The sequence below is a fragment of the Acipenser ruthenus genome, chromosome 13 (genome assembly GCF_902713425.1).
Source record: "Acipenser ruthenus chromosome 13, fAciRut3.2 maternal haplotype, whole genome shotgun sequence".
Classification (NCBI taxonomy): Eukaryota; Metazoa; Chordata; class Actinopteri; order Acipenseriformes; family Acipenseridae; genus Acipenser; species Acipenser ruthenus.
In genome coordinates, this window is record NC_081201.1 from 3226721 (window position 1) to 3370899 (window position 144179).

The following is a 144179-nucleotide window of genomic DNA, read 5'->3' on the forward strand; positions in this document are numbered from 1 at the left end:
GTGTGTGTGTATATATATATATATATATATATATATATATATATATATATATATATATATATATATATATACACACACACACACAAACCACAGGATCCATACAGCAGCTCTTGAGCCTCCTATTTACTAGACACCAAAAAGTAAACAAACCAGAATAAGTGCGTGCACGCATAGTGATCTCTATGGACTGCCATTTGGGTCAAAAACGCGTTAGCGAGTCAGAATCTCATCTAAAATGCCTCACTTAACTGCTCAACTTGCTGGGAATGTTGTGTAGTGATTTTTATATAAATGTTATGTATTATATATTTTTTGTTGCAACTTTTATGTGGAATGTAATAAACGAGAACCACAACTTTGAGTTTCTTTCCCCTTTTACAACGCAATTTCCATGTTTTTTTTTTTAGTTGAAGTGTTTAAAGTTAAATTTAAGTTTTATATTTGCTTGTTCAGCCTCAAAAAGCCACAAGTAAACCTTGTTATTACTTTATGTAAACGTGTCTATGTCCACTGTTTTCTGTGAAGAAAGTGCAATGGCGAAGAACGAAAAAAAAAAGTTGTCAACTTATGTAGAATAATAAACAAAACAATGGTCCCTCAGGAAGAGCTTGGACGGAACATGCAAAAATCTGCCAAATAGCACTTCAAGGCCTACACAACGTATTCTTTACACCTGGGATATTTTAACGTATTGTAAAATAAAGACACACACACGGGCCACGCCCCCCGGCCCCTAGTGCTATGCAGTCTCTGCGTGCGTTCTGAATAATATAATGGCTTTTATTACTTTTTGAAAACGAAAGAATGTTTTAATGAGCGAATATCCGAACATGAAAAACCAGTGTTCGTCCCAACACTAATGTTTATACACGCACAAAGAAACTGGAAGAAAGCGAAACTGAAGGAGCAAACCCAGATCAACAGGTCCCTCAGGAAGAGCATGGAGAGAACAAGCAAGAAACTGCTAGAGAAGGAATCCAAACTTGCAGAGGCCAGCAAGGTAGATTGAGTGAAAGACGGTTGGTTTTATAGCTATACATTGCATGGCAATACCCTGGCATGGACTACAATAAAGCACAAGGAGGCAGTCATGTCATTACCGTAGCTGGTCAAGGTAGCATATTTTTTAAATCTCTTCATATAATATCTATCTTTTTCAATTCAGTAGCATTTCCTATTTTTTCTTTCTCCTGTATTGTGTAGAACTTTTCTGATTGGTGTCACTAGAAAAGACAGCCTGAGCCGCACTGTTAGAAATGGAATCTTGTCTGCTGTCAGATTATAATTTTTTTGTTTTCTACCATCCTGAGTTAATAATTGCTTGGTGTTTGAAACATATTTTTTAAAGCTGCTTATCAATGTTTTATACAAAGACCAGTATCAAAGTTGCTTCTTATTGATGCCTTGGTTGGACAGGAGGAGAGAAGCAGGCTATTGTTAGAGCCCAGGCTGTTTTATTTAGGAGGAGGGATGCAGGGTATTGTTATAGCTGTTTTGATCAAGAGCTTTCGTGTCTGCATGAAGACATTTGCATGAAGACAAATGAGCTGATTATAGGATTTCTAGCAAGAAACGTTGAACTCCTTGTTAAAAAGAGGGGTTTGAAGAAAAACCTCTATGTGAAAAATGTTTACATTTGTGCTTTAGAACTTGGAAACCTAAAAGTTACGTTTCCTTGAAGTTCTATTAAAGGCAGAATTAAAACAATGATATCGATGTTTAGGGACTCTTGTAGGCTGTACACTGTAGCAGTGTCAAACAGCAGTTCACATCAATTTGTATAATACATTAATACATTTCTGTTGGGACTTTTTTGAAATGCTTACTATACCTAATTGTCACAAAGGTACCTTTTGTACAAATCCAGCCTTTTATTTTTATCAATATGATAAAGTACACGGGCAACTTGGTATGCACATTGGATCTTCTCAAGTACTACCCCAATAGATAAACCTTAATCTTACTGTATGTAAGAATTATATTGAAGAAAGATGAGTAAAATGGTTTCATCCAACCTACTGCTGTGGATTTCAATCGACCTGACTCATCCTGTTCTAAATCACATATCTACTTCTTATTCTCTTCCATAGTCTGTAACTCTGTTGTAATTATTTTTTTCTTTTTATTGTCCCCCCCCCAAGATGATCACCGTTTTGAGAGCAGAGATTCTGGAGCTCCTGCGCAAGTTTAAAAGCCAGGAGATAAAGCTGACAACACGGGGAAGCGAGAGACAGGAGCATGTGGAACAGATGGAATTGCTTCGCAAGTATGAATTTCAGTTTTAACATTTAAAATTAAAAAAAAAAAAGTGTGTGTTATTTTATTTATTTATTTATTTTCCTGCTTTGTTTCTGGCATCTTAACATGTGTTTTCTTTCCAATCTTTTTTTAATTGGTTTGTTCTGGGTGGTGTATACGTTATGTATGTAAATAGAAAACGATGACTCAGAAAGCTTGTGCATTGATTGTACAACAGATAACTACAGCTTCCTTCAGAGATGGACTTGAGTGACACCCGAGCTTAATTAGGTAGTCGATCGAGGAGAAAGTTAGGGTTGTCTGATTATTCTCCCTGTATAACCTGGAGTGGTTCAGAATGCTGTGAGTTTTATTTCTTTCCCAGTCCTATATAATGTAGTTCAGCTATTTCTATGCTACTCTATCTCTTCCCAACCATGCACAATAATACTTTCTTTGAAAGAGATGGCGCATTGATGTCCCAGTGGTGTTTTGGCTTTTTTGAAACAGGAACATAAAACTGTCTTGTATGGCTATCAAATGCATTGCTGATGAAAGCTTAAAATATAAAGGTAGCTCTCACCATTCTTAATTTCTTTCCCCAAAAGGAAATGCCAGGAAGCCTTCCAAAATACGCAAAAGCTACAAGCCTCTCAGGCCCTGAATTCTGAAAATGAGCTGAAGATACAGGTAAGGGTTATCTCTCCCACCCCCCTACCCTCAATGGAATGTCTAGTTTGTCTAAACAGAGTGGGGTGCACTATGGAGGAGAATAAGAAGTAGACATGTAATTTAGAGTCCGGTCGATTTGAAATCCACAGCAGTAGGTTGGATGAAATAGTTTGACCCTTTTTTTTAAAAATCTTTCTTCAATGTCATTCTTACATACAGTTAGATTTAAGTCTGTCCCCCAGCATGGTGAATCAAAGCTCAATGTCTAGTTTGTCTAAACAGAGTGGGGTGCATACTGCAGGTCCTGTGGTGCGTGTCCTTGAAGACCCAGGTTAATATTGGCTATGATCTCTTTGGAAGGAATCCTTTTTTTTTTTTTTTAATATGTGTAGTTTATAGTTTTATAATAATTACCTAGTCACGTCTGACTGCTTGGAAAGGATCTTTTCATTGTTCTTGCAGTTCTGTTAGTTTAACAGTAAAGCTGTGTGTGCCAATGCAGCCCCCTCACATACGGTGCACTTAACAGCATCTGGCACACCCTTCTCATACATCCAGCTGGGCACATTATCTGCATTGACTGGATTATGAAGCCTTGCTTTGATACCTAAACTGTTTTTTTTTTTAAAGGAGGAATGATTATTATCATTATTCACTTTTCTGTAAAAGTAGTATTTTTGAATGAGAAAGCCCTTGCTGTGTTAATTTTCTCGCTGCCTGACAATTCTGATTTTACAAGCAAGAAGAAGCTCCCTGGTAAAGTAAATGGCTCATTACCCTCTGCCTCTTTGTCTCTCCCTCTCTCTGTACCCGCAGGAACTAGAGATGAAGCTAGCTTTACAGGAGCAAGACTGTATGATCGTGAAGAATATGAAGACTGATCTGTCACGACTTCCAGATATGGAGAGAGAACGGAAACGGCTGAGAGAGGAGAACACCTACTTCAGGTAGAACAAGGGAAATGTATGAAAGAGTGCCGGTCAACTGGCCCAACAGTGCTGATCCGGGTCCGACGTTTGCTTTATCTTTACAGTGACTTGCTTTTGTGTAAGCAGATCAGAAGTGTCCTGTGTACTTGCAAGCAATAATAACTGTTTGCCGCCATCTATACCATGGACATAGAGAGATATTGATTCCTATAGCCAAGAATAGCATCAAGATATTTTTTTTAACTTACAAATCAAACGTGACCATTTCTGAGCAACACATTTCAACCCCACTTTTAGACGTTTGAATACTGATACTGTAGGGTCAGCATCTTCTAAACGTCCAACACAAAGTCGGGCCTATTCAGTGTCTACTTTTAGAAGAGCAGTCTAGGTAAATTACGTGTTCACATTGCGTGAATGTTGAACCCGACTTCTGTGAGTTTTTTAAAGTTCATTTCATTTACACCCTCTGATGAAGAAACCAGGGAGAATAACACTCTTCCCAAGGACTAAACGGAGGGTATGCAACAGACACTGGAGCGTTCTGAAAACACCATAAAAGACGTGGTAATTTTGGAAGTGGAGAAAGAGGTAAAGGACAGAGTCTTTTCATGTCCGCTTTCAGATTATTTGCAGGATTCTGCTTTTTGGAACAGGTAGACTAAATGCTACTTTTCAGTTTAAAAAAAAAAAAGGTTTAATGCAGCTAGGCCCTCATCTTGAGTCAGCCCCTTTTAACTTCACGGTTTCTGTGTGTAAATGCTAGATTTGGAGTAGCAGCAGGCTTTCTTGCTTTTGCTGGCTATTCCAAGGTCAAGCAGCGCAATTGGAAGCAGACAGTAGCTTCAGGTTCTCGTGTTAATCCACTCCCCAGCTTCTCAAGGGTTCACACCCCTCATCACTAAAGAGAGTAGGCCTGCTTCCAGCTTGATGTGTGTTCAGATATCGGGTTGTGGTGATGGGACTCGTTTATTAGGTAACATTTAAGGACTAGAGAAAGAGAAGGTAGGCTAAGCAGACAACACCAGACTAGGCGCTTGAGTCAGTGAAATGAGTCAATAGCTGTCCAGTTTTTAAGGAATGATCATTTGAGATGTGGGTAGACAAAAATGAGGTTAGTGCTAAATCTAACCTCATACAGTATGTGTGTGTTTTATTTTTTACATTTTTGATTTTTTTGACTGTCACAACTCAATGAAATGTTCTGATATTATTAAAGAAGAGGTCTTATAAATAGTCTAAATGACATACTCATTTCTAGGTCTTAATTTTGGGAACAACTTTTTTTTTCTTGTCCAAGTTAATGTGCGTCAAATGGATTTAATTGCATTGATAGCGTACTGAAAGAAAAAAAAAAAAAAGATCATGAGAAATGACATTCACAATTACAACATTTAATTACCCAGGCGAAGAATTGGTTTTATGATTCATCAAGCAAATTGGAAAAATTATGATTCAAGTAGGAATTGGTAAAGCTAGAATGCGCTTCTCATTTACATAGGAGCAAGAAAATATATCCACCAAATATTTGACACTTTGATGACACATCTCTTATTTTTCCACAATAAATAAGATACAAGACTTGTTGGACCTTTCTTCTTATATTTAAATGACAGGTGATGTGAAGAACTTAATATGCTTGCTATATAGATTTCTGGTCAAGTGTGTTGACTTGCATGCTTCTTAGTGAAAATATATATTCAGTCTTGCAGTAATGCTAACCTATCTCCTTATTAAGGGGTAAGGGTTAATATAACATTTGTTAAATGTAGTGATGAGAGTCTCTGCAGGAGTTCAACACATTCACTGCAGCACAGTTGGTTTTGGTTATGTATGGATTTCAGAAATAGATTCTTGGTCAATCCTGTTTTCTTTTCCAACAGAAACTTGTTATGAAACTGCAAGCCTGTGAGAATTTGGAGCATGCTACTGGACAATATCAGGTAATAATAATAATAATAATAATAATAATAAAATATCAGCCCATCCAGTTTTCACTTTTCATATTTCTGTGTCGTGATTTTAATTGGTATCAAATGAACTTTTTTTTTTATAATTTTATTTTGTGACATTGACAGTGTTTACATGGACAAGTCATGACAGTTTTCCTCACAATGTTTTTGACGTACTTTTCAGGAAATGCGTGGCTATGCTGTTCTGACTTAGGGAAAAAAAGTCGGCCATGCCAATGCAGATTACTCAATTCATAGTAATTTAGGGGAGGGGATATTTAAATATCCGTGTCTGCCTAGTAATTTGGAAAAGAATGACTCTGAATATCGTGAGGAGAGCTTCATGCGTTGCCATGAAAATTTGGAAAAATTAACAAGAAAAAAGAATTAACTTGTCTCGCACATTGCGAATTGTCATGCATTACTTATTTGTGTCTCGTTACCTTTCCAACACACACACACGCACACACACACATATACACATAACAGTATATAAAATATAACTTCTACTAAGTACAAGTTTTACTACTTAAAAAATGGATATGCATAACATCTAAAAGTTTTATTTAATTAGTCTATAAATGTATGTGGAACATGTGGGAACACGGGGGGTTACACTACAATACAATAAGAAACGGTTTGATCCTCAGGCCTATATGAATATAAGATTAAGAACAGTGGGATATGTAGAAATGCATATGAGGTTCCTGAGCAGCTTCATGCACTGGCAGTTCTATAGGTGGAGTACCAGGCTGAGCATCCTAATGTTCCTGTACACATCTGTCAGTCCCTATACCCTGCCTTTGCTCCGAGAAGCCAGTGACTGCTGTTCTGCAGCTGTGGTAGAAGTGCCAGGCGCAGAATCCGCTTAACACCCACCAACATTATAATGAAACCTGGATGTCTTATAATATTATAAACATTCAAACAAAAGTCTTTATTTAAAGCGATACGGTACATTTATGTTGTTTGTTTACTATATCCATTACTTATTGCACAATATGCCAAGTGATGCTAACAATTCATTCCAGTTCTGTGCGGTGGAAGAAGAGGTGGAGCTCTGTTCCTGGGACATCTTAAAAGAATTATGGAAAGAAAATACGACTACTACTTAATAATAATAATAATAATAATATGAGGCTAAAAGTTTGGTTAGTTGTGCTTAACAACATGCATTTATACAAACATTAATAATAGGCTATACGAGAGGTTTACATTTGCAGCATCTTTTGCGTTCTTTCTTGTCTTTGTCTCTGTGTGTGTGTGTGGTTTGGTACGGCTTTGCTGAGGAATAACATGAGATTCTGCCAGTTAAACGGGATCTTGACTGCTGAAACCTCGTGACACACAAGCATGATTCCTGCTCCGGTTTACATGGGTTTTTAAGGCTATTTTTATCACGAGAAAGTGACTCGCCCAGCCCTTACCTGCGCTGACCAAAGGACGTTCTTTTGCTGTTTCACGATGTATTCGGGTGACAAAGTCACACAGTCATGACTGTGGAGTCGATTTTCACATGCATGTAAACCCAGCCATTGTCTATGAATGCACATAGATTTCAGCATAGATATTACATCTTACTGACTTACAAAACAGTCTGATCTAGCCACTTTTTAATGTATTTGTTGGGATTTCAATGCTTCTTTACAATAAAATGTAAAATCAAATCAATTATTTGAGGTACTGTATCCCTCTATACCTCTATAGTACTTTCAAAAACAGTTGGGCTTGGATGTACAGTATGAACTTCAAAATGCAGGAAAGAGTGTATATGTTGTTGTCCACCAGGTGGAGCACTTGAGTTGTGATTAGTCATGCTGTGCTCTGGCTATTTTCTATATTGCTTATTAAATTAATCTTTCTATGAATTATTGGAAAAAAAAAACTTAATATTGGCTTCTCATGCAAACAGTATTAGGTTTGACTATGGGTATTGTCCATTATTTTGTTGCAGTACTGTCAATCTCATATCAGGGAGACCACCTTGACATCCTAGTTGCACATTGTAAACATGTCGGTGTCCCTAATATTCTCCATTTAAAAAAAACACTTTGAATGGACATGCAGCATGTCTATGGTCCTCTCAATTGATAGAATAAGAGACCGATGGCTGTGGGAAATAGTGTTCAAATTTGGTAAACTCCCTTCATATTTTTAGAAACAGATAACAATGCATACAGGTACTTCCTGTACTGTATAAGCATGACTTTGCAAACCATTCTACCCGATGAGCCATTCCCCCTTAAACTGTTCCCTTGAGGGGTTTTTTGTAATGTTTTTAGTAACTTTATTGGCCTCGTAGTGTATACACATGTCTAGTAATAAACAGCTATTGTTTTACTGTATCTGCTGGTGTTTGGAGCGCTTCCATTGTGTAAAGGATTTCAGCAGCTTAGTCTATTTAATTCATTATCTCCTCGAGCTAAGCCTGATCTCTCTTTGTGTTAAATATGCCCTCCAAAATACAATTTGCTTTAATATCCTTGTTTAAAATTGAGGGTTTTTTTTGTTTTTTTTAGGTCTGATTCATCCCATGAAATTATGACGGTTCACAGGCATCATTTTACTTTTTGCTCCTTAGGGGTAGCAGCCTGTTTTAGAACACACTTTCTTCATTCCCTAGTCAGTTCTGGGAACTATTGTCATCCTTTGTTGGATAACGCCCTATACATCACGGCTTGAAAAATATGACCTACTAAACTACAGTCAAACCTGGTCATAAAAAATTGCTCGAGGGACCATTTGAAATAAGACAGGCGGTCTTCGATGGCACATGAGACTCTTAAGAATGGTTACTAGTGGCCTTTTAATTTTAATGTTTTTATTTATTTATTTTAAAACATGGTCTAGCCCATGCGAGTGCTGAATGTCATGTGATGTTAATTAGACGCATGATAAAATGGAAGAAAAAACATTTATCAGTGAAGATTTACCTATGTAAGAGTTTAAGCTGAACTTAAAATTCATTAACGAAGCAACCAGAAGAGCAGACTGCCAATAAGAGGAATTAACTGTAATGGGGCTTAGACTAGGAATTCAATTCTCATCTGAGTTTTTTCCCTTTGGGACTAATTCTGCTCGTCTTGTTGTGTGCGTAATGCTTTGAACGAAAAGTGCTTCATGTAATATCATGGCGCAAGATGTACAGGATCAATTTCGGAAAAAAGAAGTGTGTGGTTTTGGAAATAGGAAATTGGATGCTTGCATAAAGTTAAAGAAAAGATACTGTGCAATGCACAGGGGTTGGAATAGTGGTAATGTTTTTTTAGAAAAATATGCCAAAGGAGTGTTACGCTTAGGGTTTTAAACAGTTGCTATCAGTAACCTACTGTATATATGTATAGTTGGAATAAATCCTACTTGTGTAAGAGCACTGAATTAGTATGCTAATTTTGTATAATCTAATTATTGCCTATTGTTTGTTTTTCAAGGATATATATAGCTCTATATATATAGAGCTATATAATTGATGGAATAACTAATACATTACAATTGTAGCACCCTAGAGGAGCACCTTATAAGAGAATGAACAGCCTGGTGGGATAACAGGTGCTAAAGAGGAAAGAAATGCATACTTTGCCACTGGAAAAAATGAAAAAACAATGAGGTTGTCAGTGTGACAAGCATGAGAGTGCTGCCCTGCTGTTTCTTCTCAGAGAAGCACACAAATAAACACAGCTATAACAAACGGCATAAATGCGCTGTGAAGCAAAGTGTCCAAAAGAAATCGTGTGTGGAGACACTTGGACTTGAAAGATAAAATGGACTTTTTAAGGAATATGCATGTCAATGCCACTCCTGAGGTTGTGTTTTTACTTCTGCTTTCCATTCTTGAATATTAACTGTCGCCACATTATCAGTGACAGAAATTTTGAAATGCTGTTCCTTTTATTAATATGCATATCCGTGCATTCTCAGATCATTAATACATGTGGCTTTCCTGGAATTCACTTACTATTCATGGTTGATCAAATCCACTGATTGTACCTCTTCTTGAGGTTTGAGGATTAGATGTTTAAAAAATGTACACTGAATGCAGTTCACTAACTCTAATGGCGTATCTGTAGTCCCAAGCAATAGGGTGGAGAACAATTGTTAGTTGGGCTTCTGTTCATGAAAATCTGGGTATTGGCAGTAGTGTAATAATGGTGTGCCTTGTGCAGAATGTCATTTTGAGAAACATTTGCAAATTAGCATGTAGTAAAGCATATATCAACCTGAGCTGACATTATGGGGATGTGATTTTTTTTTTTTTTTTTTTTAATTTATTTATTTATTTATTTATAAATCTTTTTTTACTTTTAAAAGTTGAATTCACAGTGACAGTTTCTATATAGCGTAACTTGGCAGATATAGTGTAATGAGACTATTTTAAATGAGACAATAGACTCACTGAATTCAAACTCCATATCTATGAGAGACCTCAGAGAATGTTGATGAGGCCACATGTGGGAATCGACAGTGGAAAGTTACGATTGGTTAACATTTGGTAAGAAATAATCCACAGGTTGATAACCTTCTGAAGGGATTCCAGAACTCACATCCTGCCTGCTTCTTTTCGTTTGGGATTTCAAGTGGGACGTTGCTTTGGCTCTGGTTTAGGAGATAAAATTGTTTGGAGTGCTACAGTGCCCCCTGCTGCCAAGACACCTGTAGTTCACCGCTGTCCAACCCCTGGTTATGAACCCTAGGTATTTATTGTATTGGTGGTGGGATCTGAAGAAACTCAGCCTGCTTTAATTCTCCTCAGCTGTTGTGGAAAATTATTGCAATAAGGGAAGGTAATTGGACACTCCTTAAGCAAAAAAAAAAAAAAAAAGCTGACCAATGCATTACTCCTTGTGGACCCTCTTCCAAGGTCAGATATTGTGCACAAACTGGATTCAAACCTCTTTTAGCAATCCTCAGCCTGCACTCAAAACAGTGTTGTTTTTACTAAGTAAGCCTATACTATATAAATTCCCCCCTTTGCAGTCTTCTTTACATTAGTGTCCTTCCTACTTGTCCCAGGTACCAGAAAGACATGATTTCATTCCAACAGCTAGTCCTGATTGAGACAATATAATTGGTGCTGGCCCTGAGCAACTCTGCTTGTACACTTTTTTGTTAAATTAGTGAACACCCCCGAGGTGGTCTGAACTCATTTAAGTTGTAATCCTTTATCAGATCTGAGTTTAATTATTGTCAATTCAAGGTCCGTTCAGTGAATCCTTTTATTTGTGTCAATGAAAAGCCCTATGGAAGGCTCTGGACAGAGTTAGAAACTTGCAGAATTGGTCCTATTTGTTTAATGCCTTGCTTGATTGATCTATTTATAATTGTTGTGTGTGTGTGTTTTTTTTTTTTAGACTTGCCACATTCGGATATTTCTTTAACAGAATAAAACCTCTGTTATGTGGGTGTAAAGTTTTGGGATCTTGTTAGTTTGGCCGAGTGTTTTATATTGGGCCAACGAGCCAGGTGTCTGATTGCAAGATCTTGATGTGGAGGAAATCAAAGTTGCTCATGGGTGAAGCTAGTTTATAGATTAATCTCTCTGTCTTCCATCTCATCAACACATGTACAAGTTTAAGTTGCCAGTCTGTGATTTCCTCTGGCTGCTGACAAAGATGAATTATTTGCACGGTGCTAAAAAGGAAGTCAATCATAAATCGCTTGAAGTGTGGTGTGTGTGTGTTTTATTTTGTTGATCGATATTAGAACGATTATCCTTTTTGTTTTGTTTTAAAACGCATCCCCTATTCCTTTTGGGAGAAAAATGCCTTTTAGTTTTTAGTAGAAATATCTGACAAGCTTTTCATCTCCCATCTTACAAAAAAACAATAGGAGAGAACCACTTGTATGTGATCATAAAATCTCCTTCCTCACATTTCAACCTTGAAGGCTATGTTTACAAGGGAAACATGGCACACACAATGCAACAATTGCATTAATGTCAATACAAGAATAACGTACCAATTTAAAAACAGTGGGTCAAGAACATTTATACAATACCTCAAGCTCTGAAACTATTACCCTCTGCATCGTAATCTATTTAAATATTGCTTCACATACAAGTTGTCTTAAAACGAAAGAGTAAAGTGTTCTGGACATTTTGTTTATTGCCTCCTTCATTCCTTTTGAATTGTGAGACTGTTCCTATCATTTGGGGCTATCTGTGAATGCTTGTTTACCGCATTTCTTTTTGTATTCTAAGGGAACACACAACACATTTTAATAAATTCCATTTTCAACCACAACGTTGTCGCTTTTGGTTCACCTGTCAGAACGTAGCTTTACTGATTTATACACTGAAAAACATGATCCAATGTAATGATGTTCTGTTGTTTTGACACAACCAATCTAGTTCATTATATAAATAACAATGATGTGTCTCATAATGTCAGCATGCTGACATTGATTGAATCAAATTGCCCAAGGTCTAGAGTTTTTAATTTGGACCTGTTTGTGTGTTCTCCTCTGGGAGTGCCACTCGACATACAATTTTGATTGTATGGAAGTTCAATTTATCAGTTTTGGCACCTGATATACTGTGGATAAGTGTCAGCAAAGCACTTGCTACATGCATATATTTATTTTTTTAATCCCAGAATAAACATGAAATCACTCAGTTTTAACTTTAAACTCCTGGATGTAATTGTTGCTGTCAGAAATGCGAAGGTGGGTTTATGGTATGCTAATTTACCTTCAAGAAAGTCAAAGCAGAAGTTGTTTTCTCATAAGGGAGGTAAGGATACTTTTGACAGCAGCTGTCCTTTTTTTTTTTTTAAATATATCATTTTCTCCTGTTCAGATGTTTATTTGGAAACACACCACATGTGAGAAGATCCAAATGATTACCGTTGAAAGAAATTAATAATGTCTTAACTTAAAGTAGCTGCTTTCTTACTTTATCTAGAGTATATCACTTTAATGGTCTCCAGTGAAATTTGCTTATGTGCAAAGTTAGAAAATAATTGACTAAAATATCACATCCAGTTTGCAAGTTAAAACTTGTCTTCGACTTTTATGTTTGAGAAACCAATTGTTTTCAAATTATTTCTGATATGTATTATAAGGACAGTATATGAAATTTAGAAGCAGGTCTAAAAATAAAAGCACTTCAAGTAATTTTTTTTGTGCCAAACACCAGTTGTATAGCATGCAAATCCCTTTGAAGTTTCATTAGAATATTATTTATTTGTTTATTTATTTTTTAAAGAATGCTTTTGTGGTTTCTCTAGTATTGTACATTACATACATAAATAAAGCCTGTGACAAAGGGTTAAGGGAGGGAGGGAGAACCAACCTTCAATGTCTGCTGCACTGCCAGTATTTACCTTGAGAGCTTGAAGTGAAATAAGAAATCTTTGTTTAAAATCCTGAATTTTCTCCCAATCTTTTAACTAACCCACAGTTCTATCGAATCACAAGAATATTTTAGCATCCCAGGAGTGATTGCATGGTGTTTTTAATTGGAACCCAACCTCTTTTGAAGTCTTTTCAGCCCTTTCATTGCAAAGAAAGGGAAACCAGATGATCACAGTGCCAGTGTCTTCATTTTCTTAATTTTATGTACGTGTCCAGGGACAGGTGTGTAATTTATTTATTTATTATTTTTTTTTTGGGGGGGGGGGGTGGTTATTAGGCTGGTATGATTGTTGGTGGACAGATGAATTAAGTCGTGCCTTAATTCAATAGAAGGCCTGAGACAGAGACTCATTTTTAATCATCTTATTTTTTGTACTCTACATCACTTGTCTGACTGGGGAGGTAACCTCCGTGAGATAATAGTTCTTCTGTAAATTTGAACTGAAATTACTGGCTATGTAAACAATTATGCATCTTGCGTTTATTTCATTAAAGTAATCTTTTTCATAAGATGGGCACACAGCAAAACCACCTTGATTATGGTGGATGAGAGTTTGTGTGTGTGTAGTTGGCAAGCAACAATCCAATAACATAACCTGTTAAAAAACATAATATATACGTAAAATACACAGTTCAAATAAGCTACTTTTTAAATAATGGACATATTCTTGAATCCTGAGCATGCAAATATGTGTGCAGATAGAGATTTACTAGGAACACAGATGCATCAAGTATAGCAAATGAAGATGACATGCATGCATATAACCAGTTGAAGCAGGATGCAAAGTTGACATTTTTCATGCCCATTTGGCAGGCATCTGTGTGTGCAAATTACCACCCATAACACTGAATTTACATGCTGATGAAAAATAAACATAGTAGGTGTTATGAACTATCTGCTGGATGAATTGCATACTGCAGGAGTACAGACACAGGAACAGAAACGTATAAAATCATATATATTTCCCGTACTGCTCTTGTGGTATTGCCATGTTTTCTGATTCATAGTTTTCTCTAGGGGAGGAAAAAAAAAGCTAAAGATTGGATCCCAGTTCAGACTAGCTGTTTTATCCTCCATTTCCTGTCTGAAGCAATATATTGTACAGAGGTGAAATTTAGATGTCTGTCTATAGTAATATTAATTTGCAGTATGTGTGCCTGTGACAATACCATATACTCTCTGCATCTGTGCTATACAATCCATCTGTACTGGATTCGAAAAAGATTATTTTTACTGCAGAACAGTTCTCAGCCCTCAGGAAATGAGAGAGAAAGAGCGAGAAGAGAGAGAGAGCGAGAGCTGATTGTTAATTAATTGGCTGTAGATGTCAGGCTTCAAGTAATGTTTGCACTGTTAATTAAAGCTGCAGTATCCCACAATCGTGTTACATTTTAGATCAACATATAACTCACTGATGGGCTTTGCTTTCTGCATTACTCCCTACAACAGTTTATATGTTGGTGGACATGGATGGTACTGCAGTTGTCTTTACACTTTCTTTGACGTATCTTTATACAAGTTGGAGCAACTTTCCCTCATTACATTTTTTTTTTTGCAATTTAGAGTTAATGGGAGTTAATTAGTCATTTTAAAGGCCTGCTTACTCTTCTAATAAATAATATTAATGTGGGTAGAATATCTCAATGATGAGGAGGGGAGTGATGAAGGATTTGAATGCAACTGGAATAAGTGAAACACGTTTACACACTGTACAGTGCAATTAGCGAAGTCTGGTTCCGACCACATTAATTAGTATCCATTCATTCTGTCCTCAGAAATTGTGTTTTTTTTTTTTTTTTTTTTAAATGACGACTGCCAGCAATGTGGAACTAATTGTATGTTTTCATTTAAACAGTCCACCAAGAACCACACATTTTGTTGCAATGCATACATGGACTGGAGCACAACATGACAGCCAGAGTCCCCAGTGAAAAAAGATTAAATTTTTTTATATACAGTGCGTTTCACAATTGGAACAAGTTAATTGCCTTTTTTCCCTTGTTAAGAGGGATGTAGATACTTTAGCTGCTTAAACGCCCAGAGATTATGCATTTTGGTTGGTGCTTTTGTCTCCCTACAGACAAAATATTGATATCATTACAGACAGTACACATAGCTGTAGTATCTATCCATGTCTTCCCTTTAGTAGCTGTCAAATGTACGTTTTAAGCACATATGGAATTGGTCCTGTGTGTTGTGGAGGATTGCTTCTGTATTCTGGTTAATAAAGGGTGAATATAAGTTGGGGGTGGGTGGGTGGGGAAGTGAGGTCCATCAGACCATAGAAATTATGTTTCAGCCAATTTCAATACAATTTAAACTACCTGTTCAAGTATTACCAAATCCCTAAGAACAATCCATTTTACTGCTGTCAAGAAGGAAGGAGCAGGCTTTCAATATTTGAAAGATTAGAGCCCCACACACTGTTGTGCTTTTGTACTTGGTGGTAACGGTAAACATCCCACAAATGCTACAATTAAACACCTTAAGAGATTAAAAAATAAATAAAATAAAAACGGGCCAAGGCATATGGTCCTCTTTGTGTTTAAAGTGGCAGTTGTATATTTCTCTTCCTTTTTAAAAAGCAGGCATGAAAACGTGTTTGGTGCACAGTATATAAAGTATTTTTTAAAGTTTGATGTTATGCTGCTTTTGGAAGACAGTATATGTAGATGTTGACTCAACAGGTATCTGTTAAAAGATCCACAAGTTCTCCTTCATGAATATTGTACAGGCAAGGCTCCATTACTTGTAGTTTAATTTAGTGCACCATTTTTTCTCCTGCCTGCAGTGTGAATTATCCTGGGGGCTGCACACTAGTGAAATGAATCCCATAAAGCAACACCATAGACCTTATAATTGTATTGAATCTCACTGACCTTTAATTAAATCTATGCCTTTAGTCTAATTTGCGCCTACTACAGCTCCTGTGACATATCTGAGATGAACATTCTTATTATTGACAACAGAGTTCTATCTCGTTCTATTTTTTTAATATACAGCTCTGGAAAAAATTAAGAGACCACTGCAAAATTATCAGTTTCTCTGGTTTTACTATTTATAGGTATGTGTTTGGGTAAAATGAACATTTTTGTTTTATTCTATAAACTACTGACAACATTTCTCCCTAATTCCAAATAAAAATATTGTCATTTAGAGCATTTATTTGCAGAAAATGACAACTGGTCAAAATAACAAAAAAGATGCAGTGTTGTCAGACCTCGAATAATGCAAAGAAAATAAGTTCATATTCATTTTTAAACAACACAATACTAATGTTTTAACTTAGGAAGAGTTCAGAAATCAATATTTGGTGGAATAACCCTGATTTTCAAGCACAGTTTTCATGCGTCTTGGCATGCTCTCCACCAGTCTTTCACATTGATGTTGGGTGACTTTATGCCACTCCTGGTGCAAAAATTCAAGCAGCTCGGTTTTGTTTGATGGCTTGTGACCATCCATCTTCCTCTTGATCACATTCCAGAGATTTTCAATGGGGTTCAGGTCTGGAGATTGGGCTGGCCATGACAGGGTCTTGATCTGGTGGTCCTCCATCCACACCTTGATTGACCTGGCTGTGTGGCATGGAGCATTGTCCTGATGGAAAAAACAATCCTCAGAGTTGGGAAACATTGTCAGAGCAGAAGGAAGCAAGTTTTCTTCCAGGACAACCTTGTACTGGTAAGGTTGTTTCCTGAATCAAAGGATGCCGTCTCGCAGGTTTTTTATGCACTTTCGTTTTAAAATCCTGTATATAAATGTATAAATTAAACGGCATATCCTAAAGAAAGAAGTCGCACATTTAAAAGAAAGTATTTCTGGAAAATGGCTTGCGGTTGAGATTTTCAGTTGCACGCTGTCCATGTTCAGACTGTATTCTAAGATTATACGCAATGGAATCTGGAGCTCTAGCTGCAGGCACTGACAAGTCAAATATCCAACCACTCGCCTGCAGTAACAGTGAAAGTGATGTGCCGTTGAGCCTGCTGAGCTGATATTAGGAGTTTTCAGTCTTTGTAAATCAATGACCTCCCGACTTTTAAAGATGCCCAATATAACTTGGACAACATTAGTGGTTTCCTATAAAACGCCACCAGAGCAGCACACCAGGACACGTGCCACTGAAAAGTGTAATTCTCCCATCTCTCCCTGGTTTTGTATTTAAACGGTAATCGTTTAAGTTTTAGTGCGCCCCATGGATTTCCATATTGACTGCTGTTCCCATTTTATGCTCAGTTTCAGCACTTAAGAACTCTGTCAAAAGACCTCTTGTGCTGCACAGGTTGGCAAATAACAAGCTATAGGAGAGTGCAAGAAACCCATTGTTTTAATGCACCACATCTGTTGACTGTAATCCAATGTAATTACTGGGACAAATGCTTAATGGATAATAGTTGATGCCAACTATTTATCGCCCAAAAGAAACATTGTGACCTTATAAACTATGTTATTTTAAGCAGTTCATGTAATATTCTTTTTTGCAGTTTTTTTTTAAAAATTATTTTTGCAATGATTGATTTCTGGAGTTAAGATGTGACTGAAGAGTATAGAGAATTGCCCAAGATGCATGGCAACTCATTTAAGAGCAGGTTGTCTTTCATTTAACTAGAAACTAATTTTGAGCTGCCTTTTCTGCAAGTAAGGGTTATGGTATAGCAGGGTGGTGCAGTTATTTGGTATTATACAACATAAAAAAGATTGTGGCTTTACTTCTGCTTGAATCAGTGTTCTTAGAAGAACTTACATCTGATTAGATAGAGTGCTAATAGGTTGTTTAACCACCTCCTCCCCTTCAACTTAATCTGTATTTCTATTTGATTTTCATAGCTAGTCTGCCTAAATTGAGATCCTTTGAGGCCATTTAAAAGTGAATTGAATTTTTAAAATCAAGTTAAAGCAAAAATGGACTAGTTCTTATATAATTATACAGCAGATTAGAAATGTAAAAATGCTAGAATTATATACTGTAAGGTGGCTCTAATCAATTCAGCATAAGGATAACATATGTCCTATTGCAAAAACAACACACATAAGTGACACATGCAGTGAAACATTTTCAAGGCTCAGTGGAGAATGGATGAAATGACTAAACCAATCATGCTTAAGCATTCACGAAAAACCAGGTCCTGTGTTTCAACATGACGGGGGAAATGCAACACTATTTGTAAGATTCAGTATTCGGGAAACACATTGGTACAAATAACATTTGTCATTGTTAGTTGGATGTGTTTCCACAAGTTTCAGTGCCAGCTGGCCTGTGATGTGTGGCGATTTTAAACTTTAAAAAAGCCTTGTTTCATACTACATGTACTTGTAGTGTACATATTGACAATGCATTATAATGTCAATATTATAGGAGGCTGTGTGGTTCAGTGCTTAAAGAAAGGGGCTTGTAACCAGGAGGTCCCCGGTTCAAATCCCACCTCAGCCACTGACTCATTGTGTGACCCTGAGCAAGTCACTTAACCTCCTTGTGCTCCGTCTTTCGGGTGAGACGTAGTTGTAAGTGCAGCTGATGCATAGTTCACACACCCTAGTCTCTGTAAGTCGCCTTGGATAAAGGCGTCTGCTAAATAAACAAATAATAATAATATTTTAACATGACCCATCTCCTTGATTTTCATTACATTTTATTCACGTGTTGACCTCTTCCTTGGCCTTAGCTCTCCAGGCTGCAGGTGGGTCGTCTCACGAAGCCTGGCCCTCTTTGCTCTGTAGAGCTTGGTTTCACAGCCCCCGTGCTGTGAGTCCCCTCCCCCACTCCATACTGGCCATGGATATTCAGGTCGCTGATGTTGCTTCCAAACACAGATCATGCCCACTGCACAAGTTTACAATTATTTACAGATGTCCAAAACTTTGCAGGTGTTTAAAAAGTGTAACTACCTACACAGTGCAGTATAAGAAACAGGGGCTTTATTGAATGACGGTGAATAGAGATTTGAAGTCTATTGCCGTAAATCATGGACTTTCAATATCACTGTGGTAATTTCATCTGGGAATAGGTTGTCTTCTTGTGTTTTGAAGTATAGATGATTTGAAAGCAAATTATCATCCATCTGAATCTGGTGATTTTTGTATTGTGGATGGTGACACAAGTTATAGCAGCATATGCTAACATTCACTGTTCCCTAGTGCACATTATTGCTAACTTTTTACACTTGGATATTCATGACTCTTGCAGTGTTTTAAAAAAAAACAAAAATTAAAAAAAAATCTGACTCAATTACAGTTTTATTACTTATGAGATTTACTTGTCTGATTTATTTCTTTTTTTTGGAGAAGGTGTTTCTAAAATCTATCCATGGGGACACTTTTCACAGAGATTGAACAAATTAAAAGCAATAAAAAAATGTACATTTCGTTCTAATGTAGTGAAAAGTGCAGTGAATTGAAAGTGGATGCAATGTCAGACCATTCAGAGGGTTTTATTGCAGGCTGTGCTTAAGTAAGGAAAAGCATGAATTAAGCAGCAGGAGCTAGCCGACTGTGGATGTAAGTAAAAAGAAAATAACGGTTTGGAAATTTTGTAGGCAGTTTAGTAGTGTTGAATTATATTAGAATTAGAGGCAAATCTTTTACAATCTTTTGTCATTTTCACTGTGCATTAAGTTATCTGACTGCAACCAGAAAGAGAAGCGATGGAAATGTTTAATTAAAAAAACAAGTTAATTAAAAATCTTCATTCCTTGGAGCAATTAGGTTTCTTCATGTCTCCCATTGCTGCTGACAGCTCTGTTCTCAAAAAAATACTATTTTATCACAACGGCACAGATGAGGAAATATGTACGGCTGAACAATTTTTCATAGACTACTACTATCCTAATTTATTCAATATAGACATGAGCTTATGGGCTTTTTTCATTGGTCTTCAGTTTGATTTCAGACTAGGAATTAACCCACTAACATGTAATGTATTAAATCACAGATTTTCATTGGGACTGTGTGTGGCAGAGTGAGAGCTCTGCCTGTAAGTATTGTGGTGTTTTATGGTGTTTTGGTGGTGGTTGGCAAGGATGGGGTTAATTCCTGTCCCTGCCAAAAACATGTGAGAATGTGGCTGTTCCTTAATTGAATAATTAGTGATAATTGGAGGCAGCCACATCCTATAAAAGGAGAGCTCAGGGCTCTATTAGGAGAGCCTACCAGGGAGCTGGAACCAGAGAGGAAAGGTACAGTGTTTGTGATCCACGGCTAAACAATAAATATTGGGGGTTTTTTTGGCCTGGGGAACAGCTTGGCTGTCTGATTTATAGCTTACACCTGCAACAGTTTAGTTAGTACTCCTGGAAGGAGTTAGGTTTTGGGGTTTTGTTTATTGTTTTTTTTTTTTTTTGTTTTAAAATAAACATACAGGCCTGCCCTGTTGAAAACTGACCTGTGCTTATGTGGAGTGCTGTTCCTTTTACACAAAAGACAAGTGAAGACGGTCCTGCGTGTGACAAGCTCACCCCGGGTTTGTCGCACTGGGATAGTTTTGTCTTGGAAGCAGTTGCTTTCTTCAGTTGTGGGAGAGCAGATGACTGGAAAGCAAATCCTCTTTTGTGATGTTGATGGTACTTTGCAAATTCATTTGCCATCTGGTACAGCTAGTGAAGTAAACACTGTGCCTTGTAAAAATGCCCAGTATGGAAATCTAACAACAATTGGTCCAGGGAATGAGACCCCTCTCTGAGTTAGTAGACTGTTGGGCTATCCTAGAGCTTCTCTTCTAAAACAGGGAGATTTCTATTTTCATCGCTGCCTTCTGGGTTTTGAGCCGCTCATGCACGGCTTGTATAAGCCCCAAGAACAGTTTGCGATTTCACAGTTCAGAAGAACCATTTGAAAAGCGCAAGCAGTTTTGTGCAAATCATAATACCTGTGACACCGGGAAACCCTTCAATCAAATCAAAAGTCCTCCGAGTTTTGGTTGCTGTGATTTTTGAGAAAATGAAAAGTAGTCAGAAAGAGATCTAAAACTACATCTAAATAAATATGTTACAATCAGCAGTCAGCTATCTGTTACCCCGATACATGTCCATTGCGTCTTAGTAAGAATAAAATAAATTCCCACTTCTTATATATACCGAGCATCAAAAGAAACTTCTCACTATTATAACACATTTGTTTTTTAAAAACAATAAGGTGTATAAATGATGGACATTGATAAAATGTTTTTGGTTTCTTTTTAATCATTGGATTATTCATCCTTGACCATGAAACGCTTGAGTGATTATGACTGAAGCATATGCACTTAATCACCTAATTAGTGAGACAGTTGATTGGACACTGGATATGGAGTGATTGCAGCTGTTGAATTGCAAGCTTGAATAACAGCAATAAAGAAAATCACAGAAAAAAAAACAATATGCCACGTCTGTCAAGAGAGCAGCGCCTTCGTGCAATCGGCATGTTGGAGGCTGGACTAGGGCAGCGTACTGTGGCTCGCTGTCTTGGGTGCTCACAGCCAGCCATTTCAAACCTGGCAAGACGCACTGTCAATGAAAAGCCATGAACTGGGAGACCAAGAGTCACGACACCTGCCCAACATCGACAGATCATTTTGTAGCATCTTCGTGATTTCGTCAGTTGTTAATTGGCACAATAAAAAGTCACTACACCTGCTCTAAAACAGAGTTTGTCAGTTTTTGATCACATCTAGTGAATTTTATCCAAATATAAGTGATAAGTTTCTTTTGATGCTCAAATATAAGTGATAAGTTTCTTTTGATTCTTTCTCTCTCTCTCTCTCTCTTATTTTTCACAAATGTCTTTTTATTACAGATACAACCCAAATCGATGTATCTCAATAATAGTATAGTATACATCATGTTTTAACTACATACATATTTTTTTTGTATTAAACATTATCTACTTTTTAAAAAGAAAAAAACATTTTGACTTAAACAAACCTCGCACAGAAAATTTAGTTACCATAATTTCTCATTAGCGGCAGTAACGGTAATGTACAGTCCCCCACCCTTTTTAGTTAACTTCCTATTATACTGCCCATGCCCTCTATAAAAATACAATATGATAAAATAAAAAGATATATATTTTACACTGCCCTAATATTGTGGGGCTGCCATCATAATTGCACATACAGCAAACGATAGGATTTGTATTTCAATCCCATTGCACTGAAGCTGTATTCAACAAGCTTGAGGTTTCTCAGTATTTAAACACTCAGCAAAGCAGATTCATTCATTCAAATCCATTCAAAACCACAACAGCATTTGCTCCAGTGCAAACTTTGCATCACTTGAAATAAAACAAGAATTAGCACACTAATACAAAATACAGATGAACCTGTTTTTATATCTCCTTATTATCACGATTTTTGAAAAAACACTCGCCATGCATCATAGTTTTTTTGAGAAATTACCTCTCTTAATATTATCTCACAAACCCACTTATTGTCACGTTTTGTGCAGCCTGTCAAATGCTATGTAACCACAGGATAGCATTAATTTCCAACGCAAGTGATATTTTCAGAATCATATCGTTCTGAATTAAAATACTTCTGTTGAAAATGTACTTGTTTTTCTTCCAGGTGATCTGATAGATAATGAAGAGCAAATAAAATGTTATGAAACCGCAAGTTTGCCAGTATTCCCATTTTATGTGAGGCACAGATGCCGCCAGGGGCACTTCTGAAACAAATCTGTCTAAGTCTCTAAACATTCATGTACTGATCAAACCTTTTAAAAACTGCCATATGAATGTTGTTTTGGTCTTGGACAAAGTTATGCTTGTTTGTTAAATTTTTGGAATGATTTTTATGCATTTTCTTTTTTTGTGTTTTACTAAAACTGAATATTTCTCATAGTCAGGATTATTGTGGTATAACCTGAATTTAAAATTAATCTTTTAAGCAAATCCATTTTTGTGACATTGAAAAGTAAACTAATGCTTCTGACATTCCCCACGATTCAAGTTTGTAACCATAATATAATCCTCACCAAAGCCTGTTACTAAAAGCTTAGTGTTTGGATCAAACACGCAAAGCTCTTTTTTTTTCTTCTTCATTATACTCCTAGAGCTATTCCCTGTTCCCTGTTCCCTGGCACTGTGTAATGAGGAAGGTTCCAACTATTTTCATACAGTCTGTCATTCACATTCCATTAGACCTCTACTGAAATTAGTTAATTCCTGAACATTTGTGTTGTATTCAGATAGGGAATAAAATGTATTTTTTTTTTTTAGTTTAGCAATTTGAGACAAATGGGTGGGTAGGTTAAAAAAATATATAATTAATCTTTTGTTTTTTGTCAGCCTTATACTGCAGATATTAGAGAAAGTATGATGTACCGGCAATTTTGGTTCTGTACAAAGGCATATAGCTGGGTTGTACATATCCTAGTTTAGAACCTGTTGGTTCATAAGCATATACTGTACCACTTCAGTTTTTACATGTAGGTTTATGATGATCTGCTTTTTCAATATAGTGGCAACTCTAATTTTGCAATTGCAGCATGGCTGGGGACTGCTTCTGGCTCCCTATCCCCTTGTTTATGTGTCATCAGAGCGCTGGGGATTAGGCTTAGAATACTGACTGGTATTGTTTGTAAAATGACTTTTATTTATTTATTTATTTTTTCACCAATGTTGTTCTCAACTAATTGATTTCCTCCAGTAACTCTTTGACTTATTTCATTTGTCTGGTTTTATAGGCTTTTCTCTGCGCTTCATAAATCTTTATTGACATAAAATAATTGGACTTGGGGTTATGGACAGTACTGCTTGTTTTATAAGTAGAAGTTACCAAAGTCTTTTTTATAACCTATCCTATAACATACAAAAAAATATTACTCTAATTTAGCAGATCTAGAAGAAATCCCTTTGGATCAAGCAACACTGATCTGGTCGTGTCAACCTTTGCACATTTTATGCGTGATTCTTGAACTCTGTGGCATATTACATTTGTAGCGTAAGTAGGGCTCTAATAAATTGCAGTTGTATTTGTTGTACTTTTATTATGGTTTGTCACAAGATTAGTATCTCTTACAAATATATATTGACAATCCCTGCACAGTTAAAGGTTGCAGTATACTTGGGTCTCAGTTTCTAAAGCTGCTCTATGCATTGTGCGTTACATATATTTCCATTAAAAGAGTCCTCTGGAGACAGCACTTCATTTGTTCAGTTAATTTGTTCACCTTTTTTTTTCATGTAGAACATGAACGCTAAATAAAATAACTGTTGGAGAAGCACGGCCGCGGCTGAGTGAGTACAATCGCTGTAAGAGAAGTGCTTTTATGAAGTGGCAATGTTAATCTCTGGAGAGGAAAGTTAATATTTAGTCAAGCTGTGTTTTAAACGGAGGTTCTTTAGCTGTTACTGTGGACTTTAATTGGGGTGATGCAGTGGAGACAAGTGTTTGCCTGCCTGTTCTTGAAGGTGAGGTTGTTTGGTTAAAACTGTCAAACATTACTTGGCAAACAGGAGAGTCTGTCTTATTACCCACATAATAACACACATTAATAACATACAATTCCAGACACACTGAAGAAACGTACAGCAGCCTGAAATAATTCAAGATTCATTGCACCATCATAACTTTTATAATGTCTATTGCACTGCCTTACATTAGATTAATTCAGGCCCAAGAAGTAGCTTTTATATAAGCTTAAAAAAAGACCCTACTGTAATTAGGAATGTTAGAATATTTAATCTGGCTTTATTTTGACAAGCCTGTAAAATAATCACAGAGAGAAGTTGTGGAGCTGTAATGTATTCATTATTTGTGTGGTTCAATAGATTCAAATAAATAAATAAATAAATAATAAATAGTAATAAACACAACTTTAGCCGCCTACTTTAATATAAACAGGTGAAATGATCTGGTTTATAGCCTTTTTTTTGTACACTTCATATATTTTACTGGCACAAAATAATTACACATGCACCTGTCTCGGTGTGTACAATACTAATGGTTTCGCATATTGCAGCGGTTAAACAGCAATAACCCAGGAACTGAGAGTGTCATAAAAGAGTAAGCGTTCCTTCATACAGCACCTGTTGATTTTAGAACACAACAGATTAATAGAACCCTACTGTGCAACTTAAGTAGTTCCATTAAGCCCTGCAATTTAATAACAGGAAGGCCAGATTGTTGTTTGTCACGTCTGCCTTTTAAATAAATGGCAGATTTGTAATATTCTTTGTGCCGTTTTTTTCCCTGCCCAGGGATTACATTTCTTTCGTAGCTGTATGTGAAGACTCATTGGCCGGCGGGATTAAGACTCACCATTGGTTGGATCATTAAAATATTAGTTTATTTTGCATGGAGTGGTGTGTGGTGTTTTTGGCTTCTTTGTTTTGTTGCATGTTAAAAGCTGATGCTGACTAAAGTAAAATGTGTCTCTTAATCATATTTAACAAAACGGACCAGTTCTGCTGTATAACATATTTCATTTTTTTTTTCATTAACCTCAAGATGCATTTTGTGTAAATTGCTTTTTCATGCTTCACATCTTTTTAGTCACTGACTCCAAAAACAGTAATAAACCACATTAACTGCTTTTAATGTCTGAAAATCAAATACTTTTTTTTTGTTTACCGTATAGATTACATATTTAATATTTAGAGCATGCTTCAGGCTAATCTATTATTTTACCTATTGATTTTTTTTTAGCTAAATAATAATAATAAAAAAAGGATAAGCCATATTAACAACAAAGACTTTATTACCGTACAGTACTGGTAATAAATAGAAGAAAACAAATCTGTCTGCTGTTGTTGTGAATGACATCAGGGGTTCACTTATCTTGCCTTGCAAAATTCATCTGTATTTTATTAAGATTCTTCATTCCTCATGACCAGATAGTGGTGTGAATTTGTGAGCTGCTCTTAGCCAGGCTCAAAGTAAGCGGGGTTCTGAAAAATATAGCGTTATACGTCCCCACGTGTTGCTACATCTGTTTAAATAACGTACCTGTAATTTCTTTTCATTGTTAACATCCTGACAACTTTTTACACTTATAACTTTAAAATCTGTTTCAAAGCTCTTTTCAAAATGGCCGCTCTGGTGCACTGGGGTTTGAGATGTCCTCTAAATCACTGCAGGAAGAGCGATTTTATAAAAAAAAAACCACACAAACAAACAAACAAACAAACATAAGTGCTCTGGCTTTTCTGTTCCATACCACATTATGGCTCGTTATTGGTGTGTTACCTGTTTGACAATGTGGGCAATAATCCTTCCAGTGCACTAGAGCAGCCATTTTGAAAAGTGCTTTGAAACACAGTAAAAAGTTGTCAGGATGTTAACAATGAAAATAACAATTACAGTTATTTAAACAGTTGTAGCAACACGTTTTAAACCTATTGTATTTGTTCGTTTGGTTGTTTGTTTCTGTTTTTGAAGATGAGGATTTGTTTGTTTGTTTATTCAAATAACAACACAGAGAACTCAAGCTTCTCAGAGTGGCATTACTGAAAACAGGCATCTGGTCAATCATCCTGAAAGATAATTCAGCAAACATTTTTTCCAGATAGCCTGGTCATTTACATTGAAATAAAATTGGCTGTATTCAAATCCCTTTTCATTAATGTGAACCAACATGCTCTGGCATTTCACTAACTTGGCAGCACATCCGGAGTGCCTAAAATGAACATTCCGTTTATTATCTAAAACAGTCTGTAAGAGGCAGGGCAAAGTCGAGCAGAGTCTGATGTTTGTCAGCTTACAATCCATAATTTACTTTGCGTGCTTGAACAACTGAAGTTTTGTAAAATGTTAATCTTTGACATTCAAAGTTTAATTAAATCAATGTAAGAAAAAAAAAAAAAAAAGCAACAGCAGCAAAATCTCTTCTATGTCCGAATATTTTTTCTGGAAGTGTGTTTTCATTGTTACCACTGGCACAGTGCCATTTGAAGTTTGCTGTTCTTTTCCATCTTGGTTCATTAAAATGCAGTTTGATTGTGTGCACCACGATTTGCATTCTTTATCTCCCTTTGAATCCTCCCCACCAACGACTGCTGACTGAGCAGGGAGCTCTCTGACATGTTAGGGTCCGTTATAAAAGGCTGCACCTTCCTCCAACCTCTAACTTGGTGCTTTTTAAATTCATTTATAATTTGCGAGAAGATACATCCTTGTATATTGCTTTACTCTCCATAGCACGGGAGACACAATTACTGTCTTATGTACTGTCTTTTGGGAGAGACTTTCTTTTTGATAAACTGAAACCGTTTACAGTAATTGTTGTTTTCACAAAACATGCTACCTTTGCGTATTGGGCTTTGCAGTGTCCTCTTTTAAATACTGTAGTTTATCAGACATCAGACTATATTGTAATCTGAATGCATTAGCGATGACATTTTATATTAATTGTCTTAGTGTTTGGCGTCTTTGTCAAAGAATGTTTGACAAAAATTGTATAAAAACATAGCAGTCCTTTTTATAATGCCTTTCAATATTGCAAAAAGCTGTTTGACTCCTTTTGTTTTTTGTAAAATTGTTTGAAAGTTTGGCAAGTTAAGAGTATGTATATTCATATATATATATATATATATATATATATATATATATATATATATATATATATATATATATATTTTTTTTAAATTACCTTTTGGTTGCTGAGCTAAGCCCTGGACACACTGCCTGATGCAATCAATAGCGACGTGATTTTTCAGTCGCATTGGACAGTCTGTTATGCTTTGCGATGCGATTTTTACAGGATCGGCCGACTGATTTCAGTTGGCTGGCAAAGTTTAAAGATGTTTTAATATTTTGAGATACAATGCCCTCGCATCGACTAGTGTGTCCGGGGCGAATACATGTTTTTGCTGACATCATAAGCATTTGGGCGACAGTGTTCTCTTCATTGTAAATAAAAACGTGATTTGTTATAATTTTAATTATAACTAGGCTTGCTACTATTCTATTTTCTTTCTTTTTTTTTTTTTTGCCAAATCTACGATTATTTTGTAAAGAATTTACCGTTTTTTTTCGCAGCATTTGAAGTGTATTATAGAGACTTTTATAGCATACATTTACAGTAAAAATAATATGCACAGAACAAAACATTAGATAGTTGAACAGAACGTATTATTCTATAATTACACTTCTTATTCTGAGCTCCGCCCCTCTCCTGCTTCAGCACAGCTGGACTCAGAGTCACTGCAGGCAAGACAGACGGGCCTGTACTAAGTACTTGTGTGTGTACACTTTATTCTACACAGTAATTGTTATTAATACCTGAAATCGATTAGTATGGATAGTATGAACTAGTATCGGTCCCAGTTTGGATAATTCACTCTCTACTGCACGTTAATATAATAAATACACACAAATAGATAAAAACAAAAGATTAAATTAATTGTTGCTTATTAAAAATAAAAAATAAATAAAAAATTTGAACATCTAAACATTCAATAAATAACATTTCATTTAGTTCAAAGTTAAAACAGAACTGTAATTATGGCTTTATATATTTATTTAATCAATAAACAAACAAATATTATAACTTATTTTATACATGCAGCTTATGGTTACATTATAACTTTAAATCTGTCTTTTGAAGTTTTAATTCTAATCATTTATATTTACAACATGAATAACTTCTACAAAAAATCATTGTTTTTAATGAGGTTCTGAAAAGATCCCAACTAGTTAATAACAGAATACAAAAACATTTCTGCCAGAAAGAGCAAAACATGTCAAGAAAAAAAAATAACTTTTTTTTTTGTCACCAAGACACTTATTTTCCCATTGTCATCTTTGACATTCTCCAGTTGAACAGTGAAATAATTTCTAGCAGAATCGTGGGTGAAGCCCAACTTGACATTTGATGCATATAAACATTGTGTTTTTGCTGCAAGCAGCACATATTCTTGGCTTTTAAATTCCATCAAGAAGGTATCTTATCATCCCTGTGCACACTCTGGTATTCATTTGCAAGTACTGTGGCTCACCCAGCTGATGTCCAGTAGCTGGTCGAGAAGCATATGACAAAATGTCGTTTTTTACCACTTACTGTCAAAAATCCAAAATTGACAGTGTTTTGGTCTTGTGAGCACGTGTAAAGCAGGCAAGCATTCTGGATGGCAACATCAGGCAAAAATGCAAAAAATGTTCACCATCACTTCTTACTTCCGATGCCAATTTACTCGAGCAATTCCTGCTTCCTCCCACTTCACCAACCCTGCTTGAATGAACAGAAAGCTTTTATACCTGAGTTTAAGGACTGGGCAGCCAATTTACACCCTGCTTTCTTGGGATGTTCACGTGGCTGTCTGGCTCTTTGTGCAGTGAGGCAGGCTGTAGCGCTGCCTCCCTGTCATCTTCTGGCTGTCTGTAGTGTTCACTCCACTGTTGTCATTCCATCTACAGATAACAAGATCAGAATTGAGACATTTTCCTCCTGAAGTCAAAGCTTCCTCTTTCTTCCTTTTTCATCGCATCAGCAGCCTTCAGTGGGCGCTGTTCAGTCCTGTGGGCTCCGATAGTACCTGTGGCAAGAATCTGTTGACTGTGCAGCACATCAAAAAGACAGTGAAGAAAAACAGTTGTCGAAATATAACTTATAGTTTAGGTCCTTTGGCATAGATTTCATCAGTGACATCACCACTGATCCCCCAAGGCCACGTTCAGGGTGGTATTTTGGTGATGTCCCACAGTAAGGATCGAACTGTACCAAGTAGACAAGATGCGTGTTTAGGCACCAGATCTTGTATCCCCAGTGGATTGGTTTCCCTCTGAGAACCTGCTTGGCGGAATGTCTGCCATAGTAAGGTAGCATGGCTTCATCGATATCGAAGTTCTGCTCAACTGGCCAGAATCTGAGGAAAACGTTTGTTCACCAGGTGGAATACTGGGCACATTTTTCCCACCTTGAGGCAGGTTGGTGTTATCAGCACAGTGAATGTTAGACATGACTTATTTCAATGGACCCTTGGGTAACAGCTTGATTTTATCACATCGTTTTCATTTTCCCAGAATATCCTTTGTCTTGGCAGTGGGGCATAACCAGAAATTAACAGTATGGCAAGATCTCTTGTTTTGTGACACTGAAGTTGGCTCTTCCTTTTTGACATCTCCACAATCGTCTCAATGACTTCATCATCAACGAAAACTTCAAACTGTTCCACTGGTGAGAGAGCTTCAGTCAAATGTTTGGGTGTCCCTCCATTCCACTTAGGAGCTAGTTTAGATTTTAGTCCTTTTCACCCAAACCCGATTCTTTAGAGGCAGGTTGTCATTGTGTACACTGATGCAATCCTTGTCACTTGTGCCTTCCATTCCACCTATGGCCACTTTCTCCTCTCCCATGATGTGTAACAGTGGCAAGAAGATGATTGCGACTTAAGTTATTAATGGAACCTCCGCCATCCACCTCACCACTGTCTTCATCGGAGGATGTGTAATAGACATCAGCATGATAAAAAAAATACATCTTCTAAAATATTCAATACACCGTGAGCAGTGTAATTTTTCTATGAAAAGACAAGCATTGCGGGGGTGCTCATTTTAATATGGCAGGGCTCTGTATAATTAACTTTGCCTTCCAAGAGATAGACCAGTAGATACAAATGACAATATATTGAAGCTACATGTTTCTTTTGTTAAGAGAAACTAAAGTAGTGCACCTCATACAGTTGCAGACACCTTGTACCCGGTGTGCATAGCATTTCAGAATTGAAACAGATAAAGTAAGCTTTCTAACTTTAAGTTATTACAATAAATGTTTGCTATTTTACTATTCTTCTATAGGAGTAAACTAAACTAAAATTCTACATCAAATAAAAATGCAATTATTGCAATTTATGGAACATACCTTTTTTTATGGAATTCATGTTTTCGCTGATCCATCAGACATCCACAGAGAAACCGGAAGTATGGAGCTGTTATGGTAACCATCATCTGGTAGCTACAGGGGTCAACTGATATATTAAAGGGGCAGTACATATATGTCTTCTGAAATATGAAAGCAAGGTTATAAAATATTTGCATTTTAATTTTGAAACGCTATGCAGTAATATACTTATAATGCTAAATTATATAACTTGTTGATGCACAGTTAATTAACTCCCTTAAAGCTTGAGATTTTGTTCCTGTTCCATAGTTGTTTAAAGTGTAATAACTGATGTCGTTTTGTAGGCACAAACCCATTACACTTCCTTCCTTGAGTATAAGACAACAGATTAACCTTTCAGAGCTATTCTGAAACATTGATGAAAGGTGGGATTGGCTCCAGCAGTTCTTGCCAAAGCAATTGGAACAATAAACACATGCTATTTTGGTACAAATTGATATTTTTGTCATCCCAGTTTCTGTGGCTTGCAGACATCTACTTGAAAATACTTTTTGATATGCATGTATTTTAGGTTTATAGTTACCTTTCCCATCGCTCTTAAATGGCAGGCGTGTAGGTTTCTGAATGGTTGCTTTTTACAGTTTTCCTGCTTATTTAACATATGCTTTCAGTGTTGAATTCTGACAGGTTCAATGTAGTCTTCTTATTCCTCTGGAAATAGCTGTATAGAAGTGCAAAGCCTGTGCTTTCTGAATTGTATGTATGTATATTTATTTATTTATTTATTTATATTTATGTACATTTTTTTAACAAACAAGATTTACGGCTTTTTAAAAAGGTTTATCAGCCTGGCAAATGATGGTCCTCCAACCCTCTTTCTTAATGAAATACTGCAGGATTTCAACCTATTAAGGACCTTATCAGTAAATTCTAGTCCCTTGTTTCCAGCATTAGTCAGGGAATTGTAGGGACTCTAAATCATGGCAAGTCTCTTATTTATTTTTAAATGAACATTAAGCTAGTTTTTAATTTGTTGGTATTTAATTGTCTTGTTTTAATTCCTTTACCAGCACCACTATTAGCAAAATTGTTAGGTTGCTTCATCACCACCAACAACCTTAAGGCCAATATTATTATTATTTATTTCTTAGCAGACACCCTTATCCAGGGCGACTTACAATTGTTACAAGATATCACATTATACATTATTTCACATTATACAGATATCACATTATTTTTACATACAATTAGCTGGGTAGTTTGAATACTCTTAGTAAAAGCTTATACTGTGTATGCAGGTCTTTAGATGCAATCACAATAAAGGTCACTTTTATTTGTAATGCAGAGAATGATAAAGAAAGTATAACCCATATATATTATCTATATCTATGTATTTGTATCTATCTGCAGTTATCTCCTGAGTGATCAGTACAACTCTGATGTGCATTATTGGACATTGTCCTTACCTTTGCTAGGAAAGTCTTTTCCATGAAGTGATGTACTGCAGATGGAAATGTGCAATCTGCTTTGAAGAGTATTGGTATACGGCAACGGTGGCATGTTTCACAGATAAAAGTACATTTATTTGAAACTTTGCGGGTGGCAGTTTTGAATCTGGAGACCGGTGGTTTTGAAACTGTATAAATCTTGTGCTGTACATGTACTGTGGATTTTGACTTTAACAGCTGAACTGGGTTCCTGCAATCAACAAAACAAACCACATACTGCAAATCTGTTTTTTTTTAATTTTTGGTATAATGTGCCATCAAGGTGGGTATTAACAGTATTCTTGCTGTCTGTGTATCCACTGACCCCTCAGTCAGGTGGCAGTGCTTACTGCAGTGGATCAGAAACAAACATGAAAGAATGCATTGAAATTAAGTGACAGAACTTGCTGCACAGTTTGAAGAACCAGTGTCTGCTCAAAACAAATATGTTCCCTAGAAAGGTGAGATTTTATTACGGTATTTTGGGCACAACAACTGACCCTCTTTTGTTGGTAAGGGGGATATGATGGGGTGGGGAGGTATAAACCCTCTTAACAACATGCACAACATTTAGTAACGTAACCATTTGAGACCTTGTATACAAGGTAATACATCTGATGCATAAGAGATGAGAATAACCAAACTGAAATATCTAGAACGTAACGCAGTACACAAAGGATGGATTTTAATTTGACTAGATGCTGTCCTTTCAAAAGTTATTCAAGCATGAGACTTTGTGCAGCTTCTATAAGTTTCACTTCCACACTTTTCAATCTGTGGAGTGATGTTTTTTTTTTGTTTTTTTTTTGCTTGACCATTTTAAAATTGGTAAGTTACATGTGTTTTTACTGGTAATGTGATTAGGTGCTCGGCCATATAAAGTAGTAAATAAGTTCCTTAGATGCCTTGAACACTTTTATCTTACTTCTTATAGAGGTCTGTCTGTGCTCCAAATTTGAACTGATTTGTGTATTTTGTTACGCAGTACAGAAACACACAAAAGTTTGTTCAGCACATGGAGGAAATGCTTTCCTGAAATTAAACAGGTGATGCAATAAACAAACAAATATTAATTATTTATCAGTCAATTGTATTGGTCCATCCTCTGTTGAGTAAAACATGTGAAATGGTATTATCAGGAAAGCTGAGCAAGCAACACAATGTCATGTACCAAGGCAAGAAGAAGAAGAAGAAAAAATATATATATATTTGCCGTAGGCCTGTAATTTCTCATCTCTCCGTGTGACTGAGATAACATTTCCAGACAACGGAGTAGAAATAAATTTGAGAGATGTACGCTGTTGATGAATGCCACCCCCCTATTCTGCTTGCACTGTGCTGGTGATGGATTCTCCTGCCTGCAGACAGGGGCTGCCTGTAAGAAATGGAGAGTGACCCTGGTCTCCCGTAGCACGCATTAGACCTAATGGTAATAACCAGAGAGTTTTTGGTTATAGTGTCTGCAGGCTTTGGGATGTGACACCTGAGCCTTGGAGAGAAGAATATATAGGAGGAAAATAACCCTTTTTATATCTACCAGCTGCGTGGGAGCTCAAGACGAAGAATCAATCTTAAGGAACGCCTGTTTTAATTTAATCTTAACCTAGATATATAGGTGCCATTTAAGTATTGGTTTGGGCTATTTGGAGGGATGTCTTATGCATAGACTAGATACTTTCATGCATAAAGTTATACACAAAATACTCAATTCTGTGCTTTTAAAGCAACTTTTTATAGCAGAAGCTGCATGAAACAAGTTGTGTGTCAGTTTTCTGTCACTTTGCATTATAAAGAAGTGCTTGGGTTTTAAAGCAAGGTAAGATAGACCTGAACCAGTTGAATTCATTACACATATTATTGCAACTTAAATACAAATGAGGCTCATGATCTAAATTTCTGTTTTTTAAAAACCCTTTTTGTATTTTTTATTATTTTTTTCGTTTTTTCATGTTTGAAACACCTCTTATGGATTTTTAAGCTGAATCAGATAGGAGTATTGTAGTTAAGTAATTTTTATTATGTATTCTGCTTAGAGATACATGTATAAAAATGCGTTATTCTGTGACCCAAGGGACCTTACAGTACTTCCTGAAAGTTTTGTTGATAAATATTGATGTTTGGGCAAATTACAAGACATTGTTTCACCTGAGTGGTTGCAATGACATAATACACATGTATTCTCAGGGTCTTTATAAGCAATAATGGACACTAATCTTGATTTATTTTCTCAAAATAAATATTTATAAATAAAATAATAGTTACTCATTTCATTATTATCAGTAATAAGGGGAAACAAAACTGATGCATTTAGTTCATGAAATAGTATATGCTTATATCCACTCGTTTCTTGATATTTGTAAATGTTGTAAAAACACATTAAAACACATGAGACAGAATACATGTTCTAATATAATGATAAGTCAAATACATCAGATTTACAGTGTTCCCCTTTTTTTTATTAGCTCTAAACAAGCTTCTGTGATGTTTTGTTTCTGCTTTTGTTTCTTCCTGGCTGCTGTAAACAGTCTCTGCCCTTTAGACACTAAATGCCCCTCTCAGTGAAGTCGTCCCAGTGAGCTGAAAGCAAGCTTCAATCTGGTGTAGGCTCTAGCTTTCCTTGGCTTGGAGATGATAGTTAATTAAATTGGGAATTGCAACGCAAAGCATTTAAAAATGGGAATTATTACTAATCTGATGTGATGCAGTGTTTAGTTAAAAACAAAAATGGAACAGGCATTTACAGAATGCAATTTTTCAACTGAGACTGAACTCCTGTCTTGTGACAAGTTTTTGTTATCTGAAATAATCTTTTATATTATTTAACAGTATTTTAAGTAAAACTCTTTCTGATTTATTGTACCGAGTGGTAGATACTCCAGAAAGCTAGAGCATGCAATTATCTAATACTACATATTTAATATGACAAAATGTGTAACTGTTGCCAGAAATGTCAGCCTATTGTCTTTATTATCTCAGCAGTTTTTACATATCCCTTGCAAAAGATGTAACAGTCTGTATGTATCACACCTACTTTTTTCACTTAAAGAATTTTTAGTTTTGCCAGTAAATGATGTTTTAATTAGCAATCTCCTGTATACTTGAGTACGAGTATAAAATCTGAATGACCTCCAATAAGTTACAGCTGATTTCTTTTTGTTTATTTATTTAAAGAGTTTTGACATGTCTGTCAAAGAACTGGTACTCCCTTGAAAACATGAAAAACATTTAAAAAAAATAAAATAACACACATCACTTTAGTAGACATCCCTGTGACTTGATGTCTTTTGAAACTCTGCTTTTTGTATCCATGGGATTTAGAAGTCAAGAAATGATGGCTTGTGAAGTCTTGTTTACCCAGAATCTTGAGTCATATTTAAATTAATTAGACACTGAAAGTTGTGAAGAGTGAATGGCCAATTTACAATCTGCTTGACAGCAGGGAGTTGCTGACGGTAGAACTACTAATTAAAAAGAACCTTCCTTTCTGTTGTCGTTTGCAAGTAAGTCTTGGTTAAAATAAATTATAAAAGGATTTTGTAGGTCACACAAATAATGAAAGAGATTTCTTGAACATAAAGATGTTTCCGTTTTGAAGTTTAAGGAGAATAGATATCGACACACATTGTGCTAAGTGAGACTTGGGGGAGCTTTCAATCATAGTGCTGTCTTGAGTACTGTACATCAATAAGATATTGCATTGGCATGTCTTTTTTCAACAAGTTTTTGTTCTGAACATGCACAGTTGCAGTTTGATTTTAATATTTCAGTAGATGGTAAAGTTATCTGCAAACTCAACATTTTGAATGATTTGATCAGCTCTGTGCAACAGTTATACAAAACACATGTTTGATTTTTGGAATGTTTCATAGTGCAGCACAAACAAAATCAGAGTTCTGCTGAAGACATGGTTCTATTTACTGTGTATTGCAGACTGTATTATTTCATTAAGCAATTCGGATTCTGTTATGCTATATAGCTAGTGTTTAAGTTGTAAAACCATGCCAAAATCTTGGGCTTTGTCATCTGCTTCATCATCTTTGTTGTACTACATTAGTTTTTACATGGCTGATGTAAAGAGCAACGATGTGCACATTTCATTCAGTGGGGGTTTGATCACCGATCTGACCCGATTTCTGGAATTTGACAGGCTCTTTGGAATTGCTAATTACAAGTGTGGGAAGGAGTAGTGGGATAGAGAGAAAAGGCTATATATTTTGGAATAGTCAAGTGAACAAAATGAGGTCTTCCTACATTTTGTTCAGATGTTTATTGTTTGATTTCCATGGTTAGGAAAGAGTCAGTCATACCTTTTCTAATGTAAAGTTCTAAAGAGTTCTGTTTATACACTCTATTGTATTCACACCCGTGTTTTATAAACCTCATACACAGCTATTGCCTCTATTTGTATGCACAATGCACATACTACTTTTTTTTTGTCTTCAGATTTTCACATTAGAGATTTTGAAACCAGATTGTTTTCCCCCAAAGCACCTCAGAAGGCAACCACGGTCTATAAGCATAATCACTTGTACTCTACTGTTAACCTAACAAGTGTTTGTCCATTCACTATTTTGAGGGAGAGGTGTCCTGACTTAAGCAGGGGTCGGCACCATAGAGTGGTGACGGACAGTATTCTGGAGACTCTTGTACACTGCTGTAGTAATGAATGTGTGTCCTATGGTATGTTGTAGCTGTCTGATTGGTTTCAAAATGGATACAATGAAAGGATAAACATGATCACATCAACTGCAATTTGACAATAAATAATAATTTATTGTACAACTTTAAGAAAATGATAACCCCAGAACCATATTTCTGTAGGTGACTGTCCTTGTTCAAGACGTTTTGAGTTCAGATACTTTTAACCTTGTTTGCAGCAAACTGCTGGTAAAAAAAAAAAAAAAAAAGTATTGAGGCTTTAAATATCAGCTTGTCTGCAGCCAGCTTGTTAGCAGACAGATTCGTAATATTTTATTTCCATAGTTTTGCTCTTGAGGGTGTTTTTATAATTGGTGTTCTACTTGATCAAAATTCTAGATCAAGTCAGCCCCTATTAATGGAGCCCTGGCATGTGATGTCTTCCAGCCCTTCTACATTGATTTCTTTGAAATGTCTAATTTTGTTAGTCAATAATAATTAATTAAAACATTTAAATATGTGTATGTATATATGGAAAGGTGGCTGGAATAGTATCTCTGCAGTGCTAGAAAATTGCGGAAGTGAAGAGGTTGCCAGGAATTAAAGAAACGAGCGCCTGTACACATATAATCCAGTCCAACCTGGACCACACTCGCTACATTTATTCTTCAATAGGTGTTAAACAACAAACCTCGGCACAAGAGGACTGCTTCCTTACACTTCCCCTAGCTGGGTGAGCAGCAGAGGTATACACTATTTGCACTTGAAACTGTCATTTTTAAATGTATCTTTTGCTAAAGTTTGATATCGATGATTAGCAAAACGTAACATTTCACATGAAGGATTGTTTGTTTTTGTTTTCTGGGGGGGGGGGGGGCCATGAACGACAATAAAACTTAAAGGCTTTCACTGAGATAGTGGTGTTTTTTATTGGCTTGGCTTGACTTAAACGTCTAATGACTGGCTGGTATTTTCTGCCTTAGTAGCTGATTTATTCATTCTGTGGCAGTTTGGTGGCACTGAAATTGATCCGTACTTAATAGAAGCAAACTTGGTGAAGTTTTGCAGTTATGAAGAATATTGAAAAGCAAGGCTTGCATGTAAATGTTTTTGACTTCAACAACTATGAAGTTCCTGAAGCATGTTTACCCAGAGAGGAAACCTGGAGGTAAAATGTCTTTCCTAATATATTCAGTCGGAATAGGTTTGTCAGTAATGTTTAGAATGACTGCAACCGATCCACAGTTAAGGTAGACTCTCTTCTCTTAAGGAGAAGCAGTCAAACCTTAAAATTAAGGATGTCATTTTAAACATTTTAATTGCATATTAAGTTCATATACAAAATAGATTAAGGCAGTAAAGGGTAGTCTCATTAATATATACAGTTCAATTTAGATGGGCATGATTATTACATATTCATGAAAAGCCTGTTTTGAATTTAAAAGAATTGTTGGATGTCAGACTTAATAATGTATGTAATGAACTAACACTGAACCAAGAATAATCCCCAGCTAGTTTTGTTTATATATTTTTTATGTAATCATATCATATAAAGCTAATCCCCATTAGAACACAGTTTACAGTAAACAGCAGGCAGTTGCAGGGCCTGAGATACTTTCATCTAAAGATCAATTCTCATGCTGTACTTTCCTGATTTAAATAAGCAAAATCTAATGGGAATCTCGTACAGTTGTTGGCCATCATTTACTTAGTTTAACTTGTTGGAGACTCCGTTTTATAGTGGTCAATATTTAGGCATCAGATTCCATACATTAATCTCAATTAGTGTAATTTGATTTTGCAGAGCTGCAGGAGACAGCTGGAGAGACCCAGTTTCCTGGCGAGGTAGAATGATATTCTCTTAACTAATCCTATCTGCTTTCATTTCTCCCAATTCCCCCCCCCCCCCCCCTCCAAATTGTGTGTGTGTATATATATATATATATATATATTTAGAATTAGGAGCATACAGAGTGGTTTTTAGCACCTGCTTTATACAGATAGCAAAAACTTTTCTTAGTTGAATCTTTCAGGGATTTTTAGAAGAAACCCAAAATGTTATCAAAACGTTTGTGGTTGCCCTTTTTAATTGAAATTGTTAAATAAAATAAAAAAAAATGCCACGAGACAGTTGTACTGTACCTTGGGTTAGATTTACAGAAAAAATAAATAAATAAATAAAATGGTATATAATATTTAACCCATTAGTATTTGTCACTTGATATATTATGTGATCTGTGGTGGTCCAGCCAGGGCAGGAAGACTTTTGGTACCCAATAGCTTACAATAAGTCTGGGAGAATGACATAATGAACGTGATCTCCCATCTTTGAATTAGTTACTACCACTTACGTGAGCTGACCTTATTTACTGATTCGATTGCAGGATTCAGTGGGACTGTGATTGAGTCCCAAGCTGCCAGTCTGTGTCAATATATTTATTGTTCTGATGAGGGATGCATAAGTCAATGAATAATGAAATAGGAATAACAAGGTTTATTAACTGTCTGTAGAGTATTGTGTAGTACGTGATATTGCAGGCTCTATCAAACACAAAGTTGCATTGGAATTGGAAGTGTCACTTATTTTGGCATAGTAATTAATCAAGCAATACAGTATCAAGCTCTATATAAATAAAGTAAAGCAGACCTTGCTGTAAAGACTTAATTGCCATTGCTTCTAAAAAGTTTTGAATCAATAGCTTTTTATTGTTTTCCAGGACCCCCTTGTAAATGGTGCATTTGTCTCAATGGGTTAAATATATGACCTCATGATTGAAAAAGAAAGTGGTGAAAGCAAAACACAGTACAAGGGGAATTCAAGCAAATTACATTTTGGGCACTGAATTTAGAACTCTTATTCTTCTGGTTTCTTTAATATAAATATAAGGACTGATCACTTTAAACTGAGAGGCAATTTCCAGTTTTCAAAGTAGCAAATGCATTTTCCATTTTAAAGGTTTGTACTGTATGTATGTGTTATATATATATATATATATATATATATATATATATATATATATATATATATATATATATAGTAACAGCAGCAGGAATGTGAGACAGCAGGGAGGGGGTTAAAACCTCCCTGCGAGAGAAACATGTGCAGAATGCACCTTTTTGTTTGATTGTTTTGTTTTGTTTTATTGTTTCATTTAATTTGTTAATTGTTTTATTATTAATTATCCCCTGTACCTGGTAGCTATTGTTAAATTGGGACCAGGTGCAGGGTATTTAAGAGGAGCAGTCAGTCTGCTCAAGGCTGCTGAGTAGAAGGAGTGCTCTGTCTCCGAGTAGCCAGAGTGAAGTAAGTGCTGTGTTAGTGTGTGTTGTGTGGTGCCATTTAAACGGCTTAGCCGTCCTGCAAGTTAGTCAGGGAAAGTACCTGTTTGGGAAGCGCTCCAAACATAGTTAGGTTTTTGTGTTGAATTAAAAGTAGCTTAACCGCGCTTAAAACTCAATTTCTCTGTCCTGGGTCGTAATTTTAAAGGGGCACGAACCTGTGAGTGGTGCAATCGTTCACAATATATATATATATATATATATATATATATATATATATATATATATATATATATATGTATATATGTGTGTATGTATGTATGTATGTATGTATGTATGTATGTGTGTTTGTGGTAAATTGAACAAAATAGTGTTTCTAGATGCTAAAGACTTTTTCTAGAAATTTTTATAGAAATGAAGAGTGAAAACAGAATGATGTATTGGAAAATAAGTTCTGTAAGTCCACCCCCACCACACTCAGACTTTTTGCAATGTACTGTAATGTACAGAATCTGTTTATCAGCCTCTAATTATCTGGAATGGTGGTCATTTCTGATCAGATTTCATTCTATCTTGTTTTTTTCAGGACTTTAAGCTGAATGTTCAGTTTGATAAATCAGAAGAATTACTCCAATATAAATGTTTATCAAATTGTTTGTGCATATGCTGAATGTTATTTGACTGCAAAATTTGCAGGTTTTTTTTTTCTTCCTCTGAGCTTGGAGTCTAGTGTATATTCTTGTCTTCTGCCACAGGTTTTTGGCCTGTAGGGAGGCCCCCCATTCTGTGTAGCTCTGATGTCTACGAGGTTGATTGAAAGGGTACATTTTACATTGTGTGTGTGTGTGTGGTTTTTTTTTTTTTTTTTTTTTTTTTTTTTTTTTTTTTTTTTTTTTTTTTAACTGCATCTGATCAAATTTGACTCGCGCCACAAGCACATTTTATTCTCACTTCCCAAGGTCAAAAAGGAGACATATCTCTTAAGTCAGTATCTATTTATCTCCAAGTACAAATAGAATGGTCTGATTTGCGTTGAACGGAATAACTGGGTTCGCTTTCAAGGTTAGACAAGGAGATGCAGGACTCTTCTTTTATAAAACCATTGGCTGCTTTTTTTTTCCTTTTTCCTGATTTTACCATTTTATTTGGAAGACCTCAAAATGATCTCTCAATCTTTTTGAAAACAAGTATTTTTTTTTTGTATTCTCTCTTGGCTAATTGTGGATGCCAAATGTTCCTGGTAGACCTGGGTTTTTTGAGGCATGTCAGTTTCAGCATGGTAGCGCACATCCACTCTTGTCTGTTTTTCAGACAGTCATGTTAATGTGCTCTGCTGTACCGAACAATCTTGAGCCCTCAAGTTACCCCCTGTCAACCCATTATACTGTGGTCATTTAAAACAGGGTAGTCAACCTTAACTGGCACTCTGTTCTTGACCCTGATGAAGATCACTGTAATAAAGTAAGGGTTTGGAATGGAATGCAATGGAAGAGCCAGTGTCACCATACTTCATACTTCATACTACAGAAACGTGTTCTACTTCTTACCAAGGTACCGTGTGCTTCAAGAAGCTTGCATCAACCTTTCCCTCAGTATGTCTGCATGATATGGGCTGTAGTTGCACAGGCCTTCCCAAACGTATTGGGTCAAGCCCCCCCATGAAATTAGGCATCCTGACAGAGGATCGCAACCCAGTGAATTGGTGAAATGTTGTGGCCCCCCCACACACACTTTAGTTTTTTTACAATGGAAATTAAGATTATAAATGCATATAAGAGCCAAGCATCTAACCGTAGTGCTCATGTAAATAAATTATTCTGCCCCCCCCCCCCCCCCCCCGTCCTGGGGAGCATTGCTTTATCGGGTGTCACAGTCGTTTGTGAGAGGAATATATATGTGCTGTGGCCTCTGAAACCATCTTATGGCCCCTCCAGTGATCCCCGGCACCTATTTTGGGAACCAGAGAGAGTCCTTTTCCCTTTCCAAGGGAAAGTGTGCTTCTTTATATTCATAACACAGGTCTGTGAAAAGCAACCGAACATGTGTGAAATTTAGAATGGTTAAGTATGATTGTCATTATGTGGCTTCATTCCAAAGCAAACCTCACAAAGTGAAGTTTGTGAATCTTTTCCCTGGTCAATTTCTGTACCGTTGATCTTAATTAAGCAGTTTAACCGAGGAATCTGACAGCTTGTTGTCGCTTGTTGACATCTTGTGAAAATCAATGCAGCCATATGTGATGCATAAATGTTTTGTTTATTTTTGTGGGGAGTAGTTCACTTTGAAATCATGACTAACACTTTATTCACTTCCCTTAGTCTCTGTATGTGCCCTTCCTTTCAGTTCAAACACATTTCAAACACTTACACACCCTACAGATTGATGTTAGTTGTTGCAGGTTTGAAGACTATATTACCTTTTGTCTGTCAGGGTTACATGACAAATCTAGAAGGTGCCTGGGCTTGACACAATACTCAGGAGTGTACCGTCTGAACAGACAACCAGACAAACTGGTCTGTTTTGGTGGGGAAAAAAATAGGTCACATATGCAAGAGATATCTCAGGTGAAATCCTTATGGGGGCTGGGGGTACATTAAGAATGTCATCTGAGATGCCTAATCATATCAGGGGACCACTTTATCACCCAAGATGTCCAAACCCAAACAGAGATGTATCTTCTCAGGGTCTCCAAAGCCATGTCATAAATCAGTGGAAATGGTTCAACAGCCAGTCCTCTTCCAAGGTTTCTGTCTCCAAAGCTGCCACTTGAAGAATTGAGCAGGCAGCTCCGTGACCCGAAATAACTCCTAATGTCTCTGGCTTTCTGAGCAAACCCGAAGTCTGGAAAAAAAAAAATGCATTACATTTCTGGAACTGAGGTGTCAGTAACATAAATCTCTGGAAAGCTATCTCACTGGAATCACTGCATTGGTCCTGTAATTACCTTTTTTTTGTTATTGTATGGGGTATTGCCCCGTGAACTCATCATATTCCTTACATTTTATGACATTTATACTTCTTGAGTTCTGCAAGCAACGTAGGGGCAAATTGAGTGGCTCACACGTTAAAGTATGCAGCTTCATATTATTATTATTATTATTATTATTATTATTATTATTATTATTATTAGTAGTAGTAGTAGTAGTAGTAGTATTGTTATACTGTCCCTTTTACTTTTTTATGATATTTGTGATCATTCTTTGGTTCTTTTTACAGCGTCCCAATATTCTCTACATAAGAACTACTCGGAATGATGATTTCCAACATCATAAAAAGATAAAAGGGACAACAATAAAACAATGCATCACAGCACAATTGTTTGTATGACACTACAGTATGTGCTGAAGAGAGAGGCCTTGGACTGAACTGCTCTTTTTATGATGTTTTTTTACAATGGCCTCTTCCCTGAGATTAGTCCCCTTAAATCTTCACCTTTAGAAAGACTGCATTAATATTCCTAGTCTTAAGAAATCTTTATATCTAGCAAAACATTTTTGGATGACAAACCAGCAGTTTTGATACAGTAGCAGTCAAAAGTATTCAGGCACTAGCTGAATCACAGCGTGTGTTTTCTCCAAAACAATTTCACCATTGTAGTCCAAAGAGACACTAAATCAAATATTACAGCAAACATGTTGTGCACTAAATTATTTTCTTTTTATATATAAATTGTCTTCAGGCTCAGCTGTACCAATCAACTCCTTAAAGGCCATTTATCAAAAGTATATAATTCAGCAACTATTGCAAAGAAGTTGGGAAGGGGGTGGTGGTGAGGTAGAAAGAAATATGAAGAAGCCTTCTGGCCAATTCCCACTGTGATTTTGAAAACACTTGAAAGACCACTTTATAAGATGTATCCACCATACAGTAGAATACATTCTTGGGAGTCTTGAGTTTAACATTTTGAAAGTTTTAATGTATTGCCAGTGTATGACAGAAGCCAAAGAAGTACCTTGCACCCACTATAAGGGTGAACAGTGTTGGAGGAGTGTGCTCAACTGAGAAAACAACAAATCATGTAGTGAGCAGAGACACCTTGGAGTCCAAAATGAACTGTTGGAAATGTCAGGTGGGCATGTTTGTTGATTATCGCAGTGGTATCCAAGAGACACGTGTTCTTTTTGAAGTTATGTTGAAAGTATGCAAAATTGTAGCAATTTTACTGCAATATTTGGTTCACCCAATAACAAGGGCGGGGTGGGGGGTGGGGGGGATTCCAGGGCCAAGAAGGGTTTGTTAGACATTTTGGGTGGATATTTATGAAACAACCTTGTTACATTACGATAATTGGGGGGTTCATGTTTTAACAGATGTAGATGTTTCTTTTTTTCTTCAAAATGTTTAATTTTAAAGCAAGTGAATGTTTTAAACTGGCTTAACATCATCTTAAATTGTAGCACCACCACTCCATAATTATTAATGATAAACTGTCTCATGCAGTATATGTTATTTTAAAGTTGGAATACTGCAATTCTCCATGTGTTAATGTTCTGAAAGTGGTTTATATTTGTAGAAAAACAGTTTTTTCTGAAAGAAAAATAATGTGTTCTCTTTCGCCCTGGGTATTATTGTATAAATGAAGTGGATGTTTTTGGGCAGCACAGAGCTATCTGTAGCTTTTCATATCTTAGTGTTTGATTTAGTAATAATGGAATAAGCCCCTTTTTTATTTGAAATACATTTTAATGGTTCTGGGAGAATGAACTGACCCCCCCCCCCCCCCATTATATTATCTGCTAAAGGCCAGTGGAATTGACTTTAAAGCGATTTTGTTCACAAATAATGGAATCCAATAGTTGTTTTTTTTTTGTTTTTTTTTTTTTTTATAAATCTTGCCTAAATTCCAAGATTTGTATTAAGATAAACCTACAATGAATTTCATTCATGGAAGAAAAAAAAAAAGCTCTTAAATGGCTTAAGGCAACAGTTTTGAAAAACAAAACTCTGTGACCTTTGCATGAAATGAGCATCGCAAGAGAAAACAATGACAGTCTGTGATGGGGGGTTCAAAAATACCTCTTTTAATATCAATGAGAAGGAGCCATGTCTTGGACTCAAGTTTTAAAAACTGTTTATTCAGAGTGAAAACCTCTTGCAGTGACTTGAAACACAGTGACACCTTTCTGCTTTTTCTTTCATGATGTGAATCCATCTCGGCTCATCATAAAGATTAATTTACTTGCATTATGGTGTTTAAACTGGCCTTGCAGATTGGGATGCATTTCAGCCTGTCCAGGTACATCTTGCAAGTTGCGTGGACAACTCTGAGGTTCCAGACACCCCCCCATATGCAACCCTCTGTTTTAAACCTTGGCTTTTCAGTTGCTGGTAAATGAGTCCTTATTCAACTTGTGAGTTTTGCTCTCTGGTTTCCGATGGGGTTGCTATGAAAAGGCTGTGGACCTGCGTGTAGCAGACTGTCGGAACAGATTGTGTTGCAGGTTTAAAGCGGATTAGTGTTAATTAAAGGGATGTTCAAACCCAGGGATCCAATTGCTATTTACATGCTAATGTACAGCAGTCTGAGGAAAAGCGAGAAGGGCGACAGCCTCAGATATTACAATAATGGGGAATTGTAGAGTATAATAAGATGAGTAATTTAAAAATGTATCAAACTGAACGTACACAATGTCTTTCTGTTGCCTTTTCTGCCATCTGTGTGATAAAATGAAAGCAATTCAGTTTACTGTAGGTTATTAGAAAGCCCTGTATAATATGGCAGTATAAGCAGTTTACATATGTAGCTGAAATTGAACATGTACAGCAGTCTGTTCTGCATATGCTTAGCTACTGATAAGGTTTTCGGATCAGGGTATCGGATCAGGCCCACCATACGAAATGAGTTTGACACCCCTGAGCTAAGGGATCCATCAGGTTTAGTGACTTGCAAAGCTATAACAGTAATTTCTCCCTTGCAACTTATGTACATGCTGCATTCAATTGGTTTTGAAAGTTGAAAATGGAGAAGCTGATTTGTCATAACTGTTTAATCTGTTCCACTCGGCTGACCTGTGAAAGCTGAACGTATTATTTTTTTTACTGTAAAATGCCAGGCAGTCTGACTGAGCAAGAGTTCCAGAGCCAGGAGAACCCTTTTTTTGTGTGTATTGATTGTATACTCTTACAAGATGGGTCAAGAACAGGTTTGTCACGGCTGTCTGTAAAGATTCTTTCTGGATGCAATGCCCATATACACTAAGCTTGCTGCAGAGCCCATTGCTAACACAACATGTACGTGTATACCCGACAACCAAATTTGCCTGTACACTGACGTATCTTCTGCCCGTTCAACTTTTATTTTCGTAAATCCTTAAATTGGCTATAAAAAGAATGCAAGATGAATACATCTATAGCCCTCAAGGTAGAAACTCAGTTGATTAGATATCTGCTTTGTAAAGTTAGTGTTTTACACAGGTTATTTTTCAGTGGCATAATACAATAGCAGAAACTTCATGATTTCCCAACATTTAAATTTATGCTGGAGCCGGGGAGAGTCAGCCTCAACCTGTTGCTACCAACGTTTGTGTATTACAGTTGCTGTCCTTTTAAATTCACAGCAATAAATTGTCACTTGATTTACAGTAAGTAGTCATGGGTAGAAAACCAATCTTTCTCTCCATAGCATAGTTTTAATTTCATAGTTCATCAGTGTCTGCTCCATGGATGCTAACCGATTTTAATTCCCAGCCATTCAAGTCTGCAATTAAAGGCCAATTTGCTTTTAAAAAAATGTTCATTCATTACCTTTCATAGACTTCCAAACACTATGCCCAGGGAAGCTACCGTCCCAGTCCGGCCGTTCTGACTGTGATTGTCATTCATCTCGGCCTGAGGACGGGGACCCCTGAACACAGAGAGGCTAATTGAGCAATTCTGTCTTGTAAATGGAATATGTAAATGAGCATGCAAGTGTTAGAAAGGAGAAATCCAATCTAAGCATTCTTACAAAGCAAACCATGCAGCTGTGAATATTGTTAGCGGAGACTTCTATCCCCAAGGATTACCACAGCAATATTTCAATCAAAGAAGCAATCATGCTTCTCTTTATGTGAAAATTGTTTTGAATAACAGGTCACCTGCCGATACAGAAACGTTACGTATCCTTGTCACATCAACAGCAGCCTAGTGCATGTAAATTACTGCTCAGGGTGGAGCAGGTAAAAATGACAAATCATCTTCTTTTTCTTCTTCTTATTTTTCTTCTTCAGTTGTTGTTTTGGAATTTACAGTTGCAAGCATTAGTCCTTTCATAGAAGCAACAAAGAACTATAATTGAAGATTTAAAGTAAACCGGTTATTTCTGTCCAATAAACGGAGTCCATTGATTGTAAGTGGAAGGCTAGGGCACAGCACATTTCACAGCACCCATTCTGCTGCTGTTTTCTTTGCTTTAGAATAACTTGCTGAATAACCGTTTCTTCTCTGTTGTGCATGAAGCATGAAAATCTACATTGATTCAGTATGTCTGAAAATACAGAAAATAAAAACAGAAAATAGTTTGCAGACTTTAATTTTCCTTGCCGATTCCTAGACGATATTTACAAATTAGTGTGCTGAAGTGAACTCCATGTTGGAAGCATCGACGAGTTGCAGAGATGTATTCAATAAAGTGATAACATGGACATTTAGAAGCTTGCAGGAATGTCTAGAATATTATTGCACAGTGTAATAATCTATTGGGTACTGTACGTTTGTTTTAATATTGTTGACTTCAGAGCGACTTGTACCTTTTTTCATTTCGTTGTATTGATGTTTTTAGAGCAACACGTTGCAGTCACTCTAAAATAAGTTTTATGGCATTTCTGTAGCCTTCGGGGGAAATGGAGACCTGGTTGGGTTTGAGCTAGAAAAAGGATTTTAATCAATTTTGAGGGTGTTTCCAATCATAAAAGAATTGGACAAAATACCTACAGTTTCAAAAGTGTGTTTCTATGGCTTTATTGTAGTTTCTTAATGGCTTGTATCACAGGGTCGCTACCATAGTAGTGACCGTTGTGGATAATATCACATCCATGAATTGCATTTCTGTGTCTTGTGTAGAATGCTTTTAAAATCTAAAATAAAAAAAAAATACCAATCTACATATACAAAAAAAGAGATCTGTGCTATATTTTCAATTGATTTCATGGTTGTGCTTTTTATGGCCCACACCAGTGTTACAGTCTTTTTAGCATCTCTAGAATATGTTGGTCTGTAATAAGCTGGCATTGTACATGGAACTAAAAAAAACCATGAGCATCATTCAGAATGGCAATATATATATATATATATATATGTTTTTTGGGGGGGGGGGGGGTTTGACAATGGTTGGCTTACACCGATCATTCATAGACTTTGATGATTATTAAACACATCCTAAAAGAATCATTTTTAAATGTACACAAACAAACAGTAAAATCATTTGTGACGTCACATTCTGTCTTATCTCATCCTTTTTCTTTTAATTGCATGTCTAGATGTTTAATCTGTTCTTGGTCTGAAATGAATGTAGTTGCAGCTTCAAACCCAGAGATCTTAATCTTCATCTTTTCCAGGAAGCACTGATTTCAGAATAATTAAATGGATTAAACACAATGGATTAAAAATGGATTTGAAGAACTGTGCAATGGTTAGGAATGACGTCCTAGAAAAGTGTTCTTGTGGATCATTTAACTTCAGTCAGTAACTTTTATTCCTGTGTTACCAAGCTAATGATCCTAAAATCGGGCTACTCTGGTTAGGATGAAGTGACATTGCATGCAAGTGAAATATATGTATTTTTCTTGATGAAGGCCCGGACGTGTTGAAACGTGTTGTTTGTTTGTTCTTTTTAAGTTTTAATAAATTAAAATGAACTGAATTTTGAAGATAACGGGTCATGTCCGTCTTTTAAATGACATGGTGAGTGTGCGGCCAATTAATACACACACACACACACACACACACACACACACACACACATATATATATATATATATATATATATATATATATATATATATATATATATATATATATATAAACACATTAAACATTTTCTAGAATATAAATATACTGTAAATATGATTCTTTGGATTTGTTTTATTTTTTATTAATCCCCTTTCCCCACCACACACTATGGTATTCATTTTATAAGTACTTTTCATTCATATTGAATTGAATTGAGATCACTATTCATTATCAAAAAAAAAAAAAACCCTGTATGACATTGTTCATCACCATTGTGTCGGTTTAGCTGATTTTGTTTCTGTTTTAATAATGTAGAATTCATGTCTAAATTATTCAGACTTGTCATAAGAATTATCAACAGTAACATCCCCAGAATCCTCACATTTCATAAACTATCTCAGATATATATAAATTCTGTTCGCTAATTTAAAGGTTAGGGAAATGGGGGGCACAGTTTCCTGAATCCCCACAGCTGAGAACTGTAATAACGAAAAGCATTTTGATCATTTTTAATTATTATTTATCATGTGAGCTTTTCTGAAATTATGAGAAACAAAAATACTGGATTTAATAGAGTAAATATGAATTCCTAAGAAAGCAACTTTGTCGTGTGTAGTGGTGCTGAAATCTTCAACAATGAATGCCCAATAACGTTGTTATCTTGATGGTTCAAAGTTATGAAAACTGTGAGCAAGTTTCCACATTTTATTTTATTTTATTTTTTTCATAAAAAGCTAATAACTTGTAAGTGACAGACTATCGTGCCCCATTTGGCTGTCACGAAACTATTGACAATTTTCATCTGATTTTTCATTAATAGTTAATATGTTCCCAGTGAACTGCTGCTTCTGCATTAACAGCCCTATTCTAATGTACTTTTACTGTAACAATATTAGGCACTGATTAATAGCCTACAGATATGTGGCCCAGATTAACAAATTTATATTGAATTACATAGATAAAGCTTTAATTAATTTAGATCTTGCTCCCCCCCCCCACCCCATTCTTAACACACATGTACAGTATTTAATACAAACAACTAGGCTTACAACTAAAAGAAAAATGCAAACGGTATTGCTGAAAGTTGTTATACAGTCAGCACTGGCATATCTGACCCTATAAAATTTTGACTCCAGTGACGGTTAAACGTGTGTGATGCATATCTGATTATTTCGTTTTGACCCGTTCCAACCCGTTTTTCAGGGAACACAAAAAAGATACAATATCAAAAATACATATCTGAAAGGACTGTGTTTTAAAATAAATAGACTTCCATTTAGATGTACTGTATTGGGTTTGTTGGTACAGTACTATATGTTCAACAGAATAAATATTCTGTTGAACATATAGGTTCAGGCTCACAATTGAGAGATGGAGGTAAGTTTTGTACCAGTCTCTCTGTACCTTAAAACACTTATACCCTCAGAATTTGCATTATATTGTATCTATTTATTATCTCAAAGTGTTCTGAGTCATTATTTATTATTGTTTCAACACCCATTGATATTTTGGCACGTTTTAATAAAGCAAACTGCGCATGTAAACACATTACCCAGAGCTACTGTAGGTGCAGTTTGCAATACAGAAGACAAGTCCTGAGAATATACCTTATTCAGTGTTCTCCTCCTTCCAACGCTTTTAGCAGACTGTGAGCAAACTGACACCCTTTCTACGTTTGTGTAGTAACTTAAAAACCCAATTGTTTCCTCGTCTGTCAAAACTGAAAACAGACAGAATATATAACATAATTTTATAAGGTTTTATATAAGGCCTTAGTTGTGCAGTATACGCTTTAATAAGGATTATAAAATAATCATTTTGATGTATTCATATGAAATATTTTTTGAATTTATAGTTAACAAAATATTTTAAGAGACACTACTCTCACTTCCTTATCCTTTTTTTTTTTATTTATTTTTTTTCTCAAATCTCAGAAATCCAAACCAGGCATTTACCAAGGCTTCTAGGATGTCTGCTGATTTTTGTTTTGTTATGTTCTTTTGCGTACTGATCTGCGACCTTGCAAGCTCATTGGTGGGAAAAAGAAGGGATTCATGTGCATGTGCAACAGTCTATAAATGTGAACCCACAAAAGGATTCTTGTGAACGAGGCAGATATTCCTGTCATCAGAAAAAAAAAAAAAAAACTGCTGGCTTTTATGTCTGAATTTCAGCCGTACTCTAGGGGGAATGTTATTTACATTTTATACACCTTTTAAATATTTAATGTAGCATTTATATTTGATTTGTAAAAAAAAACCCAAAAAAAAACACCACTGTCAATGAGAGCTTATTTAAAGACTTTCTATGTATGATATTGTCGTACCTCACTGGTCTAACCCAGCATTTAGTACTTGCTATTAAAATATCCAAGTCATGCTGCAAAATGAAATCATTGATGATGATATGGATGTTAGTTTCAAGATGTTGTTCCTCATGCTGTAAATGCAGGTACCACATAGACCTGCTTCTGCAATCACAGCTGTGCGATGTTAGGATCAACAAAGCTTTGGTGTTTTTGTAATATAGATAACCACCAACCTTAACTACTACTTTAAACACTACAACTTTAAGTTGTGTGTATGTATTTCATTTTTTTTTTTGTCATTGCCTAGCAGCATTGACAGTTAAAACGAAAGACCGTATCAGTGATGAGAGTTTAATAAAAGAAAGAACGAAACAAATTCATGTGAAGCAAGTATTCTCTTTTTATATATGACTGATTTGATAAACAGAAATACGAAATCTTTCGAGCCTATCAGTCATCCTGATTAAATGCGCGTAGACTGTCTAGCATTTGCAAACTAGAATGTGTTTTATGCTAATATGGCCCTTTAATGTCATCTGTGTGCTGTAGTACAAAGTAATTTCCCTTTTAAAAATGCATGTTTACTTTAAGTTTCCTTTGATGCTAAAGCAATCGGCAGGTTTACTGTCAATCGAGAGATTTAAGTGGGATATGTTTGTATTAAAAAAAAAAAAAGCTCATCTAGGGTTTTGGTAATAAGAGGACCATGAGAATAATCCTAATCCTTAAAGCAAGCAGGGAAACTGATGCATAGTACTCCATAACTTAAAAAAAAGAAACAAAACAATTCATAATACTTTTATTCATCAATATTAATGGAGTTTCTGACCGTTGTCACTCTAGGGGTACTAGTTCTGCTTTTTAACCATTTAGGCCTTGGCAGCCGACAGCTGTGTCCTTCTTAGAATGTCAAGCGGTGGCTGTGTTTGTTGACTTAATGATGCTAATGGCTTCTTGAAAACCGAAACTGGTAATTTCTTGTGGCTGTTTTTCTTAACTTTGATATATTCTGCTGAGATTTTGTTTTGTTCTCATATTTAGATTCGATCAAAAGACTCCAGTTTCATGGGCAATATAACAATGTGTCCACAGGCAATTGATTTCAAATACTGGACTCCATACTGGGCCTTAGTTAATAAATACTGCGTGAATTTGCTGACCTATGATTTAATTATTATTTTTAGAGTAAAGAGCAGATGTTTGCCAAAATAAAAAGCCAGTCTTAATTGAAAAAAAAAAAATTATCCACTCAGTTATTAATATTTCAAAGAGGTAGGCAGAGGATCCTAATGACAAATTAATCGTCCAGGTTCATCCCAACATGCTCAATTGCATTGAGATCCTGGGATTGTGGTGCCCATGGAAGATTTCTGGTCTCAGTCATGCTCTTTAACCCATTGTTACACAATTCTGGCACGGTCAGATATTGAATTTGTATATATAAATTGTATTTCTGACACATCTACAGTTATGGCCAATACTGTACTGTACTGTATTGCATTACTCAATAGAATCGACTCATTGTGCTTCATAAAGTCGAATGAAAACCTGCTGAACAATGTTACGTTAACATAATGAATTACATACCGCTTTGTAGTTTTTCATATACTTAACGAAAAACTGTCAAAAATTGAAAGAAATGTGACATTTTGCAATCTAACATGACATACTGTACTACTATTATGGCTTCCGGTAGACTTTTGCGATATTATTTTGTAGTTTCTTTCATTACATGATGTTAAATAAAAGATTAACATTAAGTTCATAGTCCTTTTTTTTTTTTTTTTTTTTTCTCCTCAATCCTAAATTTCTAGGTAATGCAAAACTTTTGGCGGTAGCAGTATATGTTATGGACACTTTCTAGGTTATTGTTGGAAGAAGTTAGTTTTGGTGGCGGTTTAATAAAAGTTGGATTCCCTTCACAGCAAGAACCTTTGGCTTTAAAAAATGTTGTTTACCTCAGTCATCGCTTTGGGGGCTTTTATGTCCTCTTATCTGATAAATGCAGTATTTCAATAGAAAGCTGTAATTAACTGCTGTAGATTTAAAGGTCTCTGAGGAATAATAAAATGGCAGTAGTACAGGGTAATAATGTGATATCTTGTAACAATTGTAAGTCGCCCTGGACAAGGGCATCTGCTAAGAAATAAATAAATAAATAAAATAAAAATAATAGACCTTGCCTCTCCTGTTTGTATAATTGGCCTACAAAGGTGGGTATCTACTGTGTTAGATCCCATTTAATTTCAACCTAATTGTCCCAGTGCCCTAAAACTGTTTTTTGGTTTTTTTTTTTTCAGATTCATGTACACATTTTTGGTCCTGTTGAGCAGTTTAAAAGTTATTGTAAGATGGTTCCTCAGACTGCTCTCTTCTTCTTTCCTGTTAGCTTTTCTCCTTGAGTCTTTTTTTTCCACCTTTTTTTCCCAGCTAGCTCAGCAGACACAGTGTATAAAATAACAAGCATGAGAGAAAATAAAAAGCAAGTCCATCGAGAGCCCCTTTGTGACCCTTATATGTTATTCCATTTTAACAATGCAAGTGCAAAGGCCTAATTGCTTTTCTGTCCACTAGAAACATTAATTTTTTAATGTGTATATGCACTTTGATATTCTTTTTTGTTTTCTCCCCATTTCAAGGGTTCAACTTTCAAAGTCGCAAGAGGAGGCTGGGGCTTTCAAACTCCAAGCTCAAACAGTAAGTACAAATAAATAAATAACATCAATAGTCATTGCTTCAGTGGCATAGCTTTTTATAATAATAAAACAGAACCTCAAGGTTATTTTTTGTGTGATTGGTTTCTTCTGAAGTTTCTGTTTTTTTTATGGCTTTACAGTATGAAATGAGTGAGACTTGCTGTGTGAAAATAACACAGTAACACTGAGAAGTCAGTGGTTCATCTTCATAGTGGGTGTTGATGGAAAATTAAACAAAAAATGAATCTTTTTGACTTGAGGATGCTGTACCATTTATGTGAAAGGAAATCTCACCAGTTGTAACTATTGTAAGACTTGGATGGAAACTAGTTGTTTCTTGTTTTGTACATTGCCAGCTGCCAGAAATGGTGCATACTGCACAGTGAAGTAAAACCCTTTGTTAAATAGGGACCCTTCGGTTCAGTATTAGATAGCAGTCCATTTCTTTTAACACAAGAGACTGCCATTGTTTAAAATTGTGCTTAATATAGTACAACAAAATACATAGTCATCAGGTTTTTGTATTCCCAATATACAGAATACTGTGTTTTGTTACTATATTCTTGATATTTGATACTTGATTATTCAGAACGTAGTCCTGTTCACCACATTTTTGTTTTAAGATTTTTACTGTAATATTCACCTAAAGTCTTCTGTTTTATTGAAAGTCTATGCAGCTGTGCCTGTTTATTGTCTGCTAGTGCATAACTGGGCAATTGCTTCTGAAAGAGTGGATAATTTATATGCTAATTCTTTTTTTTTAAAATCTGATTTGATATACGATTGTGAGCTACCCATTAAAAGCAAACCCTCAATGTTTCCTTTTTCTTTTCTAACCCTGTATGTTCCCAGTTTGGTTTAGCAAATTTAATTTCTGCGAGCTGGGAATGCATTGCTTTTGTAATGTGAAATACAATCAGCATGCCTTGGCCTTGCTCAGGAAATATCCCAGGGGCCCCCCTGATGTTCATAAGGTTATGGTTATTTTAATATCGCATAACTTGTATGGAATTGCTGTAGTATATAGGAAGTATCCATATATGGATATGGAGAGTCATCCTGTACAAGCTTTGGGACAAATTGCCATTTGTAAGATTTGCATGGTCTTTATCACAAAATCACACTGTCTGTATATCACTTTCAATTGGGAGACAATCTGAAGATCTCCCTCTCATGTGACCAGCTCTCTCTAAATACTGTTTTAGCTGGTCCTCTGTATTTACTTGTGTGGTCAGGTTATCCTGCCCTAACCTCCTGTAGACCACATAAGGGGTATTGCCACTGTGTCGGTAACAAGTAAGGATATACATTTGTTCACTGGCATATGTGATTTGGGGGGATGGTTCTACCAGCTTGTTGTGAATTGCATGGTGTATGGCAATCATTTGAACACAAGGGTTTTCATTTGATACATGAGATGCACATGACCACCAAGTCCTGCCTTGAGAGTTACATTTATTAAGTACCTGTTCAGAGGAATATTGCATTATTAAGGTTTTGATCAGAGACATGGACTAGCTCCAGGGTTTCCTGCCCTTGCACAAGGCCAAAGTCTAAGAGTCATCTTTGCTAGTTCCCTCTGTTTGTCTAGTCTTGCATTCGTGTCAACTCGTTCAGTAATGTGTGGCAGTCATTCACAGTCGAATCTGATGTATTTCATTGCATTCCGTTAAAACACGTTTGGAACCTATTTTTAAGCATCGTAAAAAAAAAGGCAGTTTAATCTTTATACAGTATTATTTGTTTACAGTAGCTACATTTTTATTGAATTTCCATTACCAGTCATTATTTATTGCTCTGTCTTATACATTAGAAAGCTTGAGAAGAATGTTTGTCAAGCTGATGTGCAAAAACAAGAGCATACTGAGAACTATCTTCATGTAAATCATACAGAAGACACAGCTTTAAGGTTCCATCATTGTTAGAAACTGTTACTTTCTGTTCCCTCCGCCTGTGTGTGTGTGTTTGTGTGTTCTGATGTTAAGACACATACTCCCAGGGTTGGTAAAACAGTACCACCACCATGAGTCCTCGATGACTGGATCGTCTATGAAAACCACTGCCACCAGGAGTGCAGAGGTCATGCAAGCATAGTTCAAGTCCTGTTTACGGAAACATGACAATCTTACTTCCTGATCTCTCCCATTCGTATTCTGACTAGCTGCAATTAACTTTGTTTAAAGACAGTTTGTAACTCAGACCAGTTTACAGTTAAAGCCCATTAGTGAATTGCATGTGAAAAAGGAGAGACAGGCAGGCACACTCTGACTCCAGTATTAATTGGTGCACTTAGGACTGATGGGCCTGCCTCTCTGTTGTGGTCCTCGATCACTTCCCAAAAGTAATTAATATCACACTAACTTGGGCTGGCTTGGTGCTGAGTTAGTGCCTCATTAACACACTTTCCATAATTAGACGCAGCTAGAATTAAAGGAAAAGAGAAACGGTTTTGATTACTGCCATAAAGAAGCACTTATCGTATGAATCCCACCAGGGACTTAATTTTGTTTTAATTTAATGATTTAAGAAGGAGGAAGACAGTTATGCATGGGATATGATTACATAAATTGAAAGTTTTGAAATCTTGATTGCTAGATAACATGTGAAAAGTGTGTTATTACTTTATGATTCAAATAAAAGGCTCAGGATGGAACATTTTTTATAGTGTCTAACTCTATGGAAGCTAAATTGACCTGACATAGATTTAATTGGACTGATTCTAACCCCTCAGATTAAACTTTCTGCCTAAACAGTACCCTGTAGGCATCTGGGGAGAGTGTGATTGTGGACAGGTAACATCATCTCCTTTGGAAGATTATAAAAAATAAAATAAATCAAATGAAGAATGCCCACCAACATGAAATCTCATGCAACATACATGACTTGCCTGCAAGCACAATGTGCTAATTTCAGGTATAACTTGAAAACACTCTCTTGCTAGCTGAGTGACCTGACAGTTTATGGAACTCCCGAATATACTCTGTGTACAATCTGTTCTACCCTGAGGATAATTCTTCCAGTAATAACACTATAATTGTACATGTGTAGCATGCTTCTAAAAATAAAAATAATCATGCATATGAATATGAAGTTCTGAAGAGGCCAGCAAGTGAAGGTTCGTTGAGTAGAATTGCTGTAAATAATAATAATAATACAATTCCTGTATGCAAAGGTGCCTGCTATTGTAAAATATTTGCATTACAATTGCATAGGGCGCAGACACGTAATTGATATTCCGCAAGTTAATATGTAAATGCCTTGGTGAAATGTTATTGCTGAAAGAAGCCCAGAAGTTACATTTTACAAACATATCATTCAGGCTGCTTAGTTAACAGCTGGTCGGTGTTTAATAGATTTTGAATGAAATGGTTTATGTAAATCTATAAATTACATGGACGGCTGAGAAGCTTCAAGCATGTATGTGTTGCCTTCTCTGAGTTACAGTCAGCCTAATGATAGCGATAGCCACCTTTCGATATCTTGTTTTAATGCATTGTGATTCAGCTCAGCTAATGCTCAACTGGAATTAAACTTATAATGCTCTTTTTTTTACATAGAATTAAATGTGCACAATGAATAATGAATTAGGAATGATCAACTAATTTACAGAAAAGATACCTGCAGAAAGGACACATGCTATTCTGCTTTGTTCCTGAGCTGAACAAGAAGAACTTCTATCAAGGTGATGGAGGCTGAAGATGATGATGATAACGTAACATTTTGGAATCAAGAATTGCCATACCATTTTAAAATATAAAATATACCAACTTCTCCATCAAGGTCACTCAGCTAGCACCTTTTTACCGGGCGACGATCTAAAGAGCTCAAACCATTCAGCTTTTAAAATGTGTGCTTGTATTCTTAACTATGAAATGTCAAGATTATTATTATTATTATTATTATTATTATTATTATTATTATTATTATTGCATTTTTCTTCTAACTAGTTAGTCAAAATGGAAATTGTATATACAGAAAAAAAAAGAAGTTATAGGCTAGATAGGCCATGCTTCCTGCAAACAGGTTATTGGTGATGTCAATGCATTAACCTGCCATGTATCAAATTAGTTTCAGGGTTTGGAGAAAAAGCAGGTCGGTCACACATGAGACTAAGTACTGCTACTGAATATAGATGTATTTTAAAAGCTGTACATTTGTTCTGTTGCATCACATATGGCAGGGATATTAAAAATACAAAGGCTGAAGTAAATACAACAAATCTGTTTTTGCCAGGTATACAGCATCTATTTAATGTTTCAGGAGTGGTGTGCAACGAAAATAAAACATACTTTATTTATTTATTTATTTATTTATTTATTTATTTATCAAGTCATAAATTGCACTTTTATATCTGGTACAGGTTTGGTCCCTTCCATTTGTTCCAAATATAAATTAACAGTGTATTTCACAATAATCTCAGAAGTGGGCCACTATTTCTGGTTGGATAATGCCCTGGGTGGTCATATCATTTGTCATACACAGTGCTGTATACTGTTGACAGTGATGTTCTCTCAATATGGTAAACCTGAATCGGATAGGGATTGATCCACTGTCCCTTACATTTGCATTGTAGCAATTGCAAGTCCTAGCCACTGGTTCCAGAGTCGTCTTGAGTTTGGCTATGTAATACAGACAGACAGACAGAGTGCTTTTGTGTCCTGCCAAGTTGTGTTTTTACTTTTCTTGATGGTAGATTTCACAATATCATTAAAAAAAACATTTTTTCTTCGTCTGTTTTCAGTAAGTATCCTTGTTAAAAAAATAAAAAAGTGTAATATTGCTGTCATTTGAATTCTCCTGGCATGGTGCAGATGCTATACATTTTTTTTTTTTGCCATTACAGAGTATGCTTTCATAAACAGTGGGAGATTAAACAACAGAATGAGATGCCATACATGAATAGTTTTTGCCCTGGTTGATGTTTGATATTATAGATGTAATAATGATCATTATCTATATAGTGTATGCAAAACAACAATTTCTTGGTTATTTCTGTTTAATTTTAAGAAATTCGTGCAAGGGAACTAATTAAGCATGGCCTATCTATTCATTTATTTCAAACAGTAGGAGCTAAATCCACAATTTGTATCCTTTGTCTGGGTTCTTGAGAAATCATGTGATAGCGTGACATTACAATTCTGTTGGATTCACCTGCTTTATGGTTTAGTGGCAGCCTGTTGGCAATTGACAAAATTAGAGCTACAGAATCCGGAACCTATTTAGATGATTGAAAACATCATAAAAGGTATGTTCTTCATGTGAACAGGAGACGTTTTTTTAAAAGAGAATTGCTTGCCATATGTACTAATACAAAATCAAGGCACTTCATCGCAGCCTTTTATTAGTCAAGTCTAAATTTAGCCTTGATAGTCTTTTTTATCTGCTAGCTATTCAAGGATTGAGGAAAAAAAAAGTTATAATTCAATAGCTCAGCTCATTTGGGATTGGAATCTGCATTACAAAAGCACCACTACTGGCTTCTAATTTTTAGCTTCTTCTGGTATTAAAGGCCTAGGGGTGTGCTTTGAATTTGAAGTGGATACAATGTAGGGTGCTCTTCAAGGTTGCTGTTGAGTTGAGCATTAAAGGAGCCCTGGCTTGTCATTGCATTGCAACATGCTTTGTGGTGAGGGATGGTTTGATTGCCTATGTGGAAGAAAGCATGCATTGAAAACATGTTTTTTTTTTCCTTCTGACATCCACATTGTATTATGAAACCTCTCTATGAGAATCACTCATGATTCGTTGGATATTTTCACAATAATCGCCTTGAATTTTATTTTTGTAATATAAAAACAATATGAGATTTGTAACCTGGTTTGCGTTAAAGGGGTTAAAGTGCAGAATATAAGTGTGCTCAGTGATGAGCAAGAATTAAACTTCTATATTTCATTTTAATGTCCTTTGTGGGGATGTCACCCAGTGAAATCAAAATATATATTACAAATGGACAGCTGACTGCAAACTCGTAACCAGAGCGTCCTCTGAGGTTCAGGCTGGCTTGAGCTGATGACAGCCCATTTTCTCTCTCTCCTCTATCCTTTCTGAAGTAGTGCTCTGAGTAATTACGCCTCTTAAATTAGGAGACCAGAGAAGGTATGCGCATATAAATCTGTGCATTAACTCTGGAGATGGGAGGTGGAGCATGGAGCGTTCACTCTTCTACTCTCAATCTTTGAAGATTATGTTTTGAAATGAAATGGAATGACATTCTGTTTAAAGTCTAAGAAAGAAAGAAAAAAAATGCTTGTCTAAATAGAAGTGTGTGGACAAGTGCATTAGATGAGAAAAAAAGTGGAACCTGTCTACCAATACAGAGATACTACCACACATAGCCTTGAAAACCTGCCAAGGTTGTGCTGCTGATTGCAACTGTGTCTGAATAACTACAATGATATGACCAATACTATATTGGCACAGCACCCCAGAAGTATCGTCCCTGCTTGACATTTACAATAGCAACCAAAGATTTTTGGATTGGTAGCATTGGATGCATTGCACTGAATCCAGTCTGTATGCATACACACAACAGGTCTTGCGTGTCATTATGTACCTTCACTGCATACATTTCCCATGGCAGGCTTTTGTCTTTTTTTTAATTTTAAGTGTTAGGTTGGCTTGGAAATGGCATTACTAAGCAATTCTTGCATGCACTGCATCATGGATAATCGGTAGAGCAGTGTTCGGTCATCCTTGAAACTATGCATGAATCTTGTAAGCATGGGGTGACTTATCCAGACATGTTAACTGAAAAATACAATCTCTCTCTCTCTCTCTCTCTCTCTCTCTCTCTCTCTCTCTCTCTCTCTCTCTCTCTCTCTCTCTCTCTCTCTCTCTCTCTCTCTCTCTCTCTCTCTCTCTCTCTCTCTCTCTCTCTCTCTCCTCTCTCTCTCTCTCTCTCTCTCTCTCTCTTCATTGTTTTGCTCCCAGGCTTGTTCCTAATGTTCTGGTGATGAAATGTGATTTTTCTCTCCTGGTTCCCTGTCTGCTGACATTCTACATTGGTCTTTTTGGATGAGACCGAAAAAAACATCTCCTTATATGATGCATCGTAGAACAGGACATATGTTATTTATTTACTATTAAATTACTATTTTGCAACTCGTTTATGTTCATGGAAAGGCTGTTACAAAGGGTGACTTTAGTGTATATAACAAAACGACTACATTACCCAAGGTCCTCGGATCCGGAAGATCATGTGATAAGGACAAGGAGGGAGAACTATTTACTATGTTACAAAGGCTGCTGGGTTTATCTTTGCCTCAATTCACCCTTAGGACATAAACATTAGGGAATAAAAAATAGTTTCAAGTTGAATCAAATTGTTGACGTCTGTTCCTTTTTATAAACAAATAATGTAGAACAACAAGCTTGGAATTTGCCTCTGTATGATGTGTAGACAAATTACACTGATATATGTCATTCAGGCTGAATTAGAACCACAGTCCCAGAGCTGAAGGAGGTGGGTGGCAAAAACACACAAACCATCTTATTTCTCACACCAGCCCACCAACTCCCCACTACATCTTAATTTTTAGTCGGAGTAAGTATCCAAGGCAGATATATGCAGGTGGTCCAGAGAGACCTTCTGGCTCTTGCCAATTCATCTTGTCATGTCAGAGTGCAGTCAGGAGGCTGTACTTGGAGCAAACGATGTGGTGATCTTGATGAATGAGATATCAAATATCACCAGCACTATACACAGGTAAAAGAAACAGGCCTGGGTGGCAGCTATGAAAACTGGATGATAAATCTATATAAGATTGGGAATTAAATTAATGTTTCAAATTATGTTTCTATCTCCCCAAGCACTGGTGTAGGGGTCTCAAAACAATTTTGCTATTTTTAATGGGATAATTTGCAAAGTAGAAGGAGCAGAGATCCTATCATATTAATTGAATTTACAATTTTCCTTTAACACGCTTCCTAGCCAGCTGTAAAATATTATTTAAGAGAACATTAGGGTGTAAAAGGCACATCGGTTCATGTAATGTCTTAATTCCCAGTTGTTAATTTTGCTTTGTCTAATACAGCATACAATCTAATCAACTTTTTTCTTTTTCTTTTTTTTAATTTCCTGAGTTGCTTCTGCTATGCCTAACATATCAGCAGTGATCTACCAGAGAGGGCCACTCCAACTGATGTAATTCACACACATTCAGTGAATCTCCATTGGATAGCTCTGTTGCTATATAGATTGTATTGATTCACTGTTGATGAACTGCATAATGAAACCCCTGAAATGAGTCGCAGTGTCTCCCGAGACCTGAGTTTATGATCCTCCTGCCATGCTAGAGAATTTATTCTGTAGCCCTGTCTCTCCATTTTCACATTTCATATTCATAGTGCTCATGAAACCCCACTTTCTGAACCTCGATTACTGGCTTTCTTTTACTGTTTGTGAATGTCAGCCTTTTGTGATGCTCCTGCGTACTTCCCAATTCCAGTGTTTTAATTAACAGATCATACATACATACATACATACCACATGGGTGATTTAGCAGCAGGGAGTTTAAAAAGACCCTAAATTAATTTGGGTGATTGTACACATATACTGTATTTGTATAAAAACAATAAGTCTATATAAAATGAGCACCTCTCAAAATGTATAACTGTTGCTGCTGATTTAGATTCATTTTGGAGGAAGTTTGATGCCTTGTTTCAATAAGTTTTAAAATACTGGTTTATACATTAGAAAGTCTACTTTATATTCGGTAGATATATTTATTTTTTATTTATTTTCTTTAATGTTGAATTTCAGTTGATTTATAATAGAAAACATGCACAGATGGCAATGCTGGTATAATGCCGATACTAATAATAAAACCATATGGGGGCTCTATACCTTTACATGACTGACTGCTGTATAATATATTGCTGTGAAACAATAACAGTTCTCTTCAGTCAATCAGTTTTGACCCAACGTGACTCTACTTTGGATTTAAGTGAACAGTTTAGAGGTCTTGTCTGAAACTCACATTAGTACTCTATTAGGGAGGGAACAACTGGAAAGATAAGTAATTGCCGGCTTTTGGATCGCCTCCAGACTTCCATCTCCTAGTAGGCGTATCTACAAAATAAATGTTGCCTTCATTAGACTTGAGACCTATTGGAGGGAGATCATTAAAAATAGTCTGTATCTAGGATGGTATCCCTGCACATTGTAATAGTGTGTGTGTCTAGGATGGTATCCCTGCACATTGTAATAGTCTGTGTCTAGGATGGTATCCCTGCACATTGTCATAGTCTGTGTGTCTAGGATGGTATCCCTGCACATTGTAATAGTGTGTGTGTCTAGGATGGTATCCCTGCACATTGTAATAGTCTGTGTCTAGGATGGTATCCCTGCACATTGTAATAGTCTGTGTCTAGGATGGTATCCCTGCACATTGTAATAGTCTGTGTGTCTAGGATGGTATCCCTACACATTGTAATAGTCTGTGTATCTCGGATGGTATCCTTGCACATTGTCATAGTCTGTGTGTCTAGGATGGTATCCTTGCACATTGTCATAGTCTGTGTGTCTAGGATGGTATCCCTGCACATTGTCATAGTCTGTGTGTCTAGGATGGTATCCCTGCACATTGTCATAGTCTGTGTGTCTAGGATGGTATCCTTGCACATTGTCATAGTCTGTGTGTCTAGGATGGTATCCCTGCACATTGTCATAGTCTGTGTGTCTAGGATGGTATCCTTGCACATTGTAATAGTCTGTATCTTATGATTGACCTTCATCAGAAACCCTCCATTGTAAAGTCTGATTAAACCAACACATCTATACTTGTGCTCTTGATGAACTGATTTGTATGCTTGGATGCTAATTTCCTGATTGACGTGTGTGGGAACATACTGATAAACATTTATTCTTGCACCTTGGTGGTTTATCATTTTGCAGGAGGTCAGCATTTTTTTCCCCACAGTAGCAAAAGCTGTAGGTGCATAAAAATGTAGTGATTCTCTGTTTTTTGTGGTTTTTTTTTTTTTTTTTTTTTTTTTTTAAATCTGTATGTATTTAGAAAAAAAAAAAAAAAAAGCTTTTGTACTTTGACATAATAAATGGTTTGTATGCTTTCAAATGTCTTATATTTAGTGATCAACTCTCCCTGACCAACTGATGAAGGAATTAACCAAACATTTATATACTTAAAAGTTTCATCACAGAATATTGTATATGATGGAGTGCTTGACGTTATAGATGTATTTAGCATGTGTAATACTCTTGGTTATCCAACACATTTAATTATTAAATGTATAGCTTGGGTAGATGAATGCCTACAGATAATAATAATAATAATAATAATAATAATAATAATAATAATAATAATAATAATAATAATAATAAATACAAATACAATGGTTACCTTCTGAAATAATTGTATGGTTTGAAAACATTCTAAAGGTGTTCCTTTTATCCAGTTTAATAGTAAACAGTAGCTCCAGGTTATTATTTGAATTGTTCCAAATAAATACCTCAATTTTCAAGAGTACCAAAGAAGCCTAACATAGGGCACAATTGACTCTATGTTACTGTCACTGTATTCTAAAATAACTTAATCTCAAAATGTAGACCAACCTGTATGTTGGTTCATTTAGTTTTATTTTAGTCTTAATTCCTGTCTTTTTTTGCTTGTTTGTTTTTGTTTTTTAAAATAGTAAATGTTTAAATGTATTTCTGTTCTTTCAGACAGAAACAGAGTTTAATATTGTGAAGAGTCAAGCTGCCACAGCAGACATGAGTGCCTTTGTAAATGGTGAGGAGGTAAACTCCCTCAGGTAAGAGCCCTTTGTGTGCGACGTAAAGAAGCCCATGTGAACCCAGTTAACCTTCTCCTTGCCCTGTGGGTGTTGGCTATACTGTTACAGTTGGTTCTGTTGCCTAGGACCTGTTGGGAACAAGTGAAGATAGCATATTTCCTTTACTATAGAACAGAGTACAGTGCTCCCTCACTGTAAGGCTCTCGGTTATAACGCACCTCGGATATAACACTCCTACAGCATTTCCCCCAATTCCCTAAACTAGTGATTTCATGCAATATTTCTACAGTAAATACAGTACCGGTGTTGTTCAAACTATAAACAACTTCTCAGTCTAAATGAAGAAAAGCTGTGCTGGTACTTTATAACACAGACGTTTGTTTTATAACTAAATAAATATTAGGCCTATTACGTGGTTATCTTTCCTAATATATTTACTTTTTTCCTGCGAGAGGAGCTGCGGCTTTCTCTGGGAGACGAGACGCTTCGGCTTCGCTTCAGCCCCGCTCGGGCAGCCGAACCTGGTGCGAGCCCATTCCCTCGTCCCCTTGACACACCTTCTCGCACTTGGCTTGCTTGTCAGTCGCTTCGAATTGAACTCCCGACCGCTGACCGATGTTACCTTTTTTTTTTAAATATAGCATTGATTTCATGGTGATTTATGCATGGTTAATTCACAGAAAATTAAATTTTTGCTTCACTATATGTGCATTATAGAGAGGGAGTTATTTTATTTTGTATTTTAGTCAGATGTGTGTTGTTATGTGTCCCGCGGCGCCCCCCACCCCCTCCCCCGTTTATAACGCTCTTCGGTTATAACGCTTATATTGTGTGTCCCCCGAGACCCGTGTTATAGTGAGGAAGCACTGTACTGTAAAACTCTACTTTTTATAGGCACTTGTTAAAGAATTATGTCGGTAGCAGAGGGTTACCTTTGGACCCTTGCCTAAACAACTTTACATTGCGATAAGGAATTTAATACCTTCACCATAGAGGACATTATTACAATTTAATACAGCGTTCAGTGTTAAAATCTGCTTTTGGCCATGTGGTACCTGAACCTTAGGAATTGAGAATACAGGTATGTACCACATAAAAAGGATTAATCAGAAGAAAACATAACTTTTTAAAAATTTGCACAGCGTTTTGTTGTTTCTTACCAACATCGATTTGAAATGGTAGCCATGTACTGTCTAGATCCCTGTTTTAGATAACTGACTACAGTGCCACTCAGTCAAGCCTAGATGTTCAGTCAGCTATGAGATAACATGTACAGGTATAAAATAAGAATGGGAGTGAGATCCAAGTTAATGATGACACGGACGCTAGGCTTTCTTTAGAGAAATAGACAGCAGCTCTGGAACTTCAAAGTAGAGACTTCAACTTTAATATTATAGACTGTAACCACATGTTCTTCTTCACTGTACTGATAATAAAGCATCCTTAAGTGAACTTTCTTAAGTGCATATACAGTAATTATGCAAGCAAATATGAATTTTCCTTATCTCTGCAGCCTGCTTCGCATCGTCTTTGCATACTCGCAGCTCAAATAATTAATGACTGAACGCTCTAGCTGTGCATCAGTATTTAAACTAAATAGATTATCAGCACTGCTTCTTCTAGTGATTGGGGACAAGCTAGATGGTACTGGTATTGCGACGCTTTGTATTTAAAATACAAAAGAAAACTGCACAGCGGTATACGGTATGAAGCACGATGAAGCATCTCTAGAGTGATAACAAAATTTCCAGAGTTCTGTGAAGTACAGCAAAAAGCTGTTTCTCTTTTGGGAGTTATCTCACCAAATGCTCTCAATACTGGAAATGCCAAACTAAATAAACATGTGACTTACACAGTATTTGCTAAATTGTCCAGTTTCCACCAATTTTTATGAGTATTAGTACATTGCCAGGCCTTTTTATGACTTGAGCTAAGCGAAAACATCATTTCAGTAACTATAAATCCATGGTAGTTTGTTTTGAAGTTATGTACACATAGCATACTGCACACTGCCCATACAACAAATGTATTTGTCATTTTAGTAGAAAATTGCATCTGTAATAACTTTTAGATTTAACCTGGTTTACCCAGTGTTTGATCTACTTCCCTGTTCTGCCATGCTGTGCTAAAATAATGTTTGTTTTAAGATTGTTTCAAAGTTTTTAGAAAATGGATTTGATTAAAAATAAATACATTACCACTTTCTGAAGCCCATAACCTGGTTTTACAATTCTACTGTAGCTTCTAAAACCTTCAGTGTCTTTTTTTTTTATTGAGTAAGTTAAAGGAACGGATAGCTTTTTTGTAGTTCTTGATCAGGTTTAAATCTAAAATTGTCCATGTTGTTTATTACATCCTAGGAGACAATATGGTGGAGTATTGCTGTTTGTAATGATCTGCCCCCTCGTAAATGGTATCTTTCCTTTTGCGAGGGTTTCTCATGGGGACATTTTCACTGAATGGTTTTGTTTTGTTTTGTTTTTGTGTGTATTCTTTTTTGTCTGCAGGGTTTGCGAAGCCAGACTGTAGACAGGCAGTTACATGTTTTCTTGGAATTGTGATAAACTACACTACTATTGACTCTGAATTACTGACATAAACAAAAAACATAACAAAGTTAGGAACTACAAGAAAAAGAAGATTGATTGAGATGAAGTAAAACCTTTGGCTTCATGTACTGCTAATATCAGTTTTCTTCTTGGCAGGCTTATCAATGGCTGACATTTTCATCACTACTTTATTATTTTGGGACAAAATTAGCTGCATATTCATATTGTAGACAAATGAGTTTGAGCTGTTGAACTGTACTGATGCAAAAACAAAATTTACAACAGTATTGTTTCATGGTGGGTGTATTGAGCAATAACTCATTCATTACTGGTACCTGCACACTCTTGTATCTCTGGCAATTCGCATATGCTATTCCATATGTGTAAATGCAGTGCCTGCCTATCTCTGACAGTTATAGCTTTTAAGAAAAAGAGAGAAAAAAAATGCTGTTTTGTTTTTTATGCCAGCACCCTCAAGTAATAGCACCAGAAAGTCATGTTCAACAGCAGTTTGTTTTGGGGGTCATCAGCTGGTATCTGCGCAGAGGAGACCCTGAGGATCCCTCCTCTCGCAAGGGGGCGGTCTCTCTCTCTCATCATACAGCGCAATGTTTCTGTCAGGATATTCTTACATTGCCTCAGACTCAAGCCTGACATGATGTTTGAGCTTGGTGCTTGAAACCTGGTGCCCCCCAGAGATTTATACATGCAAATAAAAAAAAAATACCAGCCTTCCTGATTGTCGTCTTACACATTTTCTTTTAGGTGATTTAATGGATTTTGATGACTTGTGTTTTCCGTCACATTTTCATAACCAGGTTAACAATAATTGCACACTACAATGATCTTGCCTTTTTATAATGTCAACCAAAAGTAATGAAAGTGTAACAAACAACTAAAATATTATTTTCATTCATTTGTTTTGTTCTAGACAAAAGATTGAAGAGCTTGAGGCAGAACACAGCTGGTTTGAAGAGCTGAATAATATATTGGAGAAGCATAACATCCAGGTACTGTATGTGTGAACTAATTGATAAAATTTAAATGTCATAAGTAAAAAAAAAAAATATATATATATATATATATATATATATATATGTATTTTTTTTTCTATGAGGCATACTGTTTCTTAAGATAATCTTTCACCCTTAAGAGAATTCATGCTAACATTTTTTTTCCTTTTTTCTAATTCATAGTCATGCCCCCTTTATTCCCCATATTAACTATTGCATTTTGAATGCGCTAGCTCACATATATATTCGTGACATACAATACAGTATTGCCTTCAGTAGATGGAGCTGACCAGATAATCCAGCAAATTGAATGAAGCTTAAATCACTTGAGACACTTGAAGAATAATTAATGGAAGCGGGTATCTGAACATGTGACCCTAACATAATGACCTTAATTGCCCTGATCACAAATAGTTAAGCTTCTGTTGCTTGTGGTTCTGATATGTGTCGTAGCCGTGGCTAGGGCTGTAGGCTACCCAAAATGAGCAGAGTTTGCCACACTCTAACTATACTAGTGTAGAAGATGTAGTGCTGTCATTGTGCTTTTCCAACAAGAAGGGTAAGTGTATTGGCACGGGATTTTAGAAGCTAATTTATGATGCATGGTTGATGAACACTGAGTTAATATAATCTGTTTTGATGTTACAATGAATGGTCGTTGTAACATCAAAACTACCCCCCCCCCCCCCCCCCCCCCCTTATGATTTGTACAAATCTGTGTTGGGAGAATAAGAAAGTGAGTTAAGAAATCAATGTGATAGTGAGGGAAAACATAAAGTAAACCTGTGGGAGGAAGTGGGCAGCGGAAGACGGTATTAACAAGAAGTGCAATGTGAATGCCAATTATGGATCAAAGAGGAAGCAATGGTAATGCTCGTCTGGCTCTGCTCACGAGTAAAGACTGGTAGGTGGAAATAAAGCCTGTAAGTGGAAATCAATAGACAAATGCACCAGAAACACTCAAAGGTGGAGGATGCTTTTTTTTTAAATTAAGTCTAATGAAGAAGTAGGGAGTGTGGGAAATCAAGAGCCTAATCAAGGAGAATTAGACAGTCAGCAGATGTCATGACAGAAATTGCTTGCTTCTTGACCACCCTCCAACCCCAACAAAATAAATTAGTTATCAGTTTAAAGCTATTTGGGGGATGAGGGGGGATAAATATGAATCCACACTTTTGTTTCAGTCATTTTTATTGTTCCTGATGTTAATCCTGCTTTGGATAATGGCCTGAGGAAAGAACTCTGGTGCCTGAAGGTGTAGATCCTGTTGTTTTTAACCTTCCTTTTGACTTTGAACTGTCCAACACCAATACTTGATTATCCTAATTACCAAGCCATATTTAGCTGCCATTTGGGCAAACAAATAATTTTTGTTTTGACGCTTAAAACGCTTCAAATCCATTTTTAATACTAGGTGTCAGAGAAGAAGAAGAATCTGACAATTGTGATGAGCAGAGTTTAAGAGCTGTTTAGCGCCTCTACGGCACTGTGTTTACTGCAAGACCTGTCACCCAGATTGGTTTTAATTGGGCTTCTGCTACAGAAAAATGAAAGTGGTGGGGAAAGTTATTGGGAAGTTTTGTGGTTGCTAATGGCAGGCAGAGTACTTGCTCATTAGCTGCAGAAACACAATCCGTTGCAAACTAATACTTTTGTGATGATTTTAACGATGATGAAAACTAGAGAGCCAGTGTTTCATGAATGTAGAGATACATTGCAAGCACGATTACAAATCTCTTGTTCAAGTCTGACTTAAGTACTATAACTGAATCAAAACATACTCCATAAGTATGTTATAATGCATAAAATAATAATTAACAATTAGGCATACATTGTGATTGCAATGAATTTGTTAAATTAATACCATTTTAATTCCCTATAGAGCTCCTGGGTCTTGCAAAGTTTTATAGACAAAGCCTGTATTGTCTAAACTAGGCCAAAGGTAGAATGAACACAAATTCCCATTGGCTCCGTTACAGTGTCATAAAGAGAACTCGCCTTAAGGTCAGATTCAGAAACATATATATATATATATATATATATATATATATATATATATATATATATATATATATATATAGTTTTTTCTTTTAATGGAAGCCATCTGGTTCAAGACCCTACTTCCACAACACAGAGACGTTGCTCTTTGCAATCGTTGCATTCCTTTTTTTAAACCTTGAAGGCGTTGTTTGAATTGGAGAACGGTGTAGTCATTTGGCAAAATATATGGGATTCAGAACTTCCATTCTTGTTTTAATGTTTTATATACAGTGTTATTAATGAACATAAGCCTTTCAGCTGGAGGAGGAGAATTTAGTTGTCATCCCAGATTCAGCTCCTGCAGTGCCTCTGTTTAATGAAGATCCATTAGAAATGCCTTAAATGGGTAGAAAATAAACAGTTGCCTCTAATTACATATGCCATCTGTCATCTCGTTGGCAACTAAGCAAACCAACAATTAATGCAGCAAACATAACCTCCTAGTAGTTTAAGAATAAATTGACAAGAAAGCACTAAGAATAATGATGGCATACATTTGTATTACAGTCTAAATCCACACTTGTGTCCTTACCCACCAGCCATTGTATTTGTAAAGGAAGCTATGATTCTGTTGTTAGATGTGGTGATGTTTCCATCTTTGCATAGTAAAGAGACACTATATGCATTCTTTGCATAGTAAAAAGAGGCTATGTGCCTGCACCAGTGTAAACAAAATATAGCAACAAAAAAAGTCTGTAATTTTGTAATGCCGATTCATTCCAATTGTAAAAGGATACAGCTGTTTTTTAGAACACCCATTTTCTCAACATAAAGCAGCTGGTCTAAGTCATCTTATTTTCATGGAGTGTCCTGTCCTGGGAATTGAACTGAACTGAATTGACTTCATTATAAAATTAGGCAGCATTTTGCTCGGTCAGATGTTGACCTGTATTGGAATTTGTCCAGGACACTGAAGTCAGAACCTTTGCTCTTGCTCAAAACAATGCCATGACATTACTAATGTACATAGAGTAGAGAGGACCTCCTGTTTTAACATGCAAATTACACCCAGTAGCAGGACTCCTTTGCACCATTCTTGGACATGGTAGGGTTCTGGCCAAGAAGGAAGAACGTCATCTGAAGTGACCATAGCATGGCAGTTTATTGTAGGCCTCTTCATTCATGAATCCATTTACCAGCTCTGTTAGCATGGATGCATGCATGTCTATGCTGGCCAGTGCCACCTGAAGCGGATGTATGTTGGGTTAATGTACCATAGAAGTACTGGACCTTTTTTTTTCGATATTATTGGTAATGTTTCTATCATTTTAATGTTGAGGTCTTGGCAGATTATTGAATCACACATATTTGTGTATGTATATCCAGTATAACAGTGAAAAAGAAATATTCTGGGATCTATTTATAGAAAATCGATCACTAGTGCAATTTGTGGAACAGCTTTGCAAGTGATAAGACTGTCTCCTTTAATACTGTATTGCAGCTTGTATGTTTCCCTGTAATTGGGATTTTGATGCTGGAATGTGAATGAGTTTTATACAAGCATCACTGATAATCAAATTCAATAATCTGATTTTACTTTTGAGAAACAGTTTGCCCAACAGCAAAGGAAAACCATATGTTTATTTAAATAAACAAACAAATACATTTGACAAAATGTGTAGTGTTTGTCATACATACAGTAAACAAAGTTTAAAATATATATATATATATAATGTCTGCAAGTTTTTTAATGTGGGGAAAAGTGGCAAGATGAGAAATATGAAAACATATTTAATTGCAGGAAAAGTGAATACAATTTCTTTCCATGAAACATTTTTAATTGTGTGTGTATATTGTTTCTGAAATGAAATTCCATTAAAGTTTAATGTTTTCACGACAAGATCAAACAAATCAAAAATACTTGCCTTGTGATTTTCGTTTTTAACTTGCTGCAGTACAGTACCTCACTTTTATGCATAGACATATATTTTAGCCATCTTAAGACATTTCTTTTTGGTGGTTTCAGCTGTTGCTGAATTTTAGTTTAAAAAGAGCCTTTTAGAAATTGGAAATTTAACAGAGGTAATATAGATATGTCATGTCCTATAGTGCCGGGACGAAAATAAGACTCCTATTACATAGCAGTTTCACCCATTCCAGGTTTTACTATGAGCTTAACTTAACCTAGTGTAGAGGTACAGTAACAAGCTTTGGTGTGTCTTAAACGCATAGTAAAACAAGGAATGGATCAAACCTTTAATGCAGTGGGAGTCTTCCATCCCTGTAGTGCAGTGGAACTAAGTACGTCTGCTGTTAAACTTAAGTTACGAGCCGTGTGTGATGTTTTTGAAGCAAGTGTGGAAGCCAGGAAGCTCTTAGGGTTCAAGGAATATCTACTAAAATGGTCTTGCCCTCGGGCAAACAACAATTATAAGATTTTGTGCTTCACATAAATTGTTCCACTCCAACTCCTTACTAAAATGAACATTGACTGCTTTTACAGTGGCTGCAGCAGAGTTATATATTGTTATTTCAGGTGGAAAAGATTCAGAAAGAAAAGTCCTGGCAGAGGTAACACCAAACCTAAAACAGAACTTCAAACTGACAGCAGTTGTGAGTAAGAAAACCTAGACCAATTATTGATGTTGGACACCTCCATGTCCTTTTCAGAAAAAGTGACATTTATAATGGAGGAGGTGGCACCTTATGCTGTCTTGTTGAGCTACAGTAAGTTTCAATTCACGAGAATACCCCGTCCATTAACACGTTGTCAACCATGGCATTAAACCTCATAGAAAAGAGTACCATCATACTACAGAAATTACAGTGCAGTATTTAAATCATTGTGGGGTACAAAATCCATCAGTCTGCGCAATGTTGAACAACAAATCTAGGACGTGGTCTGTGATTTAAATGAGGTACAATCAGAAACCATAAAAAAAAAGGAAAATACAACCTTCAATATTAGTGGCGTCTTGGAAGGATTTTCTGTTACTCAGAACCTATAGTTCATTTAGATGCTAAAGCAGTAAATGATAAAATTGCTGTAGGTATTGAATTGAACACCTGGTTTTCCAGTGCCAACTGATTTTCTGCATTTTAATGGAGCGTGTTAAAGGGATACTTTTTATATCATATCCACTTTCCTAATATTTAAATGTTTCCCTGTTCATTGCTCTATTGCGAGTGTTTTTAATAATTCTGTATTGCTTTTTCTGCATAGATCATTATTTACCATACGTGGTGGGGGAGTGTTATTGAAAATTCTGAACTGGAGAAAAATTCTGAACAAGGGTAAAATAATTGGGCGAATTTTTATAAAGAAATAAAAAAACGTACAGATCCAAAAGGGTTCTTGGAGTTGACGGATTCAAATTAGAATTGCCCTCAGAAAATCTATAGCTGATTTTAAAATGTATATAAAACTATCATCACAGAAAACAGGCTTTCTCTTCTATTGTAGATGAATCAATGGTGTTCAGACCTCAGCCCACCTGCAAGCCCATATTGCTTGGTTCATCTTGACTGAACAATTTTAACCTGGATGCTAGCTGCAGATACACTCATCAGTATGAGAGATTATCTTCCCAGGGACTGCATTTTAGGGTTTAATTCCTCCCTTATATATATATATATATATATATATATATATATATATATATATATATATATATATATATATATATATATGTGTGTGTATATATATATATATATATATATATATATATATATATATATATATATATATATATATATATATACAGACGTGCTCAAATTTGTTGGTACACCTCCACAAAAAACGCAGAATGCACAATTTTCTCTGAAATGACTTGAAACTGACAAAAGTAATTGGCATCCACCATTGTTTATTCCATATTTAATAGAAATCAGACTTTGCTTTTGATTTTTTATTCAACATAATATTGTAAATAATATGGCATGGACAAAAATGATGGGACCGCTAACCTAATATTTTGTTGCACAACCTTTAGAGGCAATCACTGCAATCAAACGTTTTCTGTAGCTCTCAATGAGACTTCTGCACCTGTTAACAGGTAGTTTGGCCCACTCTTCCTGAGCAAACTGCTCCAGCTGTCTCAGGTTTGATGGGTGCCTTCTCCAGACTGCAAGTTTCAGCTCTTTCTATAGATGTTTGATAGGATTCAGATCAGGACTCATAGAAGGCCACTTCAGAATAGTCGAATGTTTTGTTCTTATCCATTCTTGGGTGCTTTTAGCTGTGTGTTTTGGGTCATTATCCTGTTGGAGGACCCATGACCTGTGACTGAGACAGAGCTTTCTGACACTGGGCAGTACGTTTCGCTCCAGAATGCCTTGATAGTCTTGAGATTTCATTGTGCCCTGTACAGATTCAAGGCACCCTGTGCCAGGCGCAGCAAAGCAGCCCCAAAACATAACCGAGCCTCCTCCATGTTTCACTGTAGGTATGGTGTTCTTTTCTTTGAAAGCTTCATTTTTTCATCTGTGAACATAGAGCTGATGTGACTTGCCAAAAAGCTCCAGTTTTGACTCATCTGTCCAAAGGACATTTTCGCAGAAGGATTGTGTCTTGTCAGTATGCATTTTAGGAAATTCCAGTCTGGCTTTTTTATGTTTTTCTGTCAAAAGTGGAGTCCTCCTGGGTCTTCTTCCATGGAGCCCACTTTCGCTCAAAAAGCGACGGATGGTGCGATCAGAAACTGACGTACCTTCACCTTGGAGTTCAGCTTGTATCTCTTTGGCAGTTATCCTTGGTTCTTTTTCTACCATTCGCACTATCCTTCTGTTCACTCTGGGGTTGATTTTCCTCTTGCGGTCGTGCCCAGGGAGGTTGGCTACAGTTCCATGGACCTTAAACTTCTTAATAATATTTGCAACTGTTGTCACAGGAACATCAAGCTGCTTGGAGATGGTCTTGTAGCCTTTACCTTTACCATGATTGTCTATTAATTTCTTTCTGATCTCCTCAGACAACTCTCTCCTTTGCTTTCTCTGGTCCATGTTCAGTGTGGTGCACACAATGATACCAAACAGCACAGTGACTACTTTTCTCCATTTAAATAGGCTGAATGACTGATTACAAGATTAGAGACATGTGTGATACTAATTAAATAAACGAATTAGTTTTAAATATCACTATAATCCAATTATTTATTATCTTTTCTAAGGGGTACTGTCACAAAGACGGCCGGAGTGGGTGGTGTCAGACCAGAGCCAGGAAAATAAACAGAGAGAGATGTGGAGTTTGGTGAATTTAATAATTACACAGAACAGAAAATAAAAAGTTTGAAACAGAAACATAAAACAGGACACGGCACTGGTAGCCAAAATAAAGAGACAAACAAAAAAACAAACACACACTAACAAACGGTGCACGGAGACAAACAAACACGGTGAGTACTAAACGCTTATTATTATCCTTAATTTTACGTGCTCCTTCTCTTTCACCCGTTCTCCACTCTTGAACACCCAACCCCTAGTGAATGAAAATGTGTCTATATATACTGTTGTGCTGGGATTCGATTACTAATTAATTATTCACTTGAAACCCAGCACGTGAATTCATTACATGCAACCCCGTGCTCACATATTACATTTAACCAGCACGTGAAGTGATTTGTGCCCTCCTCGTGCCTAAATACAAATCTACATTTTTAAATACACGTGAAACACAGACCCGTTTATATCCCGTGTACCAATCTCTATACGCCAACATTAACACACGCACCATACAACACATAACACACAAATGCACACAGGGGCGGGGCACATTGCCACAGGTACCAACAAATGTGTCCAGGCCATTTTAGAATATCTTTGTAGAATAAGCAATAATTCATCTCTTTTCACAGCTTCTTTGCTTTATTCTATGACATACCAAAGGCATGCAAGTATACATGATAAAATAGCTTTTAATTTCATCACTTTTCAGGAGGAATGAAGCATTATTTCAATGAGCTGTAAGGGTACCAACAAATTTGAGCACGTCTGTATATATATATATGGCATGCAAAGTGTATCATGTTTCAATCTGTTTTATATGTGTTATTCACTATATATTTACCTATTGTCAGAGTGCAGTACTGCAATTCTCCTGTGTCTATAAATGCTGTCTTTTTAAAGGTCTCACGGCTTGTTGTTCTGGATTAAAATAAACACGTCAGGTTTTGTGACACGCTGACTGGAAGTTGCATTTTTTTGTTAGTTATGGCTGTCAGTTTTGTTTTAAAATAAACTCTGGTAATAGTCTTATAAACCTGCATGCGGCAGATCAGAGTAGTACCCGACGATCACTGTCTGACATGTGAACAACACTGTGCTATTAGTCTACTTTTTACACAAAAACAGGCATAGTAAGTTACTTTTCAAGGCAGTTTGGAAGTAAATGGCTAGTTACAGTACATGCTGTAGTACCATAATGTTACCTTTGCAGAGTCTGGCTATAATGACTCGTGGAAATGAAGGAGGGGAAATATGGACAATTGTTTGCCAACTGTACCAGTTTATTTTCTCTTGATGCATCTGGCCAGGACACCTAAGCCGTTAATAACACAACATTTTGGAGTTTGTTTGTGTGATTGTTCAGTGTAGGTGAGTGGAGATGTGCAGAGCTTAGATGTAAAATGAATACATAGATCAGAGTTCTATACAAAATATGCGCTTTGTCAACAGGAGATGATTCTAAATACATATACAGTGTATAAAACTCATTTGGTCAGGCGAAGTAGTGAGGTTTGATTCGAGAGACTGATTCGATTTGATTGTAGGTGAACAGGTCAGGTCAGGTAAGGGTCATAGTGTATGGTAATAAAGTGTGTTTGGCTTTAGACATTAGACATTCCTTTCATGTGCACTATTCATTGTACTCTCAGAACTGAAATAATGTAGCTCTTTATGTTAGTAACACAAGAGCAAACAGCACACTGCTGTGTAATATCCATAATGTCAAGTTAAAATTCCAGTTCCATTGAATGTTGTATTTGTTCAACACTAGCTGGGTTATAAATCATCCATGATAAACATGTAAATCAGTGCATATGGTGGTTCCTCATACTATTGGACTACACTGCAAAACGATACCCAAATGCAATCAGAAAGATCTACAGTATAGGAGATTAGTAAAACTTCAAGGAAGACTCCTGATCCTCTGCAAACCTTCATGGCAGTTACTTTGTTCAGTTTGTACAGTTGGGACAGACAGACACTATTGGTGAGGACCCTGATAAAAAAAAAAAGATACAGTACACATTGTCATGCACCTTATAAAAGTTATTCAGAAGTTGAATTTCACATCTCTTCATAATCATGCAGCCAGGGCACATTAAAATATTTAACGAGGAACAAATAAAAGGATAAACTTGTTTGAATGCCTCACATTGCCCTAAAAAAGAGTAGAAATTCTCATTAAAGAAAGGCGGCTGTGTGTGTGTAGCAGGCATGAAAGACCGTTCCACAGACTGTCAGGGTCTGCTGGCAAGGTAAGCTCTCTCTCTCCCGTCTGCCCTCCTTAAATGAATCCCCAGAGGGACTCCCCACGTGAACCTCCACCATAGAACCTACTGTTAATCCTTTCAGCTGGCCAGCGAGGTGAAACGAGAAGAGCAGTGCCCCCGGAGAGTCTCGCTCACTCTTCCTTTCTTAGCTATCTTTATGTAAAAATACTGTCAGAGATGGCCTTGGCATGAGCTTAAAACTGCTGTTACTTAAAGAAACAACGAACTTACAGCAGTACACTTTTTTTTTTGTAATGAATACAACAGTATTAAACTGGACGTAACTTTTGACTTTGGCTTTACAAAATGATAATTATGATAACTTAGCAGGGGGAACCTGACAACCTTTCACACCTGTATTTTTCAGGGCGCAAATTCATTCTAATGCCATTTATAGAATTGTATTGCAGAGTGCAATGTAAATAATATAATCTTTCCATATTCATAACATATAACATTCTACCAGATATATGGTAAGCACACATTTTCCAGTACCTGTCCAGAGAATTTTGTTACACTGTAGCCCCAATCATTCCTGTTTCCCGACAGTGTTTCTGCTTTGTTTTCTGCTTGTATCAAGTTTCTTGATCATTTAGACTAACAGAATAGAGCTCTTGACAGTTGAAACAGACACAAAGTATTTCTGGATGCTTTGAACCATGCTGTTAGTTTTGGGGTAGTCAGATGCCTGTCAGTTACTATACACTTTCAGGAAGTGATACTTACTGAATTTACATCTTCTTGGAATGCAGGAGGTACTGTAGCTGACACCAGGTATTGACACAGGATGCTACCTCAAGAAGACAAAAGAAATTTGCATGAACTTGCATATTACATTCATTGTCATGTGATGAAGGGAATTAAAAAATCTGTCTGTATTAACCATACATTACATTTACAGTATTCACTTTTTTTGGGGAGGGGGTGGGGGCAGGGTATACTTTTGATGTACCTTGCAGCCTATACCTAATTACCTTCAAAAATAATTGATTGATTGATTGATTGTCTGTTGTTGTTATTATTATTATTATTATGAAGACATGTTAGTATGCTAACGTTCTTGTGTGAAGAATTGTTGGATCAATTCAGATTGATTAGCGATGCAGCAAACATGCACTGCTAATCTAGTTATTTGTTTTCTTGGTTCAGTCCAGCCTGCTAAGTAGAAAACTTGGCTTTCTTGTCATGGAGTTTTTGTCCTATGCAAGGTCAGAAGGATACCTAAAAATTCCCCAGAATAGGAGGAAGACTGAGGCTGTGAAAAACTTTGTTCACAGAGATCTCTCAGTACGTGCTCGGGAGCAGTGCATCTTGAGTCCAAAGAAGGAGATAAGATCTGTGTTTGACTTTCTGCTTTAAACTCTGGAATCAAATTATTGCTAATAGCTTTCCTGACATTTTCACAAAGCAATTACATTTATGCAAAACCGTCTTTCTGAAATTTTATAAATTAAAATAACCCTAGGAGAGATGCATTAGTAATACTGAAGCTAATTAAACTGAAGAATTATGCAGATGGGATTGACAAAGTAGAAAGAAGCGTGTACTGTATGTTTTCAGCTCAGGGGATCAGAGTGACTATAGCATGCATGCATTTATTTGCAAATCTTTTCTTTTGACATCTATTCATATGTTTGATTTGATCCCTTTTATAGAACCTGCCTCTGTCCTCTTTGTACCAAGGTCCGTCATTTGTGTAATGTCATGTGAATTCAAGGTACACCTTGGCTGTCTGAAGTTGTTAGCAGTCTGCATCTGCATGTGTGGTGTGATGTGGTGGTTGGGGGAGGGCCTTACTGATCACAAAAGCTGGATAGATGCTGTACATTAAAAGCTGTCATACTTTGCAGGATTTTCTGAGTAGTACAGAAAGTGTTGACTACAAATTATATATGCAGCATGTAAAGTCATAATGATTTATTGCAGCAGTAGTCTGATGTTTAGTTTTCCAAGCTATTTTCTTTTACATACTGTATTTTTTGTGAGAACAACAGCTGATAGATCGTCTTTTAACAAGTCACGGGAAGAAAATCTGCTGCTGTTCCTTATTTCCGCAGACGAATGTGTCTGAAAAACAAGTATATGCTTCCCTGTACTTTTTTGTTTTCACATATTGAAAGCTGCTGATATTTCTGGCCTCCGGGTCAAAAGTGGAATTGGTGCAGAGAGGGATGATGAGTGAGTACTAGAGTGGATTAAGGATTGTCGAATGGCTGTACAATTTTAAAACCTACTAAACTAAGCTATGTTTTTCTTGAGGGGAAATCAGAAGGGTTTACTTAATGCTTGCAGGTGGAAATATGGATTTTGTATCGTCTCTCATGGTGCAGCGCAATATGGGATCAGCTACAGTAGCTGTCTGTTACATTAATGGGCAGAAATAATAAACGCTTTCAAAGTTTATACAATTTTATAGCTACCTTTCTGCCTTTTTGTCTTGCAGCCCATCAGCTTTCAGTCGGCTTAGAAGAATGTTATGTTTTATCATTTAAAATGTCATTCAATTGGGATCTTGATATCATGAAACCTGCACTGTGCCATCACCGATCTGGCAAGTCCCAGTCTGTCATCAGTCCCCAGTGAAAAGCTGTATCTGTTCTGGAGATTTTCCATGTACAGAAACTTCAACAAATTCATATCCATCCAAAAATTACTTTTGATGGAAGGCTGCATGGGGAAATGACACTCAGAAATGGCCAGCTGCTGCCTGTTCCTGGTCGATCAGTTGCTGTTGAGAAAGTCGTGAGCCGAGCCGAAGTTGAATTTGACGTGCATTGTTTGTGTCAGTCAGGTGCGGTGTATTCTGGATGCCAGTAAACAGCTTTTAAAATGCAGTGATGCCAGTCTCATTTAAAAAGAAAAAAACAGCAGAAAATTGTTATTGCAATGAAATATCTATTCATCTTTTAACTGCACAATAATTACACAACATATGCAGGTAAATAGGGATTGAAGAAGAGTTTGTTTTACACGCAAACTATTTTATTAACGTTTACAAATGGGATTCTAGCCGCTCATTTGAAATATACTTTTTTTTATTGTTTTTATAGTTTTCTTTATTAATGTTCCATGCTTTTATTATGCAATTACATTTAAACAGACCTGTCTGATTACTGCTATGTTAACATATGCTTGCAGCAATAAATCATGCTAAATCGTGCTGTACTTATTTTACCCCTTATTCTTGCTCTGAATAATTCAGAAGGGGGAAGGAAGTGTTGTAGATGTAGAAAGTGTATACAGGGGCTGGGGATAGGCCCCGATTTACTGTTCTATGCGTCTGTGTATTTCTTTACTTTCTTTTTGCTGTGAATACATAAACAAGAAGAACTTTGCACAGATCACAGTATTGATGACGTTTCAATAATTGCCGACCAGTACTGTCGGCATCATGATGGGGAGTGGGGTTTGGTATATGTGCCAATGTGAATTTAACATTAAAACTTGTATACATATTCAAACCCATTTATTGATTGATGGGTTTTGATTTCAAGATTTCTGTTTACAATACAATGTTATTAACTATAAATAGCAATATTGTTTAATTGAGATTACATATAAAATCAAATATGCACAAATGTACATCCTTCCATGAACCCCATGCTCACTACTTCTCTCTGCAACCAACTATAACAGTCTGCTTGTGCTTCCAAAGGGTTACTATGATCCAACCAAAACCAAATGAACCCAGCGAATCAGCAGCTCAAATAGCAGTGCAAACAGCTCCTGGAGTGTGTCTGGGTCAGGCAGGGGGCGCTGTTCCTGCAGTGAAGGAGGACGTGAACCTGTCACTGTCTCAGGTGGTCATGGGTAAGTTCATCTGTAAAGCGTTGAAGTTTCACCTGCATAGATGCCAATTAATCTTTTTAAATGCACTTTGTTTCATCCTTTATATATTTTGTGTTTACAAATATTTAAAAAGTTGAGTCAAGTGGCACGGCTGGGGCCTCCGGAGAACTGGATGTGAGCCTAGTTTGGTACACAAGTAAAGTAAGCTTGGTTGTCTTAGTCAGAAAAGAGACTGCGCATTTCAGGTACAGGGAATCTTTGTAGGGACTCTCAAGAAGAGAGACATTATATTAAATGTGTTTTCAGCAGCAGACAAATTGGAGGAAGAAAGACCCAAGCCCTGCAATCCACAATGTAACGCAGCAAGGAAAGTGGTAAGGTGACGTTTCCAAAACGAGAGGTAAACATCGAGCCGTCTTTTAAATGAATTTTATATTAATTCAATTAAATTAATTTTATATTAATGTCAGTAAGACCTTGAGCTAAATCAAGCTCAAAGATCATTCTCAAGTCCTGTTCAGGTGTTCTTTTTGTTTTTTTTATATTTAAGGTGTTCTTTCATTTTGGCTACAAAGTCTTGTTTTTGTGTGTCTCACATGCTATGTTAATTCTTCCCATCAAGAATAATAAAAAGTAATCTATTAGTATTGTTTGATATACCCACTTGTGCTTGCCATGATTCAGATTTACCCCGCTTTAGTTACTGCAATCTCAGTTTTCATTCTCATATTTCACCCGAAGAATTAATACAAGCAGCAAGACCGCAAGCTAAATATTTAATTGGAGTTGAGTGTGTTGCTCTTATTCATTTTCACAGGGGTAATTTATTATCAGCTGATTCAGCCATATTTGTGGTGGCAGAATGGTGTCTCATTAACTGCAGTGGGCCATGAATAAACAAACAAATGCTTTTAGTTGTAATTGGCAGTTCTTTTTACGCAGTGGAGGATGTCAAAGGATCAGATGTGTATATACTATTCCCTCCTATGCCTGTATTAATACCAGTATTTTCTGGATGACTCGTTGGGATACAGTACTGAAGCAACCTCATAGCTTTCACACATAAGCACACACCCACCCACAGACTCATACTCAGACCTTTTGATATACTCTGAGCTGTGACCATTAGAGATAATTGTATTGTGTGTTTTTTATAGTTTGTTTTACTCGTGGTGATGTTAAGGCATTTCACAGCTAATTACAGGAGGACAATCCTTGGCTTTTATGACTAATTGGCGAGTCATTTCAATGTCAGTTTAGGAATAACGTGTGTGGACATCTAGTTAACCTTTTCAGAGCCATTATTATTATTATTATTATTATTATTATTATTTATTTCTTAGCAGACGCCCTTATCCAGGGCGACTTACAATTGTTAAAAGATATCACATTATTTTTACATACAATTACATTATTTTTTTACACATTATTTTTACATTTATACAGTTGTTTTTACTGGAGCAATCTAGTTAAAGTACCTTTCTCAGGGGTACAGCAGCGTCCCCCACCAGGGATTGAACCCACGACCCTCCGATCAAGAGTCCAGAGCCCTAACCACTACTCCACACTGCTGCCATCTTAGTTGTTGTCTGTCTGTCTCAGTTACTGTAGTCCTGTTCATGCCAATCAGGTTTTTAATGTTAGCACAGCATTTTTAAAATGCATGCATATTTTTGCATAAGGGTTTAGGCTGGATTTTAGATTATTCCTTATGCAGCCTTTGACATAACTCAGCAGATTATTGAATAAGACATATTTGTCAGACTAATGCGTGTTTGTATAGTTGTACATCATGAACAAGCTGACAGATCCAGAATCTACTGTTGCCAGTGATGCATCATTACCTGACAAATTGAAAGCACGCTGCTAGTGTGCTGATGAGGAAAATTCCAGAGAATGCTTTCTCTGCTAGTCCTTACCTGATACACAACCCACCTTCACGTATTGAATATCAAATGAAAATGATTCACTGAAAAATCAGTTTCTTTAAAAAGAGCCTGCCAGTTCAAGCTTGGGCAATAACATAAAAATAAATCCAAGCTGACTTTAGTTGAAAAAGTTTGTGTGCTGCTATTTGAATTCGAAAGTGCGAGGAGCCATAATTAACTTGTGTGGCTCAAGAGAACAAGGTTAGTGGGTGTCGTCGGCAAGATTTCAGACTACTACTAACCCCTGAAGAACCAGAGCCACCCAGCAGGTGTCCACTCGAGCTCACTGGGAGCCTGGCCAATACGGGCTGCTGTGGTGAGGTGACTCCGTTTCAGACAATTGTGCCTCCCTAACCTGCAGTTGCACCAGAACCAATTAACTACAATACATATCTAATGCAATTCATTAACACCTTTTCTTTTTTTTTAAACTCACGCCGAATGTATAATGCAGTTGTACAATGTGTTTGATTTGAGTTCACATTGCATTATCCTGTGCATGGTGGTGTTCCTAAGCGAGTTTCCTAGTGGAATGAGCATATCTTATAAACAAAATACAGTATGCCATCTAGTGTGTACAACTTGACTGCTCCAAGTTATGAAGAGCACCTTTTGTTTTATTTTCAGATTTTTCTTGACAGTACCAGTGGCTGCAGGAATCGGAAAGTGCATGTTGGCCAGAGTTGAGAAACATTAAGGAGAGGAAAATGTTTTAGCAAATGCCTGCTTTCTTATTATTAGCTGAAAGACTTCTTCAATTGGTTTCTGCAATGTATGCCTTCAAGCATTTTTTTCCCCCCAGAGAAGCCTGAAATTCCTTATGTAATTCTGAACTTGTAACAGTACTGTGTTAAAGACTGTCAGGTCTCAAATGATGAGCTTGTTAGGTCCCTTGCATTGCCATTCACATTGCAGTTCTTCCGTGTGTGTGTGTGTGTGTTAGCTATACAAATGTAGATCAAATCATTGGTTCAATAAGTCATATGACCTAGTTTTGCTAAGGCTTTCAGAAGGACTGTCAGCCTGATTTGAATTAATTACTGAACTGACAAAATGAATACATGTATTGACACGTATAAACGTGTCTAATTTACAGAAATGCCAAAATGAACAGATACTATAGTTATTTAAAATGAACATCAGCCATGCTAATTCAACCATTAAAAGAATGTGAAAAATGCAGTTGAAATATATATATATATTTATTTTTCAGTTTGTTAGTTACCGTAGTTGAGGCAGTTAACTTTACAAAAATAAACTTGAAGGACAAAAGCATTCAAAAGTACAAGATTTCTTTTAACAACCTTTGACCTCAAGCAGGAATGCAAACGTTCTTGGAGCCATCAAAGTATTTCTGAGGATGACGTGTTTATGACATCTTTGTGACAGTTCTGGTGTGGTGACAGAACTGTCAAAGCTGTAGCGAAGAATCAAGGAAAGAGATCTGAAGGGAATCGACCAGCTGTGTCCTGTGAGATGCCCACTCTGAGGGAATGATTTTGTACTTCCAAGAGCTAGGACAGGAGATTGTGTCATCCCTCTCTGTTAGTTATCTGCCTAAAATGAACAGCATTCCCAAGCCGAAACTTTGTAGCTAATTATTAATATACTGTATATTAAAATATTATACAGTAACCGTCTATAAAGGCCATACTTTATTGTCTTACAGTCAATCTAATAAAACAGCACAGCAGCAACCATCAAATTCTCTGACTAACTTTGATTAAAATCTTAATGCCTAGTGATGAAGAACCTTGTCAGTGGATTTGGGAATGTCAAAGTCTAAGCTGCAAAAAGTGATACCAATTTGTAACCTTATCGCCAGTAATTCCCTTTTAATATCATACTGCGCATTTTAATCAAAAATAATAAATATGTAAATATAGTGTCTCTTTGAAATGTGGGCTTGGATAAAAAAAAAAAAAAAAACTAAATTTGATATTCAAGCCACAAATGAATTATGTATAAAAGGCCTTAAGTTAAATCAGAATTGATGCTTTCAACTTTTAGCATCAATTCTCCTTGGCTAGAGTACTGATGAGTTGAATTTACAGTTTTTTTTCTTTTATAAATTGTAATTGAGTCCTCCACAGAAAAAAAAAAAAAGAATCTGCTAATGTCTATTTGAGAATTTACCCTATACTGTGCTTCCTGGATGAGTACTGGGTGCAAATGTGTTCCTGCCTGAAGTTTCTGAAAATCCTATTGCCCTGATGGTGGTGCTGCCCTCACATGACAAGTAATCACATCCTAATCCCCAGTATACATGAGTGCATTTCAAAAATATGCTCTGCACTGGCTCGGATTTTTCATTCTTGTGAAATGCTTGAATTGAATACGAATGGAAACTACGATTCTCTCAGCCATTACTGAACCTGGTCACTTTTTATTTTTTAGGTGGTGCCTGAAGATTATTACTTCATTACTGTAGTGGCATGTGGAGTAAGTTTGCATCTGCCAGTGTCATTGGGCATGTGTACCTGAAATTATCATGTTAAGAGATGTTACTGAATTGTTTAATGAAAACAAGGTATAGGAACTTTGTTTGCTTTTCGCTTTTAGAAATATTTTCAGTCTATGGCCACAGCTTTCTCTTTTTTTTGTTTCCTAATAATGTTTTTGCTGGCCTCTCAGGTACCATGGAAACAGGAAAAAGGAAGACCAAAGCCTTTGTTCAGACCTGTTTTAAATGATTCCCAGTTTGTGTCTTTTATAGTGAAAAATAAATAAAAATGAGCACGTATATGTACAGTAATATTTAGAATTTAATGTGCATCTTGTGTATAATCTTCAATATGAAAATGGTCAAGCCTTCAATCACTATGGACCTACAGCTATGGCCAAAAGTTTTGCATCACCTATAATTTAGATAATTTATTTAACATCATGTAATCAAAGAAACTACAAAATGATATTCCAAAAGTTTCCCGGAAGCCATAATAGTAGTACAGTATTTCATGTTAGATTTCTAAATACCCCATTTTTCAGTTAGTATATGGGAAAACCTAGTATGTTAACGTAATATTTTTCAGCAGGTTTCATTTGACTTTATGAAGCAAAATTTGTTAATTCTACAGGGTGATGCAAAACTTTTGGCCATAGCTGTAGACTGTTGAATTCATTGCCTTATTTCATTTATGATGCAGAAACTGTTTGCTCTTTCAAGTGTAGGAAAAAGGCTTCCTGACTTGACAAGGCCTTTGCTATGCAGTAGCTTGAGTCTTGTTTGTAAGGCGCCTTGAGATGCTTGAAAGTTTCCATAGAAGAAAGTATTGTGATGCCATGTCAGTCACGTTATGACAGCTTGGAATATGGCAGCATGAAGCACAGTTGGCTTCTGTTTGCTTACTGATTGACATTCACCAGTCTGGAAGCGAAGCAACACGTCTGATTTAGCAGACACCTGCTTGAGGTGTGGTAGCAAGTAAATCTGTCACGCACTTTTGAACTGGTTAATCTAGTACTAATATACTTTAATGATTAGAATAGTTAGACGGTATATATTTTCTGTTTATCATACAGTCACTGAGATCCCATAAGCCCATAGAACTAAGACTTCGTTGAGATTGAGGATACTAGGAAGCGTTGTGCAAAATCGCTTGGTTCATATCTTACAGCATTGTAAATACTGAAAAGAGTTGCAGCAGTTTCTGAGTTTGTAACACAGCCCTTGACCATAGCACTAAAGACCGCATGTGACGGTTTCTGCATTTGAAGTGGTCACCACTAAGCTGCACAAACCTGCGATTTGTCTGAATGACTATTGGTATCTAATATACAGTTTGGGTACTGGTTTATTTGACTTGTTTTAAGCCAAAATATGCGGGGACGACATTGATGAGTATTGTTATGTTAAGTCTATACTAAATTATATTTTTTGGCTACAATAGGCAAACTGTGACTTGCTTGTTACTGTTCAATGTTGTTTAAGGGTTTTAGATGCATGTGACACATACATTTTCAGTTGTTATTCTTCATGGTGTTTAGAAGGGGTCATTTAAAATTGCTTATTGTGCAAATTTTTTTTCATGTCAAGACATAAGTAATGCCCTCTGTTTAAATAATGTCATGATCTTTTGACATGAATCAATAGTTCTAAGGAGATGAGAAGCAATTTGGATTTTATATATAGAATATAATGATAAATAATGCAATAAATTAACTACCCGTGGTCTTTGTGAAGTTAATTATTCATGTTCTTCTCCTTTTTTTAAAGCTTTAGCTGAGTAATGTTGTGTGTGCACCTTTTTAAAAAAATAATTGGCTCCCTTTTTATTGCAATCTGCAAAATAACTGTATGATTAAATTGAAACAGAACTCTGTCTTGGGGTGTGTCAGTGTAGTGCTGCCTGACTGCTTGCTGATGTAACACTGTGTGTTTGGCTGTATCTACAATACGGTTAATAAACTGCGTAAACTGTGTGACCCCATCCTGCCCTTTCCCTTTACGTTATCTCCCCCCAGAATCGATAGGTCTTTAGATTACAAGACCCTCTACCCACAAGCAAAAGTGCATTACATTAAATCAACATGTATGTAACGGAGATCCACAGGTCTGAAAAATGGGCACCCTCAACCCTCATGAATGTAATCGGTTTGTGTTCTACCTGGCCTCTTTAATTTGATGATTTCATTATTATTTTTCTCTGCATCAGGTTATTAAAATGTATGTTCTATAAATAACAAGGTAGGTGATGTTTCCATGATACTGTGCAGGTCAGCAGAAATATTGACAGACTGATCGTTGAGTTCTCTTGGTTTTCTGCAGTACACCATTTATTTAGCAAGAATTATCTAGCATTGATATGACTTGTTTTGATGAAGAACCAAATATTTTACCAGGAGCCCAGGCTGTGTTTATAGTTTGCTCTCACGCATAATGAAAATGTTTTTAAGGGAAGGGGAGGGAGGAGGGGGTGGTGGGTGCTTGCTTGACGAGTGTTTTCGTCTTTTTGATTGGATTGTTTGACGTGTCAAAAGTATTTTTAATCCCTTGCTGCCAATAATTCATTCCTATTTAAACCAAGGTGTATGAACATACTAGCAGGCTTTAATTCACCTCTGTCTATAGATAGATGGATATAATTAACAAAGAATGAAGAAGCTGACAAAACTTGATTTAGGTAAATGGTGTACAAACATAAATATATATGGATTAAAATGACCTTCTCACTTCAAAAGAAGCTGTACATCCCAATAATTTGATTTAGAGTGACTCTAGCTTCAGAAATGTGTCATACAGCCATGGCCAAACGTTTTGCATCACCCTATAGAATTAAAAAATGTTTTTTCATAAAGTCGAATGGAAACCTGCTCACTAAAATTAACACATGGCATTACATGCCACTTTGTAGTTTTCCATATATTCCATAAAGCGGCCAAAAATTGAAAAAATCAAACTTGAAATACTGTACTACTATTATGTCTTTCTGGTAGACTTTGGATGCAAAACTTTTGGCCATAGCTGTACAGAGAGCAAGGAAATGGATTCAGCAGATATTAAAATGCTGAAGTTTAAACAGTTTAATACTATGTGGATTAGCAGGATTATTACCTTATGGTTTTTAAATCAGATGTCTTTCTTTTTTTTCAACCTTTATCAGAAATTCAAAATGAGATTCTAGTGTATTCATTTCTTCCTATATTTTGTTTCTGTCTTCCTTTGCTTTTACTCTGCCTTGCTCTCCAACCAACAATATGAAGCTGATTGTTGAGGTACAACAGCTCAGCAAGGATTATTATTATTATTATTATTATTTATTTCTTAGCAGACGCCCTTATCCAGGGCGACTTACAATTGTTACAAGATATCACATTATACATTATTTCACATATCCATTATTTTTACATACAATTATCCATTTAAACAGTTGGGTTTTTACTGGAGCAATCTAGGTAAAGTACCTTGCTCAAGGGTACAACAGCAGTGTCCCCCACTGGGGATTGAACCCACAACCCTCTGGTCAAGAGTCCAGAGCCCTAACCACTGCTCCACACTGCTGCCCAAAGTTTGTGCTACAGGATCCTCGCAGGATTGCCTTTTGTATCCATGTGTTTTTTTAATAAATTCAGGGTGGGGTTTATCTATGTTTCAGTGACTTTTATTATAGTTCTTTTTTTCTCAATCTTTTGAAATTGTTTTGCATCAAAATGTGTTTTACGTTTTTTATTGACTCGTCAAGCAAGCGTAGATGACAGTAATTTGACTTATGTAAATAGCTAAGCAATAATGGTAAGAAAAAAATAGAAAGAACCTCAATGAAGCGCATGGGTTAATTCAATATTCATGTAATTATTGATTCTTGAAGAGCGGCTTCTTGAACACACTGTGAAGAGAATCTTAATGAAAGCAGTCGGAGATCAGTATAGTTTTTGGTGTGATCTTTTGAACATTTTAAATTGGTTTCTGTTCTTTAACGTACGCCTGTCTTAATATCCTCTGTGGCTCACTTCAGAGTTTCGGTCCAATAAGTTGTATAGGAATAATTGTTGGTGTCTCTTCAAATAATTTCCACAAAGCCTGCCTAGCTGTACATGAAAGTGATATTATAATGATATGTCACAGTTTGAAAGCTGTGGTAGAAATTACACATTGCAGTTTATTGATGACATTGATTTTGCAGTAGTGTAATGCACACAAAAGACTAGTAATTTGCATATAATTTGAGGGTTGAAATGTCGCTTTGTGAATAAACCCTGCAATTGTAGACCGTGCAGGATACCTAGAGAGATAACAGATTTAAGACAATAATATTATGTCTCGGAGCTGAATGATTATGGGATGTAAAAATGTTACATCTTGAACTTGCTTTAACAAAAAAAAAGTGATTTTCATTTTGTGCAAAACCTGTTTGTTTTTAAGATAATTGCACCATCTTGCATCATTTTTCATGGTTAAACTATGATCTAATTATTTGGTCTACCTTAGTTAACCATTGTCAGACCATGCTTTGAATATGTCACCAAACCATATTCATCTCATACAAGTTTTCATTATAAGTGTTCCACTGGTAACTATGAAATGGCGGTCTGAGGAATGATTGGGAACTTCATTCACATTTAATCTTTTTGAAATAGATGTACACTTCCTATAAAAGGAATTAAAAAGTACTGTCACTGTAAAACCCAAGGTGTCTACCTTCATTTGTTTGAATATACTTTTCTTTTTTGGGTGGGGAATATGTTACTACAGTCCATCAGATGAATGCTAGTAATTATTTTTATAATTAGACAGTAGTAATCCTTTAAAATAAGGCTGCAACGAAGGGTACATTTTGACCTTCGAATGCTCGGAACACATTACCGAGGAAGGTTCGAACCTTCTACTGGTGAGCCTCTTTTGGCAGGTAGTTCTTTGAGCCTGATCAAGAGGATTGTGGGGGCTGTAGTTTCTTAATAGGATCTTGTTTGCATAGATACAATACTGGTGGCATCCCAAGTATGTAGAGCCATCTTTACCAGAAAAAAGTCTGGGTTGTCTCATAAAGGCCTGGAATGCCATTGATTCACTATGTGATTGTGACGCAACACCAAACCAGACCAGGGATGACTATTCAGCTGCCCACTGTTAGTTTTGTAGTTCATGGATGTCCTAAAAGTTAATTAGTAGCAAAAGTGGCAGTCTAAATAATGACCATTAAACTTATATGTTACTTATCCCCAGGGGCAGATTAATACCCCTCCTTTGCCCGTGACACATCTATTTGAAACAAATAGCATATTGCAAAGAACCTTTTGAATGTCAATTCTGTACAAGAAATGTGATTTATATAATACAACATACAGCCTAGTCCACTGTGATAATCACCTGCATTGCAATGTTTAATTTATCTTATCGACTTACATATACTGATCTTGTGACTTGCATTAAACTTCCTACCACCTGTACCTTTTTTAACAAGGGAATTCAAAATGCAAACCCGCTGTTGACTTATAAATCTGGTTTTCAGCAAAGAATCTGTATGAATTTATATTCTAAATAATGTATCATTTTCAATACAGGTCAATAGCGTTTGTGTGTTGCTTTTTTCCCTCGCAATGAAGTCATTAAATGAGAATAATTACACTAAATTTATTTTCATTTTTTGACAAATTAATCTAATTTATCATTCCTTTCTCCTTGAAGTCATTGTATTCCACCATCTGGTCTGAAACAGTAAATAAAAAAGGATGCTCATCCATCTTAAATGAACTGTGCATCTGAACAGTAGTTAGGCCTGCAAAATCTGTCCCAAACTGCTGTTTAAACCCCAACCTGCAAGCTATAAATTATATTGAACAGGCGTTCTTTGTCATGCAAGTGCATCTGAAACATGTTGATGGCTTCATGGTAGTGATTCTTCGGTTATTGCATATCCCAGGCAATGTCCTTACATGATCTATATATATATACAGTACTGTGCAAAAGTTTTAGGCAGGTGTGAAAAAATGCTGTAAAGTAAGAATGCTTTCAAAAATAGACATGTTAATAGATTATATTTATCAATTAACTAAATGCAAAGGGGGTCTTAACCTTTGTAAGCTGGAAGCACTACCTAACGTAGTGCTTCCAGCTTACAAAACCGCCATTTGAGCCCCTACATTCAGCAGTGGTGAAATTCTTGTCATTTAAAGACAGCTTTTCTCCTTGCTATTACCTCCGCTAAGCGAGTAGGTGAAATGCAAGCATTTTCAACACTGAAAGCCTGTTTTGTTTTTAGTGGAGGCTAGAACTAAGGTTACTCTCCGCACTAATTCTACTTTTTGGAATTGGATGCCTTTCATACACCTCTGACAGGGAGTGCACTGGCATATTATGTTGACTGCACCCAGAGTTGGCAGCAGTCAGAGCAATTGTTTATTTGCTTCGGGTCTAAACTACGGCTGTCAAGGTGGATTGCCGACATGGTCAGGATTGCATACGATCTAGCCAACCTGCCCCCTCCAGAGAAAGTCACTGGTCACTCCACAAGAAACCTTTCAACCTCTAGGGCATTATTCCAGGGTGCATCTGTCACAGATATTTGCCACGCCTCATACTTTTACCAGGTTCTACTGACTAAATGTTTTAGATCAGCAGAACCGTGGTCTTGGGATCAGAGTGTTAAAAGCAGCCACTCACTCATAAAATATGTATGTGCTTTCCATAGCATGCAAGCAATTAAAATGGTTCCCCATAGAACAATAAGGGCAAGTATCACTACCTATTTGCTGCTTATTTTCCATTAAGAAAGTATACATTTGCATTACATCTTTTTTATGTGTACAATATTAACATACATTTTTTGTTGAGTTAAAGATCTGGAAATAGGGTCAGTCAATTTTGTTTGTCGAACCGTTATTTGCAACCTGTTCCTGAATCTTTGTAAATGCTTTTATTTGGGATTCTCTGACGGCGGCTACACTTTGCCAGTTTACGCACACAGCGAAAGAAAGTCAATATCAAAAGTGTTCTAGCTGGTGGCATTATCAATACTCATGGAATGTTAAGGATTTATTCAAACTTCACTGTAGCAGAAAGAGAAACAGTTTACTTGTACCCATGGCTGCCCATGCTGGCATTTAAAATGTATCGATTTGTATGTATTTGTTTTCAAAAATTGACTTTGTATTGGATCATAGAAAAGAATAAAATTGTAACAATATGGTATAAAATTATGCATTGAGACAGGAGCCCTAAACTGAAGTAATTAGTACCCAGCTCAGATTATTTTATTTAGCAGACGCCTTTACCCAAGGCAATTTACAGAGACTAGGGTGTGTGAACTATGTATCAGCTGCAGAGTCACTTACAACTACGTCTCACCTAAAAGACGTAGCACAAGGAGGTTAAGTGACTTGCTCAGGATCACACAATGAGTCAGTGGCTGAGGCTGGATTTGAACTGGGGACCTCCGGGTTACAAACCCTCTTCTTTAACCACTGGACCACATCATCCCTTGATACTAATATACTTTTCATAAGACCTTCAGGCTCATTCAACATAAAGCACACAGGCATCAGTATCGGGACAGGTTATATTTTACATTTTTTTACTGTTTGATTTGTGGAATAAATTTGAATTGTGAGCTTTTGATCTTTTTGGAAAAAAAAAACTTATAATAAGAATAACATATTTGTTATTATTTTTTCTATTATAAATAGGATCCATCAGAATCGTAGGGTGTATACAGTAACTGTTTTTTTTTTTCAGAGGTAAATAATATCAGTAGTATCTATAGAAAGGTGCTTGCTTGATAGAGTGGTGCTTGGCTGTACTGTAAGATTACAACAAAAAAGAGACAATTTGCAAAAGTGCCAGCAGGATTGTTTGCAAAAAAAAATAAAATAAAAAAAAATAGCTGGGATAGATCCTCTTTAATTTAAGGCCATTATAGCTTCTAGCTATTTAAGGCAACCAAAAAACTAAATTGCCTGCTTGAATGAAATCTCTCATATGTTTTCAGATTTAAAACTGAGCCATCACAAACACGCTTTACACCAAGTTTTAAACAGAAGTAAACGCTTATGGGGACAGAGGTATTTCTGTTTTAATAAAGCGACAAGGTGTTCACTTTTTCCCTTAAATTGGAATGTGATAATACATTCCAACAGCTCCGTGAACAGCCGTGTCTCCTCCCAAGTACTGGTTGCGTGTTTGTTTCCACATGCTCCATTCTCTGGGTCTGTATCTGGATTACAGCTGTGCTAAATTTGTTCGACCTTTTACAGCTTAATGCTTATCTTAAGAGTCACTATTTGCTTTGATCATGCTAGGTTATGAGGTAAAGTTAACAACCCTTTGTCTCATATGATCTCTTTCTCTCTCATTTGTTTTGCATTGCAGTATTATTTAAATATGATTACATGATGGTTTTGGTGGTCCAGTGGTTAAAGGAAAGGAGCTTGTTACGAGGAGGTTCCTGGTTCAATTCCAGATCAACCACTGACTCACTGTGAGTGACCCTGAGCAAGTCACTTAAACTCCTTGTGCTCCATCCTTTTGGATGAGATGTAAAACCAAGGTCCTATTGTAAGTGACTGCAGCAGCAGTTGTGATGCATAGTTCGACTCCTAGTCTCTGCAAGTCACTTTGGATAAAAGCATCTCTAAATTACTAAATAATAAAATGTGTTTAAGATCAACATATTTTTTCTTTATTTTATCTTTTTTTTAACAAGGTGTGAGATAAAGGAATCAGCTGATGCAGACAAAATGAGGGAACTTACTTAATTTCTTCTAAGACAAGGATCGCTAGTGTACAAGACAAATAACAGTCCTTTTATGGCTAGCGATCTCTCAAGCCTATCTATCTTCAGCTCACATAATTGCACAGCTGCTTGTTAACCCCCTAGCGTTCTGTCAAGTGTAAGATTTCAATTTATATTTTTTTTGCTGGTTTGCAGAGTTTAAACTCTCACTAGTCAATGCAGAATTGAGGAAGTATATTAGTAACTTTTGACATTTTCATGGGTTGAAAATGATTCAGGAGTATTTTAGCACAGTCATTTTTAGTACATTTCGCGGAGGAAGGTGCGGCAAAAAAACAAGAATTCACGGAAAGGTCACCAAATGTAGTTTTAGCTACATCAACATAACTCAAGAGTTTTTAAATGGTACACCAAAACCAATAATATAAAGACTATTGCTTTTGACTACCAAATTAAAATGTTACTTTAGAGTACAAAACTTACAGTACATACTTCAGACTCCGACATTATTTTCTTGTGCCACAAGTAGGAATTACGTCATCTACAATCTTGTGACGTGCATCTCTTGGAATTACGTCATCTACAATCTTGTGACGTGCATCTCTTGGAATTACGTCATCTACAATCTTGTGACGTGCATCTCTTGGAATTACGTCATCTACAATCTTGTGACGTGCATCTCTTGGAAAGGCGTACAACCTTAACAGATCTTCAACCCTTTCACCTGTCATTCGAAAATACCTACAATCTCTCACTGTCAAATACCCGAATCTCTAATTTAATGTTTGAAATTCTCCCTTTTGGAGTTGTTTGAGAGGACGGATGTACCAACGACGTTGCTTTTGATTTTTTATTTGTTATTTTTTTTAAGCCTCTTGTATAAGAGATACAAACTCAGCACATCTACTTAAATGTCAATGTATCCAATTTTGTGTATGCAGTCTGTAAAGTATGAACAGCAGCTGCGACTACTTTGTGCAGTTAAAAGGGCTGCGACACGATGCGTCCTTCGTACAGCAAATAGTGAAGCTGCCTCTGTAAGTTGGTAAAATTCATGATTTCTGTGACCTCAATTTTACTCTATGGTATTTGACTAATTAAAACGATGGGTGCTTTATTGGGGCATGGCTGAGATTTATAGTATCTTTCAACTCTGCTATTGATTATGTATTGGTTTTTAAGTTATGAATGGGTTTATAGACTTCACCTTCCATTCACCTGTGCTGTTTCATATCAAGCCAAATTGATCTTATTGAATTATCTTCAGCTTCAGATCATTCTGAAGGGCATTTTATTTATACTGTCTGTGTAGAGAAAATGCTGCTGGGATTGCCTAATGATGCCATTAAATCAGGTTCTGTTTGTTTGAAACAAATGTGTCTTTTTAAATGTATTAGAAAACAGCCGGGATGTTAATTGCTGTAGGGTCATGGTATTAGCACTTCATTGACAAAAGAGATAGCTGCAGATCTGAGTCGTGCACAAAAAACTTTCAGATTGCTAATGCGTTTTCAGGGCATAATTTTAAGCACATGTTCACATTGAAAAACAGACGCTTCAGCACCATGGACAGCAACATAGGTGTTTACTGTGGACTGCACTCACTACTAAAGAATGCTTTTAAAGTTAGTATGCACCTTTAAGTTAACACAGGCATTCAACATACTTTGCAAAACAAAGAAAAGAGCAAATATGTTCCTTATTTTACATAAGATAAATTATGCTGTTTCATTCACAACAATAATCTACCCTTCCTTCTGCATTTCAATGACAACTGGGAATCTTACACAGTCACAACTGTGTTATTATTTTTTTTTTTAAATAGGTGCTCTTTTGCTGTGGCCTACCAGTGTTGTTTCGTTGCAATTCATTTGTTTTCCACTATCGTCACTAGTGTATGCAAAGCAGGTTCCTGACGTCCTTTTGCTTCAGTAGCACAGTTCTACATGCCAGTTTGCGATTGATGGATGTTTGTTGTTGGAAAGGAAATTATTGACTGATGCGCATGCAGTTTTGCTCTACCCAGGCAAGTCTCTTCCCTTTGAACAACTGAGCTGATCTCCTTTGATCTGCCTAGATGAGTAATTGAATGTTGCTGGTGGTCTGTCTCTTTTTTGCTTCCCTCCTATACACCCAGTAGGTTGAGGTTGTAAACAGACTTGATAGACTTGGTTATTCAGATATGCTTCATTCTCTGTTTTTCAGAATTAATGTACTTACTTAGCATCAGGCACTAAATGAATCAATACAAGTGGCTTGGAGTTTGATGTTAGGAGTATAGATGTATATACAGTCATTATGAAATGCACAGATAAACTGTAAGTTGAAATGTGTGGTAATCCTATTTGAAAAGTGGCACCTACACAAGTCTGTAACATCCTTGCGGTTTCCTTTTTAAACACAGATTGCTCTGTGCTGTGTGTTCTGCATAGGGTATAGATTAAGACACTGCTCCTTGTCAGACTCAACAACTACAAGTAGCTTAAGTACCTTTTATGATGTTGTCACACTGTCGCTTCAAAAGGGTCGATTTTATCAATCAATTTCTGTCACTGATAACTCAAGCCCTGTGTTTCCTTTGGGAAAACAATGCATATCCAAACATGTTTTTTTTTTATTGGTTTTTACTGCGGTTTTCTCCCCAGTTTGGAATGCCCAATTATTATTTTTATCCCGATTCACCACAGCACCCCCCCGGCGACTTGGGAAACTGGGGCTGAAACATGCGTCGTCTGAAACGGGTTCCTGCCACTCCGTCATTTTTCGCACTGCGGATCCACGGCGAAGCCACCAGACCTCTAGTACTGGAGGACAACAAAGATCTGAATCGCTCCACTGCAGACTCGCAGGCACCCTAACAGCCACAGGGGTCGCTGGTGCGTGGTGAACCGCGGGTTGCCCTGCCGACCTAAGCCCTCCCTACCCGGGCGGAGCTCGGCCAATTGTGCGCCACTCCCTTTGAACCCCCAGTTATGGTCGGCAATGACATAGCCTGGATTCGGACCTGCGATCTCCAGGCTATAGGGCTCATCCTGCACTCCACGCGGAGTGCCTTTACTGGATGCGCCACTCGGGAGCCCCCCCTCCCCAAAAGTGTTTCTCTGAATAGAGCTTCTGCTTTGACATTGAATATTATTATTATTATTTTGTTGTTGTTGTACAGGCTTTCACAGAATAACATCTCTGCTCCTTCTATAACATTTCAGTATAACTTGACCAGCGAATGCATTTTACCTAATAATTAACAACTTATTGATTTGTGTTCTGGTTTATTAATTGCTATACTCCTGCAGACATTAAGAGATCAAAAGCAATGTTTGCTGATTTGCAAAACTTTTTACATCTCTCTTTCTGTAATGCAAGCACATAGAAAAAATACTATTTTGTATTTGTGATTTTATTGTTCTGCTCCAAGAAAGTGCACTGCAGGTATATTACCCGAGGGCCTGCGACACCATCAAACACTGCCATACATTCATCATTGTGCAGGTGTGACCTCCAAGCCAATGAAAGATTAAGATGAAGAGAATAGGAATTCTTATGAGACAGATATGTGCATCTGTGAATCTGTGGGTTAAGGGATTATTTGTTTGCAGTTTAATATTTTGTAATGAAATCTCTCCTTGGTCCATGAAGAGAGTCCATCACACTGGAGAGCGGGTTTCAGGGAGGTGAGCAGGAGACTGGCTTTCTTTATTTAGTAGGTTCCAATTCCTGAAACACACATTTATTATATCAGTATTTGACTTCTTCACACATTGCAAAAGCTTCCCACTTTCAAAGCTCCTGTCTTACATTACACCCATCAAGGGCTGAAGTGCTCTCTTTTCGTCACATGCTTGCAACCTGACTGCTGACAATCAAAGGGGAGGAGCTGTAATTCATCAGCACTTTTAGAAGTATTAAAACTTTAAACCTTTTGATTTTGCGCGATGAGTTGGTTCAATATCTGCCCCTCTATTGAATAAGTGCATTGACAATGGGATGTACAGTATATAAAGGTGCCTTCTCTTAGCCTGTGAGCTTACGTGGCACATTGCTCACCATTGTGTTGTTTAATCATTTGTTATATCATTTGCTGAAGAACAAAAAATGTTAATAAAATCTGAAATGCTGTCTGTATCACTTTTCATATTCATATACAAGCCCTGACATGAATGCAAGTGCTGGGATTCTATACAAGATAAGATTCGGCAGGTGTTTTGCAAGCTTTTCTAATGGATTTTTTAATTAGAATCTTCATATTAAGCCCTACAATGTGAAATCTCCATACTGCCTGCTATTTGCAAAAACCCAGTGCAATACAATATATTATCTTGTTCCTAATTAAGCTCATGAATACGGTCAAGTTTCTCATCAGTGCTAAAATGCAGCTAGTTCTTCAACAGAAAATGTAGTCAATAGCCATTTAACGCTTTTCCTTGCAATAACGCAAGTGTACTAAACCATTCAATCTCTGCCAATTTGAGATAGCAGATGTATTATTTGGGGGCTGAATAACATGCTCATCTAGGAAAACAGAAGCCATGTAAGGACACTAGGGAGATTTCAAGAGTGATTTTCCCCTCGCCTATCTAATCATTTTGTGTTTTTTGCAAAATATTTTCCCTGTGGATTCAGCTCTAAACTAAATTTCCAAGAACTGAGTTAAGTAACAGTGTTATTTAGTTGCAGGTCTTTTTGGCTGAAGGCTTGAGTTGTGCAGAACGTGCAGCAGTTCTATGTTGAACAAAAAAAAAAAAAAACATTTAGGAACATGATATTAGTAAAACTAGTAAGTAAAAGTTGGTGGTTTCATTGATTGATCGAACATTCAGATAACAACACCTCTTGGTCTTGCACATCACTAAGGTGAAATGATTGATTTAGTATTATTGACAAGCGTTTTGAGACAAGTTGCTTATTCTGTAAGTGGTAGGAGTATATGTATTCAACATTCAAAAATCCTTTGTTTAATTGAAATTTTGAGTGCCAGTTTTTCATATACTGCTTGTACAGAGTCTTTGCTTTCATAATTTTATTTGACAGTGAAATTATCTTTTGCTTAGAATTTAACAATGCTATTTTCATTTGAAATATGCTTTTGGCTCAAGGGAAGGAAGATACAAAAAAAAAAAAAAACACGGCCTACTCCAAGATTTTCAACAAAGCCTGTGGCGTTACATTTTTTCTCTCCTCCTCTTTTTTTCAAATTTTTTTTAAATTGGATTAGCCCACCACACACTTGTGTAAAATTGTTGTATTCTATTGCCAAACCCTCCTGGCTTGTTAATTAGAACTGTGGCAGTGGGAATTATGATTGCTTCATTCTTTTTTCTTTATTATTGTGTTTTTGAAGATTATCTACTCCACAAAACTGATTAAAAAGCGATTATCAGAGCTGTGGCTCAGAAGGAAATTGGAAAGCTGTGAATGATTATCATTTGCTGTTATGCTAGAGATATATGTGTAGATCTTACACATTTAAAAGTATCCTGATACCCAATTAGAAGCCTGAAAGGCCAGAGGGCCCTATTTTAAGAAGTGCAACGTTTTTGAGAGGAATCAAATAATTGTTTGCAATATCGCGTGAACAAGAAACAACTTGGTTGCAGGATAGAGCAGGTAAATAATTGTTCTGAGTTGTATCTTGCTCTTTGTGGAACATTCACATGAATATTTTATTGCTTTCTTTAAAATACAGACACTTGCATGTCATAATGTTTATAAACATCACTTGGCTCATTGCTGGCATTGCAGTCTACAAATAAAGGTGTTTTGAAAAGACCCGTTTAGCTTATTGCTGGCATTAAAATGACAATAAAAAATGTGAAACAGTTTAGTAACAGTCCAGCAATGTCACGTGAGAGTGATCCTATTTACAGTACTCCACAAACTAAGTTTAGCGGTATACTGGCATTACAATAAGCAGGATAATATATGAAACACTGACTGCTCTGTATCACCCAATTTGTATTTTTTAAATAGCGCCCCTTTTAATGTAAAACCATAATGAATCCTCCTAATTGTTTCTTTGCTAATTCTGCCTTGTTTGCTAAATTTAACAAGAGGTGTGTCACCAGACAGAATGTCTTTATGAAACTAACGGTGTGTAGTGTAGTAACTACATCCTTTACACAGCGAAGCGATCAATTTCCTTTAAGGAATGTGTAGCTAGAAAAGTCACATAATATAATTGAATTAATAAACGGTCATGGTTTACATTGCAAATTGTAGCTTTATTAAAGGCAGGCAGAGTGGAAAGAAATAAACTAAACAATAACGAAATATGCAATTAACTTAGTTTACTTCTGGTAAGCCCCGCCTTGAGCACAGTACCTTGGGTTTAAGGCCCTGTCCACACTACATAACCGATCTCAAGAACCGTACTCAAAAACGCTTTAATTAATCCAGGTCAAAGCATCCAAACTGAAGTACTCTTTCATGTTTAGTCAGGCTTAATGTGTACAAACACTATTAAAATAGTTACATTTCCTTACAACGCAATAGACAGTGGAAATTAATACGATAGTATCCCACCATGCAGTGTGTTTTATTTTTAAAAAATGTGTTATGCTCCATATTAATAGAAAACTAATAAAACAAGTATTTTGGAAAAAGTAAATGTGAATGAAGTTTTCTGGTTTTATTTTTAATCAGGTGATGGGGCTCCTGAGTGGCGCTCCACTTGGAGTGCAGGATGCGCCCTATAGCCTGGAGGTCGCGGGTTCGAGTCCAGGCTATTCCACTGCTGACCGTGGACGGGAGCACCCAGGGGATGCCGTACAATTGGCCGAGTGCAGCTGGGGGGGGGCATAGGTCAACCAGGGTGCCCTCGGCTCACCGCGCATCAGCGACCCCTGTAGACTGGCTGGGCAACTGCGGGCCTGCCTGTAAGTTGCCCAGAGCTGCGTGGTCCTCCGACGCTGTAGCTCTGAGGTGGCTGCATGGCGGGCCTGCAGAGTGAAAAGAAGCAGACGGCTGATGGCACACGTTTCGCAGGACGCGTGTGTCCGTCTTCGTCCCTCCCAAGTCAGCGTGGGGGTGGCAGCGGTGAGCCGGGTTGAAATAAACATTAATTGGGCTTACCAAATTGGGGAGAAAGTAAGAAAAATAATTGTCGATTCCAAATTTAAAAATAAATAAAACTGAGCTGATTGCGTTTCATTATTAAACTCAGAAAAAAAGCTGTTAATTACAAAACAATCTTTTGTTTTTAACTTCATATCTTATCTGAGCCTAATTCTGGTCACCTTAATTTTATTTCAAACAGAGCTGACAAATTATGTGAATTGTTCTTCACTAATCCTATTTAACTCATATTTCATTTTTGCAGTTGCCTAATTTAACGTTGTGCTTTTGTTATTTTCACCACAGATGACCTGACAGATTTTTTATTTATTTAAGCATAAAAATTAATACCCAGTGCAGTGTACACTGATAGCAAGTCCTTCAGACGCCTGTTCTGAGTATATCAAAGCATTTTGGGATATTGGAGGATACACAAAAAATGTAGTTCGGTACTACAGCATCCACACTTCTGACAAACCGCAGTACTTGATGCGATCTAATTTAGAACCAGACTCAACACTACCCCCTGAGGTGGTCTCGAGTACGGTATTTAATGCTGCGTAATGTGAACGCCAACCATATTTTTAAGCTGGTTTAAAGGAAATTAATATGGGTTAAAGGCATAGTGTGGACAGGGCCTAAGTTTTTCAGCACAGAAGAATTCAGTGCTTTGGCATTTTTTGTTGACGTGTTTTTTGCTTTCTTCTCTACATGTTTACAATCATTTGAATGACAGCAACATTTGCAGAATAGTGTCCCACCATCCTCGTATTGATAATCAGAAAATGTTTTAACTTTTTTGCTTAAACTTTGTTTTTTTTGTACTTTGTTGGTGAAGCCGCCATATTGAGTTTAAGCAGACAGAAAATGGGGTTGCGAGGAGAATTTCATCCCCAAAATTCCAAATTCTGTTCCCAATGCTTAATCCTGCGATTCCGTCTATGATTCCTTAATTGCAGAAAATCAGTAGCCCTTATAGGTAACAATTGCTTCTCCCTTTACACGTGCCTAAAAAGAAGCGCATGAATGATCCCACGCACATTTTGTAAATGTTTGTAAACTGTTTATTCACCATTTTTCCAGGATAATTCTTACCATTCTTGAAGACAGCCACTAAAAAACGCATTTTGTTGTGTTAAAATGATATCTGTTATGTGCTGGCATGCTTATACAACTGTGTCATTCAGAAGTAACCATTTGCTGTTGAATATAAGAGTCATTGTGCATAATCTGAGCACACTTGGTGCGGCGCCTGTTTTAAATATTACATTTTAAATACCGTCTCTGCCTGCGTTTATTGCTTCTGGCACGCTGTTGGTTGATAGTATAATTATTTTGGAATCCTGAAACGTTTTGCCATTGATACTGATTTTTCTGTCACTAGCTTGCTTTTATAACATTAATAATCTTGCATTTTCCATGCATGACAGGTTGGTAAGCGGGAGTACAATATAGATACAATACTGAAACCTAAAACGCAGCCTTGCATAATCCTACACTGTTCAGGGATATTCAGAAGTGTGGATGTTAAGTATTATAAATCCCCACATTAAAATAAAGCTTAATACACTTCAGTCAGGCGATTTGGTAATATTACAGTCTGTGCTGGGAAAGGTGTGTGATCACCAAGGCACTAATACAGGCCTGGCATTGTTTATGCATTCAGGAAATAATGCATCCAGGAATTTACATTAGTTCCAGATGTCTTATATATACACACCTCTCACATGTACATTGATTAGCCATAATATGTTTGTAATGTTGATTTGATGGTAAACTCTGTCTTTTATAACCAGATTGATACAAAAACAATCTACCATTAAGTCGGCTCGCTTCTGGTTTTAATTTCATTTTCTGACCATTTTGGTCATTACAGCTTTTTTTAAAATTTTATTTATTTATTTATTTTTAAATCTTTGTCCAATCCTAAATAATGGCTTTATCGTAGCGTATTATGGCGAGAAGGCTTTAGATTGTGAAATCCTTTACTACAGCAGATTCTGTCCCTTTTTTGGTGGTGGTATTGTATTATTTATTTGGCTTGTAATCCTATTATGAAGATGAGAAGAGACAGCATAAATGTGTGCTTGTGTGTAGACATATTGAGATTTGAGGAAATGGAGGTATATCTATTGCTGTATGAAATACTCAATTTGCCATTGAGTGTATCGCAAGATATCTCTGTGTAACAAGATTGCAGATTATCTGTACTATTAATGAAATTATTAATTAATTCCTGCATTTGACTTGTTTTATGATTGCCCTTGTGTTAACTGAGTTACAGAGTGGCTGGCAGTATTTAGACCCATTGTTGTGTTTTTTTTTTTATAAAGAAATTGATCTGAATATCTCCAAAAGTTGTGAGTCTCACTAGCAGTGGTCAGGTTCTATCAGTAGGGCGTAGGTATAGAATCAGCCCAAGCCACATGGAGATATCCACTTACTGACTTTTATTATAAGAGAAGTCAGACACATCGGTGCCCTCCATTAGTTACTAACTGTCTACATGCATACAAGTAGACTGGCATCAGATCTTTATCTTCTGACCGCACACATATAAACTATACCTTCTTGGGTCACTCTCCTACTTAAATGTACAGTGCTAACCAAAGGGAAAGACATCATCACTATGTGTTCAGCACTGAGGGTCCAGGACTGTCCAAGAAAATAAGCAGCAGACAGGCAGGAGTAACATGATTTTAATTAGAGGGCACCACATTCTTCTATCGGTGACTAAAATTACAAAAACATTTCCAGTTCAATGGACCGGATTGTAAGGAGCTCTAGTGGTTGTGTTTTTTTTTTTTTTTTTTGTAATAGCAGGATTAGAGCAGAAAGAGTCTAAATCTATGTACACAATAACTTGCCCAGATTGGTTTTAAAAAGTCAATCGTAGAAAGAAGAAAATTATAGACATTGGTTTTGAATCCAGTGCTAAACAGACCATCCCCTGAAATAAGCGGTTTGGTTTTCTTCAAATTAAGCTGCAATCTTTGAGGAAAGAGCTTCAAAGTTGACAAAGCCAGGGTCCAGAAACAATAGGCACCCTTCATGTTCATGTTCTGCTAAATAAAATGTTCAGCCTCTTAAAATGTAATCATTGAATTAATTGTTCAAGACCTTATGTGCACAGTTTGACCGCCTCTCTCCATTAATACTATAAACACTGGTAAGTGCAACATTAAAAAGATTACAGGTATTTTATTGATAACTGAAATTGCTACTCTCTGAACAAAAGTCATTTTTAATTTAATTTAACTGTTTATTATTATTATTAATATTATTATTATTATTATTATTAATAATAATAATAATAATAATAATAATAATAATAATAATAATAATAATAATAATATTGTTTATTAATAAAGCATATACAACGCTTGGGTGCCTCCCATGAGATGAGAGTGCTTAATCACAGGAAAGGCGGTGTGTGTGTGTAACCCTAACGATAGAGCTGTTATATAAAATCATTTTTCATCTCTCTAAAATCAAATCATTTGTTTGAATGCTCTCATGTGTTCAACTGCAGTACATTTACCGCCATGTTGTTTTTTAATTTGTTTTTTGGGGTTTTTTTTTTGTTTATGACACCAAGATTGCTGAAACAGAAAACTCAAGTTATTTGGCATGGAGATCTGTCAGTCACTGTGTGTCTTTGCTTGCTTTAAAAGGAAAATAAATTTACCTCAAAGTGTCTTGCATTCAGTGTTTTCCTTCAGGTTTAACTTTTGCTTTTCATAAAATTAAAAAATAAACTAGGAGTGCATGCTCCACTCTGGCACGCACTTGCCGATTCTTCCTGAGCAACGTCCGAAGAATCCGACCCTTCCTCACCAACTACGCTACCCAGCTCCTTGTCCAGGCCCTGGTACTCTCCCGCCTAGACTACTGCAACTCCCTCCTGGCTGGCCTCCCTGCGTCCGCCACCCGTCCGCTCCAGCTCATCCAGAACTCTGCTGCCCGCCTGGTGTTCTCTCTGCCTCGCTTCGCCCACGCTACTCCACTACTCCGCTCGCTCCACTGGCTCCCGATCACCGCTCGCATCCAGTTCAAGACTCTTGTACTAGCCTACAGATGCCTTGGCCAGACTGCACCCAGCTACCTCCAGACCCTCATCTCTCCCTACACCCTCACTCGACCTCTCCGCTCTGCCTGCACTAGAAGACTAGCTCTACCTCCGCTACGCTCCCCTGCCTCCAGAGCCCGCTCCTTCTCCACCCTTGCTCCGCAGTGGTGGAATGACCTTCCTACAGATGTCAGGACTGCCCAGTCCCTGACCACATTCCGGCACCTCCTTAAGACTCACCTCTTCAAACAGCACCTGTAGAACTCCTCTGTTTGTATCCTGGATCCTGGGACACTATCACCCTTCATGTAAATGTGCTTTATTTTGCTCTTATCTGCCCCCTATTTTACTGCATTTAATCCTGTACTTCAGAATACTGTAATCTGCCAAGTGTTTAACCTGTAGTACTTTGTATTTAATCACATCCTGATGTAACTATCACTATTTAATCATATCCTGATGTAACTATCACTATTATCTGCTGTATTGAATTGTGGTTTGTCACACTTGTACTTTGCTTGAACAAAAGTTATTGTATTTCTTGCTCTTATTGTATTACTTGTATTGTAACACTTGAAATGTATTTGCTTACGATTGTAAGTCGCCCTGGATAAGGGCGTCTGCTAAGAAATAAATAATAATAATAATAATAATAATGCTGAATTCTGCCTAATCACTTATTTGTGTAGAAGAAAATCTGTTTAGAACTGAATTTTGCTCAGTGGTTTTTAAGCAGTGTTTGATACCCCGAACTCCAGTTGAATTAATGGAAACTCAAGTTGGATTCCTTACCATGTTACTGCAGGTGCTACACAAAAAATAAAGAAAAGTAATTGATTGTGAAAACTCACTATTTTAATAATTGGCTAATTAGCTACAATGTTTTGGCTTCTGCCTTCAGATAGCATGGTAGAAATAGCTAAGTAGACTGATGGTGTGTGTGTGTGTGTGTAATATATACAGGCTAACTTCAATATAACTAACCCTTCTTGCATTTCCATGTATCTCCATCCAGCAAAGGCACTGTCGCTGAAGATCATTACTATTATTATTCATTGCATGCTTTATGTAGTCACCAGTGGCTGATGGACCTGCCGCTTATTAAAGTAGGATAATAACACATTTCAACCTGATGAGGGAAAACAGAATTACAAAGTGTGTGTAATTACCCATCACTGGACTTGAGCAGATCATGGTAAAATTCACTCTAAAGAAAATAGGCCTACTGTTTCTTTTTTATATATGAAATATTGCTAATTATGATACCGGGTCCTGTGGAGTCAACGTCCCTGTTTGAATGATCACCCTCCACCCCACAACTTTTAGCTGAAAGTAACATTTTCACCATTAATTTCTGGTTTTTAATAACCATGCGCAAATAATGCCTGAGGGGAACTGTCTGCCTAGAAGTAGATGCTCTATGCAATTAATGCTCCCTCTGCAATAATGCCTGTGTAGTGTTGGAATGTATTTTCTATTGTTTTGGCCACTGCACTGTTCAGATTATTTTATTAACATTGTTAGAATTAATACAGCAAAAAAGATTAGATGGTACTCTGTTTTGTACTGCACAGCTAATGCTACTGTAGCTTTCAATCAATCAATCTTTATTTTATGTATCACCTTTTATAGTGGACCACCATCACAAAATGCTTTACAAGATGCAGTAACAACAAGAAAATCCTTAATATTTTATACAGAGAAATGCATAATATATGATACACACACACACAAAAAAGCATAATACATTAAATACAGTGGAAAGTGCATAATACATGATAATAGCATAATACATTAAATAGTAATAGCTTTAACTGGAAGACCTTACGCACAGTGATGTGGCTGCTGAACTGTTGGGAGTTAAATTGTGTCTTGGAACTAGGTAGAGAGATTGTTACCATGGGGTACTTTGAGCAAGTGTTTTTGAGCTATGTATTCTAATGCTGTAACCAAAAGCAACAAACCTGTGCCAAGCAAATAAACATTGAACGGAGAAATCTTGTTTGGACATTGCTGATACACTTCATGAACCCGGCCAGCTCCTCTGAAGAGAACACTTAAACTTTACCAGCCTACACGTGTAATTTTGCCCCTGTCTGTGTCAATGAATTGCATTTTGAGTGATCTTTCTTGTCAGGCTGTTCCAGGGGTATGATGTGTATATATGTGTATATATATATATATATATATATATATATATATATATATATATATATATATATATATATATATATATATATGAGCCCTCTGACAGTGACTGACAGGTTAGAGATTGTTTTTTTTATGAAGCTTTCCTCCAGTGCATCTGTTGGAACTTATAGCAGTATCCCCCTCTCCCCACCCTACTCCCCTCTTGAGACAGAAAGGCAAGCTTGTTATGGAAGAACTATATGCGAGCGACTGCTGCTGTTGGAATTGATAAGTTTATTCTGAAGAATGTAATAATAATGAAAAAAGTTTTCCATCATGCCCAACATGGAGAATGCTTTACGTGATGCGGTTGTGCTGTTGTCAGTGTTATTTTGGTTTATTTGTTGCTAACAGCATCAAATCATTGTTGAAGAAACATGCCAAAAGAACGTCAAGTATTTGCTGGAAAAACACTGTTCTTTGGGAGAAAATGCCAGAGACAATCATGATTTATGAAAAAGATGTACATTCAACCAACTGCAATGTAGCTGTTAATTATTGATGATGATGATGATGATGATGATGATGATGATGATGATAATAGCTTGTTGTAAAAGTTGTCCGCGTGACAGTGAGGTGAGGTACAGATGCAACAGGAGCTGGTTTACTAAACTCAGGCGGAGCAGAGCAAATGCAACAGTGACCAATGTCTGTACAGACAGTACTGATTTGTCTTAGTACAGTGTTTTTCCTGCAAGTGTATATGGCACAATTATAATGCCAGATGTAATACATGTGCTAAATTATTATTTAATTGTTTCATACTTTACTTTGCTTGTGACAGTTTTGCTATTATGCTTGAAGAACACGCTTGCTGTAATAGTAATTCAGACACTTGGTGTCATTTCATTGAATAGCCCCGGGTTAGTAAATCAGCCTCATAGTTTTTTTTTTTTTTGTTTGTTTTTTGTGATGTGCTGTTGTGTACATGTGACAGTATGGTGTTCTTGCCTGTGTTGCATATGGGGAGACACCTTCCTTGGTGCTTGCAGAAGTGCATCACTTGCTGTTTGGAGCGGTTTGTTTCCAAGTGAACTGGAATACGTTTTGTTTCACTTTGCAAAAAGTTGAAACGGAGCAAAGAATCTCCTTCCAAGCAAACTGAGACCACCATTTCAAGTGATCTCGATTCACTTGGTTTGATGCGGATCCTGGTGCGATTCCCGTGGTTCTCAGAGCTATCACATATCACTCCAAACGAACTGAACCGCACTCCAATCCACATCAATGGGTCAAACCAAATAGGTGTGAAAGTGCTTTTAAATGAAACTGTCTGACTAGGAAGTGCTTCATGTATATGCTAAATATTCCATAGTTATAGATTCTGGGGAGTTAAAAACACACAGTCTCCAGGAAACTGATAACGTGGAAGCCCTGACTTTCCCATTACTCGGCGTTCTAACCTATAAACCTCATTGCAACAAAGAGTAATGGAGAACTTCAAGCTGATTTGTGAAAAGATAGAGGTTCCGACCCTGTCCTGTACCTTTTAATATTTCCTCAAGTTAAAGGCAAATGACGAGGTTCTAAAGAGAAATTGTTTAAAAATAATCCACTTCTTTTTTTTTTTTTTATGTTTTGCATCACGGAAAGGCATGTGTAGCTGGCATTGTAAGGCAATATATAAATACAACTATATTTTACATATATATTTATTTAATTGTTGTTTTATTTCTAGATACTGTCACTGTCCCTCTTTATGATGGCTGTGGATTTTCTTGTTTGTTTTGGTTTATGTATTAAATGTTGTCATTGCCAAAAAAAAAAAAAAAAAAACTTGTAGGATTTGAGAACAGTACAACAGCACAAATCATAGAGAGAATGCTGGTACATAAAAGACTCCAAACGCTATGAATGTAATCCCTGCATCTGGAGTTTCATAAACCCCAGCAACAAGACGATAAGCTAATGGGATTGAATGTTATTTTTGCTGTTGGCAGTAATTAGAGGTGTTTTTCTAAAGCACCAATGTAATGTCAGCAAGGCTACAGCTAAGTTAGTAGAATATATAACTATAAACGTCTACTTTAAAGTTATTTTACAAATTAAAAAATAAAAAAGTTCTGTCCATGCTTCCTGCCTCTTCTCTATCGACTGGGCCATTGTTTATTGCTCTCTCGGGGCAGCATTACTTGATTCATTTGTTGACTTTCTCTTGCATATTGAACAGAAATAGCTGTTTTAAGTCACCATTTTCATTTACCCTTTACACTTATGCGACATGTGACTCGAGAGGAGACAGCAATCTAGAAATGTTTTGAAATATGATACAGTCAACCCTCTTTATACTGCCAGGTAAGGGCCATGGGCAAAAATGGGCAATAAGCAGTGTGGAGTAGTAGAGCAGCAGTGTGGAGTAGTGGTTAGGCCTCTGGATTCTTGACCGGAGGGTCGTGGGTTCAATTCCAGGTGGGGGTACACTGCTGCTGTACCCTTGAGCAAGGTACTTTACCTAGATTGCTCCAGTAAAGACCCAACTGTATACATGGGTAATTGTATGTAAAAATAATGTGATATCTTGTAACAATTGTAACATGAATCTGTTGACATATTCAAAGTGCAATCATTTTGACAAGAAGTGTTTATCAATGTCTTAATTTACACATTTTCATGATGATGAGAATGTTGTTTGTATTGGTTTTAGTTGGTGATCGCAGTAATCAATGCTATCTATTTATTTATGTATTATTTTCTGTGATCGTGTAGTGCAATACAGTACATTTAATATCAGTTAATTAAGTGCAGTATTACATCATGTCATTTTGTATTGTGATTGAAGCCTACAATTATAGTGGCATAGCTTTGTATGCTTACTTAAAAATTTGAGAAGCTGTTTGTCTTTTATTTATTTATTTTTTTCCTGAAAAAGTTTAGCAAAAGTACATGTATGTGACTTGTACTCATTATCTATCCTTAATGGGAGGCTATGTCTTTTTAAAAGAAACTTTCACCTGTTGTCATCTTTGGTCTATTAGATTTTTTGGGGGTATTTCAACAATGGTTTCATTATTTAATTATTTTTCCTATAATTGCAGGTCTTAACTTTTACTTTTTTTGCCTCAAATTATTATTATTATTATTATTATTATTATTATTATTATTATTATTACTATTATTATTATTATTACTGTTATTATTATTATTATTAATAATAATAATAATAATAATAATAATAATAATAATAATAATAATAATAATAATAATGTCTCTGTCGCTCTCCTACATTGCATCTTGTTCACATGCAAGAAGAGCTATCTATTTACAAAAAGCAGTTGTCGATTTCAGTATACCCAGGCTTGTGCATAAACTGTTAACTTGCAATAACCTACTCCTACACCTAACGTGAAGATATAAATTAGCAATAGATAACAGCCAGCTGTATGACTAAACCCTCCACATTCTGTTTAGGTCAAAATAGTATTGTTATCTAAGGGATCAAGGTGATTTTAATTAGATGGTCGAGATGCATTTTAACTGGTTATTAAATGATTGTCATGGAATATGTCTGTAATTTCAAAAGCCAGGGGACCAGTTATTAAAGTTAAACAAAGTCTTGAGTACTTTTGTCACATGAAGTGATTGTAGCTACACCATTGTAATGGAACTGAGCTATCAAGCAGGACATCATTTTGTATCAGGACTTAACAGCAACATTTACTTCTACAAAGTTGCCTTCCAAATTCAAAATGTACCTGAGGCTTTTTATGGCTTCTGGTTTACAGCTTGCAAGCTATTATTTTTGTTGTGTTTTTTTTTTTTTTTTTAATTTTCCTCCTGGGGTTAATTTTCGTCGGGTTACATCCCACTGAAGTATATCGATTTCCCAAGAAAGTCAATGTCGCAGACTAAAGAAATAGGCATAACACTGTCTTTGTAACAAACAGTACATTCTTAATAATTCTATCTTAATCTAGTTTCACTTTCGCACAGCAGGGTTATCACCTACGTTCTAACTTTATTGGACACATCTGTAAACTGTGTTTGTTTCTTTGTTCTGCTGCTTCCAAGCTGTGAAACCAAGTGAAGCGAGCATTAAACCTGGTAAAACTTCTCTGGAAATCATCACGTACTTGACCTTGCAGGTCGGAGACAAAGTGTTAGACACCTCGGGTAGCAGAGCAGAGAGCCTGGAGTTTATGAATTGTAGACCGAATGATTTCCATTAAACGTGCAATGCTTTGGAGACCTTTCCTGCAAGGGGATCTGATGCTGCGAGTTATTTGTCATGCATTTTAATACCTTTTACATTTCTGCAGACATTATGAAAAGTATAATCTAATAGGTAATAGAAAAGTGTAAAAGGTCCCACCCCCCACCCCCCGAGGCAAAAAATATGGTTACAAAATGGACTTTATTTTGTACTATTTCCTAAATGTCTTTCTAACATTTTCAGTGTATGCAGTAACATTAAATTAAAGTGTGATTATAAATAAGTTATTTTTAAGGTAACTATAAAGAAATTCCTCCTGGGATGATTTTATATTTGTTTTATTTCTTTCTTTATATGTTTATTTCAGTATTTGGTAGAATAATTGGGCTACAGAAGGATATGTCTTGGGAACTACTTGTATAGTATGCTTGCGAAGATGGACTTGTTAATTAGAGACCTTATTTATATTGTCGTGTCATACGCCACAGTAAGAAGTGTAGCAGAGGCTGGGTAAAAGTGTATTGCTTAGATGTTCAAGCTGTTTGCATATTTTAATGATGTTCATTATTTAGTTATAATTGGCTGTCATGACAATAAAGTATACAATGGCTAAGGTATCATGATTTTTAACAAACACACAGGGTGACTGAAGTTTTAAAGAGAGTTGGTACCACGTTCTGTTTTAAAACCCTATGAATGCAGAACTCCCTAGTCACTACTTTTGTTTCTCTACCATTTTGAAAATCCATTATTTGTTTTAAGCGCTCTTGGGTACACGTCTCCACTGTACTCCTGCCCACGCTAAAGACTCATCCTAATTGTGTGACTTATCAACAGAACACGACAGCTCAATACCAATGGATGAGACATTGGAGCGGTTGAGGGTGGGGGGGGGCACTCAATATCACAAGATCATTACAGAAAGAGGATGATGTTGTTGAGCATAGTGCCAATAAGCAGGAAGTAATAGATTGTTGGAAGCCTCTGTTTAATGTGATTGGACCACCTCAATATTTCTTCATGACATTTCATTGACCCTCTGTGCCAAACAATTGGTCCATGCCTCAGATGCAGAGCTCTCCATTAAAAGCATTAAAGGCACACAGGGCGCATGCAATTTATCCATTCTTCTATTCAGCTCACCCTTGACCAGCTTGTGTTTCTCTTGGACAGCCTTTCATTATGATCACCTTTTATCAGCAGACCTGTCTCTAAGCTTATTTGAGTAATAATAATAATAATAATAATAATAATAATAATAATAATAATAATAATAATAATGATTATGATGAAATTCCAGTGCTAGTTCAAGAATGTACATAGTCGTGGTTCGGCTTACTGATGCTAACTGGCGCAAAACCACAATGTAATCCATGTGTGTTTCTGTAATCCTTTATGAAGCTACAGCATTGCTAAAGGATATGTGTGCTGTTGGCTTTCCTAGCAATTAAGGTGGTTGCCCTGATATTATCTAAAGGGTTAGCTTATTTAAAATTGTCGAGTTACAACCAAGTCACAGAAAACGTTTGGTTAATCTGTGTCGTACTGTATGGTTTGGCAATGTGCAGTGGTGTGGCCTAGTCAGCTGGATAATGTAGTTTCTTTTCAGTCAGAAGTGCTGTAAGCAAGTGGAATGAACAGATTGAAAATGTTTTCACCCCTGGAGCTTAGAAGTCCCCCCCCCCCCTGTTATTTAATTATAACCCAGCCTAATTAAACACATGACAGTGTATCATTAGTTTTGCAGTGAAATAATATTAGTGACTGTAATAAGGCTTTATGTTCATAAGAACTAATTTAGACCAGCACAGCTCTCCGCAGCAAAACAGTTATTGAATGCTGCCAACTTTGGAAAACCTGCTTTATTATGGTTCACTTCTTCTGTGCAATACAGCTTCATGTTTTAAAATAGATCAAGTGACAACAGTTAGAGAGAGGTTTCTGAAATAACTTGCACTGGAAGTTTTCTTGAAATTTAGGTAATTTACAAGAACAAAAGCTCCTAGTTACCATGGCTGTTGGTTTAAAGCTTGACTGTGTAACTATGTAGCAATTATATAGTGATTTCTAGAGTGTTTTAAGGAGACTTTCATATAAAGAACTTTGAACTAGTCAAAGTTTCAATTAGTCAAGCAGTGTTGCTAAGAGTAAAGAAGGACCTGGTTATTTTTGCGTGTGCTATACAACCTGAATAGCCTACATTGTGCTCAATCAGGGCCCTTTGGTTTCTGTTATTGGTGAAGTTCAGGGAGCAGTGTATTTAACTGCCTACTTATGTTCATCTCAAGCATTCCAGCATGTATAATTACATTTCAGTTGATTTTTAAAACTGTTTCTTTCAAATTTGTATTATTTTCACTTGAAGAAGCCAGGCAGGCTGGTAAATTTTGCTTTTTAAATGCGAGTTCCTCTTAGAAACTGTAAATGTCTCAGTGTTGCAGTACCACCCTATGCCACAAAGGCATGGTGGCAGCGTTGTACTGAACATGGACAATTGCATTCATCATTCTTGGGTGTGGATTAGTAAACAGATACTGCTCATACTGTGCAGGTACTATAGCATTTTTTTATATGGATTCCTTGTATTGAACAGTTTAATGCTATAGTGCTACTTTGGATGTTAATGTATTATTTTGTGATGTTTTTTCACACAGTTTTTTTTTTTACCTACATATTATTATTATTATTATTTATTTCTTAGCAGACGCCCTTATCCAGGGCGACTTACAATCGCAAGCAAATACATTTCAAGTGTTACAATACAAGTAATACAATAAGAGCAAGAAATACAATAATTTTTGTTCAAGTGTGACAAACCACAATTCAATAACACAGCAGATAATAGTGATAGTTACATCAGGATATGATTAAATAGTGATAGTTACATCAGGATATGATTAAGTACAAAATACTACAGGTTAAACACTTGGCAGATTACAATATTCTGAAGTACAGAATTAAATGCAGTAAAATAAGGGGGCAGATAAGAGCAAAATAAAGCACATTTAAATGAAGGGTGATAGTGTCCCAGGATACAAACAGAGGAGTACTACAGGTGCTGTTTGAAGAGGTGAGTCTTAAGGAGGTGCCGGAATGTGGTCAGGGACTGGGCAGTCCTGACATCTGTAGGAAGGTCGTTCCACCACTGCGGAGCAAGGGTGGAGAAGGAGCGGGCTCTGGAGGCAGGGGAGCGTAGCGGAGGTAGAGCTAGTCTTCTAGTGCAGGCGGAGCGGAGAGGTCGAGTGGGGGTGTAGGGAGAGATGAGGGTCTGGAGGTAGCTGGGTGCAGTCTGGTCAAGGCATCTGTAGGCTAGTACAAGAGTCTTGAACTGGATGCGAGCGGTGATCGGGAGCCAGTGGAGCGAGCGGAGTAGTGGAGTAGCGTGGGCGAAGCGAGGCAGAGAGGACACCAGTCGGGCAGCAGAGTATATATATATGTTACATCTTTGGCACACTGGAACTTTAGCTTTAAAGTTTAATGTTTGTGTTTTATTCTGTGAAAATATTTGAAATGACAAAATGGTGGACATGCTGCAGCAACTTTGAATTGTATTTCACCAGTCATTAAATGTTAACTGCACTTCTTGATTCTTTAGCGTGACTCTGTGCTATGCTCTACCTTTGAATTAAGCATACCTAATTGTAATGTAATCTACCTACCAAATGTTAAAAATACTTCCTCTGCAAAAATGCCTGAGTCTACATCTGCCCCCCCTTTACTATTGTAAATTAACAAAAAAAGAAATTAATATATTTTCTGCTTTGTAAATTGGTTGTGGGAGCAACAGATTGACATGCTAAATAGTGTAATTGAATTTCGTCACATTTCTTGTCATTTTGTGTGTTTTTTTTTTTTTTACATGTCTTTGCCTTAGAAACTGTACGATTAATATATCATATAAAATATAGACTATATCACTAGCACCTGCCAACAGGTGCAAACAGCCCTTACTGACCATCTAGCTCTCAGTCTTCTTTGTGTAAATGTTATCCGGACATGGTCATCATAGTTCTTGGGTTCAAAAGGTTAAACATTTCCGACCTTCCGTTTTAGTTCCTCTACGGCCTACCTCCTGCTGGTCCTGCAAAAGCCTTTGCCCAATGCTTGACAGTTTTAAAAGGATGCTTACTTACTCTGAACTGAAAATACTGCTGAAAGCTTGCATAAATATCAAAGGTGTTTTTTTTAAAGATGGTTTTAGTGGAGATGTCATCTTAAATCCCAATTCAATTATAACAGTGTTACAAAGCATATAGAAGTCAAGCCTATTAAATAACAGTAGGTTTAAATATGTCCGTGCAATGCTCTGTGGTTTTGAAGATCTTGTATTTTCAATCTGATTTTATTGAATGGTGTTTTGTAATGGTTTCCATGCTGCTTTTATTATTTCATGCTGTAACTTTTCAGTAGCTAGTGAGCTGTGTCATCGTATCTAGCAGAGATGTTTTTCTTTTCTGGCACGGTTCCTGGTATGTGAGAGTGTTATCACAGCACATCGGACAGTAATTCACTGAACTGGCATTAATACACAGAGGATGGCAGTCTACTGTATGTCGCTTTGTGGTCACATCGAGCATGAGCCAGTGTCTTAACGTTTGTTGTCGTCTGATAGCTGGCAGTAGGTAAAACAAGATTCCTGCCCGCTTACGCTTGCCATATTATTACCATATTATTATTTCACAACCTATGGGATTTCACTGTGTTGAAAATTAGAAGTTTCATTGTAGAATTACAGAATATTAATCTTCATGTGCATAACTCCCCATCCTTCCCTTATATATATATAATTTTTTTTTTAATGTTGGCTGTAAAAAATATTGCGTAGTCATTTTTATTGAACTAGGGGGGTCACAGTGCAGTAAAGTTTGAGAACCGCTACTCTATGATAACAGATAACATTATCGTTCATCTTTGGTGAGTACAGTGGTTTAAATTATTATTAATATTTTAAACCAAGATGTTTTAGTTCAGTAGTTGTGGGCACGGTTTGTTAAAGTTGCAGTTTATCTGTGGTCATTTCAAGCAACCAAAAAAAAACTTGTCTTTTGTACTTGCTTTTAAAATGGATTAAAAGCTACAATCGTGATGCAATTAAAGAGGATTTGTGCTCTTAAGCTGACACTTCTTATGTTTGGTAATCATATGTCAATGCATTACAAAGACTAAATATATGTGGAAAGGGTATTTATTGTGACGGTGTAACTACAGTTAAACAGTTAACCAATAGAGAGTCTTCACATTTATATATATATATATATATATATATATATATATATATATATATATATATATATATATATATAATGTTACCCATACAAAATATCAAAAGGCACACTATACTAAAATGATCTGCCTTTGTGGACAAGATGTGGAGCAGCTGAGATGGGTAGGGATGATGAGGATGTGAAGCCAAGGGACCTCCCTGGGGCTACTGCAGAGAATTTTGAGACCAGATAAAAATGGGAGTGGATGTCAAAAGTAATTGAAAAAGTTTTTTGTGGGGGGGAATAAAAAAAAAACCCTCTTGTTTGATCATGCATTTGGTTACTGGAAGCAAATTTAGTTTTATTTTAAGGCTGTTAATTAAAATTGTGAATTATTAGTATTCCCCTGCCAGGGTACAAAGGTTTTTTTTTTTTTTTTTTATTGTAATAGTGTTACATACATCTTTGGCTGTTGGATTTTTAAATTCTCTCAGGGTGCCTAATTCAAATTTGTAACCAAGATGCATCTATATCTGTACTTTTAATTAATAGTGTAGGTTAATTTGCCTGATGATTTTATCAACCGTAAAATCAGTAATGTTTCTATCCAGAGTAATAACAGGGCTGCTAAATTGCAGTAAACTTAATGGGTAATTTCCCACAGAGGCAGAAATACCGAATAATGGACAGGGATGACTTTATCTGCTTGAGATCACCCCCTAGTAGATGGAGAGCGCACTGTGTTCCAACAAATGGTTGTGTTCTTTTTTTGCTCATTGGTTTGTTGAGTTTTTCCCGCCACTGTAACTCAGATTGCATCCAACTGTACATTTAACGTGTAGTGGAAACTTAAATATCGTAAAATCCCTTGTAAAAGTAACAAGGCAGAAGATTACATCAGAGAATTCCCTGACGACTTCTTCTTTTCAGGAGAAGAAATTTGGGGATCCAAGGTGCTAGTGTGCAAATATTGCAGACTTACAATCCTCATTGTAAAAGGTAAGACAGCCACATGGAACATATGAATTAAAAAAATTACTTAAAATTGAAGAATCCACCACCAAAGCCAGCTGGTGCTGCAATCTAGCTGTCTCTTACAGAAACAATTAATCGGTTTAAAAGAAAACGTGAAGATGAAAACGATATTGAATTTGTCAGGGCAATGGCCCAGTCCGGAGTTAGTCTCAACCAAGCTGATGGGCCAAAAGGACAGTTGTTTCGAAATCTGACACTGGCAACCAAGACAATGCCCAGACCATCACAGATATACAGTAAATACTTAGCTGAAGTGTTTGAGACTGACGTTGAATACATATGCGAGCTAGTTGCAAATGATGTTAAGATAGCTGTGACAGTTGACGAGACTCCTGAGATGCACGGAGACTCCGCTGTTGCAGTACTGTTTACCTTTTATGACCAAAGTAAAGAGGATTGGCGATGTTGTTGAAGCCTGCAATGCCGAATCAATTGCAACCTTCCACATTTCAGTAGTGCAATACTGAAAGCACATAGCTTTCATGACAAAATATGTCATGAAAGAACATAGCTTATTCATTGCACATAATAAACTAGCATCAACATACTGAGATGAAGCTGCTCCATTATGATATTTGCTGGTCCCATCCTACCAGCGAATCAGTTTTTAAATGCTTTGTAAGGATGCCCCTCTGTGTATTCGATGTAAACAAACAAAGAGCGCCACCTTGAATCCAGAGCAGGGTGACAGGCTTTTATTCCTGCCAAACAGCCTGTAAATAAATTGTGCGCATTTGAAGAAAACTGACTGTATATCGTCTGCGCTTTGGAGTTTCAAAATGAACTGTTATATAATGTATATTTAACAATATTCAATAACGTTAAAAAAATAAATAAATAAATAAACAATCAGTGATGTTAACCCTTTACTGCATAAATTACTAAAAAAAAGTGCACTTCGTTCTAGTCAACTGCTGTCACTGTGTTGCACTTAATATTGTGTCTTTGTTTTGATAATGGTACTGTACCAATACCCCTCCAACATGAGCCAGTCCGTTTTCCAGGACAAGTCCCTCTACTTCTTATTTTGAGAGAACTTGTTTGTAAACAACTTCAGTAAAGAGGTTTAGTATTTATTACCCCATTTAATTAAACGGGTAGATTAGGGCCACAGTACAAAGTTGGAATAATTGGTAGAGATCAACAGGGATCATTTAGTTTCATGATATCTTTAACATCCCATAAATGGACAAAAATAGAATGTCCCATTTTTAGGTGTGTATGCACTGTAGGCCTGGGGTTCCTTTTATAGCCATGTATTTACAAACATAGCTTTATTCTCTTGAGGATGTAGATGTAAATGCTGTTTTAAAATGTTCTGTATTAGCTACTTACTACCTTGAGAAGCTTTATTAAGTTCTAAGGATAATATATTGCTTATTTAGGGTTTCTGAATTGATTTATTTTCTACTTCCATGTGCATTTTTTCCAGCTGGGATACATTTAAAGTTATTACTTTAGAACAACCCATCCAATTGTAATGAAGCTGGGTGAGAACATTATCTCGTTCTTTTAGAATTTAATAATTCTGGTTTACCTGTTTTTGTATGAATTCTGAAATAATGAACCACTCAGCAAGTTTTTCAGAAAACGGAAAAGCTATGTTTTGTCACAGTTTTACACTGGTTAGCGTTTTCTTTACACGCTTCAATGGGAAGCTGACTGCCTTACAAGTACTTGATACATTAGAAGAGAATGGATTTAATTAGTTAATCAGACAGAATTTAGTTGGAACTCCCTGAACCTAGGGATATATCAGATGAAGATAGTGGGCCAGAAGAAGGACCAAGCTCTGTAAATAACTTGTTGCTTACACCAATGCTTCTATCAGATATCCAGGGGACAAGGCAGTCGACCTTGGAGACTTTTTACCTTCCGATGATTATCTAGAGACTTCAAATAAACTGAGTGTGTTTCAGAAACAGACACTGAGACCTCAACTAATACTAGATTACAGCCAAGTAAGCAAAGAAGCACACACTCTAAATCAGAAAAAATAACACACAGTTGGATGAAAGCTGATTGACCAGCAAGGAAAGACTTTCCAGTGTGGAAAGATGAACCCCCTGCATTTTTAATGCTGACCTGACACCTCAACTGCTTGAGCGCTTCATTAATAATGAAGTTACTTCATTTCTTGTAGAAATGAGTAGTCTCTATGCACTCCAGAAGGGTAAACCTAATTTGAATGTAACTGTGGCTGAAATGAAAATAATTTTTGCAATTCAATTCATTTCAAGCTATGCCCCTTTACCAAGGAGAATGATGTACTAGGAACACAGTTCAGATACATTTAACATGGCCAAGTGAAGCAATGTCAGTCAACCAATTTGAAGATATCCTTGCTCATTTCCATTGTGCAGACAATGCAAAGCTCATTGCAAATGACAAGCTTGCTAAAATGCGCCCTCTGTTTGACATGATGAATACTCAATTCACAGCACATTGGCCTGTTGATGTTGATGAGGCTGTGCTTGCCAACTATGGCAGGCACTCTGCAAAGCAGTTCATTAGAAGTAAACCAATCCGATGGGGATACAAGGTTTGGTGCCTTGGGTACCTGGTTCGCTTTGATACCTATGCTCATGCGTTGTGTGCTAAGAGTATATCTAGCATCCGACAAAGCAAAGTAAGACCACAGACGGGATGTCGGCCTCTGCAAGTCCCTGTAGATGTACGCTTTGATGGCAGAGATTATCTTGTGGATGGAATTGACACTTTAAAAATGGATTGAGATAGTTAAAAAAAAAAAATCTTTCAATTGTGTTCATAAGTATACAAAGGGATATCTAAACACGTATTTTGATAAAAAAGAAAGTCATGCAGTAAAGGGTTAAAAGCAATTTTGGAGAAGGGATCAGCTTGACCTATAGCGGGTATGCATGTTGTAAGTAAATAAATGTATTTGTTGTTGTTGTGGTGGTAGTTATTATTATTATTATTATTATTATTATTATTATTATTATTATTATTATTATTATTATTATTATTATTATGTGATTGTCCAATTTCCCTCAGAGTCTGTCTATTCAGTGATTGTACTAATTGGGGATATTAACTGATTACAGAGGCTGCTTAATTAAATTACCCATCAAACAGCAGTAAAATTAATGCTATTACTGAGGTTAGAACACAATTGAATTAAAGCTTGTCAAATTTTTCAATTATCCACTTGCAAATATAGGCGACGTGCTAAAATAGTGAAGATAGCCTTCCATGTGTTGAAGACACTGAAGAATATATCCGCTTTTAGAGTTATTAATTCATTTAAGTTTTAAACTTTTGTTAGAAGTGTACTGTCCATAACTGTAGTATAGGTCTGTTGTCTGCTATATGGTTCTGTAAGTGAATTGCAAATAATTAGTAACCTGACCCATGAACATTTCAGGGAAAATTACATGTAAAATGCAGTTGAGTTGTTGATATACTCTCTAACATTACAAAGAGGTTGCAGATAATTTATGATGTAAGACGAGTTTGGTACCTGTTCGTAAAACTGACAGAGCTGTGAAGCATATTTAGATTACATTGACTGTGTGTATTTGCAGTTCTGGGTCTACAAAGGACTAATGAGCTGTTTTTAAAGCAAATCACATTTGCGTTCAGTAATCTTAACTCAATCAGCTTTTAGACTTTGTGGATCCTACATTCTACATTATCCAGCTGCGGTGTTTGCAGAGCGTGATCCCTGAATCCTTGTCGATTTGTGACAGCAATGTGTTTATCCCCTTTTGGTTACTGGGACAAGCTGGATGATACTGTGCCAGTGCTGGATGCATAGCAGGAGAGTTAGCTGCATTCAGGCATGTCTACATCTGGATGCCCCGTGTTCCAAATGTGGCAATAAATCTGGAACATCAAATGGCTGTCACACCAATGTGGATTATTAGATGATTTCTGACTTTAAAAACTCCTGGTATTTGGTGGTCATTGTAAAGTATATAAAACGTGGTTATCAAGGTCAGACATTGTCCTGCAGAGATAGCTTCCCTGATAATTAATTGTGTCAATTGTAATAAGTTGCCACCCCTTCTTTTTTTGAGATTCCTGTCCCTTAGATGCATCATCAGGTAACATAATCAAGTCATAGCTGGATGATCTTGTATCTAATTTGTTGAGAAGTTGTGCATGATGAACTTGGCTCAATGCCTGTGTGGGAGAGTGTGGGAATTCACTGGACACAAGACAGAACTTTAGTTGAAAACGCCGCTTTGCGCACTGATTTATTTCCTCCACAAGGTGGCACTGTAGCACTGTTTCCAGAGCACAACCCAATACGAGCAATGGTAAAAGGTTGGCCGTTCAATCGTGGTGCACACGCAGGTGTTCAAAATAATATTACAAACAAAAGGGTGAAAGTAAAAAGGAAAATAAAAAACACTAAAGAAACTACAAATAAAAGGCGCTTTGCTATTCCCCTACTATACTCTATGGGGTTGCCCAGGGTTTTCCCCACGTCCCGATTCGGTTATGTAATTACAATTATTTTTTTTCTGTTTCTCCAGTTCGGCTGTCTTCCTCAGCCTTGTTTGCCTGTCCCTTTTTGTTTCTCCAGTCCCTCACGACCAGGGCTGTCACTGTTGTTCTTCCTAGATGGGCGGAGCTGAGGAATAACAAAGCATAGTTTTTATAGGTCAGGCACCCCCCAAGGCCCGCCTCCCAACCACTCAGAGAGGGAGAGAACACACCCTCACCCAACCTCTCTGTGTCATCGCCATGATTGACAGGCGGATCCTACAGGGCTCCCGACCCCTCCCCTACAGGATCATGCATACGTCAGATAGCCGGCACAGATCTCGCCCTGTTACAGCCTGCAAAAAAGATCTGAAATAATGACTGTTTCCTTTATCGCCAGCTTTATATCTGCTTGTCATGAATGAGGGCATGCGCTTTGACTTTTGTGGATTACACCACTGATCTTGCAGGTTTAAAATATATATTTCTTTTTGGGGGGGATACAATCCTCAGTCAAGCGACAACAGATAACCATGATTGTGGCTGGATATTTTTATCTATTCACTTTGGCTTACAGGGGCTGCTCTGTTTCCTATGCAAAAACATGGCTTTTTTAATAGGTGTCGTCTTGTATTGTGTAATGTTTCAAATCTAAGAGTTTCATTTCCTTCCATGTTGTAGCATGGTAGAGGTTTTCATAACTCCTCTATGCTTTTTCAATCTTTAGCACAGTCACCTTCTGCTGTAGGTTTTAGGGGGATAACACAAATCTGTTTTTTCAGCAAATGGCACAAGAGACTTATTTAGTGTACCTGGTATATAACCAGAAAGAACCCCACGGATTTCAATTATTTCTATTGCTATATGTTTTTGAATTCATCCTGTTGCTGTAAATTAGTTTTTTTGTTTTTTTTTGTTTGTTTTTTTTTCAAAAGCATTGGCTCCTAAAGGAGGCTGTGTTTTCACATTTCAGATTCAATTCCCAGGTTTCCCATTCTTTCTAGACACGATATTTGCTAGTGTATATCAAAAAGTTATTCGATCAGTGTAATCATGACTTTGCTGCAACTATAGAGTGGAAAGTATTCCCTGGAGAGGCCACCTGCGACCCTTTTAGACAAATAATTCAGTGTCAATACTTATTAACAGAAAGCCCCTTTGGAGTAGTGCCAAACATGTCATGAGTTTTTTGTATGTGAATTCCTGTCCACCAGGTATCAAGCTGTGACTTGAAGAATCCAAACTTGTATCCTGAGATGGATGTTAAACACTAAACTACAGGTGCATGTCAGGTCTTTAAAACCCATGAACAATCTCCAATACCTACTTACAGGTTGATGTGGTATTGGTCCTGTCAGCTTTGAGTTCAGAGCTGTCCTTTGTGTTGATAGTAAAGCATGACAGGAGAGAGGTTCCTAGATGTCTATTCTTGACCCCTGTATCACAAGCAGAGCTGATGATAAAAAGCACCATCTAACTTTCCAGCAAAGTTTTTATTTTTATTTTTTTTCTGGAATTGTAGAAGAGAATTCTCTTGGATCACAATAGGACAAGGTGATGAGTATGTGCTGAGGGAGCTTGTACTAGAAACTGTAACTAAGACAGGATCTTTATCCTATATCCAGGATACATTAGTTTTTACTATATTTACAGTTAATTCCATATTTACAGTTAATTCCATTGAACTCTCTGACAAACTGTAGTGTCTCACCCATGTGTTTATCTTCTGAAAACCATCATCCAAGAGACTTAAAAATATTTATTGTTCACACTTTTCTTACTGGGCTGTCATGTCACCATCGGCTATAATTTGAAAAGCCACTAGGCAGCTTCAGTGACAATATCAATTGAAAAATGACCACTCATGTTCTTGTGCATTGATTTGAAGAACAGAAGAATCGGAGTTTCCAAATAATCTTGCAGCTTCTGATCCGCATATACAGTAAATGTCTGGAAGTTGCTGCGCAATGAGGAAAATGACAGCCGTTCATCAGAAAGTGTCACTGTTTAGTGCAGTCTAAACTGTTTGTTTATCGTAGTTGTACTGGGCTTTACCACGAGTGACTAGTCAACACCTCCTTGTGCTCCGTCTTTCAGGTGAGACATAGTTGTAAGTGACTCTGCAGCTGATGCATAGTTCACACACCCTAGTCTCTGTAAGTCGCCTTGGATAAAGGCGTCTGCTAAATAAACTAATAATAATAATAACAGCACAAATGCTTTTTATTCCGGTAAAAAGGGCACATTTTGCCACCCAGACATTTAACTCAACAGCTCACACAAAGGTCTGCTTTGGCTATGTAAGGTCCAACACATGTTTCCAGCATTTGCGTTGCCTTGCCGGGTTAAGGTACATCCTGCAAACATGTGTGATCTTCTTTGGGTTTGAGTAGCATCCAGACAAGAAAGGAAAGCAGTATCCTATTGATTAGATACATTTAGGTAACAGATGGGGATAATAACAGAAATGTTTTGACCAGCAGAGTGTGTTCATCAAAGGAGAATGGTTGAACGGGGGTACTTTAGGACCAGTGTTTAAAACCACTTGGTGTACATTATGTGTTAGTGATCTGTCAGTAAAACATTCTGTTTCTTCTTCAGAAATTGCTTGAAAACCTGCCAAGTTTCAGATGATTGCTTCGACTGATTTATTGTGGCTTCCTTTGAGGAAAAGAGGGTGACGACTTTAAGCAATTATTTTTGAACTATTTCAAGTCAGAGTACTGACCCATAGAAGAAGAAGGCGAACCAGCCCCTGGAGGGCTGTGTCCCCTGTTGTATTTTATTGGGTTGACTTTTTTCATTAGCTGCAGTTATTGTCACCCACTGTTATTTGTTGGGCCCATTCCAATACCAATACAGATCTTAAAAGGAACTCTAATTAAATTAACGCATTTGGAGTCATTTTTTCTTTCCTCCTAGTCCTCCAGCTTTAACAAATGCCTCTTGTCTTTTTATAATCAGGCTTAAAATACATATCTGTAAACAGCAGTCTTATTATACCGGCTTTAATTACGATTAAAATTAAAGGTTAAGTAGAGGTGCACAAAGAATTAAAAAAACGCAATAAAGTGAAATTTAACTATAATTAGGCTTCAATTTAATGGAGCTCAATTGGATATATCCTGGGTCTTTGCTGTTTTCATGTACTGAGCATTAATCTCTTATCGGACCATTGCTGTATGCTGAGAGGGAGTTTCATGTGGTTGTTTTATGTGGTTGGATGCTTATACAGTAGCTCACAGTATTTATCACTCAGTTACAATTAGAGTTGAAGTCAAACAAGGCATTTTTCTTTGAAAATATTCCCAACTAACCCTGGGCTTCTCTGAAACTCCCTAAAGTGTGTATCGGTATACAGTAGGAAGGACCACAAAAAATAGTGAGATGCAAAAATATAAATAAATATGTTTACCAGACCCCATGCTGTGATTTGCATATTTAATTTTTATTTTATTACCCATTTTCTTGCATCTTGGTTTCAGACACATGCCATCTGTTTTACTGTGAATAGGGAGCAGGAACAAGGTAGCCTGTTATCACAGCAAACACAAGGAAGAGATCCATCTTTGAGAGGCCCCTTATTGTACACAAGTACATGGACTGAAGGGATTGCAGGCGACCGGAATACGTATCATTGGAAAGTATGAAGTGCTTAAACAGAAATGCAATTAACCAGAGCTGTACGGCTCAAAAAGACTTAAGTAACAGGCATTGATTTAGGTGCTCAACTAGCGGAATTTTATATTTCACATTTTTTAAAGAATATTTCACACAGAATAATTATCGCTTTAAATAAGACGCTCATTTTCAAGTAAATTGCTCAAAGCAGTTGCAGGAATATACTGTCCCTGTCAGCAGCTCAGCGAACTGTGGGGGGTGACTTCAATGGCATTCACTTCCTTAACTACAGTTAACTAACTAAACCCACAATTCACCTTCCATGCATCATTCTTGTATTTATTTATTTATGTATTTATATACTGTAAAATAGATGCTGACCTTAACTGTATAACACATACAGTATCTTCAAGTGATTTCCAGGGATTACAGAAGACAGTATAACAACAAACTAACAGAAACATTAATTAACTTCAGTCTCTATGGAGATCTTGTACCATCTCTCTCCTGTTTCCTACATTTTTTTTTTTCTTTTCAACATATTAAAGCAAATCGAGTCTGTTAGCTGCTAGGAACCCCTGTTTCTCATTTTAGGAGTCTGTACCATAATGTTATTGAAATAGGCTTATTCAAAATCATTCATCAGTCATGTTATTTATATGATATTATTGTATTTAGGAGGCCTCACAATATCTTCTAGCTTTAAACCAGAATCACTGACTCTTACTCTCTATACAATCCAGGCATCTGCCCCTTATCTGAATGATACAACTAATTTAATGCCTGTCTTTAGTGTCTATAGACTTAAGATGCATGAACCTGCTAATTACCTCTATAAAGTCTCTACAAAGCATCTCTGAGGCCTGTGAAGCTTCTTTTTTTAAATCATCATTATGAATGAAATTGACTATTTCAGGAAATATCAGCAGAAATGTATTTTCCTCTTGGCCTGTTTGTATCTTGACTTCTGTAGCCATTCTTGTAAACAGCACACTAATGTGTAACATTGACATGAAAGAGTGACATTAGACACCTGCCTCTAACGGTTATACAGTAGACTTAGTCCTCCAGGATGTGCACATGGCCAGAATTCATTTGCCGCCATTCAGTGAAGTGTATCTGGGAAATATTAAAATATCCTTGCAGTGCCAGTTTCAGCTTTTTAAACACAATGGAGTTGCATGCATGCAACCCATGCCTAATGCATCTAAATTCATTTTATTTTCTAAAACCAAAACTCAGTGGCAAGCAGAATAATATATTGTTTTTTTTTTTAAATGGTATAAATATTTAAATAGTTGTTTTGTAATTTAAAGCCTGGCTGTAGATGAAAGCGAGAACCTGCGTGAGCACATTTTATGAAGGAAATAAAACACTAGATTTGTACTGTACTTGCTCCATGGGCTCCCCTGGGCTCGCCTTGCTGTAGCTGTATTTTGACAACAACGTGATAAAACAGTGGTTGTGTAGAGGTGATCGCTGAATATCTGTGTTAGTCTCTGGCCAGCTGCTGTGGGGACATCATTCCAAAGGTTGAAAACAGTGAGGGAGATCCCCAAGGCATCGCGACAGAGAGTGAGTGTGAGTGTGAGAGTGCACGAGCATCTCACTGTACATAGTTCCAGCTTCCCCCACAGTCCCGCTTTCCTGTGGGATGTGCTTCTCGCTGAAGCAAGCTGCTTCAGATGGCTGGGTTTTCTTTTGGCCTTGATTTTCAAAATTCAGAAGTGATCCAATTTCAGTCTTTGAATTGTGATGATAATATTGCACCCACAAAATACTGTAATACTATATTATCCATCATTTTAAACACTCATACATTGCTACTCAAAAAAAATGATATGTTTATAGACAAGTGTTGAAATCTTTTTTTTTGGGGGGGGGGGGGGGGGGGGCTTTCGCTTTTTATATACATTTTCGTTTACTTTCCAAAATGCTTGGACGTTTTTTTCTGTCACGATATGTTTTTATATTTCGCCACAATTTGCAATTTTGTTTTAAATCATCCCTACATAACTGTAATATAGCTTTAAATCCTGCAAACAAGTCTCTCCGTTCCTAATTGTAATCTCGTTTTAAATCTCGCAAGCAAAGTCTCCAATAGAAATGTAGGAATTTGCTGCCACTCAGCAGTTGGGGCGGGTTTAAAGTATTCAGATCGAATCAATAATAGATACAAATCAGGAAGGAGGGACATTGCCCAACTGCACTGGGAAAGGTTTGTTTTTTTGTTTTGTTTTTTTGTAGGTGTGTTTTTTTTTATGGGGAAAGGGGTAGAAGTCAACGTGAATTGAATAACCATTTCCAGTGTTTTTCTGGTTTTTATTGGCTATACACAGATTTCATATTTTTTTGTATCAGGGGGTTTTATCAGTTAAAACCAAGAATCAGAAGCCCTACTTCTAGTCTAATGAGTTCACTCAAGTCCAACGACAGAATGACTGGCTGAATTGTAAATTAGCCTACTCGGTGTTGCTAAGCTTGATAAAAGGAAAGTAATTCCCCACATTTTTCTGTTTTAATTTTAAGCTTTTCCATGCATTGCAAATATAGTTAACAGATTACTTCATGAGCATTGACAGAGGATGGCTGCAAAAACAAGCAGCATGCGTGATTCAGGGGCTTGTTGGTTACTGTGCCATCCTCATTTGTGCAATAACTAATTATAAATGTTTACTCTATGTATTTAATACATTGACCAATTTCTCATCGAAATGTTTCTCTATAATAGTATTACTTTTTAGGTCTTCTTTAATTCTGTATTATGAGGATTCCAATTCTAAGAAGGCTGTGTTCTTGTGGAAATTAAAAGATTATCAACTCTGTGCATCTGTCCTCATCTCTCTGGGGACATCTGAAGCACATGCCACACACGTAAGTACATTCTCAGGCCTTCTTGTGCTTATGATTGTCTGTTTGTCTAATCTCTGACCTGGTGCGACCTTCAGAGTTGACAGGGTGGTTCAGTACAATCCTCTTATTTTGCTACATGGGTTCTGTAGAATATGTATGACAGTGACAAATTGTTTACAAGTGCATTTGTTGGTACAAGTCACAGCATGTGTGTGAGGGTATGTGGAGATAGTAGTGTGTTAAGTGTGCTTGCTAGTCAGTGGAACTGGATTCTTACTCTGGATTGGGTCCAGAAATCCATTCCTAACGTAGCAAAAGAATGTTCTGATAAATGTTGCGATTTATGCATCTTAAGAAAGAGTCTAAAGAGGCTTCTGCCATAGATCTTCCCAACATTTTGTTGGTTTACTGTGTGACCATAGAACAGTATCAGTAGACAGCAGATGGGTATAAAGCCTGGATCTTGCAGTGAGGTCAGTAAAAAGAGATGATCATCCTGATTTGGGGATTAAAGATATCAAGGGAGATAACAATGACATTCAGAAATGGAGCCACTTTAATTATTACCACCTTTTGTTACAATCCTCTCAACATGCGCAGTGTTTACCCGCAGCTGTGTCATTTCAGAGAGGACTCGCTGTAGAGTAGCTCTGGAACTACAGACTGACTGAACTTCAAGAAGGCTTGATTGCTACCGTGAAAGAACTTACATTTATTGTGAACCGAGCTGGAGCAAACCGTGTAATTCTTCAAAACTTTTAAAGCCATTTGTTACAGTTTTCAAACACTTGCTGAAATTGGAGGGTGACATCCAATTGAAATTCCACAGAAGCCATCAAATTGCAGGGTCTCTTCAAGGTCCATGCTCATGAGAGTTTTTGTAGCATAGTGGACTGCAACTCATAAATAGATAGATAAAACATTTTGCAATGAAACTTCAGTCTTCATTCTTAGTTATAAATCAAGAGAAAATTGGCTAAATGTTTAAATAATTGTATCTTTTTCTTTAATGAGTCATAGGTACATTGCGGAGAATGGGCTTATAACAGTACAATGCTGTATAATTTTTTTTTAATTTTTTTTTTAAGAAAAAAGTAAATAATATTTTAGTTCACTTTGTATTTTAAATGATACAACAATACATTATTGCAGACAGGTGTGATGGACAAACGCATACTGTAGTATTAAACAATTGCACCAAAGGGATATTTATTCAGCTCCTGGACAAAGCGTTTCATACATTGGGCCAGATAGATCAATGCTTCCCCATTCAAAGTGCAATTTGCACACCATTTGTGAAGGAATAAATACAGCTCTTAGTCTGACAAAACCAAGCAAGTCCTCTATTGTGCTTGAATGTGTGTTTTAACCTTGGTATTGTCACAGCCTTTAAAGATGGCACTGGTTACATTAAAATCTAAAGATCAATGTATTTACATAATTTAGAGGGACCAAGATATGAAACTATTTTCATTGAGGTAAAAAAATGATATGAGAATGGGTTGGATTGTATTGTAACATTTCAAAACTTGAATATATATATATACCAGGAAGCACAGGCACAAAACGTCTTTTAGCATATGCAATTTGCATAGCAGATGATACTGTTTGTGAGGCTGACATGTTGATTTATCTTAGTTAGTTACAGATCAAGGTCCTTGCTAAGAAAGCAAATGAAAGTAGAATTCTGGTTGTTAACTGAAAAATGGATGTAGACGAGGCTACATATTTAATTATACGCTCGTTTTAATGTATTTGGACTCCTCACTGTTTTATATTACATTTTGTTTTGAGGATCGGTTCTTAACTTGTTTTTATTAAGAAGCTTATAAAAAAGTGTTGTATGGCGCTAGCTTTTCTAATTCAGATTCCCCCCCCCCCCCCCTCCCCTTCCATCTCTCTCAGATCCTACAAACTCGTAGGATTTTTCATTTATATTCTGATACATTGCGCTGTATAATCTCTGTTATGATTATCAGGCTAATGGCAAATGTTATCCCTCATGTTGTGCTGGAGTTCTTTCATTGAGGTGATTAGAGTTGCAACATCACAAGGGGGCAGTAAGGATTAAAAACCCTTTATTTTGTTTGAATAGGAGCTTGTTAAAAAACAGAGTAATGAAGTGAAAGCAGGTTCATTGAGGGGGGTGGGAGGTTGATTGACTCCAATCTCATAAATATGGTACTAATTATAGTAATTTAGAATAAAAAGTGTTGATTTAGCAATCAAAGGGTGCTTTTCATTCTGTAAAATGGATGTCAGCTAATGGTGGGTGACCTTTTTGTAGTACAAATATTACATTTAAACTGACTGCGTGCAGTGGTGGTTTGATGCTTTGACACCTTCTCTTTTGAATTGTGTTAATTGCGTGCACCGTTTGAGACAGTGTGTTGGGAATGCCTCAAACCGTAGAATCAAAAACAAAAAAAAACATTAGACATATTTGATGAAATTCTACCAGGAGGAAGATCACTCTATTTGTCATGTATCGGTAATGCAGCCTACAGATGCAAGTTCGACAAACAAAATCTCAGGGCATGGTGGTATCTATTGTGTTCATGCTGGCTTGTGACGCATTGCGATTTACAATTAAATTACAAACCTTACCTGTATTGATCGTTATGGTTCAATGAAAGAGATGCGGTAGGTTTTTATTAATCTAAAAAAAAAAAAAAAAGAAGTTTGCTTGGGTGGCAGATGTGAACTTCTAGAAATGGTCTTGTATCAAGGGGTGCCAGTTTGTATTATGCTTTGCCATCTTCACTGGGTGGCCAAAAGGGGGACTTCAGTCTGGTAGATAAGTGAGCATACCAGTGAATGAAACTAAATAAAATGATTGCTTGCATTTGTGCTTGCCCTTGATGGTGGCAGATGGCTTTTCCCTTGAGACTAATTAATCAGGACATGTTCTGGTCTGCCTCACGCCCCGCACAGGTTCGAGTTGTGTGTGGAATTGTGGTCTGTACAGATATAGGACAGTGAAACATCAGGCACTCATTAGTAATAACCAGTGCAGTGCCTTGGGCTGACTGTGGTCAGCTTCATCACCACCTGTGAACGATTTCATCCAGTTTCCAAATCACATCAATTATGAGGGCTACCGTTGTAAGATTGTTTGTTAACTGCCTTTCTTCCTTTTCATTTTACATTTATTTATTTATTTATTTATTTATTTATTTATTAATTTGAATACAGAGACATTCCCTGTGGTGATTTTAAGGTTTGTTATATTGGGCACATACATAATGTTATTTACATTTTAAATAGTGAGCAGATTTGATTTCATAAAAACACCAGGTGCTCAGTGATTGATATTTGAGTTGAGTTAAAATTACCAAAATGAGTTGATTTAAGAATCTGTATAGCCATTCGAAAAGACATGATTTTAATTAACGCAAGAACAGCGATTACAATTGCATGATTATTATGATTCTTGGATTTGCATTTTTGTTCAAACCAGAAAAATATATATGTTTAGCAGATATTTAGTATTTTTTTTGCAGCGAGAATTTTCCTTCCGCTCATTTTTAATATGCTTTTGGGCCCACTAATAATGGCTGCCAGGACAAAATATGGTTTCTTAACATTTGGTTCAAAGATTTATTTATTTTTTTCCCTAGTAACTTTAAACAGTTTTTAATGCTTCAGCACAGCAGTAATGTTCTGAGAGTTAAATACATTTTATTTTATACAATATGATGGATTACCATGAAAAAAAACAGTTAAGTCTGTCGCAGAGGAAGCTTGTATATTGACGTACAAATACAATTTTAAAGGCCTGCTCAGTTTTGCGGTTAGATTATTGGATTTAGGATTTATCAAAAGAAACAAAAGTTAGAAAAAGTGGCAATGCACCATATTTGTAAATTGACATGTCCACGAAGAGGAAGTCAGATATCCCCATAAACAAGATTATAATGCTGCAATGCAGTGAATACAATTTACATTCAAATTGTTTATATGTCATTTTTGTTTGTTTGTTTGTTTGTTTATTTATATTTCCAGCCATTCTTCCTTTTATGCAGTTTCATTTGTTGTCTTTGTAATCCACATCACAGAATGCATTACCTTCCTAAGCTCTGTTTCAGTGATACCGGTAGTGACCTTTCTGATAAGAATTTTTCTGAACCTGTTAGATCCAGCCAGGTATTTGCTGTGTTAGCTCCAGCTAGCTCAGATACCTAAATAACCTATTGGAAAGAGTATTAGTTATTTGACAGTTACAGTAGTCTCATAGCATATATGGAATTATGTGGCCAGGAAGCAAAAGCTGTCTCAATTGACTCCATTGTTGAGAATAAATGACATAACACATAGCCCACGATTGATAAGCACACTCCAGTCTGGTTTTGTTGTCTACCTACTGGAGAAGCAAAGAATTCTGGGGTCCTGGGTTCCAGCTCCCTATTTATTCTAATATGTGGAGCAGCACTCGCTTCCAATCTTTTTTTTAAAAAGATTTTTTATTTATGCCTTCATTTAAAAAAAGAAATTGAATAAACTGCAGACACGCTCAGGCACAGGTGCGTTGCGGCTAGTGCCGTCCTCTGTGTCTGCCGTTTTTACTAAAATAATTTACAATTTAATAAATAAATAGCAATCTTCTTTTAAAAGATGTGAAGTGAGTGCTGGTCTTCTTGTAACATATAATATTTCTCTTTGACTAAAGCTGAAGTGAATGTTGTGAACTGATCCCAAGTTAATGTTATCTAAGTAGTTAAAGACACACTTTAACCATATTAGTTGTTTAATAATAGTTTTGAAAGGTTTACTTATTTGATTTGATTTAAACAAAAACGGAGCAAAATGCTTTTTCATTTACATATATTGAACATTCTGGCCCACTGTGTCTTAAAATACAATGGCTCCAATTGGAAAAGGCAAATATTTAGTGAGGAATAAAATCATTAAAAAAAAAAAAAAGTCTAGCAAGATTCTACCCTGAACAGCTACTTTTTATACTGTTTCAGATTTTCACAGGAAGTTTGTGTTATTATACCTCTGCGTTTTCAAAATAAGAATGCCTGTCAGACAGTCATTTTGCACCTGAAATTATTTGTACTTTTGACAATTGGTACTGGAGTTGCAAAAGTATTGACTACCTTGTATAGTATTTTGCAATCAAGCACCCTTTTTTCAGGTTATCGAAACCCCGTACTGTGAGAAGTAACTGAACAGCCCCTGATTACACCAACAAATACTGTGGTTTACCCATCCCTTTTTGCACTAATTATAGATTTCAGCCAGTTATAGAAGCTATTACAATTACAAATAGCAATCCTTTATTTTGACAGCTCCAGGTTTGCTGTCCTAATGGATGACATTCTCTAAGTTTAATTTGTATGGCGTCCCTCGGCTTTTACCAGTTTACACCTACCCAGAGACTCTGGCAACCGCAGTAATCAGCAGAAAGATGTCTGGAAGATGACACGATCATAATTACAGCCATTTCTATCCTCTGAAAAGCCCTATTATCGGCCAATTTGGAGCTACTAAAATCCTTGTTTGCGACGTGCTCAGTCAGTAAAAAGCATTGTGCCATGATAAATGATGCTGAGCCGAAGGCATATAAAATGAGGTTTCAAGGTGATTGGATGATGGTCCCAGGTAGGTATAGGGAAGTAAATGATTAAAGTACTGGGTTGTTTGATGCAGAATGATATTTTTAATGAGCCTTTTCTGAGTTTGCACTGTAATGCATTTGCAGATATTCTGGGGGAGAAAAAAAAGCTGTTCAGTTAACAATTTAATGTAAGCAAAGCTGGTAAAAAGTGATGATTATATATTTTTTTTCATTTGTGCACTTTTTAAAGTCCCAAACAGTCTAACAGTATTTATGTCAAGATTATTGGGTTCAAGTGAAGTGCTTCTACAGCAGCCAGTCTAGGGTAATTGTAAAAAAAAGTATCTGATAATTATAGGACCTTGAGATTACTAATTACTTTCTGTGTAATCAAATAGGTTCTTCTAACAACAAATAATGCATCGCCCTATTTACCTTGTTGATGTTGTGGATGCCTTATTTAAAATGCTAGATTATTTTACTATAAACTCATATTGCCAAGAATACACTGACTTTGTTAGTATTGCTTCTTTATTATTGTCACCACCATTAGCTGGAGTTCTTTCCATGATCACACAATATAAGTATTTTTAATATATACAGTGAACAATATTCTCTACGTCCTACATCTTGAAGTAAAATGATAATAATAAAAAATAATCACGTAATCTTATGCATGTTAAAGACAATAGTTCAACTTTTCAGAACTCCGGATAATACTTTTATTTGGAGTTCATAATCTCATTAAACTGAATTTGCCAAAGTGGTCATAAATCTTGGAGTCAAGATCAGACAATAAATGTAATTGGTTTAGGTTGAATGGCAAGAAAGAAAAAGAAAGAAGAAAAATCTATCAGTGTCTATATGCAATAAAAACTATATCAGAAGAAGCCTTGAGCGTATTATCTTTTTCTTAAAACGTTGTTCTTTTTGATACAGACCTGTATTCTGACAGAAAATACATTGATTTGCTCCATAAACCTTGAGACACATTTTTTTTTTTTTATTATTGGGATAAAGCTGCTATTTTTAAACCACTCCTTGTAATTTCAGTCACACTATAATCACCCCAGCCGCAGGTGGTGAAGAAGAGTGTATCGCAAAAACAGGATTAATTATCTCATTTGGCCTTTAATCACTAATCAAGCTGAAAATTGCATGGCAATGCAATATGGGATATTAATAAACTCTACTGCTGATGAATTAAGGCAGCAAAAAAAAAAAAGAATAATTGCAGAATTTTGCATTTAGCTGCAGCATCCCCTTTCATGCTAAATGTGACCTCTGGAGCAAAAGGGGCCGGTTTGGGAAATGAATGAAAACAAATGGGACTCGAGTTTTGAAACGGAAATTTAGGTTGTGTGAATTGTGCAATGGAACTATATTGCTACACCATAGGTGTCATTTACAGGGGAAGGGCATGCCCCCCTCACCTTTTCAATGATGGGAAAATGTCCCCCTCACATTGCAGGAGTACTAAAACTTTTATTTCATGATAATGTATTGGTGTAATCACTAGTCAGTATAGAAGTCAATGGAAAGAAACCTGGGATGGGATCCGGGATCACAGGAGCTGGATCATGAGATGGTGTTTTACTACGCGGATCTGGATCAAGCTCCACTGATCCGTAATGTTGATCCGATCCTGGAGCTGCACACACCTTAACTAGGGAAACTGAACAGTGAGAAGTGAACATATGTGGTGCGTAGTTTAAAGACCCCGGCTGACAAATTTGTATACAGACTGAGATCACAGTAATGTTGGGGAAAATGGCAAACGGGTGGACAGAGATAGAGGAGGGTGCACCACGTGGCTGTTTCCAAAACACAGGAAAATTGTTTAAATTTGTAATTCACCATAGCTCTGTTATTCACTAATGTCATTGCACTGAGGTTTCTGTCTACTTACAGTTACACTTTTCATTTTAAATTGAAACAGTACATTTAAAACAGCTAAATGACCTTTGTGTCTTGTGCAAATACAAAGACATTAATAAAAATAAAATGCATTACCAATGACTTTTTACACAATTACTGTACCAAATGAATCAAGATATATTACAGATTTCGAAATTATTTTGCGTGTTTAAATACATTGCACAGACTCTCGCATCTCTATCAATGTTCCAAAAACTCACTCTTGCTCACATTTTACTAAACATTTTTAAACTAATAATGAAACAGTAACCATAACAAACATTATCGTATTCATTATAGTAAAGTTGAGTTCTTACCTGTGAACAGGAACACGTTTAAAGTTTGCAACTCATTGTCTGGTGCTTGTTGTTATTTACATTATCGTCGATACACTGCGGTTTGAGGTTCAAGCTACATCTGCATATTTTTAGTGGATGGAAATACTTTTTAAAATCACCCTTTTCTTATACCAATACAGTACTAGCATAATTTTAATAGCAAAATGTATCTTAAATATTTCAATTGTGGGGAAACCTCAGTGTTTCTAGAAATATATATTTCAATTCTCATCCCTCTCATTAAATCTGCACTGTGCCACACTCACTCCAGCGCTCAACGATGCCTCAGGGGCCGGCTGTACTAAATCACAGTCCTGGAGGGCTATTCCACCCAAGTTTTAATAGGTAAAATGAGATATATAACCACTTTAGGGTGTGGATGGAGGTTTAATTGGTTCAATTAAACAATCTAGAAATGGGTTGGAACAAAGGCCTGGTGTGGAAGCAACTTTGGCCACCCCTGTAAGGCTCCGATCTGAGTGGAGCTTCAGTCCTCTTCGAAGACTAAAGTCATGGCTTCATATTTCCATGACAGAAGCGATTGACTAATACAGCTATTTGCCACACTCATCACTCATGACAACATTGTGCCAACAATTTATTGTTTTGAATGGTTGCCGCGGAAATCACAGACACTGGCTGATTACCTATTAAATGCAGTCTGCCATCTAAAGAACTGTAGTAATTTTACATCTAATTGCCTCCCTATTAAAACTTTTTTTGTATTTATTTTTTTTGTGCCAAATACAGTATGGCATTAGTCTTTGTACATCAGTATCTTTAAAAAAAAAAAAAAAGAAAAACACATTTAGATTGTGTAAAACTTGATGTGTGTTAAGATTTGAGGAACGTGAGACATGTACAAACAAGCCTTGCTGCTAACCACAGTAACTAAAATCCCTGTGACTCCACAGAGACAATAATTCTGGGGCCTTGCATTTAAATTGAAAGTTGGAGCCGTTGTTAAGCTGCCAAAGATGACACCATAACTTCAGAGAGATGTATGGGTGTTGCTTTTCCGGTCTGGATAAACTTTGATTTAAAGCATACTTTGAAAGATAATAATAATAATAATAATAATAATAATAATAATAATAATAATAATAATAATACCTTGAAACATTGCTCTGAAAAACCATGGAGTCTTTAACTTCATGAGATCGACAAATTAAAATCATGGTAATACATGACTACATACATGTTAAACTAGTAACAAGAAAACTTTTGCAAAATCTGTTTATGCTGAATATAAATAGCCGGCAAACGTTCTGTAAAATGAAAATACTTTCAAGATGCATTTACTGGTGATGAACTGTAGAAATACTAAAATACACTTAAAGTTCAAATGCACTGTGTTTCTAAATGTACCTCCATTGAATGTTTTATTAGATGAGAATGTTAACCTGTATACCGTAGCTTGCTTTACCTCTTTATCTTATCTGAATGGTGGAAGACCTTGGGCGGATACAGTCAGAATAGCTGAAGGTCCTTTCTCTGGGCTTCTTTATCTATCCTCTGCACCCTCCCGATATGAGGTCAGATAATCTCTGCCGCTGGATAATTTCTTAACTCTCCCAATCGAATTAGATGTCTCATATTGGTTCCCAATTAGACATTTTTTTTCTCAGTTAGACCTTTCTTGCCATGACAGGCGTGGCTGAAGCTACTGGCAGCTTTTTTGTAATCATTATTGGGTAAGCAATGAGCCAAAAAGGTGTCAATAACTGGCAATGATTGTCCAGGTTTCAATTCCTTTGACCTTTTCTGCTATGCATCATCAGCCTGCAGAAATGTGCTAGATAAGACCACCTCCAACCTCTCGTAGCCACTTCAGTTGAGCTGTTTTCCTATCTTCGTAAATCGTATCGGCCTCTAATTGCTTGACATGGTTTAGTGGGGATAAGCATGACACAGGTGGCATTTATTAACTACTTAACACTTGGATAATTGGTCTCGGTGGATTGAACTTCAGAAACTTGGTTTTCCTTTTTTTTCCAAATGGAGCTTTTCCTGTGTCAAACAGGAAAGGGGACTAGCGATCTGCTAATGCTGCTGTGGGTTTTATAATGGCTTTAGCCCATTCTGTTGCCGTGTTCTCCGCACATGTTTATCTTGCATTATTTAGGCTGCCTGAAATGGCTTCTCGTGTTCTACTATAGTAATAAAGCAGAGTTATCATATGTTATAAAATACAAAATTACAGTAAATTGTTTAGGTTAAATAAAGAATACAATATCAGACTTGAGAATATACAATATGTATGTGTGTGTCAAGGTTAATGCATCGAATATATTTACAAAATGTGTGTTACTACTATTTTATAGTTTTTAAATGTACTTCCCTTGTTCAGTCTAATAGACATTTTTTTCTATTTATGTATTTATTTATTTATTTATTTTAGAGCGTGCTTTGTCCAATCTAGTTTAAATTGCATTCTGCTTTAGAAATTCTGACTGGTTAGTTAGTAAATGAATCATTTTCAGATACCATTAAATTTGAAGCAAAAAGCCAATTATATCACTGATTGACTTTCTTCGCTTTGTTACCAAAAGAAATCATCTGTACCTGATTTTATTAAAATATATATGAACTCAAAGTTATTTATCTGTCAGTCAAACAGATGTTCATAGATTTTAATGAAGTGTTAAAGTAGTTCATAAATCGATTTTATTAAGAAAAAAAATACTTTAATGTGAAACTCTGTGACAAAATTATGAATGGAATTCAAGTAGAAAGAGCTTCGACTAAGCAAGTCAAATCCAATGATGGTATGCAGAAGTTACACATTTGGCAATATAATTATACAGGAAAAACACATTCATTGCAATACTATGAAGTTACTATTAAACAGCATTGCATATTCCTGCTGCCCTATCAGATAATGAACATTCCAAGCTGTCTGGGTAGTTGACTGCACTTAACTATTTATCTTATTCATTTTTCTGTATGTGGGCATTTTATACAGTACACAATAAACATGTGGACATATACTGTCTTCTCTGGTGTTATATATTAACTTATTTTAGCTGGCTGTTTTACACTGACCTACTGAATTGAGGTGAAGAGAACTGGAAGTAATTGCACATCCTTCTCATGTTTCAACCTACCTTCTGCATAGCTGGAATTCAGGTCTGTGGAAGGCAATGACCACAGGGGTTGCCTGCGGCTGCCGCTGTACTGTCCATCCCAATAGGATTCAGTGTGGTCTCACCCTGCAGTTATATCGTAGTCTGCAGCTGGCAATGCAACTGGGAGACTAATGTTAATCGGAGTAGCCAAGGGCATGGAATGAATATTGAACCAAGATATGTTGTTCTAAAGGAGCGTGAGAAAACACAACAAAAACATGTAATGTTCCTATGTTGTCATTTATAACTATATTTGGTGCTGATGTAAACGAGTCGACGTGTATGATTAAAAAGGCTGATCCTACACATGCTCAGTTTTACACTGGATTATAATTCCCTGGACTCTTTTTACTGCATTGGTCCATTGGTTGTTTCTCCTACGGTTGACAGTTTGTTTACATTCCCCAAAGGAGCTATCCTGCTGTTACAAAGCAAAAGGAGGGTAAACATGACATAGCCAAGCCCTTCTGTGGTCCAGGAAGCAACTTTAAAAACGGCAAAGCCAAACTTAATTAATTAATATGCAATAGAGTAAAGACATCTGCTAAGGATATATGGAAAACTATCTTTTTCCCTGCTTGTTTCATAATATATGTTTTATTGTAAGTATGCATAGTCCTGTATTGTATATTGGTTTGTATTTTAAGTTGAAGTGTTCTTGGTGGCTTCTCACTGTTTAGCCCTTTGCATTCTGTATATGGGCATTGTGGGGCATACTCTATTGAAAGTTCGAAACAGCACAGATATGCAAGCAGGATTTCACGAGAGCGCTGTTTTTAATTAAAACAAATAAAAGTTCTGAAAAGTGCCACTATAAATGCTAGAAGGACAAAGAGAATTTAAAGTCACAACATGTCCCCTTGATTGAGAGTAGAAAGCTACTGTCACGTCACCGACGCTCGTAATAATAGGTTTTGCATGTAGAGCCCCACTAATGTATTTACTTCAGCCATCATTGTGCATTTGAGTATCTCCTGCCCCCAACCTCATTACAGAGCGTTTGTGACGTCAAGACAGAGATTGAATCTAAATCTGTCACTAAGAAGCCTAGTCATCACTTCCCAGCCCTGCCTCGAACTGAATTAAAAGCATGAAATCTGAAAAGGAATCCAGCTTCTTTTTTAATGTCTGGTTTAGTCTGAACTTGTCAGGTTCCTCTGCAGAATGAATGCATTATGTACCCTGCTCTGTAGTCAGTAATTGCATTTCACAATGGCTGATATTTACAACGTGAAAAAGGGATCTCTGTGTCTGTGTTATGAATCTGAATATATACCATAATCCGGGAGAAGGATGTAATTTACGTCCAAAATCAATTTTTATAAAAAAGTGTCTTTCCTTACAATACAGTCCAGCTCTCCTGGAACAGAAATTAAAACTTCACATACTTACAGATCCAGACAGAGTTAGTGATTAGTGAAATGGGCATGAAATGCAATTCTGTTGATATACTGTCAGATCTTTGCAGTGCTTAGCAGGAGCAGGACAAGCACTTCAAGAAGGGATGGTGCAAGACGGGACAAATACCCACCAATGAGAAGAACTGTACTGTCTAAAATACTGCAGAAAGTGTTTGTACCACTGCCAGGTGTACTCATTTTCCCCTATCTGTTTGACAGGGATTATACAAGAATTCACAGAAATGTGTGTATTACCAGTGTAGGGTAGTAGGGCTATACATAACATTTATCAACAATCTCTTCCTAAAGTCATTTTTATTTGTATTTAGTTATTTTTTTGTAGGGGATTTTACTACTCTAAGTTAGCACACCTTTATTCCTATGTGTTTTGTATAATCCTCCTATAGTCTTTGGAATTGGTAGAACTTCTATTTATAGAGCATCGCTTATTGAAACTGCTTGCTGTCCATTGCTGTCTAATTGACAGTACAAGTGAGTGATGAGAAGTTGAGGCTGGCAGTTTGAACTGTTGTGGACGGGCTGTTAAAGGGAATCTCAAGGAGAGCTAATCAATAGAGATGGAGGACGGCTTGCAGTTGAGGTGTAGGATAATATCCAATCTGTATTTGACGGGCTAGATGGATGGTCATAGAAACTGTAGCTGGCAGTGGGAAAGCCAGCAAACCGGCAACAATACATGTAATGGGTAACTGGGACAAAACTACTGTATTCAAAATTAATACAGTCAATTCTCGTTAAAACGAACTCGGATTAGATGAATTTCATGATTGTACGAATTTTCTACATGGTCCCGGACGAATTTAGCAGTCGCTTATTGTAAATTACTGCTTAAAATACAAATTCACTTAACACAAATTTCATGTTAGAGACCTCCCAGGGAAGAAAAAAGTTTCTGCTGTAGGTTGTCAATGACCTGTTGTTATTGTGATTTGTTATAGCTGCATATCCATTCAATTCCTGATGGCTAGCCTCTAACCTATAGACCGCTCAGTAGTGGTTTGCAGTGTGAAAATAAAACCCCAATGAGAATAAGTTGTTCTTTTCTTAATGGTAAGAGACAAAAAGCCAGTTGAACAAGCTATCTTTTAAAACTGACTGCAACTCTAAAAACTGTCATTTACGTAAATTAATATACACCAATGTGTTGCACTTTTGGCAATGGATCCTTTGCAGCTGCATATTTTACAGCTAGGTTTCAGGCAAACAATGCCCAGTCAATGAAGACAAGTACTGTTATTTCACAGTCCCTTAGTTATCTCAGAAATACAGTGAGTTTCAAGAGCTGTTTTCCAGAGATACCCAGACCATACCATTTAAATGACCTGCCATTATTGATGGAGGGTTGTGTTTAGGGAACATTAAAATGTTTAAACAAATGCAGGTGGAGATTGATTTATCTGTTTTTGCCCCTGTCTTGAGATTATGACAAAGTGTTAGTGAGCCTTGCTGTACGATACCGCAGTTTATCACCAGGGTCTGGTGTGAGAGGATGACAGACCATGTTGTATGGTGGGGTATTGACTTCAGTGCCAGCATTGATTCTGCATAGTACTGCAATTGTATCTGAAGTCAGATATCTGTAACAGTTGTAGCTGCAAAACTGTAGGCCATTGGCTGCAACGTAATGTGCTAGAACAACTATATGTTATTATTATTATTAGTAGTATTTATTTCTTAGCAGACGCCCTTATCCAGGGCGACTTACAATTGTTACAAGATATCACATTATTTTTACATAGAATTACATTATTTATTACACATTATTTCTACATACAATTACCCATTTATACAGTTGAGTTTTTACTGGAGCAATCTAGGTAAAGTACCTTGCTCAAGGGTACAGCAGCAGTGTCCCCCACCTGGGATTGAACCCACGACCCTCCGGTCAAGAGTCCAGTAGGCACTTCAGAAAAACTCTAAAACAAGATTTTAGTTGCTTTATAGTATGGTGTGAAAATTGCTTTGATATCAAGGTATAAATAGGTTATAAGCAATAGTGAAGTAGCTGTGTAGTGCTTAGGGTAATCTCATGACATGATTCAGACAGTGACTGCATTGGACAGTTTATTGCACAGCAAGGGGCCTGTGTCTGTTTTTAAAGTTACTGCACAGTGATAGACTTTACGGCAAAGATCACATATTAATACCGCGACTGCTCTGGAGTTTACTGCACAAAACAGGGGTTTACGATCAAGATCAAATGTGAATTAATGGCTGTGTGCTGGTGGGTTTATTGCACTGTGTGGAAGGTCACCACACAGAACTAGGCTTTATGATTCTTG

The 144179-nt window shown here is 36.6% G+C and overlaps 1 protein-coding gene across 1 annotated transcript; it reads left to right on the plus strand.

Moving 5' to 3' along the window:
- The first annotated feature begins 731 nt into the window (after positions 1-731).
- Positions 732-61469, plus strand: LOC117418328 (mitotic spindle assembly checkpoint protein MAD1-like). The gene is made up of 7 exons (XM_034031253.3): positions 732-1000; positions 2142-2266; positions 2847-2928; positions 3727-3857; positions 5723-5782; positions 54172-54229; positions 61159-61469. The coding sequence occupies exons 1-5, from the start codon at positions 860-862 to the stop codon at positions 5733-5735; spliced, it is 492 nt and encodes a 163-aa protein (XP_033887144.3). The 5' UTR covers positions 732-859; the 3' UTR covers positions 5736-5782; positions 54172-54229; positions 61159-61469.
- Positions 61470-144179: the final 82710 nt, after the last annotated feature.

Coding starts and splice junctions, on each gene's coding strand:
- LOC117418328 (XM_034031253.3), top strand. CDS start 860: ATGTTTATACACGCACAAAGAAACTGGAAGAAAGCGAAACTGAAGGAG. Junction 1,001..2,141: donor AACTTGCAGAGGCCAGCAAG/GTAGATTGAGTG, acceptor CCCCCCCCCAAG/ATGATCACCGTTTTGAGAGC. Junction 2,929..3,726: donor AAAATGAGCTGAAGATACAG/GTAAGGGTTATC, acceptor CTGTACCCGCAG/GAACTAGAGATGAAGCTAGC.